The 114519-nt window shown below is 41.5% G+C and overlaps 3 protein-coding genes across 10 annotated transcripts; 2 read left to right on the forward strand and 1 right to left on the reverse strand.

Annotated features, from left to right (window-relative positions):
- Nucleotides 1–22749: 22749 nt before the first annotated feature.
- LOC122749886 (zinc finger protein OZF-like) lies at nucleotides 22750–45462 on the reverse strand. 4 transcript variants are annotated; one of them, XM_043996455.1, is made up of 3 exons: nucleotides 45257–45462; nucleotides 44352–44513; nucleotides 22750–33684 (listed from the first exon to the last, which is right to left on the reverse strand). In XM_043996455.1, exons 2-3 carry the CDS (start codon nucleotides 44389–44391, stop codon nucleotides 32165–32167), a joined length of 1560 nt encoding a protein of 519 aa, XP_043852390.1. In that variant the 5' UTR covers nucleotides 44392–44513; nucleotides 45257–45462; the 3' UTR covers nucleotides 22750–32164. The 4 variants fall into 4 exon arrangements, with proteins under 4 accessions (XP_043852390.1, XP_043852392.1, XP_043852391.1 ...); XM_043996457.1 differs by having other exon boundaries at nucleotides 45172–45462; XM_043996456.1 differs by lacking the exon at nucleotides 45257–45462 and adding an exon at nucleotides 45020–45143.
- Nucleotides 45463–48799: 3337 nt separating this feature from the next.
- On the forward strand, nucleotides 48800–75351 carry LOC122749882 (zinc finger protein 260-like). 3 transcript variants are annotated; one of them, XM_043996448.1, is made up of 6 exons: nucleotides 48800–48910; nucleotides 49514–49675; nucleotides 52599–52690; nucleotides 58105–58231; nucleotides 66724–66819; nucleotides 72718–75351. In XM_043996448.1, the coding sequence occupies exons 2-6, from the start codon at nucleotides 49636–49638 to the stop codon at nucleotides 74676–74678; spliced, it is 2316 nt and encodes a 771-aa protein (XP_043852383.1). In that variant the 5' UTR covers nucleotides 48800–48910; nucleotides 49514–49635; the 3' UTR covers nucleotides 74679–75351. The 3 variants fall into 3 exon arrangements, with proteins under 3 accessions (XP_043852383.1, XP_043852382.1, XP_043852381.1); XM_043996447.1 differs by lacking the exon at nucleotides 48800–48910 and adding an exon at nucleotides 48992–49045; XM_043996446.1 differs by lacking the exon at nucleotides 48800–48910 and adding an exon at nucleotides 49106–49155.
- Nucleotides 75352–85376: 10025 nt separating this feature from the next.
- Nucleotides 85377–114120, forward strand: LOC122749884 (zinc finger protein 260-like). 3 transcript variants are annotated; one of them, XM_043996451.1, is made up of 5 exons: nucleotides 85377–86345; nucleotides 88050–88120; nucleotides 97820–97946; nucleotides 98932–99015; nucleotides 109570–114120. In XM_043996451.1, the coding sequence occupies exons 2-5, from the start codon at nucleotides 88088–88090 to the stop codon at nucleotides 111483–111485; spliced, it is 2160 nt and encodes a 719-aa protein (XP_043852386.1). In that variant the 5' UTR covers nucleotides 85377–86345; nucleotides 88050–88087; the 3' UTR covers nucleotides 111486–114120. The 3 variants fall into 3 exon arrangements, with proteins under 3 accessions (XP_043852386.1, XP_043852385.1, XP_043852384.1); XM_043996450.1 differs by lacking the exon at nucleotides 85377–86345 and adding an exon at nucleotides 86356–86645; XM_043996449.1 differs by lacking the exon at nucleotides 85377–86345 and adding an exon at nucleotides 86652–86784.
- Nucleotides 114121–114519: the final 399 nt, after the last annotated feature.

The following is a 114519-nucleotide window of genomic DNA, read 5'->3' on the forward strand; positions in this document are numbered from 1 at the left end:
TCTCTAGATGTAGCTACTAGTCTAGGTTTTACTTGTGGTTTGAGAGATGTCAAGTCTCATTGATACCATATCCAAAATATGTTTCTCCTCTGTCACCCTTCTTTCCACTCATAGATGTGTTCTCTATGTATTTATCTTCTTGTAACAACAAAGGACTGGAAACTGTGGGGCCCCCCATCAATTGCACAATAGCTGAACAAATATATGAATGTGATGGAATACCATTGTGAGGGGTTTTTTTTGGGGGGGGGTCGGTGAAGCAATTGGGGTTAAGTGACTTGCCCAGGGTCACACAGCTAGTAAGTGTGAAGCGTCTGAGGTCGGATTTGAACTCAGGTCCTCCTGACTCCAGGGCCCGTGCTCTATCCACTGCACCACCTAGCTGCCCCAATACTGTTGTGTTTTAAGAAATGATGGAGGGAAGGGGCAGCTAGGTGGTGCAGTGGATAGAGCACGGGCCCTGGAGTCAGGAGGACCTGAGTTCAAATCCGACCTCAGACGCTTCACACTTACTAGCTGTGTGACCCTGGGCAAGTCACTTAACCCCTCATTGCCCTAGGAAAAAAAGAATTGACGGAGGGGATGGTTTCCGAGAAACCTGCGAAGACTTGTTTGAACTGATGCAAAGGAGTGAGCAGAGCTAGAGGTACACGATACAGTAACATTAACGTGAGAAAAAAACTAGAACACTGAGTAACTATAAGGTATAAATGATTAGCCAGAATCCCAGAGGACCAAGCATGAAGCATGTTCCCCTTGTTTTTGTTTTGTTTTTGGGAAGGGTTGCGGAAAGGGGGAAGAAAATATATCCTTGAAAATGGAAACTACATACATATGTATATGTGTGTCTGTGTGTGTAAAGCACCTATTTCACAATGAAAAAACCTTCCCCTCTGCCCATCCATGCTCTGCCCTCCTTCAGACTGTGCTCTGGACTCTTCCTCCAGGGAGCGAGGGGCGGGAGGGGGGGGGGCGGGGAGGCGGGGATGGGGGGGGGGCAGGAAAAGGCCTAACAGCCATAGCACCCAATCCTCTGCCGCAAGAGGTAGTCCTCCAGACAGTCGCCTTTAGGGGCTCTAGGGACAGCTTCCTGGCACGTGCGCAGAAGTTCGCATACGTCAGCCCTCCGGACTACAATTCCCATAAGGCTCTGCATCCAGGCCTGAGTAGGCCTTCGGAAGAAACTTCCGTCGAGGCTTTTTCTTTGTTCTTGGGCCCCGCCCCTTGAATTTACCTCCGCTACCCTTTGTCCGTGTGATGCTTCCTTCTAACCAATCAGCTGAAGAGCTTGGTCGTCCCGCCCTGGGGGTCCGAGACGTGTTCTGATGGGGACCCTCTTGTGAAAGTGTCCGGGCTGGTGGGGGATGGCCGGGTCCGAGCGGCCTGATCCTCGGGCCACACCTTCGCGGAATGTACCATCCACCCTCCCGGCCAGGCCGCTCGCGGGCCTTGTCTGCCCGAGGAGGAGCCAGGGAGGGAGGCATGGAGCCGGGGATGATCCCGGGGAGCTTGGGTATAGACTCGCCCCGCGCCCTGCTGAAATGGTCCTGAGAGCAGACACGCCCCTTCCCCACTTGTAGGAATGGCCTTGACTGTAGGCACGCCCCTTCTTTTGGGTTGGGATATATAGACACGCCCTTTCCCCAACCAACCCGGGGTAATGGCCAGGAGTGGAGGCACGCCCCTATGTCCCTCTACTGAAATGTCCCTGGGTGTAGACACGCCCCTTCTCCACCTGCTGGAATGGCCCTTAGTGTGGGCACATCCATATCCAGGCACTGGAATGGTCTTGGGTGTAGACTGGTCAATTACCCGAGTGCTGGAATGGACCCTAGTGTGGACGCACCTCTTACCCACCTGCTGTGGCCCTGGAGATCCTTGCGCTGCTCCGAGTACAAGACCCTCTATCTCCCGGCTCCAGGCATTCTCTCGGGCTGTTCTTCAGACTAGAACATCTCTGTTCTCTGCCGCGACTACAGACCTCCCCGGCTTCCTCTGAGTCCCCAAATGCCCCTTTCTACAGGAAATCTTCCCCAACTCTTCGTAATCCCACTGTCTTCCTTCTATTATTTCCTTCTTATCCTGTATATAACTTAATAAATATTTACTGAATGATTGATTGCAATGCTATGTATAAATCTTTGATCAAACCTCACCTGTCATCGTTAGTTAAGGGAATCCCCTGAACTTGTCTTTTTGAGTCGCCATATTTTTCAGAACCACTGGCCTCAGAGTAAGCTGGAGGCCTTGAATGTGTCAAGGACGAAGCTCCCCTTGAGCTGACATCTTTTGTTGTTGTCAGGACCAAATGAGATAATATGTGTAAAGCACTTAGCACACGGTAGGCACCACATAAATGCTTATTCCTTTCCCTTCCCTAGTGCAAGTCTACAATGCATTCATTAATAATTTCAGGAATTAAATAGGTGACAATCCTTCTGTACTCTGCACTCTGACCTGATCACATCACATCTGGAATGCTGTGTCTGGTTCTGTGCACATTTCACACAGGATATTCACCCTGTCTCCTGCCTCCTTGACTTTGCCGAAGTGGGCTTCCTATTTCTGTAGTGTTTCCTTTTAACCATTGAACTGCCAAATTCTTAGCTTTCTTCCAAGGCCTTCGGCATATGCCAATATGAGACTTTTCCTGTGGTCTTCCAATAATCAGCAGTTTCCCACACAAAACAATTTTGGATGCACTTGCATATACCTTGTTTTTAATTACCTGTGTACATGCTATATCTCCCTAGCAGAATGTAAGTATGCTGAGGGCATGGACTTTGTCACTTTTGTCTTCATTATCTGCAGCTCCTGTGATATCTGGTCCCTTCCACATGGCAGGCACTAGGTGGAAGCAGGAAAGAAGGGGTCCCATTGTCCTCCACTCTGGTTAGACCACAGTTAGAGTAGTGTGTTCAGGCTGGGTCACCTGATTTAGGAAGAATTCTAACAAGCAGAGCCTGCTTGCTCGACTGTCACTGGGCATGTGGTATAGGACATTCTTTTTTCCATATTTGGACCTGGAGGCTACTGAGTTCCTTCCACCCCAGAAATCCTGTGATTTTAGAACAAAGGTGCATAGAATTAAATGCCTTAAGAAGCTTTTGATTTGAGGGAGGGATTAAAACCGTGAATGATTATTTGGAAAAAAAAAAAAAGCTCCAAATGACTATTATGAAGACACGTGGATCTTTCAGCAACATGGAGGTTCTCCCTTCTGCCAACTAGGCAAAGACAAAAAAAGATGGAAGAAGGTCATTTTAGACAGGCTATGTGAAGCCAGGAATATGAGCTATGAATTTGTTCAGCCATTCTGCTCAGCATGTTGGAGTTATTGGGGAAGAGAAATCTTTGGGTCCTTTTACCCCACTACAAGGCACAAATCTGAAAAAGGTGGCCCCCACATGTAACAAAATAACAATTCCAGCAACTTTTGTGGCAGCAAAAAAAATAGGAAACAAAATTGGTTGGAAAATGGCTGTACAAAGTGGGGGCATGTATCAACCAACCAGCATTTCTTAAGCGTTGGCTAAATGCCAGGCATTGTAGATATGAACCCCGAAATGAAATACCCTAGAAGAGTATCTATCCTGTTTGAGGAGACAACAAATACTCATAAAAGTCTTTGCAAAATCAATAGAAGGTCACGTTTTGGGGGAGAAGCACTAACACCTGAAGGGAATTAGCAAAAGCTGCAGACATTTAGCAGAATTTTGACGTCAACTAGGAGGTGGACCCAGAGACTGGAGATGAAAAGTTAAGTGTGAAAAATGGCAAGAAAGCCAGTTTGGTCAGTCTGTGGAACTCATGAAGGGGAATAACACCCATAAAAAGTCTGGAAACATAGACTGGCATCATGTCCTGAAGAGCTTTAGATAAATGCCATATTGAGTAGTTTGTCTTGGATAGAAGAGCTCTGTGGGATGGGGGTGAGAGCACTCATTCTACAATCAGAGGGCCTAGATTCAAATCCCATTTCCAGTGAATATTGCTGGTATGATCCCATCTGTAAAATGTGTTGGATTTATTTAGTGAGATGATGCCAGAGGAGCCTGGGTCATAAAGCTGACACACACCTTCCCTGAGTTCCCATCATCCAAGGTTCATGAGGAGTAAAACCAGCAGAATTGAGGTGTGGGTATCCGCCTACCATTCCTCACACATGGTGAGGCAATAACAAGGGTGCCATGGGGCCTTGGTGGGCAGGAGGTGCTGAAAGTGGGGATGAGGATAGTGAATGAAGTGCTGGGCACCTAAATCTCATTGTGCTTGTGTGTAGTCAGGAGTCTGGTCAGAGTCTATGGTCAGTCGTGGCCCCTTTTTTTAAAAAAAGAAAAAACAACACAATTTTTATTGATATCTTTTATTTTACATATCCTAGATTTCCCCCATATCCCTTCTCATTCCATCTCTCAGAGAGCCATCCCTTATAACAAAGACTTTTTTAATTTTTGTTTTTTTGTTTGTTTTTTGCGGGGCAATGGGGGTTAAGTGACTTGCCCAGGGTCACACAGCTAGTAAGTGTCAAGTGTCTGAGGCCACATTTGAACTCAGGTACTCCTGAATCCAGGGCCTGTGCTTTATACACTGCGCCACCTAGCTGCCCCCCAAAGACTTTTTTTAAAAAGGAAAAGAGAAAAAAAAAACCTGATGAATATATTGAAAAAGTCCCTAATTATGTGCCGAGTGCCACTCCTGGGGACACAGCACCTCTGCAGGTGTTTTTTAATTCTGTGGGACCAGCTTTTTCTTTGTGATTCACCAAAATTCCTTTTCAATGGTTTTGTGGTGGTTCTTTCTGTTTACATTGCTGTAGTCAGTGTGTATGTATTGTTTTCCTGTTTTTCTCTTCAATTCACTTTTTATCAGTTCACGTGAGCTTTTCCGCACTTCTCTGTATTCATCATGTTGTCATGACTGACAGTGCAGCGACGTTCCATTATGTTTATGGACCACAATTTGTTTAGCCATTCCTTAGCTGATGAGCATCTACTTTGTTTCTAGTTTTTTGCTACCACAAAAAGGGCTGCTAAAATATTGTTGATGTATTCAGAGCCTTCTTTTTGTGTCATTGACTTCTTTGGTATCTGAAGGGTCCCTTCTTTTAAAAAAAAAGTTTTAGACCTGGTTGGTAGGCCAGTTGGATAGGGAGAAATTAGAGATTAATTAAGAGATGGCATAATTGTGAAGGCAATCTGGAAGCATCGGAATTTATTGAACCAGAGAATAACATCATTAGATTTAGGAATATCAATTGAATAGCTTCATGGAGAATATATCCCTTCTTTAACTGGAAGCCTTTCCCAAATCCTCCTAATTCTGGTGCCTTCTTTCTCTTAATTATTTCCTATTTATCCTGCATATGACTTGTTTGTGCACATTGTTTATTGTCTCCTCCATTAGACTGTGAGCTCCTTGAAGGCAGGGATTATCTTTTGCCTTTTTAAATATAGTAAGTAAGTGTTTAAGAAATGTTTATTGAGTAACTTACTGTGACTAGATTGGACAGGAGAGACACTTGAAGGAGAGAGAGAACTCAGAAGGCTATTGCAGTAATTGGGGCAAGAGGAGACAAGGGTCTTGATTGGGGGGGTGGTCATGTGATTGGAGAAAAGGCAATTGATGTAACATATGGAGACAGAATCAACAACAATTGGCAGCTGCTGAATATATGGTGTTAGAAAGAGTGAGGAATGATAGGCAGACAAAAACATTAAGTGGCCCTTATTACATGCTAAGCACAGCGCTAAGCACTGGGGATAAAAATTCGAGCAAACAAAATTGCACTTCCCCTCAAGGGACTCACATTGTAATGGGGTGAAAGCAACATAAAAAACCGTGCTGAAAGTGAGCTCTGGGAGAGGTGCCCACAAAGGAGCAGTGTCCCAGAATCTCGAGAGGAAAGAGCATCCCTAAGGAGAGGGTGATCAGTTTTGTCATGTTACAGAGGTCACCCAAAGGAGAACATGAGAAAAGGCCATTGGTTGTGGCAACTTGGAAATCATCAGTAACTTTGGAGAGAGTGTTTTTGGTTGAGTGGCGAGGTTGAAAGACATATTGTCAAAGATTTGGGAGAGGTCCAGAGGAGAGGAAGTGGAAGCAAGGAGTGTGGGCAACTTTTTCTAGGAGTTTGATTGTGAAAGGGAGGGGAGATATAGGACTATAGCTTGAGGGGGTAGTAGGATCACATATAAGGAGGGAGAGACCTTTGGAAGCAGCAGAGGATGAGCCAGTATTGTTGTTCAGTCATGTCCAACTCTTTATGTACCCATGGATTTGTCCATGGGCTCTTCTTGGCAAAGATACTGGAATGCCTTGCCATTTCCTTCTCCAGTGTGCCCCATTTTACAAATGAGCAACTGAAGCAAATAGTGTTAAGTGGCTTGCCCAAAATCATGTAGCTAATAAGTGTCTAAACCTAGATTTGAACTGATATCTTCCTGACTCCAGGCCTGGAGCTCTATTTACTATGCCACCTAGATGATGGTTGGTGAGCCAGTTGGATAGGGAGAAATTAGAGATTAATTAAGAGATGGAATAATTGTGAAGGCCATTTGCCAGGGATATGAAGGGCATGGGATCATTGGCCTTGACAAAAAGTGTTGTATTTTCATTAGCAACTAGAGTAATTTAGTATGATTGTGTTATAAGAAATATGAAATTTTCAGAGAAACCTGAGGGGGAGAGTGTGTAGGAAGCAGAGCAATTCTTGCAATTCCTTCTGAACAAGATAAAGTACAATGACAACATTGGCTCCAAAGGACAGATGATGAAATATACTTTGCCCAATTGGTAGGAAGGTATAGGCCTAGGTCGTTCTTATTACACTGAAGTTGGTTTCCCTGGGCCTTCCCTGAATTGATTCTAGTTTATTCTATAGAATTAGACAGGATAATCTTTCTTTCTTTCTTTCTTTCTTCCTTTCTTTCTTTCTTTCTTTCTTTCTTTCTTTCTTTCTTTCTTTCTTTCTTTCTTTCTTTCTTTCTTTCTTTCGTGAGGCAATTGGGGTTAAGTGACTTGCCCAGGGTCACACAGCTAGTAAGTGTTAAGTGTCTGAGGCCGGATTTGAACTCAGGTCCTCCTGACTCCAGGGCCGGTGCTCTATCCACTGTGCCACCTAGCTGCCCCAGTATATTTCTTTTTACAGAGAGAGGAAGCATGAGATAGCTGAAAGACTACTGTCTTTGTCCTCAAAGATTTAGATTTGAACTTGTCTTCTGACACTTATAGGTGTAACGATTGGAATAACGCCACCTGCTGGATACTTACTGTAGAAGAGTTCTGCCCATGAAGGGAAGGTCTTTGAGGGCAAGACCAGGAGTCAGGAAGTGACGCGAGCTAGTGGGAGGAGGAAGGAAGAGACTGGTGCTGACTCGGGGGCTCTTTCCGGAGGACGCTAGTGGAGAGGGGAGCTAGAAATGTGCTCTCCCTTTAATAGATAGGAATCTAGGCCTTTCTCTCTCTCTTTACCAAATTCTTATTCTCCTTAATAAATGCTTAAAAGTCTAACTCTTGCTAAAGCTTATAATTTATTGGCAACCACTCATTAGATATTTTAGACAGTTTAGCTAGAATTTTACCCCTTAACATAGGGATGGTGACTGTATAGAATCTACTTAATGCTTGAGACCAATTTTTTCATCTGCAAATTAGTGATAGTGTTAGCAGTCCTTCAAACCTCACAGTGTTGCAAAGGTCCAATGCAAATGTCTGTGAAAGGTCTTTTTAAATTGTAAAACACTAGGGGTGAATGCAACCAATTAATAAATTTTTATTTTAATCAACCTTCTCCCTATCCTCTGCACTCCCCAGCCATTGACCCAGTGCATTTATCTTCCTCTCTCTCTCCATTTTTTCTTAAGAATATCAAGACATCACAGAAATACTTCCAGGGCTTATCAAATTGAGCTCCCTCTTAACCGAGATAGAATTCAAAGGGGACATATGTATCATCTCCCCATATTGAAATGTAAGCAGTTTATCCTTGTTTGGACTTCTGTCATTGTTCATTCATATTTATCTTGTTATGTTTCTCTTCTCTCCTGTGTTTTAATATCAGTTTCTCTACAGTTTTGGTCTTTCATTAGGAATGCTTAGAAGTCCTTTTTTTTCATTAAAGGTCCATTTCTCCCCTATAACATTATACTCAGTTTTGCTGGATATGTTATTTTTAGTTGTAAAACCATAAGCTTGCCTTCTGGAATATCATATTCCAAGTTCTCCACTCCTTTATAGTGGTGGCTGCTAAATCCTGTGTGATCCTGACTGTTACTCCTCAATACTTGAATTTTTTTCTCTTTACTTACAGTATTTTTCTTTATAAAGTTTATATTAGTTCTTTATAGACTGTGATTACTAAATACATGTAAATGCTGGTGTTTAATGTGTTAATTCCAGATTGGAAAAACTGAGCCCAAAACAAAGGAGTATCTTTCAAAGATTGAAATTGTTATGTACAAATCATCCTAGGAACAGTGTTTAAAAGATAATAACCAACGTGTAATATTGGGAGAAGGATGGAATTATGATGTTGAGAAACCTTCTAAGGATAATAAATGTAGGGAATCATTCAAGTATCATCCAAACCTTGTTCAGGATCATATGACATAATATAAATCAAACTCATGGATATCATGAATTTGGGAGACTTCATTAAGGAAAAATACTATCTTGAGTATCAGAAAAATCCATCCTAGAGAGAAGCCACATGAATGTAAGGAATGTGGCAAAACTTTTAGCTTCAGCTCATCTCTTATGTACCACCAGAAAATTCATACTGAAGAAAAACCATACGAATGTGGAAAGGTCTTCAGAAGGAACACACAGCTTAATTCCCATCAAAGAATTAACCCTGGAGAAGAACTTCATGAAAGTGATGAATGTGGGAAAACCTTCAATCAGAGCACACAGCTTACTTTCCACAAGAGAATTCATACTGGAGAAAAACCTTATGAACATAACTTTATGAATGTCATAACTGTGGGAAGGCTTTCAAACAGAGCACACATCTTACTTACCACCAGAGAATTCATACTAGAGAGAAACCTTATAAATGTAATGAATGTGGGAAGGCTTTCATCCAGAGTGCACATCTTAATTCTCACCAGAAAATTCATACTGGAGAGAAACCTGATGAATGTAGAGACTGTGGGAAAGTTCTTAGCTCCAACTCACCTCTTATTTACCACCAGTGAATTCATACTGGAGAGAAACCTGATGAATGTAATGACTGTAGGAAAGCTTTTAGCTCTGGCTCATCCCTTACTAACCACCAGAGAGTTCGTACTGGAGAAAAACCTTATGAATGTAATAAATGTGGGAAATATTTTAGACACAGATCATCCTTTATTTACCAGCAGAGAATTTATACTGGAGAGAAACCTTATATATGTAGTTAATGTGGAAAAGCTTTAATTCTCTGAACATAGCTCATTTCCCACCAGAAAAAGCATATTGAAGAGAAACTTTTATCAACATAATGAATATGAAACAGCTTTTTGATACAATGAATTGCTTCTTTATACCCCCAGATCCTTTTTAGTAGAAAGAAATGTTAATATAATGTTGGAAAGCTTTCAGCTGGAGTATACATCTTCCTTGGCACCAAAATATTTGTCCTGGAAAGTTTTACAAAAGTAACAAATATGAGAATGTATTGTTTTTTTCCATAAAAGTATTTTACTATTTTCCAGTTACATGTAAAGATAGTTTTCAATATTTGGTTTTTTTTAATTAATAAAGTATTTTATTTTTCCTGTTACATGTAAAGACAGTTCTTAACTTTTGTTTATACAAGCTTTCCAATTTCAGATTTTTCTCCCTCCCCCCTCCCCTAGACAGCAGGTAATCTGATATAGGTTATATATATATATATATATACACATAATAACATTAAACATATTTCTGCATTAGTCATGTTATAAGAGAAAAATCAGAGCAATGACGAAAAACCTCAAAATAGAAAAACATCAGCACCAAAAACAAAAGAATTAGTATGGTTCATTCAGCATCTACTCCACAGTTCTTTTTTTTTCCCCTGGATTTGGAGATCCTCTTCTATCATGAGTTCCCTGGAACTCTTCTGTACCATTGCATTGGTGAGAAGAATCTAGTCCATCACAGTAGATCAACACTCAATGTTGATGATACTGTGTACAGTGTTCTTCTGGTTCTGCTCATCTCACTCATCATCAGCCCACGCAAGACCCTCCAGGTTTCTCTGAACTCCTCCTGCTCATCGTTTCTTACAGCACAATAGTATTCCATTGTATTCACAATATTTGTTTTTATAAGATTTCTAGTTCCAAAATTTCTCCCTCCCTCCCCTCCCTCCCCCCTCCCCAAGATAATAAGTAATCTGATATAGGTTATATATGTACAATCACATTAAACATATTTCTGCATTAGTCATGCTGTGAAAGAAAAATCAGAGCAATTGGAGTTAAGTGATAAGAAAATTGAGACCATGACTTTTGGCAACCTTAGGTGAGACTGGTTAGTTTAACTCTCACAGGTCCTCATCTCTAAGAACTTTCCAACTACATACTGGTGAGTTCACTAATTTGAAAATTTCTAGATATGGAGAAGTGGAAAGGGTAATATAGTTATAATCTGACACTTTTGTGCTCCAAGTCAAGAGATCTACAGAGACCGTTGGTGTTTTGTTTATTTTTGTATTGTGTTGTCTGGTTTTCTTTTATTCATGTTTACTCAGTGTATTGGCCAATCTTCCTGTCTAAATTCTTAGTTAAATTTCTGGGCTGGTCTAGTCTGGTATCTGGCACTAATACACCAAGGAGCCTTTGGAAAAACTATATCTTGTAATCAAAGGAATGCCCATCAATTTGGGAATGGCTAAACAAGCTCTGGTATATGATGGTGATGGAATATTATTGTGCTATAAGAAATGACAAGCAGGATGATTTCAGAAAGGCCTGGAAAGACTTGTATGAACTGATGTATAGTGAAGAGAGCAGAACCAAGAGAACATTGTACACAGAGACAGCAATATTGTTTGATGATGAACTGTGAAGGACTTAACCATTCTCAGCAATACAATGATCCAAGACAATCCCAAAGGACTAATGATAAAGAATACCATCCACCTCCAAAGGAAGAACTGATATTGATTGAACACAGTCTGAAGCATTCTATTTTTCACATTCTTTCACTTTTTTCTTTTATTCAATTTTCTTATACAAAATGACTAATATGTAAATATTTTATATAATTGCAAAACAAAAGAAAACAAACAAAAAACCCCCTGGTGTCTTGCTAGGGCATAACCAGAGGAAAGACTGGTGGAGATCAAGCAGGTCTTCTGACCTGTGTATAGGGGAAAGGGAAGATGGGTTTAATCTGACATAAACTTAAATGATCAAAGGGGATCCCAATCATTAATGGGATAAAGTTGATGTAAGCCTCAATTTCACTTTGAGTGATCAGTCATCATGATGGGATCTGGCTGACATTTCTGTTCTAAAACAGAGTCTTCAGATCCATTTTGATGAATGGGAAAAAAAAATTCTAGGAAGTGCTGATTTCTTTTCTTTTCTTTTCTTTTTTTTTAGTGAGGCAATTGGGGTTAAGTGACTTGCCCAGGGTCACACAGCTAGTAAGTGTTAAGTGTCTGAGGCCAGATTTTAACTCAGGTATTCTTGACTCCAGGGCCAGTGCTCTATTTACTACGCCACCTAGCTGCCCCTGAAGTGCTGATTTCTGTAATTCTAAACTTGTACTCTGTCAAACTAAATGACCATCCTGTACTTGTTCTACTGTAAGGCTCTGGCTATTATTTGGTAGCTTTTATCACGAAGCCCTACAAATTCAACAGGGAAAAATGGTGGTCCATTTCCCCCAAAACGAGAGTTATTGGTTTATTTGGGTACATCTTGAAGTACATAAATTTTGCTAACTAAATTGTAAAAATTAATGAAACTTTCGCCTGGGGAAAGAGAAAGCCACCTCACTGTGAGGTTTTACCATAGGATGAATGCTAGTATTCTTTATCACTTTTTCCGCCTAGTACTCTACTATTTGTCTCAAATACTCCCTCTCTGGGGATACCAGCTACCAGAGACAGCACCCTGTTCTTTTTTGTTTGTTTGTTTTTTGTGTTTGTTTTTTGTTTTGGCAGGGCAATGAGGGTTAAGTGATTTGCCCAGGGTCACACAGCTAGTAAGTGTCAAGTGTCTGAGGTTGGATTTGAACTCAGGTCCTCCTGAATAGAGGGCTGGTGCTTTATCCTCTGTGGCACCTAGCTGCCCCCTTGCACCCTGTTCTTTTAAGGGACAATAACAGTGTCATTTACAACCTTGCCCTTCAAGAGCAAGAAAACCCCCTCTTTGAAATCCTCTTGCTGAACATTTTTATCTTCAATGAATGAGATGAGAAAAGAGAAGGGTAAAGATGAGTAGAGCCAGATGCAGGAAGATCACTAGGTTCAACTATTAGCTGCCTTGCTGTGGAATTCTGGCCAAGACTGCTGTTTAGTAAAACATCAAGAGAACAAAGGATTTAAATGACCTCTCACTGATGTCTGGAGCAGCGAGGTGGGACAGAGGAGAGAGTGCCAAGTCTGAAGTCAGGAAAACTAATTTCCCTGAGTTCAAATCTGGCCTCTGACACTTACTAGCTGTGTGACCCTGGACAAGTCACAACCTGGTTTGCATCAATTTCCTCATCTTCAAAATGAGCTGGAGAAGGAAATAGCAAACCATTTTAATATCTTTGCCAAGAAAACCCCAAATAGGGTCATGAAGAGTTGGACACAACTTATATGACCAAACGAGAGCAACACTGGTATCTGTTATTACTGCCATTATCTCTGGCACCATCAAAAGATGTTCCTCTTCTGTCCCAGATGCCCAGCCAATTCAAATGTGAAACTGTCTCAAGCCCAGTAAACTTTCTATAGAAAATCAGGGGGGAAAATGAGAACTTGTATACCACAAAGTTCAAATCTTTCAAAAGACATAGTCTCTATGTTCTTAATTCTAGCCAAGTTGGAAATACATAGAAAGATACAGATAAGAGGGAAGGAAATCCTTTCACTATTTGCACAAATTTATGCATTTTAAACTAATTAGGTGCTAAAATTTGTCACTAAATGTAAGTTATTTATTGTGAATTTCCAAAGTATGGCTTATATTTTGTATAAATGAAAAATATATGTATGAGTTTTTAGAGTGGACATTCTAGAATTTAAAAATAAGACTTTGTGTGTGTGTGTGTGTTTTTAAAATCTAAATGTAGGTTCTAATCTGTCCCCCCCCCAGTTTTGGGGGGAAACTGGCTAAAATCACTGATAAACTCACCAAGAGTTTAGGCTTTTAAGGGCTTATTAAAAGATATAAGATAGTGAAGAGAGCGAAAGATTGAGAACAGATTCCTTATAGCATGGAAATCCCAGCCTGCAGTTTCCAGCAGCTTGCATGAATCAGGATGACTTGTTAAATCTGGGAAGCTACTGTGGGATTATGGCCCAGGATATTTATTTGATTTACATTATTTGTCTCTGAGCCAACTTGAACTGCTTGGGAAAAGCTGTTGATTGACCAGGCTAAGCCTGGATATAAGATCATATGGTCATCAAAGTGAGCTTCCTGGCATTCTTACATAAATGAGTTTGATCACAAGAGTGAGGAAATGATATGCAATAATAGGGTCACATGGCGGAGGTCTCCTTTTTTAACCCTAGTCCTACTACCTTCATATGCTCTCAGTATATGACAAACGAAGAAATCTGGACAAAGTACCATTTTATGTTTTGTTTTTTTTTTAGTGAGGCAATTGGGGTTAAGTGACTTGCCCAGGGTCACACGGCTAGTAAGTGTCAAGGGTCTGAGGCCGGATTTGAACTCAGGTCCTCCTGAATCCAGGGCCAGTGCTCTATCCACTATGCCACCTAGCTGCCCCTAGGAATCCCTTTTTAAAAAAATAGAATCACATCCCAGCTGTTGGCATTTCCACCATAGAAATCAGCAGTGGACCTTATCTCCATGCTTACAGTAAGGCCCCTGAAATCCCCATTACACACACATTAGCTGCATTAATAGGGTTTTTTTCCAACATGAATTCTCTTACAATTAATGAAAAATTTTCAGTAACTAAAGACCTTCACATCCATAAAAGGTTTCTCTCAAATATAAGGTGTGTGACCTCACTGAAAGCTTTTCCACATTAAATATATTCATGGGAGTAAACTCCAGTATGCATTATTCTGTTGCATGAATTTTCTTATTGAGTAGCTATTGCCAATAAGCCAGCATGAACTGGAAAAATGGATTTCTACAAACTTCAAAGTTTACAGATAATTTCTCATTTTGGGGTCAGGTAGAATTTTTCCAATTTGGTTCCTTAAGGACTTGCAATACATGGTCTATTCAAATTCGTTTTAGATGATTGCTTCAAATTTACAACTAATGAATTGTGAATTATAATTAGTATGCAATTAAACTACTAAATCATTTACAGAAGAGGTAAAAATAAAAATATTCCCTTAAAATGTGATTTTATTGATTTAAACAAGTCTTTTTTTCTTTCCAAACTGAAGAGAAAAGAAAATAATCGCACTCTGTGGTTCTAAAGCACCAGGTATTTAAAAGCTACAGACGGCAGAACTGTTTTGTTTTTTTCCTTCATTCTTTAAAGTATTCTCTAGTCAGTGAAATCACTTTTTCCTACCCTAAAAAAAAAAATGCCATGCTCCAAGGAAGGGAGAGGATAGCAAAGATATCAAAGTACTATTTGTAGGTAACACGTGTAACAATTGGAGTGACGCCACCTGCTGGAAAGTTACTGTAGGAAAGCTCCGCCATGAGGATCTGAGGGCAAGCCATGCGGTCAAGTTCCTTGGTGTCAGGAAGTGACATTCGCTTGTGGGTACTATTTATCCAAGCTCCGCTGGCGGAGGGGTTCTTCCTCTTTGGTTCAAGACATCGTCTTTGGTGGCAGGACTTCACGTGGGTGCTTAGGAAGGCTAGGGTTTGGGTGTGTTCACATCAGGGATACCTTTGCTTCTTAATTATGTATCTTTGCCTGAATAAACTTTTTAGCATTGAAAAGTAAAAGTGCCGTGTCTGCCTTGTTCTTTTACTATTTCCCATCCAGTTACTCTCCTCTGGGCTTCATGCCCCAGGGAACTCTTCCACTTGTAGGATCACATCAGCCCTGCATAGCTAGGGTCCCTCACACCAGAGTGCCAGTGCTCCTTGAACACCTCCTACACCCAATACTAACGTTCCTCGTTCATGCTACTGGAGACACAAAGGGGGGAAATGAAGTAGTTGCTGTCTTCAAAGAACTTCCGTTCTCCTGAGGCAATAAAACATGTAGTTCATAATTAAGTTCAAACCAGAAATTTCTCAAGGGAGGATGCTAGCAACAGGGGGTGGTCACAGGCTCCCTATGAAAGGTGGGACCTCATCTGAGTCCTGAATGAAGCCACTGCCTCTGTGAGGTGGTGAGAAAGAACTGCATTCCAGATGGGATGGGGTGGGGTGGGGGAGGTGGGGGCTAGGCAAAGCCAGGGACACAGAACAGAAAAGTAGGCCAGGCTAGAACCTGGAGGGAAGGAAGAAGAAGCACATGCAGTGCATCTGCAAGGGTGGGCTGGCACCATATTGGGAAGGCCCAATAGAGAGTCAAGATGGAGCCACTGGAGCTTCTTAAGGAAGAGAGTAACATGGTAAGGACTGCATTATGCAAATCAATTTGGCAGCTGTGTGGAAGGGTTGATGAAGAGAGAGACTGGACTCAGGGGGACAGAGCAGGCCCTGAGGCCAACGCCTTAGCTAAATTTATGCTGTAGAAGGCTAGGAATCTGAGCTGGAATATGTCAGGATCCCACATTTCATCTTGAATTAAAGTACCCTTGAATGATGGCTCATTTAGATGTAAATAAGCTACTTAAGCATCTTGTCATTAGTTAAAAAGAATTTTTAAAGGGCATCATAAGACATGGAAAAATTACTTTATAAATTCCAAGTTCAGGAATTTAATTCTGTAAAACAGATTGTAATATATGGTTCATAAAACCATTACAAATATGTCTGAGTTGTAGCTGGTTTGAGATTGAAAAAAATAAACATATTAAAAAACAAAAATAATATTTTATCAATATGGCAATAAAAAACTTTTGACAAGATGACACAGCTGTTCTTGCTAAAAACACTAAAATGCACAGGAAGAAATGGAACTTCCCTATATATAAGTACCAAGAACCAGAATTAATCATGATGGGGATAAACTAGAAACAATAATAATATATGCATACATGTATGTATACATATATACATACACATGTGTATATGTCTCTGTGTAATATGTGTGTGTGGGTATATATGTATATACACATATACAGTCTGGGTCAGGTAGGAGATAGTAGGATAATAGGAATGAATTCTGTACTGGGATGATTCTTGGTATTTTCCATCTGTTATTGGTTTCCTGACTGGTCAGACACAGAAGTTGCTAGGAGGCAATGCCCACTTCAGTTTTTGCTCTTTTTCAGGTCTTGAAACGTCCCTGAAAGTGCTTCATTCTTGGACAGAAAAGGGCTCAAAGCTTGAAGTAGGCCACTGACATGGAACCCAGAGCTGCTCACACCTGAGTGAATATACAGGGCATACAAAGGGTATGTCCCTTTCAGACTTTTCTCGGCCAGTGTAAAGAAGCATTACACTTCTTTACTATTCTAGAGTAGGATCATAGGATCATGATCACTGGATAAAGCTACTGACACCAGAGGAAAAGCACCTAATGACTTTCTAGGAAACTCAGCCACACCTTGAGTCAATATAAAGAAGCAAGCGAGGGTAGCAAGGTGGCACAGTGGATAAAGCACTGGCCCTGGATTCAGGAGGACCTGAGTTCAAATCTTACTTACTAGCTGTGTGACCCTGGGCAAGTCACTTAACCCTCATTGCCCTGAGAAGGAAAAAAAAAGGAAAAAAAGAAGTCATTTAATATAAAGAAGCAAGCTAGCCATCTTGGGAATCATTTGAGAGAGGAATGCTGGCTACAAGCCAAGATGGCAGCCAGTTATGGGGGAAGGACCAAGCCCACAAGAGGCAATTGTTTTTCTACCTTTTCCCTTGTGTCTCTTCTAGAACGAGCTACAATGAGAAGCAGGTTTAGGGAGCCCAATAGCAATTTGCCCAAAAGAGACATGCAACCAAAGGTAGAGTCCATAAAGGGAAAAGACCATGAGAAAAGATATTAGGGCTCTAGATAGAGATGTGAATAATTTTAGTCAAATATATTATTCCCTCTGTGTATGTCTCTTTACTTGTGTGTTCTATGCATGTAATCTCTTTTTCTATTGATGCTGTGCGTGCTTGTGGGACAGTACACTCCAGGTTTAAGGGGGGAGAATGTTTTCTTACTACTATTCATTCTATGCCATATCAATAAATGTTTTTGTCTTGAGCTACATTGTATCAACTAAGTTACTATTAAAAGGGAATACAAATGGAGGCCAGGGAACACAATCTTTGATTGAAAGATTAGGGAGTATATTAGAGGGAGTGCTGCATCTTAATAATCATAATGATATTTAAATAAAGAAAATAACTAGAAACAAAGTGGGTAGTCATTAATTAGGGAATGGTTGAACTATTTAAGAATAGTGTTGGGAGGGTAAGAGGATGGAGCTAAGATGGCAGAGAAAAATCAGGGACTCTCTTGACAGCTCCCAAATTCCTCTTCAAATAACTTTAAAATAATGCCTCTAAGTGATTTTTGGAGTGGCAGAACCAATAGAAGTATGGAATGAGACACTTTTCAAGCCCAAGATGACTTAGAAGCTTGGCAGGTGTTAAGGGCTAAAATTCTAGCTAGTCTGTCTAAAATATCTAATGAGTGGTCACCAATAAATTATAAGCTTTAGCAAGAGTTAGGCTTTTAAGCATTTATTAAGGAGAATAAGAATTTGGTAAAGAGAGAGAGAAAGGCCTACATTCATTTATCTATTAAAGGGAGAGCACATTTCTAGCTCCGCTCTCCACCAGAGTCCAAAGGAAAAGACCCAGTCAGAGTGCCAGGTTCCTCCCTTCTTCCTCCCACAAGCAGACGTCACTTCCTGACACCAAAGAAAAGACTCCTGGTTTTGCCCTCAAAGACCTTCACTTCATTGCGGAGCTTTTCTACAGTAAGTCTCCAGCAGGTGGCGTCATTCCAGTCATTACACAGGAAAGGTCTGTCACAGCAAGGCGAATGTGGAATGCTGTGCTGTCCAGGGCAGGCTATGCCTGGCAAGTCAGCAGCAGGCCTTGGAGGCAACTGAATCAACAGTAGTGGCTTTTGCAGCTTTCAGCCCACAGATGACAAGGAGGTCAATCAACTGGTCAGAAGGAGATTACAGAGATCCCTTTGTTGGCACTGGGTACAGAACTGCTGCATTGCCCATACTCCAATCCAGGTCACAGTCCTGGGTTGCATTCCTTCTGTGAGGAGGAGCAATTGCCCACCAGAGCTTGTAGCCACAGTGAAGCAGGGAGCCCGGTCAAAGTTCCAAGGTGGAAAAGAGTACCTGAGGTCACTCACAGACCAGGACAGTAGTAAACACACCTCTCCTTAGACCACCTTGGAAAAACTGAAAACTTATAGACCCCCAGAATTAGCTCTGAAAAAACCTTAAGCTTGGGACAGTACCCCTCTACCTCAAGAGGAGAGCCCAACTTTAATATAAAGTTAAGTCAAGAAATAGGCTGTTAAAATTAGCAAACTATCTTTTAAAAGAACCCAATCATAGAAAATTACTATGGTTACAGAGATCAAAACACAACCTCAAAATATTTCAACAAAGTCAAAACTTCTACGTCCTGTGAGAAAATAATGGGATTTTGCAGACGCCCAGGGGCCCCACCTAAAGATTGATTTGGAATTGATTGAATTGGGTGAGACTGAGAACCTACTTAAGGTTAATTGAATTGATACCACACCTGGCCAGCCGTGGGTGGGGTGTTGTTCTCAGAAGCTGAGGACTTTGAACTCAGCAATCAGACTACCCGGAGGTCCATCGAACCAATCTAACCAATAGGCTTGAAGGATGGCCCCTTCTGGGGCAGGGATACAGGAAGTAGGAAGTGAGGCTAGCTCCCTGGCTCTGTCTCTTCCATGCCAGAACCTCAGGTTGGTGGCTGAAGAAAAGGAGGAGTCCAGTTTGAATCCTAGGGAAGATAGGTTTCTTTTTAAAATTTTCTTAACTCTATGTGTTCTTTCTTTACTAACCTCTAATATACTTTTAAAAAAATATACGAAAATAGCAAGCTTTATTGTATTGTATATTGCATATATGTATTGTTTATATGTATAAAACTCTAAGAGCACTTTCCCCATTGTCCTAGGTAACTTCCAACCAGCAACATGCTGTGATTATAGACCCCAGGACACCTCTAATATACTTTAATAAATACTTAATGCCCAAACTATTGCTGAAGCTTCTAATTTATAAGTAAATCCTAGCTAGTTTCCCCTCACACTGGGGGCAGAAAAAGGCGACCACAAATTAGATTTTAAATGTCACAATCCAAAGTCTCAAAGAAAAATGTGAAGTAGTCTCAGGTCCAAAAAGAAGAGCTTCCTGGAAGAGCTCAAAAGGATTTTAAAAAATCAAGTAAGGGGCAGCTAGGTGGCGCAGTGGATAGAGCACCGACTCTGGAGTCAGGAGGACCTGAGTTCAAAATCCAATCTCAGATACTTAATGCTTACTAGCTGTGTGACCCTGGGCAAGTCACTTAACCCCAGTTGCCTCACCAAAAAAAAAAAAAAAGAAAGAAAGAAAGAAAAAGAAAGAAAGAAAAGAAGAGAAAAAAGTATATTCTAAAAAATCAAGTAAGAGAGGTAGAGGGAAAAATGGGGAAAAGAAATGAAAACAAGAAAACAAAAGAAATGACAGTGATACAAGAAAATGATGAAAAAAGCCAACAGCTTGGTAAAGGAGATGCGAAAAATACTGAAGAAAATAACACCTTAAAAGACAATAAGCTGAATGGTAAAAGAGGCACAAAAACCCACTGAAGAGAACTCTTTGGCAAATATAACAAAAAAAGGAAAATATTGGATGTTGGAGGGGATGTGAGAAAACAAACTGAGATGCTAATCCACTGTTGGTGGAGTTGTGAAAAGACCCAACTATTCTGGAGAGTAACCCAAAGGGTTATAAAACTGTGCATGCCCTTTGATCCAGCAATACCACTGCTAGGTTTATATCCCAAAGACATCCCCAAAAAGAGAAAAAGACCTATTTGTACAAAAATATTTATAGCAGCTCTGTTTGTGTGGATAAGAATTGGAAATAAAAGGAACGCCCATCAATTGGGGAATGGCTACATAAACTGTGGTATATGATTGTGATGGAGTATGATTGAGCTATAAGAAATGACAAGCAGGCTTATTTCAGAAAGGCCTGGAAAGACTTAGATGAACTGATGTATAGTGAAGTGAGTAGAACCAGGAGAATGTTGTGCAGCAATATTGTTTGAATGACTTAACTATTCTCAGCAATACAATGATCCAAGACAATCCCAAAGGACTAATGATGAAGCAGACTATCCAGCTCCAGAGAATGAACTGATATTGATTGAACACAGACTCAAGCACACTATTTTTCACTTTCTTTCATTTTTTTCTTTTATTCAAGTTTTCTTATACAAAATGACTAATATCATAATGTTTTACATAATTGCACATGTATAACCTATATCTGATTGCTTACTGCTTTGGGGGGGGGGAAGAAAAGGTTTGGAACTCAAAACTTTAAATATAAATGTTTATTAATATTAAAATTAATTTTTTTTTGGTGAGGCAATTGGGGTTAAGTGACTTGCCCAGGGTCACACAGCTAGTAAGTGTCAAGTGTCTGAGGCCAGATTTGAACTCAGGTACTCCTGAATCCAGGGCTGGAACTTGGGGGCAGCTAGGTGGTGCAGTGGATAGAGCACCGGCCCTGGATTCAGGAGTACCTGAGTTCAAATCCGGCCTCAGACACTTGACACTTACTAGCTGTGTGACCCTGGGCAAGTCACTTAACCCTCACTGCCCCACAAAAAAAAAAAAAAATAGAAGAAATACCAACTCCAGGTCTGGATTTTAAATGCCTTCACAATGTGGCTGCAGCCTACTCTCCGGATCCATCGCACATGCATCTTCGTTCTCACTAAGCTCTAGCTAAGCTGCATTTCCCAGCTCCCATACGTTTTGGAGTGCGGTTTTTTCTCATCATCTCATGCAATCACTGGTTCCATTCAAAACTCAAGTCAGTTCCCTTCCTGTATAGGAAGCCTGTCATGACGCACTCTACTTTGAGAAATGTCTATTTTCTATTTAATCTTCAGCATACACGTTGAATGGAAGTTTCTTAAGAATGGGGATTTCCTTTCAAAGAACTCATGATAGTATTCTCAACATCCAGAAAAGAGAACTGCGGATCATGAATGCAGATTGAACTGTACTGTTTCTACTTTTGGGCTGTGGTTTTTTTTTTTCCCTTCTTTTTTGAGGTTTTCCCCTTGTGCTCTGATTCTTCTTTCACAAGATGACTAATGCAGAAATATGTTCAATCTGGGGCAGTTGGGTGGCTCAGTGGATGAAGCACCAGATCTGGATTCAGGAAGATCTGAGTTCAAATCCAACCTCAGACACTTGACACTTACTAGCTGTGTGACCCTGGGAGAGTCACTTAACCCTCACTGCCCCAAGAAGGAAAAAAGAAAAAAAAGGAAATATGTTCAATGTGATCGCACATATATAACCTATATCAGACTGCTTTCCGTCTTGGGGAGGGAGGAGGAAAGGGAGGGTGGGAGAAAAATTTAGAACTAAAAATTCTATGAAAACAAATGTTGAAAACTATCCTTATATGTAACTAGAAAATAATAAAATGCTTAAAAAAAAGAATGGGGGGCAGCTAGGTGGTGCAGTGGATAGAGCACTGGCTCTGGGGTCAGGAGGACCTGGGTTCAAATCCGGCCTCAGACTTACTTAACTTACTAGCTGTGTGACCCTGGGCAAGTCACTTAACCCCAATTGCCTCACCAAAAAAAAAAAAGAAAAAGAAAAAGAAAAAAAAAGAATGAGGATTTCCTTTTTTCCTTTACTCTTTCTAGTGGCATGTGCTGGTATACAGTATCTGAATGCCATGTCCTAAGTTTCCCCCAATGTATTGAAAATTATTTTATTTAAATCCCTCTACAGCAACTGGCAGAAGTTTTATTTTCCTGTGAATGTGTAATGCAGTCATCATGTGAACTCAAACTGAGGCTGACTTTCCATTAATATGGAGATAGAGAAGAGGATATGGTCAAGGTTTACCTTTTACCAGCCTTTGTGTCACATCCTCCATGAGTCAGGATCTGTAGTAGAGATCGGGATGCCCATCAGGTTGTTTCCTATAGTCTGTCAATAAGTATTAAGTACTTGCTATCTGTCACGTACTGTGCTAAGTGCTGGGGATACAAAAAAGAGGCAGAAGAAAGAACCTCCCTCATGGGGAGGTACCCAATGCAGGGACATGATGGAGAAGTCAGAAGGGTTCAGTGGGTAGGAAATGAAGAGATGGCTGGCCTGGGTGCCCTCTTTAAAAGGAGGTTCTGGGAGGGGCCCCAGGGGCAGAGGATACTGATAAGTTGAGCTCCAGCGCTGAAGAAGCTTCTAGGGCATGGCGTCCAGAGGAGGGCAGCTGGGTGGGAAATAGCAAAATCATGAGGCAGGCACGGCACTTTTACTTTTCAATGCTAAGGTTTATTCAAGCAAAGATACATAATTAAGAAGCAAAGATATCCCTGATGGGGACATGTCCAAAGTGGCTTTGTGCAGTTTCCAGCAGCTTGCATGAATCGGACTGTCTTATCAAATCGGGGAAGCTATTGTGGGTTTCTAGCCAAGGACTTTTCATTGGTTTAAATTACTTGTCCTTGAACCAAGTCTAATTACATCGCAACTGTGTGCATTTCCATCAGTGAGATCAGCTGTGGGTCTCAAAGCAAAAATTCCTTTAGATCTGAGGGAAAACACCCTCAGTGGCTTATTTTAGTTGTTCTATTCCTGTATCTTGTTATAGGAGCAAGAGCTAACCAACTCCACCCTTTACAATTTGGTCTTGAGCACAGGCTATCTTTCACCTTTCTTGGGGGGCCAGACATCACAAAACCACCCATTGGAAAGCAGTAGCAGGGGGAAACACGGATAAGGGCCTTATTTCCATGCCTACAGGAAGGACCCTTTATCTCCATATACCCACAGCTGCTGCATGAGTAGAATTTCTTTCCGGTATTTTTTATACTCATTGAGAGGTTTTCTGACCAAAGACCTTCATAGCCATAAAATATAAAAATTTTTGGAAGATCAATAATAAGGTGTGCAATCTCATTGAAAGCCTTCCCACATTAATTACATTCATAAGACTTAATTACAGTATTTGTTGTGTTGCATTAATTTATCAGTTTGCCTAGCTTTTGCCAATAAGCCAGCATGAATCAGAGAAACAGGTTTTATTATAGAGTGACATACCCCAGCAGCAGTTGATGGGAATGTGTCATTCATAATTCAGCTAGTAGTGTTTATATATGTTACATGAAACAAAGAAAAAATAGAGGGTTGCTCCTTATAGTGCAGCTGATTATACAAAGACAAAAGTATGTTTGTTAAAGAAAATGTACATTGTTAACTATAGGACATAAAGAAGGGGTGTGCCCTTGTTAGTACAGTTACTTTCACTAAGTCAAAGGGAACTCCATATCAGGTTAGATAAGGGGAGACATTCCAGAAACGATTGCTTTTAGCAATGAAGTCTATTTGTATCAATTACAGGAGGAAAGAAGACACGGAAGAGAACCAACTGTTGCAGCTGGTCTTTCAGTTCATGCAGGCATTGTACACAGCGAAATTGCAAATACAGAATAAAATGGAGTCAGCCATGTTCTCGCATGTGTTCACTTTAACAATTCCCCCTCTGTCCCTAGATAAAACCATTTTTATCTTTGGAACACTTAATATGAGCATGAGATTAAATCAGCTTGTACAACAAAATAGGCAACTTGGTCCAAGGAGGGTTATAGCGGTTATCAAACAAAAATATGCGGATAACAAACCATCCAATACCATACAACATTCTCTTTAAAACTAATCATCAAACTTCAATCGATAAATCAATCAGTTGTACTATAGTTAATCTAAGAAGGAACAAGAAAATAAAAATAAAAATAGGGCACTCCTGAGAGATAATGAAAAATAAACATTGCTCTACTGTCAGAGGGGAAAACAAAACAGGAAATGTATCATAATGTCCACTTAGAAAACGGATTTCTTTTTCCATCATTTTGGGTTCGCTGTCTAGTTTATGAAGTCATCTGCTTCTGGGAAACACTTTCCCTAGGAAATTCTGTGTTAAAGAGGTCTGTCCTTGACCACTGTCCACAAACTGTCCAGCTTAAATTGTCCTACTTAAACTCAAGAGACACGCATCCCGGAATCAACATCTTGGTGTCTTTAATTGAGGTGTTAGTTGTCAAAAGTACATGGAATGGACCTTTTCACCTTGATTACAGGGTGGGTTGGCAGAGGCATTTCCTGACCACTTGCCAGGTTCCAGGTCACTTATGGAAATTCTCTAGGTAATTTTGACTTTAACCTGTTGATGATAAGACTTAATACAGTTTAGTAAGGCTTAAAAAAACTACTTACATTGGCTCTAGAACAGTCAGTTTACATTGTGAAAGTCGGTACAAATCTTTTGGAGTTAACCTTATGAACGTCAGGTCTATAGGAAGAACAGATTAGGTCACCTGTAACTCATGTGAAAGTTTAAAGTTTTTAATATTCACGTATTATTTTTTTCTTTAGATCTTTACTTGAAACCTTCATTTGGTACAGATATCACTATAGACAATGCTATCTATGGGCTAGAAGAACAATCTTATTGCTTTTTTTTTTTTTGTGAGGTAATTGGGGTTAAGTGACTTGCCCAGGGTCACACAGCCAATAAGTGTTAACTGTCTGAGGCTGGATTTGAATTCAGGTCCTCCTGACTCCAGGGCCGGTACTCTATCCACTGTGCCATCTAGCTTCCCCTTCTTCTGTCTCTTGATAGTATCAGAGAGACCTTAAACAGAAATGGGGGGAAATTTATCTCCCATTGAAGTACTCCCCAAATAAGATCCAAATGTTTGGTTTTGTTTTAATATCTATTTAACTGTCTTGTACATAAGGAACTACTTTGGAGTCCTTTTAATGCACGAGCTTCAACAAATTAGGACAAACCTTATTGTAAAGCTAAGTGCTTTAGGATTATGTGACTGTAAAGACCTGTTATAGTTTAATGAGCCTATATTCAACTACTTTGTATGACGTGTAGCCACAAGTACTAAGGGGAGGGGAAGTGATCTTTGGCCATTTGCTTAGGACGAGCAACAATTTCTACGGAGTAACAGAGAATCCTGAATTCTGTATTTCCTACCCACATATTTCCCTGGATGGTTAAGCTCCTGGAGCTTTAGTTTTGATGTGTGAAATCATAAAAATATATTGCTTCTAAAGAATTGCAGTATAGTTCATCTAGCCATTCTTTATTTTTCCAGAGCGTGAAGCTAATGCTCTCAAAATCTCACTAAATCCTTCTGGACGTACTATGTGGTTTGCTGAGGACCACAAGGATTTCTCTTCTCTTCTTCCAATACATGGACATATAATGTATATGCCTCCAGGTACAGGAATTTAAGTTGTTTTGTGAAGGAGATGGATAACATTTTGTTCCTCTTTATCCATTCATTTTTTTTAAATGATGTCAAAGTTTCTTGACAACTAATTAAATAATTCTCTATAGGAAAGCCTCAATCCAACTTGAGATCTTAAAAACAATTACAAAAAACATATCCAATGACAGTTTCTAAAACATAGATCCTGTGTATTTAGGCATTTGTATGGACAGGCATCTGTGAAGATTCAAAGGGACCTGAAAGAAGTTCAGTAGTTCCTTATTATCTCCAGGATAAAATCTGAAATATATCATTCAGGACCGCCATCTTTCCTTGGACTTTTCCATTATTTTTCACTAGCAAAACAGCTGAAGTCCGAAGGCTACTCATACAATTACAATTAGTGTGAGTCCAATTATATTCCTTTACCCAATGGAAATCAATTGAAAGTCAATCATATATACATACACACACACACACATATATATACTCACATATTCATATGTATGTATATATGCGCATATATATTAGTTCTTAAATGGCAACAGTCTAATTTTGTTGTATTTTTACAAAGTGAATTACTATTTCATTAAAAATTAAAACTTTTACGTCTTTATCCAATATCACATAATTTGCCCATGAGGATATATTTTATCTTACTATCATTCAGAAAGAATGTGATACTTTAAGGACATAATCTTACATAAGAATGTATTGAAATGGTGAGCAAGGAGAAGGCAAGTCTAAGAACTGATCTGTCCTAGTAACTTAGGTTAGAGAGTTGAAATTTGTAGTGGCTACCTATTCCAAATAGTAAAATAAAAGCAACAGGCTCCTTCCTACCTGCATCCCAGTATAGCAGCAGCTCAGAGATACTTGAGGATTGTAACTCTAAGGTTCATTAGAAAACCTTTGTAGTTCACCTACCATGGTTATAGAAATTTGCTATAAAAGGGAAAAAAGGAAGGATATAGTTGTAACTACATTAAGACGGTTCTCTCAAGTTTAAGCCAAAAGGCAGAGACTAACTTATAAGTATCTTTGCTCTGATTTTGGGTAAAATTCATTTTGGAACAGCCAATCATGCAAAAGTTTCATATTATTCACAGGATATCATGGACAGGCTCAATATTAACCAGGTGGGAAATTTTGCTATTCAGAAAGGAAAGAGTACAGTGGGGAAATTGAGTCTAGAAGATCCTGCCATTACCTTCATCAGGCTGTCTCTTCTCAGTCTTCCCAGGTACTTACATCCACCTGTAACATTTCTCAGAATGTACTCACTTTGAGTAGTTCATGGCATTTCCCTTGAATGGTGAATTACTGGCTTAGCAAAATTCAAACAGTTATATCTGAATTCCAAACTCAGAGCAAATCAAATTATAGTCCCAAGAGGTTTAACTCCCTTAACATAGCAAATTCCATTATTTACAGCTTAAGGGAGGATATAGTTATTTTCTTGTTGTAATAATATTTAGTTAAAATAAATAATTTTTAAAATTGAGCCTCAGTACTCATCAAGTACATAAACTATTTAAAAAACAAACAAACATTTTTAATTCACTTGTGTGTATGTATATGTTCAGACATCCTGATGTCACAACCAAGTAGTAAAGATTAAGAAAATAGTCACATTCTGGGATTTTATACAAAAAGTGAATGTTTGATATAGTTCATTCAAAACTGAGAAAGACAGTGGCTTCTGTCAGTTTGGGTATCTTAAAGTATCATATGTTAATTTCTAAGGCAAAAAGAAAAATATTCTCACTAGGACTTATGCTACATTGGCTCAAAGATATAACTTCAATGCATATTTTTCCAGGTACAATTTGATCTAGTTTGGTTTTCATAAATTTCATAATTAGTAATCCAATTTGCTATCTTAGAATTTGAAAAGTTCTCATTTGTTACATACATTCTTTCAGATTCTTCTTCCATGGCACTGATAAGATTTTATGATCTTGCCCAGGTTGAAGATCCAAAGGACCTGGCAAGTCCTTAAAGAATTTCACAAATAAGAAGAAATTATGAGGTCTTTATGCTTTTTCCAAATTCTAAATAATTATCATTATTATTCATTTTTAAGCAAAATAGAACTGAGGAAATAGACAGGTTTTTTTTTTTTTACTGTAATAATAACAGTCTCTAATGTGTGATGGCTCAAATTCTTCATAGCATTCAGATCAAAGGAGGAGTTAAATCTAATAATACAAGTGTAGTAAGCACATTCTAGCTATCATTTTTAAAACTATCAGCATTTCTTATACGGTTTCCCAAAATCACAATGCGAAAAATTAGGAACATACATTTTTACAATATTACGGACTTGAAGCAAAAACATTTCCAGCCAAATGACAACTCAGTTGAATGCATTCTGAATTTTCTTACATAGAAAATCATTTCATCTATCAGTTCTGGCATTCTATATTGTTTGTATTCAGAAATCGGTATAAAGTAATAAAAATTGAATTGCCCTTATATTACAAAGATGACATCAGTAATTACTTTCAGAACACAGATCATGTTTTAACTAGTAATTTTCTGATTTATCAAAAGCCAACATAAATACAAATTTTTAAATGCTCAATTTAAAATTTTGCCACATGATTCCAGCTACTTTTCTACATGAACAAGAATATAAAAATTGGTGAAATAATGCTTGGCAATCATGAAAAACCTTAAAATTAACTTTAACCAAATGAGGAGAAAATAAGAACTTCTCCAGATGTACCAATCATTTTAGAGTTGTGCGGTTCTTATTCTCCTTTAATCTAAACTAGGTATAAGATTTAACTTAAACTTTTCTCTAATATTTTATTACCTTCTTGGCATTTCTTCTGACCTATGCTGGACATTTTGGTAGCTGGCAAAGATAAAGACCTCGTATTATGTCAACTTGGGTAAAGAAAATCACTAGTTTTATGTTCCTGCTCTTTGAGAAATCCTAACTCTTAATTCTCATTGCCTTCTAATTAAGCTTTATATTGATACTAAGGGCAAATGATCTCCAAACATCTTTTAACTTTCTCTCTGTTCCCTTCAAAACTGAGTCTTGATTTCCAAACTGATTCAACGCTACACTTTCCTTCTCTACTTTCTCAATCCCTCACATCTTTATTTCCCAATCATAACCCACCCCATCCACAAAACTAGTTTTCTTTATGGCATTAAAATCTCTCCTTTCAGGCATCTAGGTGGTGCAGTGGATAAAGCACCAGCTTTGAAGCCTTTGAAGGAGGACCTGAGTTCAAATCCAGCCTCAGACACGTGACACTAGCTGTGTGACCCTGGGCAAGTCACTTAACCCCAAATGCCTCTCCAAAAAACAAACACACAAACAAAACCCCTCTCCTTTCTAAATTAGCACAAGTTTTATTATATACTTTCAAATAACTTCAAAACTTTTACTTTTTCCCTGATCAAAATTGAAACTTTAAGGGCTTGCAAATGCAGTCAATTCTAGTTTCTTTTTAAGGTGAACTTGCTTCTAATTTACTTAGGCAATTAAACTTTATTAAGTCATTCACAAAAGGACAGACGGGAAATGAAAACTTTTCCTTAAAATGAAATTTCACTGATTTAAACAAAACTTTCTTTCTGTTCTGTTTTGTTTTGAGTGAGGCAATTGGGGTTAAGTGACTTGCCCAGGGTCACACAGCTAGTAAGTGTCAAGTGTCTGAGGCCGGATTTGAACTCAGGTACTCCTGATTCCAGGGCTGGTGCTCTATCCACTGCGCCACCTAGCTGCCCCAAAACTTTCTTTCTGAACTGTATAGAAGTTAATAATTGCACTATGTGGTTCTTAAGCACCAGATATTTAGAAACTGTAGACTTCAAAACCAATTTTTTCCTTATTTTTCTACTGTTTTAAGACTTCCTTAGCTTTCTTTAGTCAGTGAAATCACCTTCTACTCTTACCTTAAAACAATAAATCTGTCATGCTTCAAGGAAGAGAGGGTATTAAAGAGGTTGACTAAGTGCGATTTACATGTAACTTTCAGGTTTTCATTTTTAGTTATAGAGAGCATCAACTCCAGAAACTCACGAGGTTATCTCAGCCTTTATAAAAAGCATCCAAACCACACTTTGGAAATTGACAGTAAAGAAAGTACGTTTCAGTCACAAATTCAGTCTCTAATTAGTTTACAATACCATGAAGTTATGCAAATGGGGAAAGGATTTTCTTGCCTCATCTCTTTCTGGGTACTCCCAAAGCTAGCAAGAATTAAGAACACAGAAATGAGACCGTATCTTTTGAAAGATTTGAAATTTATGGCATAGAAGTTCTCATTTCTCCCCTTATTTTCTATGGAAAATTTATCGGGAATGGGACACTTTAACACTGGAATTGGCTGGGCATCTCAGATGAAAAGGGCCTATCTCCTGCCAGTGCCAAAGGTGATGGTGGTAGTAACAGACACCAATGAGAGGTCATTTAAATCCTTTGTTCCCTTCACGTGCTTCTACAAAACAGCACTCTTGGCCAGAATTCCACTGCAAGGCAGCTAAAGGTTGTACTTAGTGATCTTCCTGCATCTGGGTCTATTCATCTTTACCTTTCTATCTTCTCATCTCACTCACTGAAGATAAAAATAAGAGGATTTCCAAGGGAGGTTTTTCTTGCCCCTGAAAAGGCAAGGTTGTAAAGGGCACTGTTACTGTTCCTTCAAAGAACCGGGTGCTATCTCTGGGTAGCTGGTATCAATGGAGGAGTGTTTGAGACAAGTAGAGTACTAGGTAGAAAATGTGACAAAGAATGGCAGCATTCACCTCATGATGAGGTGGCTTTCTCTTTCCCCAGGAGAAAGATTCATTAACTTTTCACAATTTGGTTGGCAACATTTATGCACTTCAGGATGTACCCAAATATATCAATAACTCATTTGTTTTGGAAATGGACCACTATTCTTTTCCTTTTAGAATGTATATGGTTTCATGATCATAACAGCCAAGGCCTTTCAGTAGATTAAGTATCAGATGGCTATCTAGTTTAACAAAGAACAAATTCACTTAGAGGCAAGCCTTTCCTAGAATTTTTTTCCAATTAATCAAAATGGATCTGACTATTCTATTCCAGGACAGAAATAGCAACCAGATCCCATCGCCATGACTTGATTAGTCAAAGTGAAACTAAAGTTTACATCAGCTTTACAAAATGAATGTTTGGGATTATTTTCCCCACTTCCCACTCCCAAGTTGAGTTCATGGTTAGATGAACTGCTTGACTTCCACCAGAGTTTCCTCTGGTTCTGCCCTATCAAGGTGTAGTTTTTCCAAGGACACCTTGGTATCTTAGTGTCAGATACCAGACCATAATAAAAATGTAACCAAGCATTTGGATAGGAACGTTGGCCAAGACACTGAGTAAGCACAAATGACACAAAACTGGACCACACAATACAAAAACACACTAAACACTAGCCTGTCTCTGTAGATCTCTTGATTTGGTGCCTTTATCTCAGAAACGAAGGATAGCAAAGCCCTCCCAGTTCCCCATCTCTAGAAGTTCCTGAATTGGTGAACTCAGTGGTATGGGGTTGGAAAGTTCTTAGAGATGGGGTTCTGTAAAGGTTGAACTAGCTAGTCCCACATAGAGTTGCCAAAATTGTGGCATGAATTTTCTTATCAGTTTGACTAGCTATTGTCAATAAGCCAGCACAAATCAGAGAAACAGGTTTTATGATACATTCAGAGAGCAAAACACTCCACCAGCAGTTGATGCAAATGTGTTGCATTTGCATTTTTATACATTACATGAAACAAAGGAAAAAAAAGATGGTTGTTCATTACAATGCAACTGGTGTTACAAAGAAGTACATGTATTCATTAAGGAAAATGTATATGATTAGCTAGAGGAGAGAGAGAAGGGATGTACCCTTTTTAGTATAACTAATTTCACTAAGTCAAAGGGAACTACCTGTCAGGCTAGATAAGGGAGGGGGAAATTCCAGAGATTGCCGAGTCCTCCTTTTTTTAGCAATCAAGTCTTTTTGTACCAATTAGAGAATGAAAGAAGACACTGAAGAGAATCAACTATTGGAAGCTGGTCCTTCAGTTCATGTAGGGTTTCTACGCAGAAAAATGGCCAATAAAGAACAAAATGGAGTCAGTTATATTCTCCAAAAGATTTACTTTCAACAATTCTCTTATGGTAATTGAAGGGTGACTGATGTTTAAAGCCTCTCCCATATTGATTACATTTACAGGACTTTTCTCCAGTATTTTTCTGGTATTTGCTAGTGTGTGCACCTTGCTGGAAGAGCTTTTCATAACTCATTATAATTATAGTATTTCTCTGGGCTTAGAATGAATACTTCCCCACATTCATGACTTTTGTAAATCTTTCCTGGATATCAATATTTTGGTGCCAAGGAAGTATGCACTCCAGCTGAAGGCTTTCCAATATTATTACATTAACATTCCTGATACTACAAAGTATCTGGGGGATACATAAGCATCTCACTGTATCAAAAAGCTTTTCCATATTCATTATGTTCAAAAAGTTTCTCTTCAGTATGCTTTTTCTGGTGGGAAGTGAGCTGTGTTCGGAGAATAAAGCCCTTTCCACAATGACTACATATATAAGGTTTCTCTCCGGTATGAATTCTCTGGTGGTAAAGAAAAGATGAATTGTGTCTAAAAGATTTCCCACATTCATTACACTCATAAGGTTTTTCTCCAGTATGAACTCTCTGGTGGTTAGTAAGGGATGAGCCAGAGCTAAAAGCTTTCCCACATTCATTACATTCATAGGGTTTCTCTCCAGTATGAATCCGCTGGTGGAAGGTAAGATGTGTGCTGTGGACAAAGGCTTTACCACATTCATTACACTCATAAGGTTTTTCTCCAGTGTGAATTCTCTGATGGGAAGTAAGCTGTGTGTTCACTCTGAAGGCCTGCCCACAATCATTACATACATAAGGTTTCTCTCCAGTATGAATTCTCTGGTGGTAAATAAGAGATGAGTTGGAGCTAAAAACTTTCCCACAGTCTCTACATTCATAAGGTTTCTCTCCAGTATGAATTTTCTGGTGGGATGTAAGATGTGCACTCTGGATGAAAGCCTTCCCACATTCATTACATTTATAAGGTTTCTCTCCGGTATGAATTCTCCGGTGGTAAGTAAGGGATGTACTAGAACTGAAAGCTTTCCCACATTCATTACATTCATAAGGTTTCTCTCCAGTATGAATTTTCTGGTGGGAAATAAGATGTGCACTCTGCATGAAGGCTTTCCCACATTCATTACATTCATAAGGTTTTTCTCCAGTATGAATTCTCTTATGGAAAGTAAGCTGGGTGCTCTGATTGAAGGTTTTCCCACATTCATCACATTCATAAGGTTTCTCTCCAGTGTGAATTCTTTGATGGGAATTAAGCTGTGTGTTCCCTCTGAAGACCTTCCCACATTCATAACATTCATAAGGCTTCTCTCCAGTATGAATTTTCTGGTGGTAAGTAAAGGATGAATTGTATCTAAACGTTTTTCCACATTCATTACATTCATAAGGTTTCCCGCCTGTATGAATTCTCTGGTGGGAATTAAGCTGTGTTCGAAGAATGAAAGCCTTCCCACATTCATTACATTTATGAGGCTTCTCTCCAGTATGAATTTTTTGATGGTACATGAGGGAGGAACTGAAGCTAAAAGTTTTGCCACAGTCTTTACATACATGAAGTTTCTCTTTAGGATGGACTTTCTGATGCTCAGAATGCTGTTTATCCTGTAGTAAGTCTTTTCCAAATTCATTATAACCATGAGTTTGATTTACATTATATATTATATGATCCTGAAAAAGGTTTGAATTACACTTGAACGATTCCCCACATTCACTGTGCACAGAAGGTTTCTCAGGATCATAATTCCATCCTTCTCCCAACTTGGCACACTCATAATCATCTTTTGAGTATTGTTCCTGGGATGATTTGTCCATAACAATGTCAACCTTTGAAATAGATTCCTTTGTTTCAGGCTCAGTTTTCCAATCTGAAATGAATAAATTCAATACGAGTATTTACATGTTTTTAGTGATGACAGTTTATAAAGTACTTTCACATCTATTACTTCATTTAATCCTTTCAACAACCATGTGAAGCAGGCTGGGGCAGGCATTGTTCCATGTGGAGGCTAGGAGCAAACAACTGACTCAGTGAATGACCAAACCGCTAAGGGCAGTTGAGTGGGACTGCAGAAGGAACAGTTCCAGAACACCCTATGCTGGTCTAAACAGCTGCAGAGGGCCACTACTGACAAACCAGAACTGGATGAGAAGGGGGAGAAATGCTGAATGATCAGGCTATCATAAGTTAAAGATTGGCTAAAAGCTCTGAGAATGTTTATCATGGAGAAAACTTCAAGTAAGATGTGACTATTGTTTTGGAATATCTGAAGTATCACCAACTGGTGTGATGAAAATAATAGAAGGAGGAATTGGAAAAGGAATGAACAGTTTGGTGCAAGAGGTACGGCACCCTGCCCAAGCAACAAACTCCCTGAAGATGAAAACAGGCCTAATACAAGACAATGACTTCATTGCTGTTGTTTGTCCTCCCCCCCCCCCCCCCCCCCCCGGCAATGGGGGTTAAGTGACTTGCCCAGGGTCACACAGTTAGTAAGTGTCAAGTGTCTGAGGCTGGATTTGAACTCAGGTCCTCCTGAATCCAGGGCTGGTGCTTTATCTACTGTACCACCTAGCCTCCCCTCAATGACTCTGTGAAACAACAAAAAACATTAAAACAGTTAAAAGGAGGAGTAAAATAGAAGAATGTATAAGGTATCTCACTGAAAAAACAATTCACCTAAAAACCAGATTGAGGATAAAAAACATTAAGAATTAGACTAGCTAAATGCCATGACCAAAAAAAAAAAAGGGCTAGACATCATATTTCAAGGCATTTTGAGAAGAAACTGCCCAGATTTCTTAGAACCAGAGGGCGGGTAAGAAAGAACCCGCCTGTCACCTCCTGAAAGACACCCCCAAAGAAAAGCTCCCTAGGATACTATAGCCAAGATTCAGAGTCTCCAAGCCAAAGGAAAAAATACAAGAATACCAGGGAGAAAGGATTCAAGTATCAAGAAATCACAGTGAGGATCACAAAGGACTTAGCAGCCATGGCTGCAAAGGAGCAGAGAACCTGAAACACGGTGCTGCAGATGGCAAAGGATATGGGCTTATAGCCAAGAACAGCCTACCCAGCAAAACTGAATATAAAGCTACAGGTAAAAAAAAAAATGGACCTTTAAAGAAATAGAAGATTTCCAAGCCTTCCTGATGGAAGGACCAAAGATGTGGCGAAAAGAAGTTCAAACCAAGGAGTGAAGAAAAAAATAAAAAGGTAATGAATGAACAATGATGAAGTATTAAGTAAGGACAAAAGGCATATATTCAAATGTGGGGAGGGGCAGCTAGGTAGCACAGTGGATAAAGCATCAGCCCTGGATTCAGGAGGAATCCAGTTCAAATCTGGCTTCAGGCACTTGACACTTACTAGCTGTGTGACCTCGGGCAAGTCACTTAACCCTCATTACCCTGGCAAAAAAAAAAAAAGTGAGGAGATAAAATGTATGTCAGCCTTCTGAACTCTATCATCATAAGGGTTCAAAGAGGGAGTCCAATTAGAGCAGAACTGGGAGTGGTTCCATTATGTCTTTATGTTCTTAATAAAAGAACAGAAAGAGATGGAGAAGAAAAGAAGGTAAGGAAAATCATCTTATATAATCAGTGTATACATAAAAATCTATACAAATGAGGAAGAGTGGGCAGGGGGAGCAGCTGACACTTAAACCTCACTCTCATTTGAATTGGTCAAAAGAAGGAACACACACACACTTGCACACATGATGCGGTACAGAAATACATATCACTTAACAGAGAAATACGAGGGAAAAGAAAGAAGGGAAGAGGGGCATTAGGGGGAGAGTAGATTAAGGTAGAGGGATGAGCCCTAAGCACAACAAACTAAGGATATACAAAAATGATTATAACTCTCTTTGAGTTGGCAAAAACTGGGAATCTGAGGGGAAGTCCGCAAGTTGTGAAATGGATGAACAAGATATAGTATATGAATGGAATGGAATAAATGGTGCTGGACTCTTCTCAGCATAATGACCAGCCAGGATTCCAGATGACTGACAATGAAATACTCTCCCCATCCTAAGAGAGGAGGGCTCTGAATGCAGAAAGAGACAAATGTTATCTGGGACATGACCAAGGTAGACATTTGTTCTGATTGACTATATGTTTTGTTTTGTTTTTTTTGCAGGGCAATTGGGGTTAAGTGACTTGCCCATGGTCACACAGGACTACATATATTTGCACATACCAAGGAGGGAAGTCACAGGAAAAATCTAACCTCCCTAAGGAAAGGAGCAGAAGAAGGGGAAGAGGATAACACTTGTTATCCAAATGATTTTTTGGTGTTTTTTTTAGTGAGGCAATTGGGGTTAAGTGACTTGCCCAGGGTCACACAGCTAGTAAGTGTTAAGTGTCTGAGGCCGGATTTGAACTCAGGTCCTCCTGAATCCAGGGCCGGTGCTCTATCCACTGTGCCACCTAGCTGCCCCTCCAAATGATTTTTTAAAAAGCTCATGAACAATGTAGTGGCATGCTTAATGGAAAAGGACAGAAATTGAAGCATGAGGAGACCTGGAATCTGGTTCTCACACTAGATAAGTAAGAGGCCCCAAATACATCTCTCAGCTTTTCTGAATCTCAAATTAAAATCTGAAAAATGGCAAAGTCATTCCCCAGCACCCTTGATCTCATGTTCTTATGTGGAGAAAATGATTAAAAACCACAGAAGGATTTTGACAGGTGAAAAATAAATGGCATAATCTCATGCTGAAACGTGAAGGGCGGGATGCATGTGGTCAGGGAGAGGGAAATGACTGGGCAATCCAGCACTCCCTGAGAAAGACATAGCAGAGGAAGAGTTGGGTTCTGCTGGCTTCTGAGGGAGTAGTTTTGTACAAAGTAGAGCTTGAGGGCAGCTAGGTGGCGCAGTGGATAGAGCACCGGCCCTGAAGTCAAGAGGACCTGAGTTCAAATCCAGCCTCAGACACTTAACACTTACTAGCTGTGTGACCCTAGGCAAGTCACTTAACCCCAATTGCCTCACCCCCCCCCCACAAAAAAAAATTACAAAAAAAAAAACCCAAAGTAGAACTGGACCAAGGCTAGACAGGATACCTCTGTGACCAGCAGAAAGATTCCGGCCCTTGTAGCTCTGAAAGAGAACCCTTCTCCTGTAGCCCAGAGGGAGTTTCCTACTCTTGTGGCATGTAGAGAGACTAGTATACTTGTAGCCCAGGAGAGACTCCTATTCCTGCAGCCCATGGGAAGCCTGCTATACCTTCGATGCACAGAAATCCCCACACCCACAGCCTGAGGCCTGTGAATCTACGGCCCCTGGAGACTCCTGCACCCAAGGCCCATAGGAAATCCAGGGCCCTTCAAGGACTGAGCCCCCACCTACTTTCTGTTCATCTATGGTAGGAAGAAGATGCACAGCGGGGCCTGAAAGGAATACAGGGAGATTCGTGTGGAGCACTTCAGCCATCCAGGGCCTATGGTCCAGAGCCACAGAGCCCTGGAAGCAAAGCCCAGACCTCCCCCCAGAGAAACAACAGGAGAATGGAAGGGGTGTGTGAATCCTGGGGCCAGGAGGTAGCTGCATTATAACAGCTCATGTTCAGAGTGCACTTTCAGGATCTTGGTTGAGAACACAGGAGGCAGAGAATGTGACCACAATGCAGGGGGGGAGGGGACACAGGTCTGCCGAACAAGTGGGATGATTGAATGAGGCAGAAAAAACTCATCGATCTGGGGCCATAAGCAGCCCAGAGTTATCGCATGCTAAGGGGACAGCACAATTTTCCAGACAGCTGCTGAAATTTTCTTGGCCAAAAGCACATTGTAATGGCTTGACTGCCCCTAAATAAGATTCCATTTTTCAAAGAGAAGAGAAAAGAAAAAGAGGACAATGTGTTTTATGTAAGACGCCAACAAAAAGTGGCCTCTGGGACGGAAATGATGGGAATGCTAAGGGTGAGAAGATGGCACTTGAGACCTGCAGACTCACATGCATGGCAGACTCTGAAAGAATATGTCAAAAGGTTCTGGGAAGGAAGAGCAGAGGGCTCCGATGGACCCAAGTCATTGGATCCTACACTCAAACCTCTCGATCTGTGCGACAAGGGCAAGCCAGTGAACGGTGAGAGGACAAGAATTACCCAGAGTAAGGCTTCTTAAACTTCTTCCACTCCAACTCCTATCTGCCTCAGAAATGTTTGTGACTCCGGGCATATAAAATAGGTATACAAGTCAAACATTTACTGCCAAATTTTTCGCAACCCCCACATTTACTTGTGTGACCCCATAGGGGAACAGGACCCACAGTTTAAGCAGCTTTGACCTAGCGTGCGTGGGTTCCACTGAGAGGCCGCAGGCTGTAGGAGTGGGAGAGCTGGCCCCAGAGTCAGGAAGACCTGGGCTCAAGGTTGTCCTTGGACACACACTGGCTGTGTGACCCCAGGGGAGGCCCACACCCTCCCACTGCTCCAAGCAGCTGCTCAAGATGCTGAGTTGGGGACAAGGTGCCAGCCCAAAGGTAAAGGCAGCTTCCTCATTGGATCTTTACTCTCCCAATGAAATCGTGGGTCCAGCTGCAGCAGACCCAGTAACCTTCCTCCACCCCAGGGTGATGACGAACCTAGGAGAGAAGCTGCCCCCACCTTATGGCACAACAGAGACGCCAGGGGCCGTCCTCCTGCTCTGGGGGCTGTGGTGTCTCTGACTGACTTGTAGACACACTCCCAGCCAAGGAGCTGACGCAGCCACTGCTGCTTTTCAGGAGCCATGCTTTGCCTCCTTGTTTGAGACCTACAATTCCCCTGGAGCACCAGGGCATATTTTCAATCTGTGAGTCTCCTCAATCACTCTCTGGTTTTCTGAAAAAAGACAAGTGGGTGGGGAGCAAGTCCAGAAGATGCCCTGCTGCAAAGCCCAGGCCCCCCGAGCTCCTGAGGCCTGTGTGGAAGGAAGGAAGGGCCTCTGAGAGGAGCTTCCCTAAGAGGCCCGGAAGGAGAATGCCCAAGGAGCAAGAGGTCACCCAACCAGGGGCTGGGGATGGACCTGAGCACAACAGACAGGGTTTGCTTACCTGTCTCAAAGAAGGATGGGATGGCAACTTGGCCAGGGGAGGAGGACAGAGGAGACAAAGAAGGCAGGAGTAGTCAGCTCTTCTTTGAAGGTTTGCTGCCCAAAAAGGAGCAACCAGCTGCTGCCCTCAAAGACATAAAGACACCGGGTCAAAGGTTGGGTGTCAGGAGGCATCCTGGGTCCTGGGTCCTCCTGGGGACCTCCCTTGGGACAAAGCAGAAGCACAGGCTGAGGCAAGAGGCTAAGGAGGCTCTGCAAGGAGCAGCTGAAGGGCCCAGGATGTGCAGCCTGCAAACAGAGGCACCCTGGGGTGGGGTGGGCACGGGAGCCTCCAGTCCCCAAAGACTCCAAAGGCTGTCCCGGAAAAGGGGGTTGTTCTGTTGAGCCCCCGAGGGCAGGAGGACAAACAACAGCCATGTCACGTGGAAGGGGCCCAGAGACCAAGGAGGGCTCCAGGGAGAGAACAAGAGGCAGCCCTCAGAGCCACCCGCACTGCAATGGGGCAGACTCAGCCCTTCTCAGCAGGGTCCTGGAAGGGACTGCCGCCTACATGGAGGGTCAGCTCTGCCTCCTCCTGTCTCTGACACGGCGCTGTCAGGCCGGAGGACTCCCTTCCTCTGGACAGGACTCCTGAACAGATGGAGAAGGGGGGCACTGCAAACCCGGGACACTGACTCAGAGTGAGGCGCTAGACAAAACCTCCCTTGGCGACCAATGGCAGATGTGGCGTGGGCCGGATGACCCAGTCTGACAGATTCAGAGCTGCCGAGGGTGGAGCTGATGGATCAAGGTCAACCAGACCGGGGGCTCTTTGTCATTTCGATGTCACAGACTGCTTCAACAGTCGGGGGGGCATCCACAGACCCCTTCTCAGCAGAGTATTCTCAGAAACAAAGGATAGCAAAGGAAAGCAGGGATGGAATTAGAGGCACGGGGATGAGGATGCATTTACAGGGAGCTTTAAGGTCTGCAAAGCGCTTTACCAATCTCTCACTGAGACAGGTGGAGGCTAAGGGACTTTCCCACCAGGGGCCACATACCTGCTAAGTGGCTGAGGCCAGACTTGAGCTCAGGCCTCCCTGACTCCCAGGCCAGGGCCCTTGTCATGTACCTCCTAGCTGCCTACCTATTACACTGAAATCCAGTTGTCAAAATATGCAAAAAGACAAGTTTGCTCGCCCCAGGTTAAGGATACCTGTCCCACACTAATGTAATGTCACTAATGTAACTAATCTCCACACTAATGGTGGAGAGCAATTTAGAACTATGCCCAAAGGGCTACAGAACTGTGCATACCCATTGATCCAGCAATACCACTGCTAGGTTTATATCCCAGAGACATCCAAAAAAAGGGAAAAGGACCTATTTGTACAAAAATATTTTTAGCAGCTCTTTTTGTGGTGGCTAAGAATTGGAAATCAAAGGGATACCCATCAAATGGGGGATGGCTAAACAAGCTGTAGCATATGATGCTGATGGAATATTATTGTGCTCTAAGAAATGACGAGCAGGATGATTTCAGAAAACCTGGAAAGACTCACATGAACTGATGCACAGTGAAGTGAGCAGAAGCAGAAGGTTGTGCACAGTAATAGCAATATTATTCAGTGAAGAACTGTGAATGACCTAGCTAGTCTCAGCAATACAAGGATCCAAGACAATCCCAAAGGACTCATGATAAAAAATGCTATCTGCCTCCAAAGCAGAACTGATATTGTTTAAATATAGACCAAAGCATACTATTTTTGACTTTCTTTCCTTTATTTTTTCCTTTTATTTGAATTTTCTTGTACAAAATTAATAATATGGAAATGCTTTACATAATTGCACATGTGTAACCCATATCTGATTGCTTCCCTTGGTGGGGGAGAGGGAGGCAGAGAAAGATAGAGTTTAGAACTCAAAACTTTATATAAAAACGTGTGGGGACCAATTTTTAATTGGGGAGTGTTAGCTAAGCGGCTCACCACAATATCGGGGCAAGGAAGGAGACTAGCAGCCTCCCTCAAAACAGAGCAGGATTTATTTAACAAGAATGAACTTAAAAAAAAAACACACACACAAACAGGATCAGTAGGATCAAGGGAAAGGAAATAAAATGGGGAAAGGGGAAATGATACAACCTGAATAACACCACTGCCCAGGAATCAGCTGAGAACACACAGCAGCATCCTGTCGCCTTCCAGCTTCAAGCTAGAATAGCAAATCTCCTCCCTTCTTCCCAGCAGACCCCAGACAGCCCCCAGCCAATTGGCTGGCTGCTCTGACAGTCACATGACTGCCCTCACTAGGCTTCCAATCATTATAATTTTGCCAGGCCCATGTAGGCTTCGGTGAGTGGTGAGGTGCCAGGGCCATGGCGATGGCTACAACCAGTGGGTGCAACACCGTGCCATTTGAGGAGCCCCAGAGGCCAATGCGTGCTAAGGTTTTTTAAAAAAAATTCTAGCCAAAAGATGGGGTCATAAAAACCTCAAATAACAATTAATTCTTTACAAATATTAAAATTTTTAGGGGCAGCTAGGTGGTGCAGTGGATAGAGCACCAGCCCTGGAGTCAGGAGTACCTGAGTTCAAATCTGGTCTCAGACACTTAACACTTACTAGCTGTGTGACCCTGGGCAAGTCACTTAACCCCAATTGCCTCACTAAAACAAAACAAACAAATGTTAAAAATTTTTTTTTAAATTATACATGATGCTGATAATCTACTAAGTTTAATCTCACATTATTTATTTTGAAGAAGTCCTTTTAAAAAGTTTGTCCTTAAAAAAAAGAAAAGGAAAACAAGAAAAAAGAACCCCTGTTTCAGGGGGAGATCTCCAGTGGAGCACCCCAAGCTTTGGCCCTAGGCTGCCAGGTTTAAGAGCTTTATTTATAGCCCTCATGGAGAGAGGCCTTGCTGCTTGTTAACTCTGCAGAAGACCCACAGCTGGAAGAGAAGAGCTATTTGGACAAGAGGCCTCTGATTCACTAAGGCTTCAGCAATCTGGCACGACAGGCCAAAACAAATAAGAAGAAATTAAACTGGAAGAAATGTAAAGTTGCACAACCAAAGTTGTGGTTTTTTATTTTTTAAATACCAGTTGAAAACCAGTAGAGCAAAAACTAGATAGAGACCCACATGTCACACGGTGTACCAAGATAAGGCCAAAATGGGTACATGATTTAGACATAAATTTAGACCAGATCTAATGTACGTAAATATATTACAAGAGCATGTAATAGTTTACCTGGCAGATGCATGGATAAGGGAAGACTTTAGGAACACGTAGGATAAAACATTACAAAATGGATGATGAATAATTTTGATATTATAAAGTTAAAAAGGTCTTGCACAAACAAAACCAATGTAACCAAAATTAGGATAGCAGGAAACGGGGGTAAAAGTTTTACAGCAAGTATCTCGGATAAAGGTCTCATTTTTCAAATATATAGAGAACTGAGTTAAATTTATAAGAATATAAGTAAGTTGTCAATTGATCAACAGCCAAAGGATATGAACAGGCAGTTTTGAAATGAAGAAATCAAATCTATCTATAGTCATCTGAAAAAAATGCTCTAAATCACTACTGAGCAGAGAAATGCTAATTTGCATTTAATTTAAATTAATTAATAATTTGCATTAAAACAACTCTGAGATACCACCTCACATGTATCAGATTGACTAATATGACAAAAAAGTAAAGTGATAAATGTTGGGAGGAGATGTGGGAAAACTGGGACACTAATGCACTACTGGTGGAGTTATGAACTGATCCAACTATTCTGGAGTAATTTGGAACTATGTTCCGTTTTATAAAACTGTTCAAATGGGGACAGTTAGGTGGCACAGTGGATAAAGCACTGGCCCTGAATTCGGGAGGACCTGAGTTCAAATCTGGCCTCAGACACTTGACACTTACTGGCTGTGTGACCCTGGGCAAGTCACTTAACCCTCATTGCCCCACAAAAAAACAAACAAAAACCCTCCCCCAACTGTTCAAACCTCTTGATCCAGCAATACCCCTGCTAAGGGCGTATCCCAAAGAGGAAAAAAGAAAAAAGGGTTAAGTGTTTTTGTACAAAAATATTTATAGCAGCTCTTTTTGTGCTGGCTAAGAGTTGGAAATTAAGAGGATGCCCATCAACTAAGGAATGGTTGAAAAGTTGTGGTATATGATTGGAATGGAATATTATTTTGCTATAAGAAATTATGAGTAGGATGCTCTCAGAAAAACCTAAAAAGACTTATGCAAACTGGTGATAGGTGAAGTGAGCAGAACCTGTACACAGTAACATCAAAACTGTGAATGACTTAGCTATTCTCAGCAATACAGTGATTTAAGACAATCCCAAAGCACTCATTATGAAAAATGGTATCCACCTCCAGAGAAAGAATGGATATTCTCTGAGTACAAAAACAGAAGCCTACTATTTTTTACTTTCTATTTTTTGTTTGAGTTTTCTTACACAAAATGACAAAATTTGAAATGTTTTACGTGATTGCACACAGGTGACCTATATTAGAATGCTTGCTAGCTCTCTGAGGAGAGAGAGAAGGAGAGAATTTGGAACTCAAAGACTTAAAAAACAAAAACAACAACAACAAACCTGAGTGGTAAAAATTGCTTTTACATGTAACTGGGGGGGGGGGCAGGGAGGAAATAAAATGTTATTTAATAAAATAAGGTACCAGTTGAGGGAGAACAACAACTCATGAAAAAAAGCTGGGGGTGTTAGTGGACCACAAGCCCAACATTGGGCCAGAAAGGGTTGTTATGTTCATCCATTCTTGTGCTTCAGCAGTTGTTTTGTTTGCTCTGAGTTTCCTAGAAAAAGTCACTCTTGAAAAACTAACTTGGTCTGGACCAAATCATAGCACGTGAGGCTGGAAGGGGCCCCAGTGGCCATTGGTCCATCCCATTCCTCTCCCATTCCCAGCCAGGCATCATGCTGCCTCTCCTTGAAGCCCTGGAAGGGGAGGGGGGAAGCCAGCCCCCTGAGGCAGCCCCTGCCCCTTCTGCACAGGAAGTGTTGCCTAACAAGGAGGCCTCAGCTGGCCTCTCCAGAACTGTGCTTTGACAAGGACAGGGCACAGTGACACCATCACCTCCCTCTGCCTGCAAGCTCTGCACCTCTGAATTTAAAGGGTGCCTGCCTCTGGGGCAGGGTGTGTGGGAAAGGAGACCCGGGTATCCCTAGAGATCCCCAGACCAACCTGACCCTGAAGAAGGGCCCCAGCACGACCTACATGACTAGTGGTCATGCAGCCTCTGCACCAGGTCTTAGAGGAGGGGGAAGGTGTGGAGGGGACCAAGTCAGGAGGCCTGTTAGGTCAGGGAATCGCCTGGACGTGATGCATGGGCAAGGGGGAAGGCGGGCACAGGGGAGATCAGAGTCAAGGTGGACCGCTGACCTGCTGGACCACAGGCTGGCCTGCCCCCCACAACCCAGCCCTCCAGGTGTCTGCTCCCCTGGGCAGCTCCCAGCCCCCAGCCTTCTCTCCTGCTCACCTCTCTCCTCAAGCATGAGGTCCAAGGCCTCCATGGTCATCTGGGCTCAGGGCTTCCTGGCTGACCTCCTGGCTGCCCCTTCCAGTGGGCTTGGTGGCATCACTGGAGCATCAGCATCTCCCGGCTCCCTGCTCCCTGCTTCTCATGCCCTGGGCTCTGGAGCTGCGGGGGAAGGTGTCAGGGTGGGTCAGTGTGCCAGGGGCCAGGCCAGCCACCAAGGACAGGGGCTGGCCAGCTTCTCTGCCACTTTCCCAGCAACTGTCCCAGGCTCTGCTTGGAAAGGGGAGGGGCCCTGGAAGAAGGAGACCGTGGGTCCGGGCACAGGGCGTGCCTGGGGCACTGCGTGGGGTGACCCAGCAGAGGGGGTGGGGTGGGGGTGCAGGGGGACAGCAGGATGGGAATTCAGCCAGCAGACACACTCACTCACACACACTCGCTGGACCCCTGACCTCTCGGCGCTCCCCACCCCCACCCGTGCCTCTCACTCGCGTGAGCACACACGAACACACAAGAATACACACATGCACACATGCGTGCGTGATATTCAGTGCACGGAGCTCCCCGATTTTTCTTTCTCCCACCCCCATGCGCGAACACGTGAGGTCCTCCCACTCCTTTGTGTCACGCGTGCCGGTGGCTGTCAGAGGTTCTCCTACCCCCGCACTCACCAGTCCTGCTTCCCCAGGCTGCACAAACAATTGGGGACCAAAAAAGCCGGGGCTCCCAGATGAACTGCGCTTGCGCACAAGGCTCCCTGGGAACTACGGCTCCACAGCTCCCCCTCCCCCACCTATTTCAGGACAGGAAGAGCTAGACGCACCACGTGACCGGGGAACAACGGGCTGTCCCTCATGACGGATTCTGGGAAATGGAGTTCCGGGGGCGTGATGAGTCACCGGCCTCACCTCGTCCCAGTGTTTTCCAGAATGGCCTTGGGGCAGTTGGCTGCAGGTTCCGCTAACTGAGGAGGCGTGGGCCTGCTGGCTTGCTGCCCCGCCAGGGATACTTCTTTTCGCTCTCCTTATCGCCTCCTCCTAGGGGAAAGCCGGTCAAACCCTGAAGGACAGCCCCAGGAGAGAGGGACACACACACAGCACCTCAACCGGACCCACTCCTCTCGGTGGCTCCTGATTGGCTGGGATGCTTTCGGACCTTCCTGCCCCCTTGGGGGGGGGTCGTTCCTGATTGGCCCACAGGCTTGCCCTTTTAAAAATTTAATCTGAGGTCCTGGTCCCTTTTATACGTTTTGTAAATTGCAGTTTTCTAGGGAAAATTACTGGGAACTCCTCTTTATTCTCAACATTAGCCATTTTGTTTAAAAATGTGTATAACTAGAAAATTAGATGGCGCAGTGAAACTGAAGTAAGAAGACCTAAATTTACATGTGACCTCAGACAGCAGATGTGCGACCCTTGGAAAGTCCCTCGACCATTGCTTGCCTCAATTTCCCCAATTGTGAAATGAGGATAATAGCATCTACTCTCCAGGGATTTTGTGAGCATAAATGATATTACATGACAGTTAGTTTAAAAAAATAACCCATTTATTAAGCATTTTCTCAGTGCCAGGCATTGTGCTGGGAAAAGAAGGGAGGACAAAAGACAGTCCTTGCTCTGGGGAAGCTCACAGCCTAATGTAGAAGACATGCAAACATCATGTAGACAGGATAAATTGGAGATAATTGGCAAAAGAAAGGCACTAGCTTTAAAGTGCTTTCTTTCTATATATAAATATATATGTCTGCCATCTATCATGTATAGTGTATGGAACAATTGCCTCAGTTTACCCAAATAATCCGAGGAGACCATCAAGTCAAGCAGAGACAGATTTATTTCCTTTTCATGAGAATGGGTGACCTCATGCAAGGGATGAGCCGATAAGCTCATGAGTTGGGTTTTTATAGGAGTTTGAGGGGGCAATCCCCTCGTGCACAGGGTGAGCTCATAATCTAACATCTAATACTGTCTCACCTAGTTCTCGTGTTTAGCTTGTGATCAGAGTATGGATGCATGCTCAGCTAGGTCCTAGCTGGGGGAAGAGTGAAACCACTCCACCCATGTAAGGAGGAAGCAGGTGGTTATAAAATCACCTCACCCATGTGAGGGGAGGGGTGGTACCAGGAGCTATGGGCTTTGGAATGCAAGAAGGGTGGGGCGGCACCAGTGAGGGGTTTGCGGCAACAGGAGACAGCTCTTCTGCTTGACCACAGAACAAGGTGGGGAGGTGTGTTTTAGCAGCAGGTTGGAATATGGACAGAATGGTCTAGCAATAACAGGGACGGGGGGCTGGGTACTTTCCAGACCCAGCCTCAGAGTCTGAACTGACTCAAGTCCACTACATATCCCACCCATATAGTATGTTAATTGAATAAAGCCTTGTTAGCTATAATAGTGCACAGCATTGATATTTATTGTTGATGCTGTCACATGTGGCTCTATTTTAAAAAGATGGGGACTACAGCAGTTAAGTCCTGTTGTCATGAACAGAGCTCTATGAAAAGGAATAGATTTAGACCTTAAGAATAAGGACATTTGAAGGATATTATACATAAATGTGAAAAGCCTGGGAGTATGTAAAATTAAGGCAGTTGTTTCTGTTTCGTTTTCCAATGACATCACTTGGTGGTGTCTTGACTGGAGAGTGAATTGGCTCTAAGTTACACAAAGTTATCAAGCTACTAATGTTCAAGGAGATGAGACAACTCAGGAAGTTTTTCTAGTCCTACCTGGAAATTTTGCTTATGAAGATATGTCTGAAATGTTGATAACAGCAAGGTGTATCTGGGAACTTTATACTTGTGTGGAAGCATATTTTTTAAAAAAACTTTTTAGTAAAACTGAAAATATTAGTAAACGGTATTTTCTCTGATCTGAAAACATTTTGCAGACTTCCTTACAGGAAGGTGAGTGACATGGGGCTTAGGATGACCAGATAACTGGACAGACATATGGAGGAATTAAGAGACTATTAAAGTTTAAAGTAGCCAAGTAGATATCAGGATGGGCACACATAAGAAGTAAGGGGAGATAAAATTCTATAGCAGGAAAGTCAATTACAAGTGACCCCAGCCAGGAAACAGATAACTCCAGAGGTCAGTACCATCATTCCCCCCCCAAAAAAAAAACCAAACCCCTAAAAACCCCTCTACTCTCAGGAATACAACAAGCATCCGGGCTTACCCCACCCCCAAAAGGAACTATCCACTTTTAGGTGGACACGCCATCTAGACTCTATAAAAGCTTTTGCCTTCCTTCTGTTCTGGGAGGAGGATGTTTCTAATTCACCTCCTCCCCAGGGGTAAAGTCTTTGACTTCCCATTGATTACTTTCTCTAGCGCCAAATGAAAGACCATTTAAATTCTAACTGGACTCTGTGGGAGAAAGTAATTCTTTACAGAGGAATACCTAAGGACCCCCACCCTATTTCTCACCATAGTGAGATTGTTGAAAGACAAAAGGCCCTTTATACTGATCCATTTCAGCAAAATTTAGAACCAAGAATTCTTATGTCTTTGAATCATCATTCTTGGAACTGGTTGGGATATTGACCCATCTAAGGTAGTCTCTTCTTTGTACACCCACTAATGCTACAAATCTCCCTTCTCCATTAAGAAAAGATTAAGGGCAGCTAGATGGCACAGTGGATAGAGCATCAGCCCTGGAGTCAGGAGTACCTGAGTTCAAATCCGGCCTCAGAACATTGATACTTACTAGCTGTGTGACCCTGGGCAAGTCACTTAACACCAATTGCCTCACCAAAAAAAAAAAAAAAAAAAAAGGATTAAGGTATTGGTTTTAGTGGGAAAAAGAGGCCTTCTTTGATGCAGAAAACTTGATAAAATGGTCGAAGAAAGAACCGAGTAGTAACATGTATTGCAATGTTAACCCCCAACTGTATTTAATAGACTGTGATATTTCCCTTGTTGAAGCTTCTGTTAGTTTAATTTGGGGTAGAAAAAGAAGTACGGGAGCATGGGGACTGTCGGTTAAGACATCGAGAGCCAGAAGGGTCTCAGCTATTAATGCCAAATGAAATAAAATGGCTCGGGGCAGACTTGTGTCTCAAACAGAGCACAGAGTGAATATGATTTTCCGTGGGGTCATTCACAACCAAGCCTGAATCGCTACTAGGAGAGGGAGAATCGGGCTCCAGGGACACCCTGCCCTTCCCAGTGCGGCTCGGGACGGACGCCCCAGGGTACACAGGGTCCGAAGACGCCGACTCCGTCAGGTCTGAGGACCTGGTCCTGCGGGAGCGTGGCACAGGACTCCTGGCTGGACCAGGCAGCTGCGGGCCCAAAGCTAAGGACCGCGCTGGCTGTGCAACACGGCTGGCGAGACAAGCATGCCCCGGGGACTCCATTTCCCAGAATGCTATGCAAGGGAACGAACGTGAACACGAACACACACGCACACACGCACGCACGCACGCACGCACGGTTTCCAGATCACGTCGTTCGTTAAGCTTGTCCGTCTTGCGGCCCAAAGGGCTCTGGGACCTGTAGTTTCAGGGGCTCCCTGTGCGCAGGCGCACTTCCCCTAAGAGCTCTGGTTTTTGAGGTCCTTGATTGCTTGTGGAGGTGGGGGGTGGGAGGGGGAGGTGTTAGTGAATGGGATAGCGCCCTTCGCGGAGGGGGTGGGGGGGGTGCTGGGAGGCGGGGAGGAAGGACCTACTACAGCCACGGACACGCGCAGGTTAGGGCCAGACAGAATGGAGTGGGGGACCCATCTGTATACACGTGGGGGTGGGAGAAAGAAAAATCGGGGAGCTCCGTGCACTGAATATCACGCACGCATGTGTGCATGTGTTTTTGTGTGTATTCTTGTGTGTTCGTGTGTGCTCACGCGAGTGAGAGGGATGGGGAGCGCCGAGAGGTCAGGGGTCCAGCGAGTGTGTGTGAGTGAGTGTGTCTGCTGGCTGAATTCCCATCCTGCTGTCCCCCTGCACCCCCACCCCACCCCCTCTGCTGGGTCACCCCACGCAGTGCCCCAGGCACGCCCTGTGCCCGGACCCACGGTCTCCTTCTTCCAGGGCCCCTCCCCTTTCCAAGCAGAGGCTGGGACAGTTGCTGGGGAAGTGGCAGAGAAGCTGGACAGCCCCTGTCCTTGGTGGCTGGCCTGGCCCCTGGCACACTGACCCACCCTGACACCTTCCCCCCGCAGCTCCAGAGCCCAGGGCATGAGAAGCAGGGAGCAGGGAGCCGGGAGATGCTGATGCTCCAGTGATGCCACCAAGCCCACTGGAAGGGGCAGCCAGGAGGTCAGCCAGGAAGTCCTGAGCCCAGATGACCATGGAGGCCTTGGACCTCATGCTTGAGGAGAGAGGTGAGCAGGAGAGAAGGCTGGGGGCTGGGAGCTGCCCAGGGGAGCAGACACCTGGAGGGCTGGGTTGTGGGGGGCAGGCCAGCCTGTGGTCCAGCAGGTCAGCGGTCTACCTTGACTCTGATCTCCCCTGTGCCCGCCTTCCCCCTTGCCCATGCATCACGTCCAGGCGATTCCCTGACCTAACAGGCCTCCTGACTTGGTCCCCTCCACACCTTCCCCCTCCTCTAAGACCTGGTGCAGAGGCTGCATGACCACTAGTCATGTAGGTCGTGCTGGGGCCCTTCTTCAGGTCAGGTTGGTCTGGGGATCTCTAGGGATACCCGGGTCTCCTTTCCCACACACCCTGCCCCAGAGGCAGGCACCCTTTAAATTCAGAGGTGCAGAGCTTGCAGGCAGAGGGAGGTGATGGTGTCACTGTGCCCTGTCCTTGTCAAAGCACAGTTCTGGAGAGGCCAGCTGAGGCCTCCTTGTTAGGCAGCACTTCCTGTGCAGAAGGGGCAGGGGCTGCCTCAGGGGGCTGGCTTCCCCCCTCCCCTTCCAGGGCTTCAAGGAGAGGCAGCATGATGCCTGGCTGGGAATGGGAGAGGAATGGGATGGACCAATGGCCACTGGGGCCCCTTCCAGCCTCACGTGCTATGATTTGGTCCAGACCAAGTTAGTTTTTCAAGAGTGACTTTTTCTAGGAAACTCAGAGCAAACAAAACAACTGCTGAAGCACAAGAATGGATGAACATAACAGCCCTTTCTGGCCCAATGTTGGGCTTGTGGTCCACTAACACCCCCAGCTTTTTTTCATGAGTTGTTGTTCTCCCTCAACTGGTACTTTAAAAAACAACAACAACTTACCTTGTACAGCTTTACATTTCTTCCAATTTAGCTTCATCTTATTTCTTTTGGCCCGCTGTGCCAGATTGCTGATGCCTTAGTGAATCAGGATCCTCTTGTCCAAAATATTTGTTCTCTCCCAGCTCTGGGTCTTCCAAAGAGTTGACAAGCATCAAAGCCTCTATCCAACACAGCTATGTCTAAAACTCTTGAACGTGGCAGCTCAGGGGAAAAAAAATCTCTCTGATCAGGTTCTGAATTCCAGCACCGGGCTGGTCTGTAATCGATGCTTGGGATTTAGAAAACCAGCCAGTCCAGAGCTCTACGAGCAGGGGGCCCTGACTTGGGTCTATGAACTTGTTTTTTAAAACATTTGCTCCCTGTATTTCCTTTGTAATGTTGTGTGTTTTCTGCGTTTAACCACACTGTTCAGGGAAGGGATCCATCGGCTTCCCCAGACTTCAGAGGACTCCCCGACACAGAAAGGGGGGAGGTCGAGTCCCTCCAAGAGAGGCTCCATCCCCCAGCTGAGGTAGAAGTTCTGTCCCTGGATCACGCTGGTGATCGGCTTTCCTAGTCATATAAGAAGACCAGTGTCTCCTGGGAGCACTATGCCCAATTATCATCTCTAATCCTCTCCCCACCCCAGGCTATTCTTGGCATAACTTCTTCAGCAGGGGCAGGAGGAGGTACAGTTGTGAAGCCCCCATCGCCACCCCCCAAGATCAAAGGAAGAAATCGATTCTGCAAGCCAGGGAGGAACGGGAGAAGGAGGAGGTGGGAGCCTGGGCAGTTACAATGAAGGGGCGCGGAGCCAGCTCCTACGTCCGTCTGTCCTCAGTTACGGCCTCAAATGAGTTTATCTCAGAGATGCCCTCGGCCCAGTGGCCCCTGAGGGATGCTGACTGGCAGGCCGTGTGTCTCAGGCTGAGAGAACAATGGTCACTGCTGTCAGTTGCACCGGTCCCCAGCATCATGTGGTGCTGGCTTCTGTAGCAATCAGCTGACTTGGGCTTCCTCCAGCAGCTGCTGAGTCTGAACCTCTGGGCACCAGACGGAAAGAAGCATCCGGTCACCATAACTAGCATCTATATAGTGCCTGATGGTTGGCCAGGCACTTTACATATGTTGTCTCATTTGACCTCCATTGCTACTATTATTATCCCCCCCCCTTTTTGTTTTTTTTTTGCCGGGCAGTGGGGGTTAAGTGACTTGCCCAGGGTCACACAGCTAGTAAGTGTCAAGTGTCTGAGGCCCGATTTGAACTCAGGTACTCCTGACTCCAGGGCCGGTGCTTTATCCACTGCACCACCTAGCTGCCCCATTATCCCCTCTTACAGAAAGGGAAACTGAGGCAGAGGGAGGCTGGTGACTTGCTCAGGGTCACAGAGCCAAGTGTGTCTGAAACAGGATTTGAACTCAGGGCTTCCTGATGCCACGTCCAACACTTCATCCACCGCCTCACCACTGTACAGGTTTCATCATCAGTGACCTTTGCAATCCATTCTCTTTCTCTTTTCTCAAATTATCCTCACCCTGGGCCTGGGGTACAATAATTCAGAGCAGGTAAAGGGGACCAATCACATCAGTATGTCGCAGAACATAGGGAAAGTACCAAGAATTCAAGATGTTGTTCAGTCACGCCTGACTTTTCATGACCCTGTTTGGGGTTTTCTTGGCAGAGATACTGGAGTGGTTGGCCATTTCCTTCTCTGGCTCATTTTATAGTTGAGGAAACTGAGGCAAACAGGGTTAAGTGACTTGTCCAGCGTCACACAGCTAGTACGTGTCTGAGGCAGGATTTGAACTCACAGAGATGAGTCTCCGTGATTCCAAGCCCAGCACTCTATCCGCTTTGCCCAGAATTGAAGTCACACATTCACATTTCCTGCCCAGGCATCTCATGCTTACAGCCTTCAGGATGGGCATAGGGACAGAGCTGGGGTCCGTGGCTCCAGCCTCTAATTGAAGGAGGAAGTCATGTTCCCCGTGGGCTCCTGGGTCTCATTCGTCTCCCGTGGGGGAAGCTCTATGTTGATGAATTGTGGTGCTGTGAGGTCAGTATTGGTTTCCTCATAACGTCTTTTTCTTCCCTCAGCACGGGGCTCCCCAGATGATGTCCTTTCCCCAGAAAGGAGCATAAAGCAGAAGGAGGGAATCACCTCTGGTCTCCTTAGAGCCGGGCCCCTGGTGAGTTCTGTTTTCTTCTAGCTCCTGAAACAGCGTCTCGTTTTTCAAGGTGTGGGTGCACTTCTTCCCCTTGTCCTCCATCTCCTTTCCTCTGCAACATCTTGTCGGGGGACCTGAGCCTTAAACATCCTCTCTCAGAAGACTCTGGCTCTTCTCATGGAGATGATGAGAGCTACAAGGGGTCCTGTTACTCCATCCCCTTTATGAGGTCTCTGCGGTAGCTCAAGGCCAGCTAGAAAGCCTTACCCAGGCTTAGAGACTTGAGATCCTGACTTTCCTCCACTTCGCCCAGTGCTCTTCCCATTATATCGTGGCTCCCTATCAGGAATATTCCCCAATGGTTTTGTGCCGTCCCTCAGTGCCCTTCGCCCCCTCTAATCTGCCATGCCCACATTTGGGGTCCATTGATTTTTTAAAAACAACAGTTTCAAGTGGAAGGCAAGGGGGAAGGAGGAATGGAATATGCATTTATTAAGTGCCCGCTGCGTGCCAAGTACTGGGCTAAGCACTTTCATAAGTATTACTTCAGAAAAATAAGACTAAGTCTTACTCATATTAAATGAAGCAATCTCCATCGTTAAGTCGTCATACTGGGGAGGCAAGATATCCATTAATTATTATGAGAATGGATCAAAGGGGGAGGAGGGAGAAACATCACATGCAGTGGGGCTGGAAGGAGGGAGGAGAGGGCACTAGCATGGCACCAGGACTTGGAAGTGGCCAGGAAGTGATATGGAAGTCTGCTCTAAGTGAAAAAGGCCCATCTGCCCCCAGTCTTTGGGTAGAGTCCAGGACCCAGAGGAAGGGTGGGATGAGAATGACCTAGGGGAGGAGGCATGCCTTGGAAATGCCAAGGTTCCCCAGGCATTAAGGGAACAAGAGAAATACAAGATTAAATGCCCAGAAGAAGGGTCAGGATATCAGGTAATGTATTTCATTGGTGTAAGACCTCCCTGCACACGCAAAGTTCTGCAAATCTGTCTGTCCTAGTATAGAGCATTTGTAGAATTCTTCAGGGCTGGAGAACATGGGGACTTGCCAATGGTCACACGGCTAATATATGTCAGAGGCAGCTTGTTAAGACCAGGTTTTGTGAATTCATTGCTCTGCCCACCGTGAAGCCCAGCATCCAGAGGAGTCGATCAATAGAGGAATGTCTAATAAAGTGATCAGGCAGGGTTTAATGCAGCCTCAGGCCCAGAACGGAAAATCATAAAGTCTCGTATAGAAGGGCAAGAGCTTGCTTGGTCTTTATTCTCAGTACAAAAAATTCAAGGTGTTCCTCCGTTTAAATTGACGTGTATTTTAGTACTCAGTGAAAAGGTAGGTCTAGGATAAGATGTCAAAGAAATATTGGAAAATGTAGTTCTAGAGCAAGAAACTAGAAAGGCCAAAGGCCTGTAGGCCACATTGGCCTACAGGTCTTTGTGTTGTATTTTCTTTTCTTTCTTTCTTGTTTTTTTTCAGGGCAATGAGGGTTATGTGACTTGCCCAGGGTCACACAGCTAATAAATGTCAAGTGTCTGAGCTCAGATTTAAACTCAGGTCCTCCTGAGTCCAGGACCAGTGCTTTTATCCACTGTGCCACCCAGCTGCCCCCATGAGTATTTTCTTGAAGGAGAGAATCAGAAGGCTCCAGACATGGGAGGCACCAAATAACATCATGAAAAAGATTAATATCAGGAAACAGCTGGTTACAGATTTGGAGGCTGACTGCAGAATCTCCCTTCTAATTAGTCAGACCATTGACTTGTTAGAGCAAAGCTCAGAATCTCTGCATGAAATTAAAGTGACTCCAGTGTTTTCTTTTTCTTTTTTTGTGGTGAGGCAATGAGGGTTAAGTGACTTGCCCAGGGTCACCCAGCTAGTAAGTGTCAAGTGTCTGAGGCTGGATTTGAACTCAGGTCCTCCTGAATCCAGGGCTGGTGCTTTATCCACTGCGCCAAGCTGTTAATGCCGGAAGATGGGAAACGTAAAAGTAATCAGATGTCAGGCCTTCGCCACTTCTTAAGTAAGTTTAACTGATGGGATGTCAATTCCACAGGAAATCAACAGACAGCAGGTCTCCATGCTAACCAGAGAGCCACAGTAAACACTGGTTTAGGGGGATTGAAAGGTATCTGTAAAATCCTAACAAAAATTGCATGGGAGTGAGGCAGCTAGGTGGCGCAGTGGATAGAACACTGGCCCTGGATTCAGGAGGACCTGAGTTCAAATCTGGTCTCAGACACTTAACACTTACTAGCTGTGTGAGCCTGGGCAAGTCATTTAACCCCAATTGCCGACCCCCCCAAAAAAATTGCATGGGAGAAGGGACGCAATGAAGGTTGGGAGAGAAATGCATGACCTGCCTAGGATTGGGGCTGGTCATGAGGTGAGAGTGAAGGATAACTGAGGCATGGCCTGTGTCTCCCCTGCTATCTAGGCAGTGTGAAGAGGTGCAGAGGAAGACACTGAATACATTGAGTGCTCTGCCCGTGTGGGATATATGGGAAGATGTAGAGAAGTGCCAGGCAGGATGAGATGCTGAGGAGAAGTTTTGATTTGTGCTCTTGGAGAGAGTATCACCAAGGATGAAGCCTCAGATTCCTCCAAGAATTAAATAAACAATCCTGATCTGTATTTTTCTTTATTGTGATGGAATTTTTCCAGGGTGTCCCAAAAATCTTGGTGTGTTTTTATGGTTTGTTTTTTTTTTTCTTTTCAATTTTAAACTGCACTAAGACTTTTGGGACACCCTGCCTTTTTACTAGATTTGGCCTGTTCTGATCATATAGTACTGTAGTTCCCCCAGCTTTTATATTTTGGTTATTCCTTGTATTTCTGTTAACTTTTTTTTTTAAGTGAGGCAATTGGGGTTGTGACTTGCCCAGGGTCATACAGCTAGTAAGTGTTAAGTGTCTGAGGCCGGATTTGAACTCAGGTCCTCCTGACTCCAGGGCCGGTGCTCTATCCACTGTTCCACCTAGCTGCCCCTCTGTTAACTTTTTAAAACAATGACTAACTGCCAAATATTTCAGTGCCTATAAATAAAAAGCCATTTCTATATTCGTTATTTCAGGTTCCTTCTCTATTGTTTTTTTTTTTTTGCTCTCCCTTTTGATATTTTTGTTGAATTCATCCTTACTAGTATTACTGCCACTCCTGCTTTTTTCAAACTTGCAGTTTCTTTTCTCTTCTTTTTTTTTTTTTTTCTGGTGAGGCAATTGGGGTTAAGTGACTTCCCCAGGGTCACACAGCTAGTAAGTGTTAAGTGTCTGAGACTGGATTTGAACTCAGGTCCTCCTGAATCCAGGGCCGGTGCTCTATCCACTGTGCCACCTAGCTTCCCCTCCAGCTTCTTCTTAATATAGTGGTGCATGAATGTGAAACTTGCTTCGACCCAATGTGAAGAATCAAAGTCTCAGAACTCAATGGGAGAGATGCTGCCCCAATGTCCACCATTCATCCTATTTCCAACATTGGCTTTGGTTCAAGGCGCAGCATAATGGCTTTCATTCAGGAGATGGGTGATCGGAAAAGGAAGTGGGCTGATAACAAGAGTGAGGGGTCATAGATGGCCGGCCCAAAGATGGCATTCTTATGGAGTATATAAAGACCTAAGCAAGACTTTCAGCCCTTTGGGCAGGCGTGTGACCCACGAAGACTGGTTGAAGCAAGTAGCCCAGAGAGGAGACTTAGTGGGTAAATCAGAGCCGTATTCAGGTCTTGAAGGGCTGACAAGTGAAAAAGGACTTGGCCCCAGTGGGCAGAGCCAGGAGAATGCCTTTTCTCCTTTCTTTTCCTGGCCAACCCATCCTTCATACCCCTCCCGATGGGGCGATCTGATTGTGTTGTCTTCTGCCCAAAGTCCTTCAATGGCCCCGTGTTGCCTATGTCATCAGGCTCCCATTGCTCAGCCCGAAATTCACACCATGTCCTGCCATGACCTTTCTTACCTGGTCACCCCTAAAGAGACCACACGCCAAAGTAGACTTCGCACCCTCTGCCACAGATGGCCTACTCTGCTGTTCCTCCATGCCTTTGCTCTTCCCTGGTCCCATAATGTTTTTCCCACTCCCAACTTTTCCTCTTGAAAACTCCTTGTCCTTCAGGGTCTCGCACAAATACCATCTCTTGGAAACTTCATTCTCCTAGACTGCCTTCTGAATGGTCTGTCTTTCTTTTCCCATCTTTGATTCAAGAGAGTATTTTGTATTTTGGATAGTTAGAGTCAAGGAATCAGCATTTAAGAAGAAAGATTAGGGTCCCATGAATAAGTAGTGGGATCAACTTGCATCTAAGGGAGAACTCACACCTTAATACATCCATATGTAGCCTTGCCTAACGGGTCATTTTATAATGAACAGTGTCTATTTAGAAGCATTTGCAATGAGATATGGCATACAGTGGAGAATGGGGGGAAACTAAGTGGATTGAGCACTGGCCCTGAAATCAGGAAGACCTGAGTTCAACTCTAGACTCAGACACTAGCTATGTGACTCTGGGCGAGTCACTTAACCCTGATTGCCTCAAAAAAAAAAATGAAGAATTTGAAATGGACAACTCTCAGTGGGCTATGGGGAGACACATGATGGTTGCATATGGATACTACATATAACCCATGAAGACTTCTGAGGAAGAACAGTAGGATTAAACAATGTCATCAAGGAAACATGAAAGTTAGGTTGGTCATATGGTCATATTTGTAAAGTATGTAGGGTACCACAAATTGGGGAATGGCATATGAATGTGATAGAAAACTATTACGGTATAAGAAATGATGAAGGAAGGGCAGCTAGGTAGAGCAGTGGATAGAGAACTGGCCCTGGAGTCAGGAGGACCTGAATTCAAATCCAGCCTCAGACACTTGACACTTACTAGCTGTGTGACCCTGGGCAAGTCACTTAACCCCAATTGCCTCATCAAAAAAACAAACAAAAAGAAATAATGAAGGATATGATTTCAGAGAAACCTGGGAAGACTTGTATGAACTGATGCAGAGCAAAGAGAGCAGAACCAGTATATATAGTGACAACAATATGGTAAAGACAACTTTGAGAGAATTAGGAGCTCTTATCAGTGTAATGAAAGACTGTGATTCCATAAGACTAATGATGAAATGTGCTGCCCACCTCCTAATAGAAAGGGGAAGGATTCAGTGCACAATGAGAAATATTTGGTTTTTGGACATGGCTAGTGCAGAAATTTGTTTTGCTTAATTATATATATATATTTATAGCAGGAGGTTTTCCCCCTTACTTTCCAATGCGTGGGGGGATGAAAGAAGGCAGATTTCAATTTAAAAATACATATATTTAAAAATATATATTTGAAATGGAAGCTAACAAACCAATAGGCTGAAGACCTATTTACTATATGTCCCCTTCATGCTTCATGTTGAACAAAATGTCAAAATATGTTTGCTGTCTCAGGAATCAGTGACGTTCCAGGATGTGGCTGTGAACTTCACTCAGGAGGAGTGGAGGCACTTGGAGCCAGCTCAGAAGGACCTGTATAGGGAAGTGATGCTGGAGAACTATCAGAACTTTGTCTTCCTTGGTAAGGATTACTTTCCTCAGTGAGATGGTGTCTGACCACTGGGCTGTCTTATCACTTTCCCTTCCTGAAGACTGTGGTATGCCTAAAAGGGAGGCAGCTGGGTGGTGCAATGGATAGAATGCCCAAGTCTGGAGTTAGGGAGATTAGAGTTCAAATATGGCTTCAGACACTAAGTAGTTTTGTGACCCCGGGCAAGTCACTTACTCTGCCTCATTTTCCTCATCTGTAAAATAGGGTTGATAATCATACCCCCTGCCTTCCAGGGAAGTTGTGAGGATCAAATGAGATAATATTCGTAAATCATGTGGCGCTTAATATACTCCATAGAAAGGTTAGCTATTATTAAAATTAATATTGTTAGTAATATACTGCTAAGCTGAATTTTTTCCTTGATACGTAGAGCTATTCTTAAATACATGTAATAATGAGAGTAATAGAGAGCAGCTAGGTGGCACTGCAGTGGATAAAGCACCAGCCCTGGATTCAGGAGGACCTGAGTTCAAATCCGGCCTCAGACACTTGACACTTACAAGCTGTGTGACCCTAGTCATTTAACCTTCATTGCCCCACAAAATAAAAAACAAACAAACAAAAAACCTATGTGAGAACAGGATGTAGTCAGTGTCCCTCTCCCCATTCTCCTGTCTGCTCCTGGACTTGCCCTGAAGATGGTTTCAGTAAGTCTGAAGAAGATGAGTTTTATTCAGCTATAAAAAGAGGTCATTTTATTCACCTGTATAATAGTCTACAGAATAGAAAATATAACATTAATTTATTATTAAATGTATCAATCTATAAATTTAATGAATTGTAAATTAAAATAAAATTAATATTAATACTCTATAAAATATAAACATAAAACAACATAGTGACTTCCTTGGACTGTTTCTCTGGGAAACTCATAAAAAGAGAAAATGAATGTTAATTTCAAAGTAGACCAATAATAATAATAACCTCAAAATGTTCTGGAGACTAATCAATAAACTACTAGAGCTGTTGCCTATAATTGTCTGGATCTAACATTTATCTCCATGAAATCCCCAGTGCAGATTCCGCAAGGCGTGAAATGCTTTATTCCTCCTGGCAGGATTAAAACAAGCCAATTTTCTTTGATCCTATGTCAACTCTGTGATCTTTCTCTCCCACTTCTTGGGAACACAACACATTACATCTCTCAGGGGTGTTTTTGCTTTGTTTTTTATACCCTCTGGGTACCCTCTTTTCCCTAAGGAAAAGGGGGCTTCACTCGGCAAAGGGTTCCAGCAAAGAATTTTCAAAAGGAGACTTGCAAAATAATAAGAACCATGTGAAAGATCACCCCAAGTCACTAATCAAAATAGAATGGGGGGGCAGCTAGGTGGCAGTGGATAGAGCATCGGCCCTGGATCCAGGAGGGCCTGAGTTCAAATCTGGCCTCAGACACTTAACACTAGCAGTGTGACCCTGGGCAAGTCACTTAACTCCGTTTACCTCCGTTTCCTCATCCATAAGATGAGCGGGAGCAGGAAATGGCAAACCACTCCAGTATCTTTGCCAAGAAAACCCCAAATGGGGTCAGGAAGAGTCAGACACGACAGAAAAATGATTGAACAGCAAAAGAGCAACAGATTTGAAGAATTCAGAGAAAAGTAGGAGGACATATGTGAACCAGTGCTGAGTGGAGTCAGCAGAACCAGCCACCGAATGCATTCACGATATCTGATGATCTAAACAGAGGACAGAGACCAACCTGTGATTTTGTCAGTTGAAGAAGTTGAGATACCTCCCTTGACCCATGCCAGCCACCATCTTTGCCAGTTTTAGAGCAAGAGCCCGGAAGACTTAGAGGTTCCGTCACTTGCTGAAGGTCACACAGCTTATGAGTGGGGCTTTAGCTGAGATCTTCCTGCCTTTCAGACTTGCTCTCTGGGACAGAACTGTGGCCTCTCTGATGCTTCAGTGGAAATGTTGAGATATCCTGGGCATGGCTCAGGCCCCTACTCCCCCTAGGCTCTCCATCCCTGAGCTGGGGCTAATTCACCCACCATACCTGCACTCACTTCAACAAGTCACAGGGGTTCCCAAGAAGGGCAGCCGTGCCTCTGCTACTCCATGTTCTCAGGATCCTGGTAGTAATAACCCTTTGTGGTCACTAACCCCACTAACATTGTACCTCATACTATAGTATATAGTATAATAAGGTATAGCATAGTATAGCAAAATAAAGCATAGTATAGCATAGTATTAGCATAGTAGAGTAGAGTAATATATAGTATAGCATTGTATATAGTATAGCATAGTATAGTTAGTATAGCATAATAAAGTATAGTATAGTATTAGCATACTATATCATAGTATTATCATAGTATAGTATAGTAATATAAACTATAGTATATACTATGATATAGTATAGTATAATAAAGTATAGTATAGCATTGCATAGTATAGTTACTATAATATAGTATAGAATAGCATAGTATAATAAAGTATAGTAAAATAATTTATAGTATAGGATGGCATAGTATAATAAAATATAGTATAATAAAGCATAGTATAGCATAGTATAATAAAGTCTAATCTAGTATAGTATAATGAAGTATAGTATGGTATAATATATTAAAGCATGGTATAGTATAAATCATATATAGTATAGTAAAGCATAGCATAGTATAATAAAGTATAGTATAGTTAGTATAATATAGTATAGAATATTGGATTCTATCGTGACTTTTATGTTTCTGGGAGTCCAGAGAGCTGTGGGAAGGTGTCTCCTGTTGTCAATTATAGCCTGTGTCCTGCCTGAATTACCATGACTGTTAATGACGACTATCTTTAATAAAGCTAGAGGCAGTTTTTTGTGGACTAGTCTTAAATATTTTAGTGACCAGACCTAATGACAAGCAGTCCGTCAACAAGCATTTATTGGGCACTGTCTGAGTGCCAGTCACTGTGCTAAACGGTGGGGAAGCAAATCCTAGCAAAGAGACATGGTGGCTAAGCATAAAGGAGGAGGGATGGCTGGTCAGGGCCGTGCACCCAAATGGAGGTTCTGGGTAGAACTCATCAATGGGAGCAGGATATAAGCTCGCTTCTTTTTCTTCTTATTATTTTCAGCAGCAGGTGGCAGCAAAGAGCACTCCAGACTCTCATTGCTCAACTAATCTACCCGGCAACAAGTTATAGTTCCACTAGCACTTTCCTGTCTGTAACCCATTTCTGAAATCTGTCTGTTCTTTCTCCTCTCCTCTCCTCTCCTCTCCTTCTAACCTATCTTAATTCAGCAGCCAGGTCTCTCTGCAAACAACCTCCTCTTAGCCCAGACTTAGGAACCAGATTCTTGCTTTCTGCCTATAATTGAGGTAAATCACATTGTGCCCACATGATGTCCATATTTCCCCAGCTAAAGGTTGCTTTGCAGGCTTATCACTGAAGCCAATTGTCTTCTCCAATTTGCTCCAGATTTCTACAGCTCATCAAGGCAAATGAGCAACTGTCAACTCAGAACTCTGAGTTAGACCTAATAAATTGCTTCTGTAAGGTATATCTGAACCCATAATAATAAAAATGACAATCTTACGCAAATTAATATGTGTGTGTTTTCAATGCCACCCCAATTAAATAACCAAAAAATGATCTTACTGAATAAGAAAAAATAACAATTTATTTGGAAAAACAAAAGTCAAGAATATCCAAGGAAATAATGTTTTTTAAAAAGGAAAGAGATTTAGCAGTACAGATCTTAAACTTGTTATAAGACAGTAAATATTGAAACTGGTACTAAGAAATAGGTAGGGACAGCTGGGTGGCGCAGTAGATAAAGCACCGGCCCTGGATTCAGAAGGACCTGAGTACAAATCCAGTCTCAGACACTTGACACTTACTAGCTGTGTGACCCTGGGCAAGTCACTTAATCCTCATTGCCCTGCCCCCCCAAAAAATAGAAAGGTAGATCAATGGAATAGAGTAAACATACAATTTACAGCAGCAAATATCCATAATAACCTGTATTTGTCAGGTGTAAATACTTAAGATTTGGGGATAAAAATTCGATTATTTGGTAAAAACTTGTTGGGAAAATGGCAGAAATTTGGCTTGAACCAATATCTCATACCATTTACCAAGATAAGGTCAAAATAGATACATGACCTAGATATAAAGAGAGATTTCAGAACAAAATTAGAACATGGAACATATTACTTTTCAGACTTTTGGATAGGTAAATAATTTATGAATAAACAGATAAGAGCAAAATTAGGTGTAAAATTGATAATTTCAATTACATTCAATTAAAAAGGTTTTGTATGAGTAAGACAAATATAGCCATGATTAGAAGAAAAGCAGAAAATTGGGGGGAAATTTTATAGACAGTTTATCAGATAAAGGTCTCATATCTAAAAATATATAAAGAATTTTATAAAAACTATAAGAATATAAGTCATTCTTCAGTTGATAAATGGTCAAAGGATATGAACAGGCAGTTTTCCAATGAAGAAATCAAAACATTTTATAGTCAGGTAAAATGCTCTAAATCAATATTGATTAGAGAAATGCAAATTAAAACAACCTTGAGATATCATTTTACACCTACCAGATTGGCTAAAATGATAGATGGGGAAAGTGACAAATGTTGGAGAGGAAATGGAAAAATTGAAACACTAATTCACTATTGGTGGAATTGTGAAATGACCCAATCATTTTGGAGATCAATCTGGAATTATGCCCAAAGAATTATTAAACTACCTATACCCAATCACCCAGCAATACCACTACTTGGTCTATTTCCAAAGATGATTAGGGAAAAAAGAAAGGAACCTATATGTTCTAAAATGTTTTAGCAGCTCTTTTTGTGATGGCAAAGAATTGGAAAATATAAAATGCCTATCATTTGGAGAATGGCTGAACAGGTTGTGATAAATGATTTTGATGTAAGAAATGATGAGCTCAATGATTTAAGAAAAACATGGAAAGCCTTGCATAAAAAAATGAAGAGTGAAATGAGCAGAACCAAAGGAACATTGTATATAGTAACAGCAATATTGTTTTAAGAACAACTTTGAAGGAATAAGTTATTTTTCTATTATCAATACCCAAATTAACTATAAAGCATCTATCTGCATCCAGAGAAATAACTGAGAAATAGAAGTATGTATAGAATAATTTTACATACATACATATATATGTGTGTGCATGAAAAAAATTAATTTTAAGAACTACATGTGTATATATATGTGTGTGTGTATGTATTTGTGTTTAGTGGTAGCCATCTTTAGAAGGGGGGAGGGGGAGGAAAGAAAACAAAAGGAATTTATATGATAATTTTGTTGTGTATTTGAAAGGAATAGCAAGTTATGCATAGTAGATTTGCAGTTTCCCGTAAATCATCTTTTTTAGTGCACTGTTATGGAAATGCTTATTTTATTCCATAAATTAGAAATAACTTTTTTAAAAAAGGACTGCTTTTTCTCAGAAGTGAACTTGTATCCTTAGAGAAGGGTCATCTCCTTACATAAAGAACCAAACTGAAAGTTGAAATTATAACAATAAATCTTAGCCTGGCAAGGTATTCAGGAAATGTACTTTGCCTTCCTTTATTGAGGACAAGAGGGTCTCTGGGTGAGAAATATTGTATATATTCTTAAACATGGTTAACATTTTGGTTGGTTTTATGGAAGGTTTTTTCCCCCTTTTTAGTCTTTGTTATTAGCAAAGCCTTATTAAGTTGAGAAGGGTAGAAGAGCATATTTAGAAATGAATACCATCTTGGCTGTAGTCCAGTTCCTTTTTCTCCGGAATATCATATTCCATGCCCTCCGGTCCTTTAATGTAGACGCTGCTAGACTTTGTTTCTAAATTAAAGGACCGGAGGGCATGGAATATGATATTCCGGAGGAAAAGGAACTGGGACTACAGCCAAGAATCACCTACCCAGCAAAACTGAATATAATCTTTCAGAGGAAAAAAAATGGAACTTCAATGAAAAAGAGAACTTTCAGGCATTTGTAATGAAAAGACCTGAATTGAATAGAAATTTGACTTTCAAATACAAGACCCTAGAGAAGCATAAAAAGGCAAATAGGAAAAAGAAATTGTAGGAGGCAAAAAAAAAAAAAAAAAAGGGGTTAACAGACAAACCTAAGACCTGAGCTCTAATTTAGATCTGAGCTCCAGGAGGGGCTATAACTTACAGACCCCAGCTCTGAAAGGGATTAATGAATAACTTAAGATTTGGGCCTTCATTAATACAAGGCAGGGCCTAAGTTCTTGTTACCCACATTAATCAGCACCCATAACAAGAACATAAAGAGGCAGGTCATAGAGACCTCAACTATAACAATGATACCAGACCAGGGTATAGAGTTCTAACTGATAAATGTAATATCCAGAAAACTATTCCTGAGAATGGAAAATACAGGGACACTCTGACCTTGGCAAATTGAGGTAACATGAGCAGAAAAGGCCAAGTTTGTCCCCAGATTCACCTTAGGATGTGTAAACCCAAAACTACCTCCACGGAAAAAGGTACCACCTCGGGGGTTGGCCTTAGGACCCCAGGAACTCAAAATTAGGATAAGCCCTCCCTTGTACCTCCCTAAGGTGGAGATTATTATAATGAGACTGATAATCAATTTATCCATACTATAAATATAAACTGTCTTTCCTTTCCCTATTCGAGAGACACCTCCATGATGCTCTCCCTGTGATCAATCACAGTATTGCAGTAAAACTTGGGAAACTGAGTCACTGAGCCTTATAATTCTTTTGGGACAACTCATGATCAATTTGACCTTAAATCCATCCCACATCAAAATCATGAGGGATGTTAAAAGATTAAACTGTTTATGTTTCTACATGGGAAGATGATGCTTCTAACTCATAAGAACTTTCTCAGTCTTAGGGCAGCTGAAAGGGATACACTTAGAGGACACAGGTCTGAGCTGAATATGAAGAGATGATATCTGCAAAGCATTTCTATTTTGTTTATCCTTGTTTTTTGTGGGGCAGGCAGGTGGGGTGGCTGATGTCTGGGGCTGGATTTGGGCTTGGGGCCTCCTGGGTCCAGAGCTGGTGCTTTGTCCACTGTGCCACCTAGCTAATCCATGATGATATCTTTAAAATAGGGTTGAGGGGTAGGAGGAATGCACTGGGGGAGGGGGAAGGGTCCAGGTGGACTGGGGAGAGGTAGCTCACATGAAGGAAACAAGAAAAAGCTTATGGAGGGGAGGGGAAGAGGGGGAAGGAGTGGGGGAGTGAGTGAACCTTACTATCATTAGAATTGGTTCAAAGAGGGAATAACAAACATACTCAAGTGGGTATAGTAATATATTTTGCCCTGAGGGAAAGTGGGAGGGGAAGGACGTAAAGGGGGGGGGGTGGAGAAGAGGGGAAAGAGGGAAGGGCAGATTGGGGGAGGGAGCAGTAAAAAGCAAAACACTTTCAAGGAAGGTGAAGATGTTCTGCATAACTGCACATGTATGACATATTGAATTGCTAGATTTCATAGGGAGAGTTGAGGAGGGAGGGAGGAAGAAAATTTAGAACACAGAATTAGCTCAAAGACCTTAACCTCATCAGAGTGGGCTCAAGGAGGGAATAACATTCACACCCAATTGGGAGGAGTAATCTATCTAACCCTACAGGAAAGTAGGAGGGGAAGAGGATAAGAAAGGAAGGGTGAAAGAAGGGAGGGCAGAGCTGGGGAGGGGGCAGTCAGAAGCAAAACACTTTTGAGGAGGAATAGAGTAAAAGAAGATAGAAAATAGAGTAAATATCACGGGAAGGGAATAGGATGGAGGGACATAGTTACGATGATTGACTATAATGGCAAAACATATGGTACCTACTTTGCTGGGCTATTGTGAAGAAAATTCTCTGTCAAGTTTAAGGTACTATATAAAAGTAATGATGAACAGGATGCTATCAGAAAAATTTGGAAAGACCTACAAGAACTGAAGCAGAGTGAAATGTACTGTATGTAAAATAACAGCAATAGTGTCAGACGATCTGTTGGGAAACATGGTTATTTTCAGCAATGCAATGATCCAATATAACTCTGAAGGACTTATGAAAATTGCAATCCATCTATAAAGAAAGAACTGATGGTATCTGAAAACAGATTGAAGCATAAAAATTTTTTGATAGTTCCTTAATCTGAAGTTTTGTTTTTGTCTGTTTTCTCTCACAACCTAGCTAATATGGAGATGTTTTCCATGACTACTCATGTATAACTTATATGAATTGCTTGAGTTCTTGGGGGGTAGGGGGAGGGAAGGGAGGGGTGGAAGAGAAATTGGAACACAAAGTTTTAAAAAATTGATGTCAAAATTTGTTTTTACATGTAATTTGAAAAATAAAATTCTAAACAAAAACAAACAAGACAAAAAAAGAAATGAATACCATCTAAAGACAACAGAAATCAACAGAAATCAAACTAAAATGAGATTGAAAGGGGCTAGAACTGAATTACAAGATAGATTTCTGTTTCCAGCACTTTCTGCTTTTCCCCCTATGAACAGGGCTTCCATTTTCCAAACCACATGTGATTTCCCAGTTGGAGAGAGGAGAAGCACCATGGATAACTGAGAAAAATGTGCCAAGAGTCTCTTGTCAAGGTGAGCCAATGGAAGCCATTGCCAACAACAGTTCAACTGGTTGGCGTGCAAGCATGTAATTAATAGCTTTGCCATGCTGGATGGGGAACACTCCCCATGGGCCCCCCGGACTGTAAAGAGGGTGTGAGGTGATCTAGACTGAGCTTCCTTATTTAGAGACTGTTTTCCTTTCCTTTTCCTGATCTTCACCCTCTTGTCTTTTCCTTCTGTACCCTGGACTCCATCCATACTTTGTCCCCCCTCCCATAATTGTTTTTTCTTCTTCTGACATTCTGTATGTCACCTTCATACATTAACAGCTCGAATAGTCTTGTGCAGCTCAAGTGTTGCTAGCAGCTCACAGCTCAAAGAATCCAAGCAGGCAACAGAGGGTGGATAAAGGCATCTTTATTCATCTTTGAAGATGGGCACTCTTCTGAATGGGCCAGAGAGTGCACTGAAGTGAGGTTCCTACACTGTTATTTATACCCACCAAGGGTCCCTCTCGACCAATCACATTACAGTTCACATTTACATCCAGCATTACAAAAACAACCAATTATAGCATATAGTACCAACTGTAGGGACCAATCAGATTGTATCAGCTGACCAATCAGACTGCCCTGTTAACAACCAATCAGATTGCATCAGTGGATCAATTAGATTGTGACACTAGGCCTTAACCTTATTCTGGGCAAGAATGTCCCCATTCCTCACTAGAACAGTGTTGTGTGAACATAAAGCTTGTCAAGAAACAAAACTAGTTGAGGTTTGACCATCGGGGTCATGTGGGAATCACCTCAGGTGCCACCAGGTGAACTCCCAGCTTAGTTCAGCTCCCACAAAGTGCAGGACCCTGCTCGGGCCTAAGGCCCAGGGCCTTGGCTCCTCAGAGTCCTGTGTGCCAGGTGGTCCCCTGCTGGGAGCTTTAGGCAACAAGGCTATGGGGCTTGAGACTAGACTCACTCTCTGTCTCTGGGGCTCTGAGAAGAATCCAAATAGTCTTTTCTCTCACATTTCCTTTCCTTTTCTTTTCAGATATAACCCAAGTCTAACCAATATTTTATTTTTTGGGGGGGCGGGCGGGACAGTGAAGGCTAAGTGACTTGTCCAGGGTCACACAGCTAGTAAGTGTCAAGTGTCTGAGGCCAGATTTGAACTCAGGTCCTCCTGAATCCAGGGTCAGTGCTTTATTCACTGCGCCACCTGGCTGCCCGTAACCAATATTTTAAAGAATTTCTTGGCCCTTTTCCTATTTTATCCACATTCCTGTTGTCTCATTCCTTTCACTACCGTTCCCAAGAAACATATCATCTTCCCCTGTCATGATTTGCCTCTAGTCCCCATCCTTTATGAAATGATGCCCTTCCTTCAGTACTGTAAACAATCAACCATCCAAAAAGCATATATTATGCACCTGTTGTATGTCAGGAATTGGGCCGGGCTTTGGGAATACAAGTATGGAGACAGAAACAGTCCCTCCTTGCAGTGAGCTTACATTCTAGTCAGAACAACAACAAATACCTAAATATAGATGACATACACATAAAATGAACCACAGTGCACAAAGTGCTGTGCCTAGAGTCAGTTCAAATGTGACCCCAGACATTTCCTAGCTGTGTGACCCTGGGTATGTCATTTCACCTCCATCTGCCTCAGTTTCCTCAACTGTAAAAAAATGGGCATGATAATAGCACTTATAGGCCACGGTTGTTGTGAGGACCAAATGAGATGCTATTTGTAAAGAGCTCAGCATGGTGTTTGGCTTGTAGTAGGTACTTAATAAAATGCCTGTTCCCCGCAAATTTAACATGCCTTTTTTTTATTCAGCTTCTTCTTGTGGGGCCTGATCATTAAGCCCTTCATTGTCCTAGCCTGGCCTCCCATCTCCTGATCATGAATCTTCTTCCTGAATTACACAACAAAGGGTGCAGGCGCTGTATCTGTTTGCCTATATTTGTATCCCCTGGGTCTTAGCCCAGTGCTTGGCACATAGTGAGTGCTTAATAAATGTTTTATTTATTCATGTACTCTCCAGCTCCGGTCCATTGAAGTTTAACAACCACTTTGGGGGGGCAGCTAGGTGGCACAGTGGATAAAGCACTGGCCTTGGGTTTAGGAGGACCTGAGTTCAAATCCGACCTTAGACACTTGACACTTACTAGCTGTGTGACCCTGGACAAGTCACTTAACCCTAGTTGCCCTGCAAAAACAAACAAACAGGGGCAGCTAGGTGGCGCAGTGGATAGAGCACCAGCCCTGGAGTCAGGAGTACCTGAGTTCAAATCTGGCCTCAGACACTTAACACTTACTAGCTGTGTGACCCTGGGCAAGTCACTTAACCCCAATTGCCTCACTTAAAAAAAAAACAAAAAAACAAAAAAACAAAAAAACCCCCCCAAAACCCAAAACAACCACTTTGCCCATCCCATTATGCCTTTTGGATCCATCACCCTATTTACTACAAACTCCACGTTATACATAGAATTTACAAAAGTCTTCCCTTCTACTTTCTTGCTTGAATTCTCCTCTGGAGGTCTCACATTCCTTGCAGAGCTCTCCACTAGTGGCCACTCTTTCTCCAAAACCCAACTCACAGGGCCAGGAAGAGAGGAGAGAATACTGTTGCTCATCCCCGCCCCTTTCGGACCCTTCCACTCTCAGGACCTCTCAGTGACATTTTTTTTCTCATGAGGTCCATTCACTCTCCCCATTCTCATTGCCATCAGTAACTAACCTGCAGATCATCTGCAGACTTTTTAGAAAAGTTAGAGGAGTTTGTAGGTGGTTCACAATCTTCTCATCCACTTTGGCATCTTCCTTAGGGTCTGTATTCATGCTGATGACCCCTCTTGTTAATTACACCCTCAGTCCTTCCACTTCGTCAATCACGTATTCCTGTTCTCCTCCCTCTCCCTCGTCCGTGGCTCTTGGTCACCTTTGGTCTGTTAGCTTTCAGTGTGAGCCCTGGTATCCCATTCTGGCTGTGCTTACCTCCATAACTAGCCCATGGTCTACCATTTGAATATCTCTCCAGCTAAATAAAGCCGCATCTGTTGTCTTCCCCATAGAATGTCAGCTCCTTGAGAATAGGATTAGTTGGGGCAGCTAGGTAGTGCAGTGGATAGAGCACTGGCCCTGGAGTCAGGAGGACCTGAGTTCAAATCTGGCCTCAGCCACTTAACACTTACTAGCTGTATGACCCTGGGCAAGTCACTTAACCCCAATTGCCTCACTAAAAAAAAAAAAAAAAAAGAATAGGATTAGTTTCATTCTTGGAGTCGGTATCCTCAGTGCCTAGCACAGTGCTAGGGTTATAGAAGGCACTTAATAAATGCCCCAGGGCCCACTGACCTCCTATCACTCTCCATCACTGAATCTCTATCCCTGCTTAACTCCTACCATCTGATTTTGCTCCTCTGACTTCAAAGCTGCTGAGTATACAAATTTATGGTATGTAACCTTAGCTATGCTCTTTTAACTGCTCAGTTATCTCTTATTGACTGATTTCATTTCCCATGGCAGCTCTTCCAAACCTTTTTTATTGTAAGTTTTTATGTAACAGTCATTTCTGAATACAATCCTCTCTTAAAATTCAAGAGCCTTCTCTTAGAATAAAGACAAAAAGAATCATTTAAGCACAGCTAATCCACACATCCACTGTATCTGTTGAGCTGTGTAACATTTCATACTCAGAGTCTCCCACCCCTCCAGTAACAGGTGGGAGATAGTTCCATTTCTTCATCTCTGCTGCAGGGAAGAGATTGGTCATTACAGTTACACAGGGTGAAGTTTTATGTTACTGTTCTTTTTGTTGCCATTACTGTAGTCATTGTTCAGATCCTGCTTCTGACCCAGAATGGCTGTAAGACCCTCAGGAAGTCCAGTTAACCTGTCAGTGATCCATTGAACTCTGCCAGACTTGCAGAGAAGATGCTGACCTGCATCAGGAGAGTTCCCTTATACCACTGAAATTATTAGTTTGGACTAATAAAAAAATTTAAGTGAGGCCACCTTTAAAAGACAGCAAAATTCACATAAAAATCATTGAATAACACTAATACTGCTGTATAAAAGCAAAATTTGATCTTTAAAAATGTAAAGATAGAGACAGCTGGATAGAGCACCAGCCCTGAATTCAGGAGGACCTGAGTTCAAATCCGGCCTCAGACACTTAACACTTACTAGCTGTGTGACCCTGGGCAAGTCACTTAACCCCAATTGCCTCACAAATAATAATAACAAAATAAAATAAAATAAATGTTTAAACATGTGAGATTTAAAATTGGATATTAGATCATAAATCTCCCCTCTTTAACCTTTCCCTTAATTTATCTCCCAGACTAGTAAATGGAAGAAGCTTCTGGTTTTCTAGTTAGAGCTTTATTGTGTGGTAGTTACCAGGTGATGTTGATTAGAGGGATAGGAAAGTAGAAATACAAAACAATTAGTCTTAAGTCTAAGCTTAGTCTATATTCCGTATAAAACTCACCAAAAGCCCAAGGCCACCTTTGGGGGGAGAGAGAGACCGAGTCAAGCGCGTGCTGCTGCTAACCGCGAGCCGGGCCGAGTCAAACTCCAGTCAGCGTCTGTCTGTGCAGCACAGCCAGGGGACCAGCGGAGCAGGAAAAAAGGCCCCACTTCCGTTCTCTCCTTGCCTTTTAAGCTCGCACCCCGGAAGTCGAGTGCTCAGCAGGCCGACTGGTGTTTGTAGCTCATGCAATTGGTCTCCTCCCCGAAAGGGTGGTCTTTAAAAAAACTGGTGTCTCTCCATTATCCCTAGCCGACTGTTAAAACTTTTTACCGCAAACATGACTATGTAGCTTTAACACATGAGATTAATATGAACAGGCATACAAACAAACCAGTGTATTCTCTAAAAGCAGTTAATGAAAAACATCAAGAATTTTGATTGCTATTGTATCCTTTCCTTAAAGAAAAGAAGGCCATGCACTCTGCAAGGTAATACCAGTGTTGTCCATTATATTTATCCTGTTTTGTCACGCTATACTTACTGCCTTCACATATGTCTCTGTATTCAGTGTGGAGTTCAAGTGCATATTGGTCTTTTTGATCTACTTTCTGTACTCTCTGTCACTTCATACCAGTCTATCCCAGTTTCATTGAATTCTCCATATTTAAGTCATGCTCAGGAAGTGTAATTTTTTATAGAAATAAAGAAAGATCTAAATAATTTGCGAGGTGTTTACTGTTCATATCTAAATTGGAATGATAACAGTAAAGATTAGATTTCTGCTCCTGTCTATAGATTTAATGCTATACCATTAAAATATGAAAGAGATGCTTCCTAGAATTAGACAATAATAAGAAGATATCATATTGAGAAAAGACCAAAAATATAAAACAAAAGAAAAAAGTAGGAAAGAAGGGAGAATGGCATTATTAAATATCAAATTATATTGAAAACAATAATTATCCAACCTATTCCTGGCTGAAAAACACAGTCAGTCATAGTGCAAAGCGCTATGTCAAGCCCAGTCTTTGCTCTCAAGAAGCTCACACAGTTTTGTAGGGAGACAGCTAGTAAACATCTGTGTACAACACATATTCAGGATAAATTGGGTGAAGTCTCAAAGAGAAAGCAGTAAGATTAAGGAAAACTGAGAAAGGCTTCTCATAGTAGATGGGACATTAGCTGATTTGTTTTGCTTGACTATAGTTCTTACAAGGAAGTGCTCTATTGGGGACAGAGGGGGTATTTGGAAATTACAGTGATGTAAAAAAGAAAGAAAGAAGAGTATTCATAAAATATTTTTAAAAGAAATAAATAGAAAGAACTGTCCAACCTTTTCATGATTAATCATCATGCTTCTTGATGTGAGACAGAATCTAAAATACACCATAAAGCAATTTCCTTCTCCCAACACTGAGAAAAATGAATATTTTTGTTTCTTCCAGATTTCTTTATTCAGAAGACAAGATATAAAACCAAGGAGTCAGCTGCAAATAAGATTATTTCTACAGGAAATTTATCCAAGAAGAGACTCTCAAAGAATGGCTCCTGGAATTCTGAGTTAAAAGAATCTTGGGATTTTGATGCAAGGTTGAAGAGATGGAAGGGCATTCAGAAGAGATGGGCCAGGCAAGTTCTAGCGAATCAAAGGACAACTTCAAGTGAATTGAGTCTTCGTGAATGTGTTACTTTGGGGAGAAAGTTCAAGCTGGGATTACTTCTTACTCCCAAACAGAAAGCTACCACAGGAAAATATCTCCATAAATATGATTCCCTTGGAAAGAGCTTTAAATATTTGTCAGATATATTTAAACATACTAGAACCCCCTCAGGGAAGAAGCGTTTTAAGTATAACAAATGTAAAAAGCCCTTCAGTTACCACTCAGATCTTTTCCAGTACCATAAGATACATGGTGGAGAGAAAACTCATAAATGTGATGAGTGTGGAAAAACCTTCAGCAACAACTCATGCCTTACTGTGCATTTGAAAATTCATACTGGCGAGAAACCCTTTGACTGTACTGAATGTGGAAGAGCCTTTAGACGTAGAGCACACCTTATTCAACATCAGAGAATTCACACTGGAGAGAAACCATATAAATGTTACGAATGTGGAAAAGCCTTCAGTGTTGACTCCTACCTTATCAAACACCAGAGAATTCACACTGGAGAGAAACCCTACAAATGTAATGATTGTGGGAAAGCTTTCAGACAATTAGGAAACCTTAATCAACACCAGAGAATTCATACTGGAGAAAAACCCTATAAATGTCATGAATGTGGGAAAGCCTTTAGTCAGTGGGGTCACCTCAATCAACATCAGAGAACCCATACTGAAGAAAAACCCTTTGAATGTAATGAATGTGGAAAAGTCTTTAGGCAGTTGGGAAACCTTAATCAGCACCAGAGAGTTCATACTGGAGAAAAACCATATAAATGTAACCAGTGTGGGAAAGCTTTTAACAACAATTACCTCCTTATTCAGCATGAAAGAATCCACACAGGTGAGAAGCCATATGTATGTAATGATTGTGGGAAAGCCTTCAGTCGAGGGACATACCTTAAGAAACACAAGAGAATTCATACTGGAGAGATACCCTATAAATGTAATGAATGTGGGAAAGAGTTCACTGACAAAGCATCCTTTATTTATCATCAGAGAATTCATACTGGAGAGAAACTTTATGAATGTATTGAATGTGGAAAAACTTTTAGCCAAAAAGCAAACCTTAAAAAACATAAAATGATTCATACTGGAGAGAAGCCCTTTGAGTGTAATGAATGTGGGAAAGCTTTCCGAGAGAGGGGAAGCCTTAGTGTACATAAGAGAATTCATACAGGAGAGAAACCCTTTGAATGCAATGAATGTGGAAAAGCCTTCCGAGAGAGGGGAAGCCTTAGTGCACATCAAGAAAAGCATGCTGAAGAGAAACTTTATAAATGTGATGAATGTGGGAAAACCTTTAGATACAAGGGATATTTTAGTATCCATCAGAGAACTCATACTCAAGAGAAATGCTATAAATGCAAAGAATGTGGGAAGGACTTCAGCCTAAGGGCATCCTATATTATTCATCAGAGAATTCACACTGGAGAGAAGCCCTATAAATGTAACATTTGTGACAAAGCTTTCAGTTACAATACCTCCCACAGTAGACATTTGAGAACTCATACTGGAGAGAAACCTTTTGCATGTAATGAATGTGGGAAAGCTTTCACTCAGAGGGACTACCTTACTGAACATGAAAGAATTCATACTGGAGAGAAACCCTTTAAGTGTAATGAATGTGGAAGAGCCTTTAGGCAGAAGCAAACTTATAATGCACATAAGAAAATTCATTCGAGAGAAAAACCCTTTAAATATAAATTATATGAGAAGGATTCAACTGGAAATTGTACCTTATAAAGCAAACATCAGAAATTAATATTAGTGAGACTCTCCAAAGGTGCAATGAATGTAGGAAAGTCTTCAGTACCTGCTTGTAAGAGGCATCAGAAAAAAATCATAAAAACTCTGTGAAGTTACTATGAGACAACTAAAGGGTGTGTATTTCATCCCTCAGAGACTTTATACAGAACATTAACTGTAATGTAATACTGTGGGCAGTGCTTCATATAATCTTGTCATTTGTTAAACTTTGAGTCCAGATGTTTGATTTTTTTTCATGGTCTATTATTTGGTGCTTTGTGAGAGAAAAATATCAAGATCATCTTTGATATCGCCTTTCCCAGAAATATACATTGGCCGCTGTTAACTAGCAATAGAATTATATAAGTATAGGATCTTTAATAGCACCTATACAAGAATCCAGAGAATTATTGTATTACTAAGTAATGGTTACAGCTTACCTGCTGAGGAAAGAAATAAAAGATGATAAATGACCATCACTTGACCACTGGGAACATCCTAATTCTATTGAAGAATAAAGAGAATCTGTTTTCAGTGGGCTTCTAGCTCTCTTGGTCCCAGCAACCAGCATTATTCTGCTTACAAGTCCTCAGCAGAAACACATTCAAAAAGCTGAAGTCAAGCCTTGTGTAACCCACTTGTCCATTCTTTACTTTCTTATCAAGTCCCTGCCTTGGATCATTTACCCTGTTACAAACCTACACATTTTATTCTGTCCTATAACACACCAAAAATGTCTTTTCTCATTCAGTACTCATGCCCAAATAGAGCTTTTGATCCAATTTCTCCAGCTTTCTTATTATTGCCCACCCCAAGCAATGGCAAGAGATATTGCTAATTAAAGCAATAACCAAACTATGACTGGTCTGGCTTGCTGTTATATTCTTCCCATTGGGTAAGCAACCCCAATCCCAGCAAGCCTGTTGTAAGATAAGGTTGGGTGGCCATCTGTCAGGTTGTAGAAGGTATTCTTGTTCAGGCATGCGTTACCTTGGATAGCCTCTGATATCTTTCAAGCCCTAAGATTCTATGACAGTTCTTATCCTTAGGATCTAGTTGTGAGTCTTGCCATAGGCTTTTCAAATTGCTTCAGCATCAGATCAACCCCAGCAGTTCCAAGGGTTCTTTTCAGTCCTATGTCCTCCTTTATTCCTGTAGGGGGCAGCACTATCCTTCTAATCTCTCAGGCTCACACTCAGAGTTAGCCTGGATTCCTCTCTCTCACCCCCTGTATTCAATCTGAGGCCAAGGCCTGTCAGCTTCACCTTTGCAACATCTCTCAAATCGGCTCCTTTTTCTCCTTAGAAGGTACTAAATAAATGATTAATTGATTGACACAAGGCTTATTAGGAAGAGAGATGATCATCCCTCTGTTCTGCTCAACAATATAAACAGAACTAGACCATAGGAAGCACTAAACTGGAATAGCTACTGTTAAGGGCTAAAATTCTAGCTAAACTGTCTAAAATATCTAATGAGTGGTCGCCAATAAATTATAAGCTTTAGCAAGAGTTAGACTTTTAAGCATTTATTAAGGAGAATAAGAATTTGGTAAAGAGAGAGAAAGGCCTAGATTCCTATCTATTAAAGGGAGAGCACATTTCTAGCTCCGCTCTCCACCCGAGTCCAGAGGAAAGAGCCCCAGAGTCAGCGCCAGTCTCTTCCTTCCTCCTCCCACTAGTCCGCGTCACTTCCTCCCGCCAAAGAAAAGACTCCTGGTCTTGCCCTCAAAGACCTTCGCTTCATGGGCAGAACTCTTCTACAGTAAGTATCCAGCAGGTGGCGTCATTCCAATCGTTACAGTCCCCCCTGTTGTTTCTCAAGAAACAAAATGTTTCCTTGACGGAACAGTAAAAACAATATAATAACTATTGCTAACTAATAATATGTGAACAACAATATAGAAAAGGAAGAGAGGAAAGTTTTGTCCAGAGGGGCAATTTTTTTTTGTCCTCATGAACCGACGCTTTGACATTAGTCTTGCAAAGGGAGGGCCTCTGCAGAGAATACATATTACAGATGGTGTATATTATAACAGAAAGAGAAAAAAACAAAAAACAAAAACAACAAATCAAAACTGTTCATTTAAAGTCTCTGAAAGTCTTTTCTTAGATGTCCTCTAGGTGTAGTCATGGAATGGAAGTCTTTTTAGGGATTGATGTGTGGATGCTGGTAATCAGCCAGGAAAATTTCCTACAAAATTGAGCTTAACACAACTTTAAAATAGCTTTGTCAATAATCAAATCAAACAATGAAAGTTCTCAAAAACATGTCTAAGGGAATTCAGAATCTTAGTTGTTACACATGAAACATATAATAAAACAAAAATTGAAACATTCTTTAAAATTATAATATTACTATAGTCCCCCCTTATGGAGGGTAATTGAGAAGACAATTGCTGCAATATTAATTAATAAAAATAATTTTTATCTTTGTTTTATCACTTTTTGCATCATCTGCCTAATTATCCTCATGCCATTATGAGAAATTAAAAAATCTAATATAATTGGTAACAGGTGTCAAGGCCAAATTCAACACTGTATTTATCATGACACCTGAGATAATTATGGGGGTTACCATAAAAGAACAGAGAAATGATGGGATATGAGCATTCCCACACTTGAGCAATATATACTGCCAATGCAATATGCCAGGTTTAAAATAGATGGATGGAATATATGTCCATGCCACCAAACATATTGGAGGAAACTGAGTCAGACTTAATCAGATGCATGGGATTGAGATGTCCATGGCATCAGGCATATAGGAGGGAGCATAGAAGCCAGGTGTAGAAGTGAGATGGGTGGGATGAATACTTCCAGCCATCTGTACAATATTGTGGGGGAAAAGAGAATAAAATATTAAACCAAGAGAATCCAACCTCAACATTTGTCAAAAGCCATTCCCTCGGCCATACCTTGACTTCATGCATGTCTCCCCTCATGTGACAGTTCAGTGTCTGCTCTTGCATGTATTCCTCTTGTGATTGGATGGCATCTTGGCCAACTGGCATCTGATAACTCAGAATAACGGCAATTAATGTCTTAAATGATAAATTCCCATAATTTAAAATCTCATATGGATTTAAAAATTGAGGATAATGATTGCAAAAAATGTGAATACATCTTGACTCAGAACACAATATATAATTATGCAACAATTTCAAATAATACCCCTTTTTTTTACTTAGTATACAATTACTTTTGTGAAAAATCAGAACATATTTGAATACAAGTTAAAGCACAACACAATCTCAAAGACAACTTTTACAAATGTTCCTCTCTCTCTTTTTTTTTTTTGGAATATGCTTATCAAAAATAATACTTCTAGAATCAATTTACACTTGCCATGGCAAACAATTTGCCAGGGAAATGCTTTAAAGAGTTTGATCAAATAATCAGTTGAGAAAAAATAGCAAAAACAAATAACTCAGAATATGGGAGCACAATACTCCTAGAATTAACATTGTATAATAAAATCAAAACCATCTTGCAATGTTTCAAAATTAGATAGACAAATGAATAGAAGAAAATACACATGGAACAATATAATACAGTGAAATTCAAACTAAGGAAATCTAAATGAATATGAACTTAATAAGAGTATTACAAAATATAAACTTGATCGCATGACTATAAAAAGCTTTTACAAATATTCTCCTTGTTTTAGAAACTAAATATAAGACACAATCTCAAAAGCATTAAAATCTCTATGAAAATAAACCCATACCATTAATTTCAAAATGTATATGTAATGGCATAGAAATCCTATGTAACCTCTGAACTGACATTAATACTCTGAGTAAAGTTAGAACACTTTTGATTCCGATATCTAAAATCCCCAATACTCATATCAATACCTTGCTGCTTACTTCCACATTTCTGTAAAATATATACCCTCCCATGGCAAAAGAAGCGGAGTCTTGAACTATGTTGATTGTCATTCTTATTCAGCTTAAGTTTTTCTTCTTTAACCCCTCTATATTGTCTGTCAGTCTTTTCACCATACAAATGCTTTATAAGATTACTAATTAAAGACAAAAGCAGGTTAGCAAAATTATGAACAAATCGAGCATATCTGGAATTTAAAGGGTTTTCTAAGGTTGTCTCAGAAGCACAGCCAGGCTGGGGAAGGGCTGAGCCTAAAGCTGCAAATGCAGGTAGAAAAAGTTGAGCATGCGCATCAGATCTCTGGACTTTCCAGGCAGGGGAAGCTATGGGCTTGGCCATAGGAGGAGTAGAGGGTGGGGTCTGGAGAGGAGGGGAGGGACCAGAGCAATTTGAATCAGACTTGATTTTGAACTCAGGCCTGGATTCCTCTTCCCCCACTTTGCCTCCAGGTGCTAGGGGATTAAAAGCTTCTAGAGGGTGGGTCATTGCCTCCAGGCATGCAAAATTAAAGCAACAATTAGTATTGGAACTGGGAAAAACTGCAGGAATCTCTTCAGGTTTCTCTGAAAAAGCATGGTTGGGAGAGGGGGAGATATTTCCTTATGTGAGTAAGTTGCTGGCTCTTTTAACAAAAATAAAAAGAAAAATAGAAAATCCACAAAAACAAAGCATTAACATGATCTTATCTCCAATTTGTCTGGTTAAACAGACTAAAATCAAAAATAGGGTAATTAGGGAGTTTAAAAGGTCCATTTGAAAAAATTTAAAGGGAAAACACTGGGCAATTCAGCAGTACTTCGGATTTAAAGGGTTAAGGTAGGGGAAATTTCTTACCCAACTGAAAGATCAAAAGTGAGGTTCAGCTTTCCTCTTCGTGGTCAGCCATCTGTTAAGGGCTAAAATTCTAGCTAAACTGTCTAAAATATCTAATGAGTGGTCGCCAATAAATTATAAGCTTTAGCAAGAGTTAGACTTTTAAGCATTTATTAAGGAGAATAAGAATTTGGTAAAGAGAGAGAAAGGCCTAGATTCCTATCTATTAAAGGGAGAGCACATTTCTAGCTCCGCTCTCCACCTGAGTCCAGAGGAAAGAGCCCCAGAGTCAGCGCCAGTCTCTTCCTTCCTCCTCCCACTAGTCCGCGTCACTTCCTCCCGCCAAAGAAAAGACTCCTGGTCTTGCCCTCAAAGACCTTCGCTTCATGGGCAGAACTCTTCTACAGTAAGTATCCAGCAGGTGGCATCATTCCAATTGTTACACTACCAGTTAGTTATCCCTGGTGGCAGATCCATTTTTTTTCAAATTGGTGGAGAATGTAGATGTTCAAAAGTTAACATTGCAGGGGCAGCTAGGTGGCATAGTGGATAGAGCACCAGCCCTGGATTCAGGAGGACCTGAGTTCAAATCCAGCCTCAGACACTTGGCACTTACTAGCTGTGTGACCCTAGGCAAGTCACTTAACCCCAATTGCCTCACAAAAAAAAAAAAGTTAACATTGCTCCCTTCATTGTATCTGACCTTCAACAGGTTTCATGACAACTGTAGGCCTGTGAAACCAAATGTGATATTAACATATAACATTTTTTCATGACATGCTTCAGATATTTTTCCTTGACATGTCCTAACCAACTTGGGAGAGTCATAGCTCCTTCAGAAATACAACACTCTTGTAACTGTCTCTCCTACAACATTATTTTTTATATAGACACCTAGCCACGCCTGCATTAGATTGCCCTGGTCTTGGACCTTACCATTTCTGCTTAACCACACTTCTCTGCCTGCAAAGCAATGTCCTTACCTTCTGACTATCCATCTTTCTCCTTGTCACAGTTTCTTTGCTTCTAAACTCTTCTCTATTTTTATTCTTCACCCAACACTTGTACCCCCTTTGTTTCTCTGGGCCTCCTTATTATTCCTCTTGTTTCCCACCACCACCACCACCACCTTCTTGTTCACAATTTTTTGGTAATGACTTTTCCCTTAGACTTGATTTGAGTGAATTGATGGCCCTTGTTTCAGCAGTTTTATAATATGGATAATAATAACAATAGGTGGAATTTATATTGTGCTTTAAGGTCGGGCAGAGCACCCCAGCTAGTGGGAACAGCTTGCTCAGTCAGCACTAAGGATGGGCAAAGCACTATGGATGAATGGATGAATGAATGAAGCATTTATTGGGCACTATGTGCAAAACACTATGCTAAGTACTGGGGATACAAATAGAAAGGTAAGATGGTTCTTGCCCTCAAAAAGTTTACATTCTAATGGGGGAGATACCTATTGTATTGTCTCATGCCATTGTGGCAGTGTGTGTGACTGGATGAGACAACCAAATGGCATAAGTCCTAATCTATGCTGATGACTTAGGAAATTTAATCATTGACAATAGTGTACATATAGTTCACTATTATGGAAGAAGGCTTCTGGATCAGGTGTAGTGACAATCTGACAGGAAGGTGGGTGGGTGTTGCCAAAAACCATTTCACTGTTTTGGTAGGGAGGGGTTGCTTTTTGGTTTGGCTGTGCCACTGGTTAAAATGGTTTCTGTATTTGGGTTATGTTGGCTCAGGTACATTACCTAGATTCAATCCATAGGTTGTGGGCTGAATTTGCCCCAAGTTTGAGCTAAAACTATGAATCTAACATGTAGAACAAGCCAACCAATAACTTACTGTGAGCTCAACAATGACAGGGACCTTGTTTCCAAGAATGAAAAATATTTTGTTGATAGGAATTTATATATATATATACATATATATATGTATAAATTCCTATCAGCAAAATATTTTTGTATGTATATAAAAATTATTTTTATGTATATATATATATATATATATACATACATACATATATAATACACACATGTATGTATATTTTGGGCAGGGCAGGGAGGGTTAAGTGACTCGCCCAGGGTCACACAGTTAGTAAGTGTCAAGTGTCTGAGGCCAGATTTGAACTCAGGTCCTCCTGAATCCAGGGCTGGTGCTTTATCCACTGTGCCACCTAGCTGCACTTCCATCTCTCCCCCACCCCTCCTCCGGAATTTAAAACCCAAACTTTTGTCCCATCACAGGAAGCACAGGGAGGGGGAAGGGGAACTCATCCTTGTTTTTAAGGAAGCAGTCAGCACCATGGCCAGTAGTAGCAGCTACCAGTCATATCTGGGACCATAGTGACTGGGGTCACTAGGATATATTGCTTTAGGCAGATGGGTTAATATATTTTAGTGGGATTAGCTGAGAATGTGAGGAGGAAAAGCAGCTATAAGTTGCCGGTGAAGTAACTAGGTTCTTTGACAGTGTGTTTTGGTGTTTTGGATTATTGGAAAAGTAAGAGTGGGACTTCTAAAAGAAGCTTTTGGATCCGGGAACAAGTGCAGGGGCATTGGCTTTGTCTCTAGAGGTGAAGCTTTCCTAACATTTTATTGGTGTGTCTGTGGCTTTTCCCTGGTGTATGATTGTGCATCAGGCAAGCAGGGAAGAGTGTACATGTGTCTGGACTTTCCTTTCTCCCCAGTGTCTAGGGGCTTGTGGGAGCGCTTATTATCAGAATCTACATATCAGTTTTCCAAAACAGAACAAGTCTGATGAAATGGCCTTTCAGATCCATTTGTGGCTTCATTTTTTTTTTTTTTTAGTGAGGCAGTTGGGGTTAAGTGACTTGCCCCCGGTCACACAGCTAGTAAGTGTCTGAGGCCGGATTTGAACTCAGGTACTCCTGAATCCAAGGCTGGTGCTCTATCCACTGTGCCACCTAGGCTTCATTTTTAATGAAGCACTTGTTTGAAGTCTCCACCTAATTCTACCAAGGTCTTGCTTGAGTGCCCAGACTTAAGACTTAGCTGCTCCAGCCTCTTCTCAGTTCACTAGATTCTTCAAACTATCCAGGCTCCCAACACTAGCTACATAACCATGGACATTTAACCTCTCTGCATCTTGCTTTCATCATTCATAGAAAGAACATAATCGGATTTGTTGAGAATAGTATTTTGTAAACTTTAGAAAGTTATATGAATCCTAATTTCTCAAAAGAGGTTTTTGTTGATGTGATTTTTTTACATCACTATAGTTTTACCCAGTATCCTTCCCCTCATCCCTTTCAGAGTCATCCTATATTACATATAGTATTTTTTTTTGGGGGGGGTGAGGCAGTTGGGTTTAAGTGACTTGCCCAGGGTCACACAGCTAGTAGGTATCAAGTGTCTGAGGTCAGATTTGAACTCAGGTACTCCTGACTCCAGGGCCGGTGCTCTATCCACTGCACCACCTAGCTGCCCCCGAGTTAATCACTTTTAATAAATCAAGATTCAAGGTCAGGTATAACATCAATCAGTGATTGCTGACTTGGCCATTGTGAAGTCTCATTTGATAGACCTTCCAAAGGCTATGCCAATCTCCAACTCATCCTTTATAATATTATACTTGATCCATTTGTTGACACAGTTCATTCTGCTTGCTTAGGGTAGAGCTGGTCAGCCAACCAAGAGTACTTCCATTGGTAGACCATAGCCAATCAAGAGCCAGTCAACAAGCATTTGGGTTTTTTTGTTTTTTGTTTATTTTAGTGAGGCAATTGGGGTTAAGTGACTTGCCCAGGGTCACACAGCTAGTAAGTGTTAAGTGTCTGAGGCCAGATATGAACTCAGGTCTTTTTGCCTAATCATCATAACCAAGACCTGTGTGGCAGAGATGACTTAATGATATGTAATGTCCCTCAACTTATTTTTGTACTTCCAGACCACCCTCTCTTGCTCCACATGAAGAGGTGCCCCATATTATGACCACTTAGTTATGACCCTTGCCTTGTCCATCCTGTGACCACCCATGCTGCTGTGTCATCTCCGGCCTTCCTGGAAGGACAAAATCAAGCTCTATCAATCAAGGAGACTTATTTTATTTTGCCTCTTCTATATCATCTGGGTATCCAGCACTATAAACTGGGGCCTGGAGCCTGGAGTGAGGGGGATCTAAGAAGATCTGAGATCCCCATTCATTGAAGTGGGTTTGGTCCCTTTAATAAATGATTATTGGCTTAGGCTTCTGCTGCAGTGTATTTTATTGCAGAATGGAAAATTTTTAGACCCTACAGATGGAAGAGACTGGGTTATGACCTTGTGAAGAATCACCATAGGTCCAGTAACTGGACTGTATGACAATGTATTCCTTGATGAAACACACCCTATGCTAACGAACAATATGTAAATAACAATATAGAAAAGGGAGAGAGAAAAGTTTTTTCCAGAGGGGCAGTCCCTCATAGACGCGATGCTTTGACATTGATCTTGCAGAGGGAGGGCCTCGGCAAGTATATAACGACAGAAGGAGAAAACGAGATCGACAAAACAAAACTGTTCATATAAAGTCTCTGAATTCTCTTGTCTTCTTGGAGTGGTAAGGTGTCATCAGGAGGAAACTGGACTCTGGTTCGGAAAACTGGGCTCTGGACTCTGGACTCTGATCTAGAAAACTGGATTCTGGACTCTGGTCTGGAAAACTGGATTCTCTTCTTTAACTGTTTGAATTGCTGGATTTTTATTAAACCTTAGCATAGCGTTGTCAATGATCAAATTAATAAATTCAATTACATGAGGTAGTTATGCAATGTATAACACTTCTTACCACCATGTGTCTGGATCAAAGCCAAATTTAGTATGTGTTCATGACACCTGAAAAATGTTATGGAAAGATTATCATACCATATCTCATGGTTTCAAGACAGCCAGTGATTGTGCTAGGCCACAGGTGATTAGACTGAGTGAGATACAAAGAAAACAAGTTCAGTTAAATTAGGTTGTTTTAGGAGGGAGAGAGGAAGGAACTGGACTGTGTGTCTAACAATTGTGCTCTACATAGTCGCCATCATAAGCAAACCACGGACTTACTTGTACCCATCTCTCCAATAGTTGCACATATATTCTCTCCAGGGCCTGCATCAAGCTTACTGTAAGAGTCAGTATGTCTCTGAAATGATAAGTTTCCATACTTCATAAATCTCATATTAATTTCACCAAAGACAGTATGATGATAAAAATGCATGTTATGCTGCATAACTGAGGATATACTAGTAATATATACAATAATTCCAAACCATACCCAGAGTATGACATATAAATGATAAATGAATGTAAATAGCTAATCATATTAGACATTATTACATAATCTTCTTTTAGCAAGTAAACCACACCATGTTATACATGAATTCTCTAGTATAACAGTAACAGATATTTAAAGTGGTGATCAATTTATTAAAAAGAGATAAGGCTTCAATCAGCAAGATTCAATATTCAATATGTTCATTGATAGATCAAGCAATAGGATTCAATAACTCTTTTTTTTTTAAACAGAATCCCATAAAAGAAGGAAAAAAAACTCATTAAAACTCATGGTTCTCTCAAAAAGAAAGAGAAAAAAAAATTCTGGTACCTTATGAGGCCCAATGGCCCCACCCACAGCATATACTTAAAATGTCTTTGAAAAGTCACTTAGTTTACAAAATTGAGTTAAAAAAAAAGGAAAGTAAAAGAAACAAAAGTCAAAAACAAACCAAAACCAAAAACAAAAAGCAAAAGGTTTGCTAAGCACTTTTTTGTGCTCTTAAAGAACTTAAAGGTGTGGTGAATTAGAAGCCTTTTCAGTGCCTTTCAAAAGCCAAAACAAACAAACAAACAAAAACAGGATTAAAGGATAGGTACGGGGAGGGGAAAGGGTGGGGGAGATTGAGGTGGGCCAGAAAAACAGGCCATATGCTTCAGTGGTTTGCCTGTAGAAGGAAACGTTTGTTAACCCCACTGCCCTGCAAAAAACCAAAACAAAACAAAAATGCAGCAAAGGAGACAGAGGAACAGTTAGACAAGTAGAAGCAGGCGAGAGTATTATCAGAGAATACAAAAGAAAGGATCCCTCAACGTCTTGCAGTGCAAGAGGTTGGGAGTACAATTGGTCAATCAAGCTTCAGTATGTCCAGTCTAACCCAAATTCCAATCGGATCCACTTTTTCTTTTGGAGGCTGATATTTCTAGCAAGCCCCAGGTGGTTTTCTCGGGGTGGGGGTGGAGTTTTATAGCTTCTGTCTTTATTTTTACCATATTAGCAAACGCTTTTACTAAAAGCTATTTAATTCTTCGGGCTGATGGTAAATGGACTCTTGGGGGAGTTGCTAGGTTAAAGTATTAGGTGGGAGTGTGCCAGAAATATATATTATGGGATCCAGTGACCAGTACCGGGTCCTGGGCACCAGGGGCATGAGAGGCTAACCTGGTCCTGCCCCTTCCTTGCTGACAAAAGGGACCGACTCTGGGACAGGGGTGCACCCAACTTGACTAAGGAACATTTGCTGGGGTAGGGGTGGTGAGCGTCAGGAGCAGGAGGGGTCCGGGTGAGCCGTGCCTCTTCATACCTGGCTCTTAACGTATGCTTGCAGACTCGCCCGGACCCCAGCCGGCAGAGGCAGTCCCTGCCTTTTGTGGAGAGCCGAGGCGGGAGGGAGGAGGGACCAGAGGCATTCTTGAAGTCGCCACGTGGCAGACTGTAGTGCGTCTGTGCAGAAGGCGCCTCGCGCCTACATTTCCCAGATTCCTTAGAGCCCTCCTTACGCCAGCCCCCTCCAGCTCCTTCCTCCCTTTCAAGGGCTCCGACTTCAATTCCCAGGATGCTTCTGCGAAGACACGCTGGGGTCACGACCCCGCGTTCTCTTTAGCCTTCTGCGGCGTCGCGGCTGGGAGTGGAGCCCGGACGGAGGAGCCGCTCCAGAGCCCATTACTCCGTGCGGGCGGAGTGTGTGAGTGCGAGCGGAAGGGGAGAGGGGAGAGGGAAGGCCGGAGGAGGCCGTCCGCGCTCCAGGCTCCGCTGCAGCCCGGGTGTGTGCGTGAGGGTGTACGCGCGCACGCTCGCTTTTGCGTGAGCGCGTGCGTGCTCACGTGCGCGCGCGCGCGGCCTTGGCGGCCTGGCGTCGTATTCGCCGGAGTCGGGCGGGTCCGGAGGCCGCTGCGGTGGTGTGGGAGCTGGGGCAGGGCCTGGAGCAGACGCGGGAGGAGCGGTCTGGTCCTGCGGAGGAGCCGGGCTTGAGGCGTCCCAGGAGGTGGGGCCGGGCAGGAGGGGGCACGTGACCCTACGGGGGGAGGGGCGGGAGCCGCTGAGAGGCGCCGGGCCAGACCTGGGGCCGTGACCCCCGCGCCCCTTCCTTCGTCGGGTGCCGGTCGATCTTCGTCTTCCCGCGGGTGAGTCTTGGGGCGCGGCGTCCGGGCTTCCCGTTCGCCTCCGTCCCGTCTCCGGACTTGGGTCGGGGGCCCGAGCCTTCCCCCCGGGAGCTTCCCGGCCCCGAGTCAACAAACTTGGTTACCTTTCGGGGACCGCCCCCCCTTCCCCCACGGAGGCCGAATGGGCAGGGTCCTCCCTGGGGGCGGAGCTCCACGCGCGACTGTCACGACTGTCACGACGGGCCTCGGCGGGGGCGTTGACAGACGCTGACTCCTCCCCCCGCCCCCCCCCCCCCCGAGGCGCGAGCGCGGCCCAAGCCCCCCGATTTAGGCTCCGAGGCTCCCTAAGGCCACTGCCGGCAGGAAAGGCAGGGAGTCGTCGGGCCGTGCAGCGGGCGGCAAAGGTGTGGGGGCACTTTAAACAAAGCCAGGTGGGGGGTTTGGAGCGAAGCTGGGCCAGATTCCTGGGGTGAAGGATGGGCGAGGCCTCGGGTACACAAATCCGAAGGCTTTCCGTTCTAGGTCTTGATAGATCTCTCCCAAAAGAAAGGGGATTGTTCCAAGGGTCCAGATCTGTAGTGGAATATCCTGCAGCCACACAAGTCTTTGCTTAAGGGTTACGGATTTCCTTCTAGTACAGCCGGGCTTCCTCTCCGGCACACAAGGGGTTACCGTTCTGATTACCTGGATCGTTGGGGGAGGGACCCATTTTCTCTGAGGTCATGAAGCTAGCAAGTGTCTTAAGGCCAATTTTGAACTCAGCTCCTGACTGGAAAGGTCTAGATGACCTTTCTGATGGTCAGCGGATGAAGAAACAAGTATAAGGAACTTTCTTTGCTATCAGGCATGCGCTTACTGTTTCAGTGGTCCAGATGTCTACTCAAAGCTGTCATGGTTTTCTTCAAGGAATCCAAACAAGCAACTTTTCCACACGTTATGTTCTTTCTGGAAAATAATGGACGTTTTTTTCCCCATTAATTAAGAAGACAGCTGAGGCTCAGAATAACTAACTTGCATTCTCAGTGCTGGACACTGGGGAAGTGCTGAAATTCAACCCATATGCCCCAGTATAGCCAGAGGTTGGTTCCTTGGAACCTGTTAGATGGGCAAAAAGGTCACTGGGACTAATGTTGATGGCCCTTCCTTCGGATTGTTGGAAGAGTTGGGTCCCCTTTGGATCTCTTACTCTGTAAGGCTCTTCGGCCTCACACACCTGGGCTAGGGTGTGTTGTTTCACTTTGTGAATTTTGTCTCCTTCGTGAATTCTTTCTTTTCTCTCATACTAGATTTTCCAGATTCTGCCTTTCCCTAAGAGGAATAGAAAATGACTTCTGGGCTCCTGATGGCCAGGTCGATGGTGAGTTATGATTTCTTTTCTCCTGAAATGCTACCTTGTTTCTCATAGTGTGGACATATTTCTTTCCCTTTTCCTTCAGCCCCTATCGAGTCCCTTCCAGGGATGACCAGAGCCTTGAATGTTCTCCCTTTGATGACTAGATACTCAGATTTTATAGAGTTCACAGATCATTAGGATTGGAAGAGATTCTATAAAACAGCATGAAGGCTAGTGTCAGTAGATTGTAGAGAACATGGAAGAAAATAGACAACTAGAAAAATAGGAAAGGGAGAACTAGAGTGTGAATGGCTTTAAAAATCAAAGAATTTTGGTTTTGATCCTGTAGGTAATGGGGAGCCACTGGAGTATATTGAACAGGGAAGTGATGTAGCTAAACCTGAGCTTTAGGAAGATCCTTTTGGCAACTGAGTGAAGGGATAAATTAAAGTGGTAAAAGGCTTGAACCAGGAAGACCAACCAGAAAGTTATCATAAATAGATGAGGTGAGAGATAACAAAGGCTTATCTGACATAGTGGTAAACTGAGGCCCATGGAAGTAAAGTGTCTCCTTCAAGGTTACCTTTTTTTATTAAATTTTTACTTTCAAATAAAGATCTGTCTTTCTTTCCCTCTCCTTTTCACTCTCCCCACTCCAATTGAGAAAAAGGCAAGAAAAACAAAATTCCTGTTACAGACATGTATAGCCAAACAAAACAAATTCCTACAGCGGCCACTTCTTCTTCTTTTTTTTTTTTTTTGCAAGGGGCAATGGGGGTTAAGTGACTTGCCCAAGGTTACACAGCTAGTAAGTGTCAAGGGTCTGAGGCTGGATTTGAACTCAGGTAGTCCTGACTCCAGGGCCGGTGCTCTATCCACTGCACCACCTAGCTGCCCACACAGTGGCCACTTCTACAAAAATGTGTCTCAGTCCGTCACTTACCTATTAGGAAATGGGCAACATATTTCTTTTTTTTTTTAGATAAACATTTTTATTTAAAGTAAAAAAAAAAAAAGAGGGCAGCTAGGTGGCACAGGGGATAGAGCACCTGGAGTTAGGAGTACCTGAGTTCAAATCCGGCCTCAGACACTTAACACTTACTAGCTGTGTGACCCTGGGCAAGTCACTTAACCCCAATTGCCTCACTAAAATAAAAAAAATCAGGTGGGAAGCAGCAGTATAGAACTAGAAACAATGGGTCTAAATAGCACATGACACAATGGGATACTTTGGAAAACAGTAGGTTTCCAATCAGTAAAGGTCTTCCAAAAAAGCTAAATTATAACTCGTTTGGGTTTTGTAATTCAAAATAGAGAATTTCCATACATAAATCAAAAACATGCAAAAAATAGGACTGTATATGAAATTATAAATTCTATCTCATACTAGTTGCTTTAAGTATATAATTCTATACTTTCATTTTTTACAGTTCTGCTTGTCATGCTATTTGATCTTCCCTTGAGTGAATTTGAAATATTATAATGGCCCCTTAAGACATTAGTATTACATTATTACCAACTACACCACCCATTAACCTTCCTTTCTTCCTCCCAAATTAAAAAGACGAATGGGGGAGGGAAGCTTAATCCACACCATGACCATATCTAAAAATGCTCCTTTTTCCATCTGGTGTCCATCCCTTCTGTCTGAAAAAAGGATAACATATTTAGAGTATTTCCAGGTCTCCTGGTGACTTGGTTCTCTGTATTCATTAGTTTCAAAATTGTTTTCTCTCTTTTTTAAATTTTTTTTTTTAATTAATTAATTTATTTATTTTTGCAAGGTAGTGAGAGTTAAGTGACTTGCCCAGGGTCACACAACTAGTGTAAAGTGTCTGAGGCCAGATTTGAACTCAGGTCCTCCTGAGTCCAAGGCCAGTGCTCTATCCACTGCACCCCCTAGCTGCTCTTTATTTTGTCTTTATACTGGTTTAAATTCTTCTGACTCTGCTTATTTCACTTTGCATCAATCAGTTCATACTACCCAGGATTCTATGAAATCACTTCTCAATACTTCCTATAATGAAATAATATTCTATTACATTCACATAAAACTTTGTTGAATCATTTTCCCAATTATCTAAGACGCTATCTAAAAGACCTTAGGCACTACTTAACTTTTAATCCCCATTTTAGGATAAGGACATGTTTTTCTTATGACTCTTACCTCCCCAGTATTTTCACCTTCTTATCTGCAACATTTCAACATGAACTCTCTAATTATAGTGGAATCGCTGTTGATCAGAGTTCCTAAATCTTTCACAGTTGGTTGTTTTTATACATTGTTGCTATTATATAAATTTCTCTGCATCAGTTTATATGAGTCTCCCCAGGTTTCTCTCAAACTCTCAAGCCCTAAGGTCATGTGTTGCAGGGACTGTACAAGAACTGAGGTCTCTGGACTCCCTGCTTTGTGCTCTTTACATTGTTGTTGTCAATTTTCAGTCATTTAGTCTTGTGTGACTTTTTTTAAGTAATAAACATTTTTATTTATAGTTTTGAGTTCCAATTTTATCCTTTCCTCCCTCCCTCAGGGGGCAAGTTATGCATGTATGATTATGTAAAACATTACCATATTAGTTATTTTGTACAAGAAAACTTGAATGAAAGAAAGTGAAAAGTAGCATGCTTTCAGTCTGTTCCATCAATATCAGTTCTTTGTTTGAAGGTGGATAGTACGTTTCATCAATAGTCCTTTGGAGGGCAGCTGGGTGACGCAGTGGATAGAGCACCGGCCCTGGATTCAGGAGGACCTGAGTTCAAATCCGACCTCAGACACTTGACACTTACTAGCTGTGTGACCCTGGGGAAGTCACTTAACCCTAATTGCCTCACCAAAAAAAAGAAAAGAAAAGAAAAATAGTCCTTTGGGATTGTCTTGGATCATTGTATTGTCGAGAATAGTTAAGTCTTTCACAGTTCTTCATCAAACAGTATTGCTGTCTTTTTGCACAATGTTCTCTTGGTTCTGCTCTCTTCACTGTATGTCATTTCATATACATATCTTTCCAGGCCTTTCTGAAATCATCCTGCTTGTCATTTCTTAGAGCACAATAATATTCCATCACCATCATATACCAGTTTGTTTAGCCATTTCTCAACTGATGGGCAGTCCTTTGACTTCCAATTCTTAGCCACCACAAAAAGAGCTGATATAAATATTTTTGTACAAATAGGTCTTTTTCTCCTCTGGGGGATGTCTATGGGATATAAACCTAGCAATAGTATTGCTGGATCAAAGGGTATGTGCAGTTCTGTAGTCCTTTGGGCATAGTTCCAAATTGCCCTCCAAATTGGTTGGATGTTTTCACAAGTCCACCAACAGTGGATTAGATTAGTGTCTCAGCTTTCCCCATCCCCTCCAACAACCAGTATTTTCCATTTTTGTTATATTTGCCACCCTGATAGGTGTAAAGTGATATCTCAGAGTTGTTTTAATTTACATTTCTCTGATCAGTAGTGATCTAGATTATGTTTTTCGTATGATTAAAGATAGCTTTGATTTCTTTGTCTTAAAACTGCCTGTTCATATCCTTTGACCATTTATCATTTGGGGAGTAACTTGTATTTTTATAAATTTGACTCAGTTCTCTATATAATTAAGAAATGAGGCCTTTATCAGAGATATTTGGGGTTTTTTTGTTTGTTTTGTTGTTGTTTTGGGGCAGAGCAATGAGGGTTAAATGACTTGCCCAGGGTCACACAGCTAGTAAGTGTCAAGTGTCTGAGGCCGGATTTGAACTCAGGTCCTCCTGAATCCAGGGCCGGTGCTTTATCCACTGTGCCACCCAGTTGTCCACAGATATATTTGTTTTGAAAATTATTTCCCAGTTTTCTGCTTTCCTTGTAATCTTGGTTACATTAGTTTTGTTTGTGGAAAATTGTTATTTTACATTTTGTTTTGCTCTATATCTTCTTTGGTCCTAATTTTTTTCTCTGCCCATAAATCTGATAAATGATTCCATGCTCTCTTAATTTGCTTACGGTATCATCCTTTATGTGTAAATCATGTGCCCATTTTGACCTTATTTTATTATATAGTGTGAGATACTGGTCTATACCTAGTTTATGCCATATCGTTTTCCAGTTTTCCCAGCAGCTTTTGTCAAATAATGAGTTTTTGTTCCAAAAGCTTGGAGTTTGGGGTTTATCATACACTAGATCATTATAGTCATTTACTATAGTGTAATTTGTACCTATTCTATTCCACTGATCCACCTTTCTATTTCTTAGCCTGTACTAGATTGTTTTGATAATAACCCCTTTATCTACATTAAAGGACCCGGAGGGCATGGAATATGATATTCCAGAGGGCAAAGGAACTGGGACCACAGCCAAGAATCACCTACCCAGCAAAACTGTGTATAATCTTTCAGGGTAAAAAATGGGACTTCAATGAAAAAGAGGACTTTCAGGCATTTGTGATGAAAAGACCTGAACTGAATAGAAAATTTGACTTTCAAATACAAGACCCTAGAGAAGCATAAAAAGGTAAACAGGAAAAAGAAACCATGAGGGATGTTAAAAGATGAAACTGTTTACATTCCCACGTGGGAAGATGATGCTTGTAACTCAAGAACTTTCTCAGTCTTAGCGCAGCTGGATGGAGTATACTTAGACAGAGTACAGGTGTGAGTTGACTGTGAAGGGATGATATCTTAAACATATCAAATTCAGGGGTGAGAGAGGAATGCACTGGGAGAAAGGGAAAAGGGGAGGCAGAATAGAAGCAAGAAGAAATCTTATACATTGGAGGGGAAGAAGGGGAGGTGCTAGGGAGTGAGTGAATCTGCCTCTCATCAGAATTGGCTCAAAGAGGGAATTTCTTACATACTCAACTGAATATAGTAATCTACCTTACCTGACAGGATTAGTAGGAGGGGAAAGGAATGGGTTGGAGTGATGATAGAAGGGAGGGCAGAATTGACTCAAAGAGGGAATAACATACACATTCAAGTGGGTATAGTAATATATTTTGCCTTAAAGTGGAAGGCCAAGGAGATGGCTGGGGGCGGGGTGGGGTGGGGGAAGCAAAGGAAGGAAGGGCAGATTGGGGGAGGGGGCAGTAAAAAACATAATAATATACTTTGAGGAGGGATAGGGTGTAGGAAGATAGAAAATAGAGCAAATATCAAGGGGAGGGAATAAGGTGGAGGGTAATACAGTTAACAATAGTAACTGGAAGAAATGATGAGCAGGCTGATATCAGAAGGACATGTGAAAGGGGAAGAACTGATGGTGTCTGAATACAGATTGAAGTAAAGTTTTGTTTGTTAGCTCCTCTTTCTAAAGTTATTTTGTCTATTTTCTTTTAGAACCTGACTAATAACCCAAAGACTCCAGCTTCTGGGATAGGAACTCAGTATTTGACAAAAACTGCTGGGAAAACTGGAAGATAGTATGGCAGAAATTAGGCATAGACCAACATCTTACACCTTATACTAAAATAAGGTCAAAATGGATACATGATTTAGACATAAGAGGTGATACCATAGGTAAATTAGGAGAGAAAGGAATAGTGTACCTATCAGATCTTTGGAAAGGAGAACAGTTTTTGACCAAACAAGAGATAGAGTATATTATAAAATGCAAAATGGATGATTTTGATTATATTAAATTAAAAAATTTTTGTACAAATAGAACCTGACTAATGTGAAGTTGTTTTGCATGACTGCGCATGTGTGACTTATTCTTGATTTCATAGCGAGGGTTGAGGAGGGAGGAAGAAAATTTAGAACACAAAGTTTTAAAAAATCAATGTGAAAAAAAATTTTTTATATGTAACTTGGGAAAAATTCTAAATAAAATGAAAATTAAAAAAAATAATTACCACTTTATAATATAGTTTGAGATCTGGTACTGCTAGACCACCTTCTTTCATATTTTTTCATTGATTCCCATGATATTCTTGAGCTTTCTTCTGTAGATGAATTTTATTATTTTTCCTAGCTCTGTAAATATTTGTTGATAGTTTGATTGGTATAGCACTAAATAAATAAAGGAGCTTTGATGGAATTGTCATAATTAATATTTTTCCAGTTGTTTAGATCTGACTTTATTTGTGTGAAAAGTGTTTTGTAGTTCTGGTCATGTAGTTCCTGGGTTTGTCTTGGTGAGTAGACTCCCAAGTATTTTATACTGTGGCCACAGTTATTTTAAATGGAATTTCTCTTTCTCTCTGATGTTGCTGGACTTTGTTGGTAATAGATAGAAATGCTGATGTGGGTTTATTTTGTATCCGGCAACTTTGCTAAAGTTGTTCATTTCAAGTAGCTTTTTAGTTGATTCTCTAGGATTTTCTAAGTATAACATCATTCATCTGTAAAGAGGGATAGTTTTTTCCTCATTTCCTATTCTAATTCCTTTAATTTCTTTTTCTTACTGCTATAGCTAACATTTCTAGTACAATATTAAATAACAGAGGTGATAATGGGCATCCTTGCTTCACTCCTGATTGTATTGGGAAAGCTTCTAGCTTATCCCCATTAGATAATGCTCGCTGATGGTTTTAGATAAATAGTACTTAGCATTTTAAGGTAAGCACCTTTGATTCCTATGCTCCCTAGTGTTTTTGTTTTGTTTTGTTTTTTAGTGAGACAATTGGGATTAAGTGACTTGCCCAGGGTCATACATCTAGTAAGTGTTAAGTGTCTGAGGCCGGATTTGAACCCAGGTACTCCTGATTCCAGGGCCAGTGCTCTATCCACTGTGTCACCTAGCTGCCCCCCTAGTGTGTTTTTTTTTTTAACTTTTTTTTTTTTTTTTAAGTGAGGCAATTGGGGTTAAGTGACTTGCCCAGGGTCACACAGCCAGTAAGTGTTAATTGTCTGAGGCCGGATTTGAACTCAGGTACTCCTGACTCCAGGGCCGGTGCTCTAGCCACTGCGCCACCTAGCTGCCCCCCCCCTAGTGTTTTTAATAGGAATGGGTGTTATATTTTGTCAAAGACCTTTTCTGTATCTGTTGATGTAGTCATATGATTTCTGTTGGTTCTGTTATTGATATGGTCAGTTATGCTGATAGTTTTCCTAATATTCAACCAGCTTTGCATTCCTGGTATAAATCCTACCCGGTTATACTGTATGATCCTTGTGATGTCTTGTCTGATTCTCAATGATCCTCATATGGGGTTTTCTTGGTAAAGATACTGGAATGATTTGCTATTTCCATTTCCAGTGGATTAAGGCAAAGGTTAAATGACTTGCTCAGGGTCACACAGCTTGTAAGTGTCTGAGGCCACATTGAATTCAGGTCATCCCTACTTTGCTTGGTTCATTTAGCCATCTATTGGGCCACAGTATGTTGGGAGTACCCCACATTTTCTTTTCTTCTTTCTTTCTCTCTTTCTTTCATAGTTCGTGTTTATTGTGTCTTTTAAAAATTTTTATTTATTTAGAATTCTTTCCGAATTACATGTAAAAATAAATTTTAACATCAGTTTTTAAAACTTTGTGCTCCAAATTCTCTTCCTCCCTCCCTCCCCACCCTGTCCCCCTTAAGAACTCAAGCAATTCAATATAAGTTATACATGTGCAGTCATGCAAACCATTTCCACATTAGGTTGTAAAAGAAAACAAAAAACGATACCATCAGTTCTTTCTCTGTAGATGGATTGCATTTTATATGTCCTTCAGAGTTGTCCTGGATCATTGCATTGCTGAAAATAACCTAGTCCTTCACGGAAGATCATCTTACAATATTGTTGTTATTTTGTATATAGTACATTTCACTTTGCATCAGCTCATGTATGTCTCTCCAGGCCTTTCCAGTAGCATCCTGCTCATCATTTCCACAGCATAATAGTGTTCATCCCAATCCCATCCCACAGTTTGTTCAGCCATTCACCAATTGATGAGCATCACCCCAATTTAGAATTCTTTTTTTTTAAATCTCTTTTAGGATACTAACCCAGTAGTGGTATTGCTAGGTTGAAGAGTATGCATGGTTTTATAGCCCTTTGGGCACAGTTCCAAATTTCTCTACAGAATATTTGAATCGATTTACCAGGAGTGTATTCATGTCTCATTTTCCCCATATATCCCCCAGAACATTTGTCATTTTCCTCTGCTGTCCTATTATCCAAGCCAATAGGTATGAGGTAGTACCCAGAATTGTTTTGACCTGAATCTCTCCAATCAATAATGAGTTAGAGCATTTTTTTTACATGGCTATAGATGGCTTTGATTATTTCATTGGAAAACTTTATATCTTTTGATCATCTATCAATTGGGGAATGGCTCTCATTTTAACAAATTTGACTCAATTCCCTATGTGTTTGAGAAGTCAGGCCTATCAGACAAACTTGCTTCAAATTTTTTTCACAGTTACTGCTGTTTAGAGTCCAGGAAGACATCTTATCTTTCCCATGACAGCTGTTCAGATGTTTGAAGTCAGTGATTGTATTTCTGTTGTCTAGGCTAACTATTTCCAGTTTCTTCAAAGGAGCCTCATATGATATGATCTCAAGGCCAAACTCCATCCTGGGGTTAATAGGCCCCGAGGGGTTCCATGGATAGATTGGGGGGGGGTGTGCACTTATTTTAATATTTTTATAGCTATTTCAGTATATAGTTTCTTTTCTAATCTATGAAAGTTCTTTTTTGTTTGTTTGTTTTTGAGGGCAATGGGGGTTAAGTGACTTGCCCAAGGTCACACAGGTATTAAGTGTCAAGTGTCTGAGGCTGGATTTGAACTCGGGAACTCCTGAATTTTCTAATCTTATGTTATGTATTTTGTGCACTTAAAACCCTTCCAAGAAAGGAGCCCAAGACACAACCACAGTGAACTTGGTGTACACACTGCTATTTGTTTTTTGTTTTGTTTTTGTCTTTTGGTGAGGCAGTTGGGGTTAAGTGACTTGCCCAGGGTCACAGCTAGTATGTGTCAACTGTCTGAGGCCAGATTTGAACTCAGGTCCTCCTGACTCCAGGGCCGGTGCTCTATCCACTGTGCCACCTAGCTGCCCCTACACACTACTATTGCTCTGTGCTGGCAGTCCTTAAAATGTGGTCTGGGGTCTTTAGGACCTTCTCAGTGGGTCTGTGAAGTCAAAATTATTTTCATGACAATACTAACATGTTTTAATCTTTAATATGGCAAATATTGATAGAGCTAAGTCACATAAACAAAAGGCATTAGGGATGGTATTATCTTTGGTAAATTTTTAAGAGTAGAAAGGGGTCCTGAGACCTCAAGTTGGAATTGTTTCCCTGTACCCTGTGTAGCTTTGCTTTTGCTGTTCTCCATATGTTAACAGTGCTGTTCCCACTCCCATCCATGTCACTTGACATTTTACCCCAAAATACAGTTATAGCAACCTCTGATTCACTCACATTATCCCCCTCATTTACCTATCTCTTCACCATTTTTTATGAGAAGGATGATGTCTCGAGAGAAAGAACAAGTCATTGTTATTAGTACTAAGAAGAGCTTACATCATAATGTACTATTTGTACCCATCCTCTTTATTCTGCCTGAAATGTATCAGTCAGTACTGGCCTTGACCGATGTGGTGTGCCAGCTTAGAAAGGAGTGTTTGTGATGTGCTCGCTGCTGTTCCTGCAGACTTGGTGAGAATTTCATACCAGGGGAGGCCTCTAGAAACCCTTGAGGTGGAGCATGCATAGCTCCTAGAACCAGCCAGCTTCCTGTCACCTTCATGTTCCACGTGACCATCCACGTGATAGAGGGTCCCCGAGTGAGCAGGAATGTTTGTTCTTTCAGGAATTGGTGACGTTCCAGGATGTGGCTGTGGACTTCACCCAGGAGGAGTGGGGGCACTTGGAGCCGGCTCAGAAGGACCTGTACAGGGAAGTGATGCTGGAGAACTATCAGAACTTTGTCTCCCTTGGTAAGGACGGCTTGACCCTGGGAGCTGGCGTCTGTGCATCGGGCTAGCCTTGTGTTCCTGCTTGTGAAGGCTGTGGCCTGGCTGAAGTGCTGAGCTGGGTTTTGTCTTAGTGCCTAGGGGTAGTCACGAGTGAGCATGGGGACAGGGACCGTGGCTGACATTTGGATTGTAGTTCAGGGCTTCTGGGCTGGCATTAACCTATGTTCCCTTCTTTGATCTCACCCCAAACCTGTGAGGTCAGTACTGTAATTCTCTCCATTTTACAGAGGAGAAATCTTAGTTCCAGAGAGTGTGCAGATCAGCAAGCCTGGATAAAGTGGCTCCCATGTGCCAGGCACTAAAAACAGGCACAGACTAGATGCCTCTCCACTGGCCCCACACTTTAGGAGTGTCTGAGCAGCAGTTTGATCCCAGGTGTCCCCTGACTGCCGCAAGCCTGGATTGAGCACCTCTGGGGTGTAAGGCATTGTGCTGGCCATACAGACACGGGAGTGAAAGAGTTCCTGCCTGTGAGGGGCTTACAGTCCAGGCACAACATGAAGGCCATGGCCCCTACTGCCTGTCTCTGTCCCTGTAGGCATGGTACTGCTGCTTGGCCCCAAGGAGAGAGCCTTTGATTTATGCAGCTGGAAATCAGCTGTGTGGTACTCCCCCTCCTGGGTTCTCCCAGGGCAGAGATTTTCCCTGGGAGGCATGGAAGGTTTCTTTCCTCTTGGCAGGATCAAAATGAACTGGATTTTCTTTGATGCCACATCAGCTCAGGTCCCTCATCTGTAAAATGAAGGGGTGAGAGCACACGGCCCCCACAGGTCCATCCAGCTCAGAATCTCTGGCCCCGTGGCCTCAGTGAGCTGACCTCCATATTGCCTGGGGGCAACACAGGTGTCTTCCCATGTCCTGGGGTCCTTGGCTAAAGAGAAGGGGCTGCAGGGAATTCTGGGGTGGATTTCTGTTCTTAGCGCTCTGTCATTTCTTTCCCCACCAGGAGGAATGCCAGCCCCCAAACCTCCCGTGATCTCCCAGTTGGAGAGAGGAGAAGCACCATGGAGAGCAGACAGGGTTTATTCAGGTGAGTGAGGGAGGGAGGGAGACCAGCCTGAGGGGAATCCTTGCCAGCTGGAGCTTAGTGGGGCAATAAAGTTGGAGCCCCTTTGAAATGGTAAGCAGGGAGCCTTCCTCAAAGGCACCAGCATCAGGCAGGCAGCTGGCTCTCTGAGGCCCTCTAGGGGTTGGACATAACACTTGTCTCCCCTTTGTTCTATCTAATGCTCACCCTTCTGGACTCTGGATCTCAGCCTTCCTTCCCTCCTCACCACTCCACGTTTATTTCTTCCTCTTTCATCTTTTATGTATCTTCCTCTTTAAAGATACCATTTCCCTTCAGATTTCCTGCCTACATTAAGAGGAAAAACACATTAAAAAAAAAAAACAAACTAAAAAAGGGGCAGCTAGGTGGTGCAGTGGATAGAGCACCAGCCCTGGAGTCAGGAGGACCTGAGTTCAAATCCAGCCTCAGACACTTAGCACTTGCTAGCTGTGTGACCCTTTGGCAAGTCATTTAACCCCAATTGCCTCACTAAAAAAAAGGAAAAAGGAAAAAAAGGAAAAACAAAAACCTGTGCTGTTTGTGGTTTTGCCTACCTTTGAGATTATGTTACTGCCTTTGTTGGCGATTGTGCCCTGGTTCATCTCTGTTTCATTTTCTTTCTGAAAATGAAGCAGTCTGACTCCCATTCTCACTTTATTCAGTACTTAGAGGATGTGTGGTTTCTTCAGTATGAGTTCTCCCTGTGGGAACAATTGTGGCTTCTCTGTCAGAGGGCATCGTTTTTTGTGAGTTGCTATGAGTGAACACTTCATCATAGCTAGCATGTTGTGAAGGTTTGTAAAGCATTTGACATACATGTTCTCATTTAATTATGTATCATTTTACATTTTATATTGTCTCATCATGTAGCCAACCTGGGGACGTTGAGGTTCCAGATTTGCCAGGCTCGACCTCCCATTAAAGACATTCTTTTATAGAGAGCCTTTCACTCTCAGTAGGCCCACAGCTTGCTTTCCAATAGCATAACTTTGGAGAGCCCTGACTTTCCTTCCTGCCACAATGGTATGTTGCATTAAGACTTGAGTAAAGGCCTTCCCATAGTGACAGTTTTCTTTTTCTTCATAAGTATTTGTCTTTTATTTTCACATTATCTTTATGGCCCAACATGTCCCTCTTAAAGAAAAAAGAGAAAGAAAAAATAGTTTGGCAAAACTCACAGTTCATCCAAAGGCCCACCATTGTATGCACTTGCCCACATTCTTGATTCCTTACCCCTGCCCAGAAATGGGGAGAAGTGTCTTCTTGGATCTCTTATTTGGGGCCAGGCTTGGTCATTATAATTTTGTAGCATTGAGTTTCAAGTTATTTTGTGTTTTCCATTATCATTGTTGTAATCATTGTATTGCATTATCTTCTGAGTTCTGCTTCATTTTGTATTACTTCTTATAAATGTTTGTGCTTCTGTTTTCATTATTATTCATACTTATAAGAGAGTAACATTCCCTCTTAGTTCTTGTATTTTCCATCTCTCTCCCACTTCACAAACACAGCTGACTCTTCTCTCCCTACAAATATATTCAGACTTCACCAGTCCTGAAAAGGCTTTTAGACAGTCTATCTAAATATCCCAGTGGCCCATAGTTAGGCATGGTGGCGCACACCTGTAATCTGGCTCCTGCAGGAGCCTTAGGTTGGTGGATCCTTTGAACCTGGAAGTTATAGGAGCTTCGCTGGGGAGGGCTAATGCCAATCGTGTATTTACACACTAAGTCTAGAATCTGTACAGTGAACTAGGGGTGAAGTGTCCCTCAGGCTGCCTAAGGAGGGGTGAGCAGGACCAGGTTGGAAATAAATGGGGCAGCCAGAGCCATGCCCATCATTGGGATTGAGCATGTGAATAGCCCCGGTACTTCCAGTCTGGGAGACATAGGGGAACCCAGATTTTGGGGGGGAAATGGTTATACATGATTACTTAACCTACTTACTGCTTTATACTTTTTCATTGTTGGTTTTTCGGTTTTTTTTTTTGTTGTTGTTGGTGGTGGTGGTTTTGCAGGGCAATAAGGGTTAAGTGATTTTCCCAGGGTCACACAGCTAGCAAGTGTCAAGTGTATGAAGCTGGATTTGAACTCAGGTTTTCCTAAATCCAGAGCGAGTGCTATATCCACTGTGCCACCTAGCTGCTCCCTGCTTTATACCTTTTCAACCCCTTGCGTCTTTTTAACTTAAAACATGCCACAGTATCTGGGTTCTTTTCTTATCTCTTCAGTTGCTCTTTCTTGGTGCCTCATTCTCTTTCAAACCTTTTAAAATGGGACTTCCCTAAAGGCATTTCTTGGGCCCTCACCATTCCTATCTGCATTTTCTTTTTGGGCAGTTTCATTTTTCTCCCATAGGTAGCTTCAGTAACCAGCTTTATGCATCTGATTCCCAGTTGTATTTCTATAGTACTTAGCCATTTTTTGATCCAGAACCTTGTCCCCAACTGTCTTAGAGACCTCCCTCTCCTGTGCAACCCAGATTCAGCATGTTTAAAACCAAACCCATATTCCCCCCAAAGGTTTCCTTATAATAACTGCCTTATTTTGTTTTCTTCATGGTTTTCAGGTAGACCAATGATTTTCAAATTATCTGTCCTAGATTTATTTTCCAGGTCAGCTGTTTTTCCAAGGAGATATTTCACATTGCCCAAGTCAAATATCTTTTCATTCAATTGGATTTGCTTTACTGTGTCTTGGTTTCTCATAAGGTCACTAGCTTCCATTTGTTCAATCCTAATTCTTAGGCAGTTATTTTTATCAGATAGTTTTTTAATCTCCTTTTCCATTTGGCTTTTCAAACTCTTGACTTTTTTCTCATGACTCTCCTGCATCGCTCTCATTTCCCTTTCCATTCTTTCCTCCCTTTCTCTACATCTTTCTATTTCTCTTACTTTCTCTTCAAAGTCCCTTTTGAGAGCTTCCATGGCCTAAGACCAGTCATATTTTTCTTGGAAGCTTTGGATGTTGGAGCTTTGAACTTGTTATTATCTTCTTCTTCTGAGGATGTATTGTGGTCTACCTTTCCCCCAAAGAAGTTTTTGATGGTCTTCTGCTTTCTCTGCCTACTCATCCTGGCTTACTATTTCTTGGCTTTTAACTCCTTCTTAAAGTGTGGCGCTGCTTTCAGGACACACTGTTCAAGCTACAGCATGGCCCAGGGGATGGTTGGGCTTCTTCTCAGCCTGCCTGGCCTCGCTTTTATTTGATTTTAAACTCTCCACTGGGGGGTGGGGGTGGAGGGGGCTGCTTCTCAGCTTCAGAGGGTCCCAGGTGTTTTGTTTTGAGGGGGAGCAGGTTTTAATCTTGCCTGGCCTGTTCTCTGGTCCAGAGATAACCTCAAGCCTACTTACTAAGAAGCCAACCAGCAAAGCTTTCTGTGGTGTGGTTCTTAGCTTCCGATGAGCCTGCTCCCCTCCCCCACCCGGGCCTTCCACCGCTCAGGATTTCTTCCTGGTTCCCTGCTGGGGTGGGACAGTCGAATCCTTCCCCCCAGTCCATCGGTACCCGTGCACTTACCCCCCAGGCCAGCTGTTCAGCCCGACCATGCGCTCAGTTCCAGAAGATGCCGGTGCTGCAGCCGATTCAGATGCACTGGGGCAAATTCCTCTGGCGGGTGTCTGGTGTGTCAGCCCGATTGCAGGGTTAGGCTTTATTTGTGGTCAAGCACAGCCCCCTGAAATCTATCTATAGCTGGAAAAAACTCTCAGTCCGTATTTTTGTGTGTTTTTCTGCTCCCAAGGGTTATTTTATTGCTATTTTTGCGGTGATTGTATCAGGAACCCTGTGCGTTTAATGTCTTTCCTCCACCATCTTGGCTCTGCCCCCCCATAACTGCCTTATTTTGACTATGGCATCACCACTTAACACATTCATAAGTTTTTTGGATAACGGTAGGTAAAGAATTAGTTGGCAGATCATTTAGATTGTATCTCCATAGCATCTTTCGTATCAGTGCCTTGCTCTCTTGAACTCACCCCACTTCAGGCCCACATTACCTGTCTGCTGGAGAACAGTGTAGTGGCCTCCTTACAGGTTTGCTCACCTTTAGATCTCCTTGTCATTCTCCTTTCCCCTTCTACCTCTGTCAGACTGCTGTCTTTGTCATAATCTGATCTGGTTATGTCTTCCTCATTGCAAACTGAAGATCTACATTTCTGGTGAATATTGGTTGGAAAATATCAAGTCAAATATTGGTAAATAGGTTACAGTAAGGGAAAAAACCCACTATTCTTTATGACCAAATTGGATTTGTGCCTGGATAAGTTAGGAAAACAAATTATTAACACCAATAATGAAAACAGTTGATTATATTTACTGAAAAGGCTTTTTGGAGAGCTCAGTTATATTTAAAAAAATACTAAGCATGAAAATAGCATTGAATTTCTTTAAAATTGGTAGAAGGTACACTCTTAGGCATTCTGGAGGGAAAATTTTCTGCACAGTGCCATCCAAAAGTGGCAAGGCTTATGTCAATAGAGAATATTAACATTTGACTTGAGGATTTTGAGGAAAGGCTAAATAATTGTTTGTCAGATGTAGTAGTCCCTTTTTAGACTGGAATCATTCTAAAACTCTGGACTCATTGGTGTCTTGACTCCCAGTTCTCAAATCCTGTGTTTGACAAATTCTTGTATGAAATGAAAATGGAGGATTATTAATTCTTTCTTTCTTTCTTTTTTTTTTGGTGAGGCAATTGGGGTTAAGTGACTTGCCCAGGGTCACACAGCTAGTAAGTGTCAAGTGTCTGAGGCTAGATTTGAACTCAGGTCCTCCTGACTCCAGGGCTGGTGCTCTATCTACTGTGCCACCTAGCTTCCCAGGATTATTAATTTTTACAGATGTATATATACTTATAAGTTATTTAATCATTCCCTAATCAATAAACATCTACTTTGTTTCTAGTTTTTTCTGCTACAAAAGGTGTTAATATGTTTTGGGGAATATATATGTCATTAACCTCCTTGTATATGCTGAGTAATGGGATCTCTGGGTCAAAGATATTTTTAATCACTTTTTTTTTTGCATAACTCCAAATTGGTTTCCAGAACAGTTGGACCAATTCAGAGTTCTATAAGCAGTGTATTAAGTTACTTAATTTTATATTATCTCAACATCTCATGGAGTCAGTCTACCAAAGCACATTCAGATTAGAACCTTTATTGATATAGTTAGAAGATTCCCAAAGAAATAAATCATAGTTTAAATAAATGCTTGTTTCTGGATCACTGCCAGTATATATAAAAATGACAGTACTTATCTGAGTTGATAAACAAATTATTTCTGTACTAATCAAACTACCAAGAGGATATTTTACAGTGGTAGGAACAATTTTATTTATATATATATTTGGAAGAATGAAACTTTGAGTTATTATGGAAACAATGAAGAGTAATGAGGGAAACTAACACTTCCAGATGTCATATATTACAACGTTGTGATTATTAAATCTACTTTATATTGATTATAGGAAAGTAGATCAAGGAAACAAAAGTTGACAAGGAAGAATCAAATACTTGAGTTCAAAACCCAGTGTATAATAAACCCTGAAATGAAGCCCTCTTTGACAAGAATTGCTGGGGAAACTGGAAAACGGTCTTTTAGAAATCACATCTATACCATTATCTTAACTAATATTCCACGATATAACAAAGTCCAAGAGCATTTGTGATTCAAATATTAAAAATCATAGCACACAAAAGAGCTAAATAGAGGTGATAAAAGAACAAACAGGTAATTCCAGTGACCGAAATTTGAAAACCTCCTGCCAGCATACCATTGATGAATCTAGTACAAAGGGGTTTTTAATCTTTTTCTCTTGTGGCCCCTTTAAAACTTTGGTGAAGCCTGTGGACCGCCTTCTCAAAAATGTTTTATCATAGAATAAAATCGTTGTTGTCCTTTGGACTCAAAGGGGACCATAACATCAGGTGGTGATGTCATAACTTGCAGTGGATTAGATTTAAATGAGGGAGGGCTATACAAGGTCACCAATGTCACTCTCTACCAGAGCCATCTGGGTCCAATGGTAAGATATATATCAGGATGACTGGAAATCACCCCAGATGTTTAAGACAATTGTGGTTAAGTGATTTGCCAAGGTTCTGAGGTCAGATTTGAACTCAGGTCAAGAGGTCTTGACTCCAGGGCCAGTGTTCTATCTAGTGTGCCACCTAGCTGCCAAAATAAATTACATAGAACTGCAAGATTGTTTTCCCCTTCCAAGTTCACAAATGCCCTAAAATCTGTTCATGGATCAGTTGGCATTCCTTGGACCCCAGGCAGAATATAAAGGGAGGAGGTCAACTAGAGAAGAAAACCTTGTATCAAATCCCTCTCTTAAAAGAGTCTGATATCCAAAATATATAGGCAATTAATAGAAATTTATAAGATTGAAAACTGTTATTCAGATAAATGGTAAAAGATAGGACTAATTTTTAAAAGAACTATAAACCATAAGCTGTTGAAATGCTCAATAAGTGAAAAGCAAATCAAAATAACTTGAGATTTTGCCTCAAGCCTGATAGGAGCAAAGATGATAACCACTGTTTCCAGGTTTTTGTTGGGTTTGCACCACCACAAAGATTTAAAAATGTTAAATTTACATTTCTTTATCTGTCTCTCCTCAACAGTGATGTCACTCGGTCAAAGTAGAGTACGTATGGTTTAGTCACTTTTCTGTCATTCAAAATTGTTTCCAGACCACTAAGCTGTACTGCCAGTGCACTGTTGTGCCCAGCTTCCCACAGCTACATTTACCATTTTCATCTTTTGTCAGTGAAACTTGAATGTTTTAATATGCATTTCTTCATTTATTAATGATTGGGAGTATTTTCATATAGTTGATAAGTTTGCAGTTCCTATTTCGAAGTGTTCATTTCCTCTAGCCACTTAATCATTTGAGAATAGCTTTCTTACATATTTGTATCAATCTCATATATATGTTAGATATTTTAATTTGCCTACTTTAACTTTTATAATGTAACGATTGGAATAACGCCACCTGCTGGAGATTTACTGTAGAAGAGTTTCACCCATGAAGCGAAGGTCTTTGAGGGCAAGACCAGGAGTCTTTTCTTTGGCGTGAGGAAGTGACGCAGGTAGTGGGAGGAGGAAGGAAGAGACTGGCGCTCAGTCTCGCTCTCTTTCCTCTGGACTCTGGTGGAGAAGGGAGCTAGAAATGTGCTCTCCCTTTAATAGATAGGAATCTAGGCCTTTCTCTCTCTTTACCAAATTCTTATTCTCCTTAATAAATGCTTAAAAGTCTAACTCTTGCTAAAGCTTATCATTTATTGGCGACCACTCATTAGATATTTTAGACAGACAAGCTAGAATTTTAGCCCTTAACAATAATCACCTAACAATCATCATGAAAGGTGATGTTTTTTCATGATGTAACCTTTATGTCACATCTACTTGGGCTATGTCATGCAAGATCCAAATTTGTTCTTGCTAAATTTTTTTTTAGCTTTTCCAGAAAATCTTTTTTTTGTTTTTGTTTTGTGGAACAATGAGGGTTAAGTGACCTGCCCAGGGTCACACAGCTAGTAAGTGTCAAGTGTCTGAAGCTGGATTTGAACTCAGGTACTCCTGAATCCAGGGCTGGTGCTTTATCTACTGTGCCTCCTAGTTGCCCCTTCCAGAAATTTTTCTTGACCAAATTTCTGCTTCTAGCCTCAATAACCAATTCTCTGATCAGTTGAAAACCACCAGTTTTTGTGTTTTTATTACCAAGTTCTATTGATTTTAAGTGGTTCCATACTTTAATGCTTTTGTAGCATAATTTCAAATCTAGTAAACCTGAACCTTTCTTCTTTTAATTCTTCACCTTGAGATTCTTGATTTTTGGTTCCTCCAAATGAGTTTTGCTTTTAATTTCTTCATGTAAGGGCCAAAATTGGTATAGGGGAATTAATTGGGTGGCTCACCTTAATATTGAGGTAAGAAAGGAGATTAACAGCCTCTTTCAAAAAACAAAACAAGGTTTATTAATGGGAACAAATTTAAAATGCCAATAAGGTCAGTAGGACTGAGAGACAATAAAAAAAGCAAATAGGGGAAGAAAAAAAATACAAACCGCAAACTCAACACCACCCAGATTAAGCAGTTTTCAAAAATGACCAGTTGCACACTGTTCCAGCATCTTGCTCCCTCTCCTGCTCATGCCAGAGTGTGTTCTCTCCTCTCTTCTCTCTCCCAGAAGCCCCCCCTCCTACAGGAAACCGGGCCTTCCACACACACAGCCCCAAGCTAATTGGCTGGCAGCCCTGATTGATAGAATCAACAGATGGCTCTACAAATGCCAGCCACCCAGCGTCTGGACGCCAGGAACCTGACTGCCCTCACTGGGCTGCTAGTCCCCCATTATAATTTGTCCAGGCCCATGCAGGCGCGGGGGTGTCTGGCTTGAGGCCAGTGCACCTGGGTGTACATTGGGGCCTCCAATCCCAGCCAAAGATGAGGTCACAGAAACCCCAAATCACAACCAATTCCTTACGTTCAGTTCTAAAAGGTTACTATTTTGAAATTTGGTATCACTGTAAATCTATAAAGCAAAAGTTGGCTTTCAGATTTCTTATGGTAAGAAATGAGGTGTTCATTGTGAATGGTTTCTTATTGAATCCATGCTGGGCGTTAGGGATCAATACTTCTCAAATGGTTCACAAATGATCAGCTAGACATTAGGTTCCTGAATGTTACAATTTTCTTAGTATTATACTGTTTTATCTAAAATTAGTTTCCCCCTTGTAATGATGAGCTATAATCTGATTTTATCTCCTTGAGCTCTGTAACCTAGGGATATGCTGTGATTACTTCTCATTAATGAATTTGTCATTAATTATTTCAAGACTCCAGTCTAGTTCATTAGATATTAATTATTAATGAAATGGGGAAACTTGCTTTACTGGTTGCAGTATCTCTTTAAACATTTAAATTATTGGCTTTACACAATTAACAAATGAAGGCAGGAAGCATAAAGCATAACTATAATATTTTGACTCACAACCTGAGTCACTTAAAATACTCAACATAATAAGCTCCCAATATGTGCTAGGCATTGTGCTGAGTACTGGGGATACAAAAAGAGTCAGAAGACAAGTGCTTGAAAGCTTAGTCTAATAGGGGAGACAACAGCCAGAAGGTACCAGGTCCAAGGGAGTTGGGAGAAGATTTCCTATAGAAGGTGGGATTTTAGTTGGGACTTAAGGAGTCCAATGAGGTCAGTAGTTGGAGTAGAGGAGGAAAACATTGCAGTGTGGCTGGATCCCAAAGTATGTCCAGGAGTAAGCTAATAAGAAGGAAAAGGTAGGAGGAGGCCAGGCTCTGAAGGGCTTTAAATGCCAGAGAACATTTTCTGTTTGTTCTTGGAGGCAATACGGAACCGCTAGAGTTTCTTGAGTAGGGGGTTATGTGTGTCACATGATCAGACCTGTGCTTTAGGAAAATGACTTTAGTGGCTGAGTGGAGGATGGATTGATTTGAGTGGGGAGAGATCCACCAGCAGCTATTGCACTAATTTAGGCATGAGATGATGAAGGCTTGCACCAGAGTGGGGGCAGTGTCAGTTGGAGAGAAGGGTATTTTCAAGAGATTGCATCAACAGGCCTTGACAGCAGCTTGGAATGGTGGTGGGGTGGGGAGAATGGTCACAGTGTGTGAGAGTAAGAAATCCAGGATGACTCTTGGAGAGGGAGCCTGAGGGCTGGGGAGATGGCATTGTCCTCTATAGGTATAGATTGTGTCAGGGAGTAGGGGATGATTTAAGGGGAAAGATAATGAGTTCTGTCTTAGACATGTTGATTTGGAGGTATCTGCTGGAAATCCAGTTCAAGATGTCTGAAAGGTAGTTGGAGGTGAGCAGCTGGAGGTCAGCAGAGAGATGGGAGCTAGAAAGATAAGTTTAAGAATCATCAACATAGAGATGGTATTTAAATCCATGGGAGCTGATGAGATTCTCAGGTGAGGTAATATATAGACGGAGGAGAGTCTGTCAACTTCTCAGATTCATCATAGAATTCTTACCATAAATTCTATAGGATTTCCCTATAAAACAGCATTTAAGACAGTCCTATCACATCAAGTCATTTTCTCAGCTGGCTTCTTAAACTGCCATCCATATAGATCACTGATGAAATGTTTTCCTGACTCCATGGGGAAAAGTAATTCGTGTTAAACCATTTTTTCCAAGTGACTTTTTAAGTCTCACCATAAAACTGCTCTCCTCTCCCCCCGCCCTGAACATTCTAAATATATTTGTTTTCTGAAAGAGACAATAAGTTTCTATAGCCTTTATAGGAAAGACTATTTTCAATCAGGTTACATAAACTAATTCCTGATAATTAGATATTCTGTTAATATCTCATCTTCCTCCATACTTCTCCCTTATTTATTTTCTAAGAAAAGATTGTTCTTCCTTTTTCCAATTAGTATTCTTCTTGAGGGAGGATAGAATTTAACATAAAATAGTTTCCTGGCTTGCAGCAAAATGAACATGGATGTTCACAGGTGTTTTTTTGTTGTTGTTTCTTTGTTTCAGATTCCTTTATTCAGAATACAAGATATGAGATCAAGGAGCCACCTATAAATTACGGCATTTTTATGGGAGTATCAGCCAAGGAGAGACTCTCAAAGAATCCTGTCTGGAATTCTAAGTTAGGTGATGCTTGGGATTTTAATGTCTGGTTGGAAGGCCATAAGGAGAAGGAGGAGAGATGGTCCCAGCAAGTTACAGTCAGCCACAGAACAACTAATGACTTGGATGTTCATGAACAGAATGCTTTTGGAAGAAGGTTCAAGTTAGGGTCTGTTGTTCCTAGACAAAGAACTATTACAGGAGTACAGCACCATCAACATGACACACTTGGGAAAAGCTTCAAACAGTTGTCAGACATAATTGACCATAATAGGAATTCTTTAGGGAAGAAAATTTGTAACTATAAGTGCAAGAAGCCTCTCATTTACCACTCAGACCTTTTTCAGTACCATAGATTACACAGTGGAGAGAAACACCATACATGTAGTCAGTGTGGGAAAACCTTCAGTAGTAGCTCATGCCTTATTGCACATCAGAGAATCCATACTGGAGAGAAGCCTTTTAAATGTAACGAATGTACAAAAGCCTACCGGCGTAAAGCCCATCTTATTCAACACCAGAGAATTCATACTGGAGAGAAACCCTATGTGTGTAATGATTGTGGAAAAGCTTTCAGCATTGATTCATCCCTGGTTAAACATCAAAGAATTCATACTGGAGAAAAGCCCTACAAGTGTAATCAGTGTGGGAAAGGCTTTAGCCAAAAGGGACACCTTAATCAACACCAAAGAATTCATACTGGAGAGAAACCCTTTACATGTAATGAGTGTGGGAAAGCTTTTAGCCAATATAAACACCTTAATGAACACCAGAGAATTCACACTGGGGAGAAACCCTATGAATGTAATGTATGTGGGAAAGTTTTCAGACAGTTTGGAAACCTTAGTAAACATCAGAGAATTCATACTGGAGAGAAACCATATAAATGTAACCAGTGTGGGAAAGCTTTCATTGACAATTGTGTCCTTATTCAGCATGAAAGAATTCATACAGGAGAGAAACCATATATATGTAATGAATGTGGGAAGGCCTTCAGTCGAGGGATATGCCTCAAGAAACACAAGAGAATTCACACTGGAGAGATACCATATAAATGTAATGACTGTGGGAAAGAGTTCACTGACAAAACATCCTTTATTTGTCACCAGAAAATTCATACAGGAGAGAAGCTCCATGAGTGTATTGACTGTGGGAAAACTTTTTGCCAGAAAGCAAACCTTAAAAAACACAAAATGATTCATACTGGAGAGAAGCCCTTTGAATGTAATGAATGCGGGAAAGCTTTCCGAGTGGTGGGACAGCTTAACATACATAAAAGAATTCATACTGGAGAGAAACCTTTTAAATGTAGTGAATGTGGAAAAGCTTTCAGAGATAGGGGCGGACTTAGTGTACATAAGGAAAAACATGGAGAGAAACGTTACACATGTAATGACTGTGGGAAAACATTCAGAAACCGGGGATACTTTCGTATACATCGGAAAACTCATAATCAGGAGAAACGTTATAAGTGTAATGAATGTGGCAAAGACTTCAGCCTAAGAGAATCCTTTGTTGTTCACCAGAGAATTCACACTGGAGAGAAGCCTTATAAATGTAATGTATGTGGAAAAGCCTTTATTTACAACACATCCTACAGTAAACATCTGAGAATCCATACGGGGGAGAAGCCCTACACATGTAATGAATGTGGAAAAGCTTTTACTCAGAAGCATTACCTTACTGAACATGAGAGAATCCATACCGGAGAAAGACCCTTTGAATGTAATGAATGTGGGAAGTCCTTCAGGCAGAAGCAAACTTATAAGGCTCATAAAAAAATTCATACTAGAGATAAATCACTTAAGTATAATAAATGAATGTTGAAAAGCATTCAGTTGAACACATTTAAGAATATCAGTAATTTCATACTGTTAGACAATTAATGTAAATGAGATCAGTGTGGAAAAGCTATAATTTCAACCCATAGGGAAACCTACTGCCTCAGAATTCATCTGTGACTGATTGACTATGGAGCAACCCTTGCATGTATATTTAACTTTTATTACAGGCTTCATGTGGAAATTTTACTGTGGGGTTTTAGTATGGGAAATACTTCATAGGATCACAAGATCATAGGTTTAAAGCTGAAAAGGACCTTAAAAGGACATCATGGGCAACTGCCCCATTTTAATGTGATTTGGAGTGGGGAGCAGGGTGAGGCAATTGGGGTTAAGTGACTTGCCAGTGTCTGAGGCCGGATTTGAACTCAGGTACTGAATCCAGGGCCGGTGCTCTATCCACTGCACCACCTAGCTGCCCCTGACTGCCTCATTTTATAGACACACAAAGGAAGGATATTAAGTGACTTGCCCAAAATCATAGCCAGTAAGTATATGAGGCAGTATTTAAACCCAGGTATTCCTGACACAGTTTGGTGCCCCACCCACTAGTCTATGCTTCCTTTAGTCTTTTGTTAAATATTGAAAGTCAACATGTCAACTTTTTTCCCACAAGTTATAATATCGTTTGGGGATTTGAAAGGGAACGATAACAATCGTAGTAATAATAAAAACCTTTAATCTGGAATGCATGTTTCCTGCTTTAGGTGTTGAAGTTGTGTGAATAGATTCTGAAACAACCCCTATGGGACAAGTTTCATAAGTTTAAGTTTGCTAAAGTTAGGAAGAGATTAACAATAGATAAATACCAGCTGGCCTTTCTGCTCACAACAGTAGAATAGATAATATAATTTCTCTGAGGTAATTAATCCTGGACTTGGATGGGTCCACTCTGTACTTGTTTGACCTGGGGGACTGAAATACCATTACAGTAGTTGGAGCCCAAAGATAATTTGAAAGGAGTTCTGGTTTAACTATCTTGTGAGATAGAAATCCTTCCATTTAATAATAGGAGTTTGAGAATAATAAAAGTTTTGATTTTCTTGCAAGGAATGGTGAAGTTACAGCAAATTCTCAGCAGTGTCTGAATTAGAATTGGACCCTAGGTTCCCCAAGTCCACAATTTATTTGGGAAATTGAACTATAATATGATGAAACATAAATAGGCTACTATATTAAATTCTCCTTTGGTTCAAGCATCATTGGTGTCAGTAACCAACATAGTGGCAGATGGAAATCCCAGAAACTAAAGCGAAGTCATATACAGCCCACTTTGCTCTTTTCTTCCAGATCCCTTCTGCATGTTAACTCATTTATATTATATAATAAACCAAAGTGGTATCTACTTACAGGAGTATGTCCAAAAGTACCTTTTGTGCCCATTTCCTATTAACCCCATAGGTTTTTCTCATTACTAATGCAATAATTAGGATGAACAGTCCAGTCCTCCCATGTGCTCACTACATTAGATGTAGTGGTAAGATAGCACTAGATACTCTCTTGATTACCTTGCAGAGGGGATTCTTTTTCAATAATGATCAGTACTAGATTGCTACTGTTTTTTATTTGTTTTTGCAGAGCAATAGGGATCAAGTGACTCGTCCAGGGTCACACAGCTAGTAAGTGTCAAATGTCTGAGGCTGGATTTGAACTCAGGTACTCCTGAATCCAGGGCCGGTGCTTTATCCACTGCGCCCCCTAGCTGCCACCTAGATGGTTTCTAATAACCCATCATGCTCTGAGGTTATTTAGTAGTGAGGTGCTATTTTTCACTTTCTCCTTCAGGCTAGTTCCTGTAGTTTGATACCAGCCAAGTTGGGAGAGAAAGTTATAACTCTCTTAGCTACTGAGTGCATTAAACATTGTAGGAATAGGATTCTTTAAATAGCAATGACAATTAAGCAACCCCTTGTGAATAGTTCTTTTGAAAATTAGTTTCTTTATTTCTTGCTATATTCATTCATTGTATTGGATCAGTTCCTCAGCCTTGTGTGGGGAAAGATACTCAAACATGCACATTGATATACGTGACAGGACTCAATTGGTCCAGGTCTGCATAGCAGTTTGGTGGTATGTAAATAAAATATTTAAACTTCATACACTGATCCAGAGATCCCATTTTCACCATATTATCCCATATAAAGATTAAGATCCATCATAAACTATTCACAGCAGCACTCAAGCAAATAAGAGGGTACACTGATCAGTGAAAGACAAAAAAATTGGCATAATATTATACAGTTAGAATGGAGGAATCCAGAGAAACCTGGGAAAATCTGAGGCTGTATAATGTTTCCCTTCCAAGAATCAGTATAAAGAGACTACAGTAATGTGATTTAAATGATCACCATAAGGAAGTGAAACTGTATAACTGATAAACAGGATTTAAGGAAACAAGATAATGAAACTACCTTCACTGTGTGTGTGTCTGTGTGTGTGTCTGTGTGTGTGTGTGTAAGGGCATAACAAAGATTGTTACATAAATTGAAAGTTAAAATCACTATATTGGAACTTTTGACTGTTTTGCTTTGTTACAAGGAAGGCTTAAATCAGTCTTTCAAAGAAAACATGTAAAAGAAAAATATCAATAAAGTATGTATATGTATTTTTAAAATTTGAGTAGCTCATATTAAAATCTATCACTGCAGAAAAAGCCTGTGATAAAATGCAGTACTAATATGTTCACTCAGGCATCCCTTAATATGATCAAAAGTATCTCAGAGCTAGCATTTTTAAGAGAGACACTAGGATTTTCCCAATAAGATTAGGGGGAAAGAAATGATTGTCTGCTATTTTGTGTTCTGGTGCTGGACATGGTTAGATGTAAGGAAAATAGATTAATTATTACTATTTGTAGATACTATGGTAGTTTGCTTAAACCCAAGCATTATGAAAGAGTTGAAACCAGTAGTAAAGTAGTAGGATAGAATACCTTTCTATTTCTTAGTGAAACCAAGTAGAAGGGATGGAAATTACGTTCAAAGTAGCTACAAAGGACTGAAAATACCTAACA

Source organism: Dromiciops gliroides, chromosome 3, assembly GCF_019393635.1.
Source record: "Dromiciops gliroides isolate mDroGli1 chromosome 3, mDroGli1.pri, whole genome shotgun sequence".
Classification (NCBI taxonomy): Eukaryota; Metazoa; Chordata; class Mammalia; order Microbiotheria; family Microbiotheriidae; genus Dromiciops; species Dromiciops gliroides.

Bases quoted from the DNA above. Each gene is read 5' to 3' on its own strand.
- LOC122749886 (XM_043996455.1), bottom strand. From the start codon at position 44,391: ATGACCATGGAGGCCTTGGACCTCATGCTTGAGGAGAGAG. The intron at 33,685-44,351 runs GTGAGCAGGAGA...TATTCATTTCAG, and splicing joins CCTCATGCTTGAGGAGAGAG to ATTGGAAAACTGAGCCTGAA.
- LOC122749884 (XM_043996451.1), top strand. From the start codon at position 88,088: ATGACTTCTGGGCTCCTGATGGCCAGGTCGATG. The intron at 88,121-97,819 runs GTGAGTTATGAT...TTGTTCTTTCAG, and splicing joins TCCTGATGGCCAGGTCGATG to GAATTGGTGACGTTCCAGGA. The intron at 97,947-98,931 runs GTAAGGACGGCT...TTTCCCCACCAG, and splicing joins TCAGAACTTTGTCTCCCTTG to GAGGAATGCCAGCCCCCAAA.
- LOC122749882 (XM_043996448.1), top strand. From the start codon at position 49,636: ATGACCATGGAGGCCTTGGACCTCATGCTTGAGGAGAGAG. The intron at 49,676-52,598 runs GTGAGCAGGAGA...TTCTTCCCTCAG, and splicing joins CCTCATGCTTGAGGAGAGAG to CACGGGGCTCCCCAGATGAT. The intron at 58,232-66,723 runs GTAAGGATTACT...CCCTATGAACAG, and splicing joins TCAGAACTTTGTCTTCCTTG to GGCTTCCATTTTCCAAACCA.